Source organism: Hordeum vulgare, chromosome 7H (genome assembly GCF_904849725.1).
Source record: "Hordeum vulgare subsp. vulgare chromosome 7H, MorexV3_pseudomolecules_assembly, whole genome shotgun sequence".
In the NCBI taxonomy this organism is placed as follows: Eukaryota; Viridiplantae; Streptophyta; class Magnoliopsida; order Poales; family Poaceae; genus Hordeum; species Hordeum vulgare.
In genome coordinates, this window is record NC_058524.1 from 611,589,606 (window position 1) to 611,714,250 (window position 124,645).

The window sequence follows — 124,645 nt, forward strand, 5'->3', positions numbered from 1 at the left end:
CCATTGCACCATCCTCAAAAGAGCTACAGATCAAAAGATAGAAGCATGACAAGACATCAACAAAATATAACAGATTCCAGACTTAGAAATATTTCAGCATCTTTAAAACAGCACTATTTCTAACAACTTGAGAGAAAGCAAAACACACCTAAACATGCATTTCTATTGCAACTAAAAATACCAGGGGCTAGACTAACATCCAAGAACAACTTTCTAGTTGACAACTCCGTCAAACGACGCACGGAATAAATCCTACGAAATAAACAAAAGGGCATCACGGCAAAATATCGCGTGAACTAACTTGCTCAAAAGCTAAAACTAATTGCACAGAAAAATCCCATAGATTTTTCTACCCCGGAAACATATAAAATATGTGGGGTTGCACAACAATATAATGCCACACGAAAATGCGAGAAAATAACCTATACACGGAAAAAATAAACTACCGGCAAACCCTACAGGCAAAAATACCAATGACCGCTCTAAAATACATGGCAAATGGGTCCCTAGAGCATGAACATTTTATCTAAGGCATTCGAGCAACCCGGTCTTGCGCGAAAAATAAATACGGGTCGAAACCTATTAGGACAGCACACATATCTAGGCAAACAGTGGGTCAAACCATCTCAAACATTTATGCAAGTTGCAAAAACGGATACTATGCAAAAAAACTACAAGAAAAACATATGTAATACGTTCCGATCCGACTTACGGATATTAAACTACGGGCGTAGCAATATACGACTATAATCTGAAAATACTATATCGCCAGATAATCACAAAATGCCTCTCGGGCCGAATCTGATGCTAAACGGGCCTAACAGGGTGAGCGCGGCATAGCAAAAGGCGCACAGGGGCGCTGGATAGAAGGGCTCACCTGCGTGGCCTCTTGGGCCGGCTGGAGGCTGCAGCAGACTGGGCCTCGGGCGCTGGATGCAATGGCCTGCGCGAAGAGGGAGTTGGGCCGAGGCGGGGGGAGGCCACTGCCCAGTTGGGCCGGCTCGGCCAGGCCTGGAGGGAGGTGCAGGCCCACGCGAGGCGAGGCCCAGGCGCAGGGTTCCTCGTCCCCTCGTCCTCCCGACCTGGGACTGCTGGCGGCGGCACAGCAGGCGAGGCATCGACGGGGGGGTCGAACATCGGCGAGGGGCGGCGGGATCCGGCCGGGAACGGGCAGCTCCGGCCTGCCCGCACCGGATCCAGGCGACGGCGAGGCGAAACGGGCGCGGGGCGGCGCACGGCTGTTGGCCGATGGCGGGGATGACGCCGACAGCTGGTGGCGCATGGCGGCGCGGAGGCCGAAGGGCAAGGCGGCGGGGGAGGCGGCCAGCGGGGCGCGGGCGGCGGATCTCGGCGACGGGAGCAGGGGGCTCGGGGCAGAACGTGGGCGGCGACGTGATCCGGGCCCAGATGGGCTCGGTGGGCCCAGATGGGCTCGGTGGGCCCGAAACGGGTCTTGCGGGCCGGCGGCGGCTGCGGGAGAGAGAGGGTGCGGGAGGAGAGCTAGGGTTAGGGGTAGGTGGCACGGAAAACAAGGAGGGATTAGAGGGAGGCTGTCCGAAATGCATGGGGGGGTATTTATAGACAAATGGGGGGCTAGGTTACCCGGAATCGCGTTCCGGATCCAACCGCGCAGTCGGAATCGGATAATACTGAACGCGGGAATGGGTATGAGGCTGTGTAGAGGGGAAATCAGGAGACGAGAGGAAGAACGGGCGGCGCGGCAACGAGTTTTAAAACACCGACAGACGTCTGACGGTAGACCGAATACGGTGCCGCTACGGTCGACCGTTCGGGTACCAGACGGACCCCGATCACGACGAAATTCGACAGGCGGTCTGGCTATAACTAATCACGACCGCGTGCCAAGTTTCACCTCGATGAGAGAAAGTTTTACGCACACTTTTAAAACAGGGTTTGACGATGCCGCGGGCGCATGCGAGTGCGGTCAGACTCAGAACGACCAACAACGATAACCGGCAACTAACAACGGATGCAACTTTTGAAAACTGACGGCAACGAAGATGCCGATGCAATGCAGATGATGCGATGATGATGCGACAAAAGAATATAGACACACGACGAAAACGGAAAGAAAAGGGGAATCTTCTAGAACGTCGGCATCGGGCTGTTACACCAGTGAAACCCAAGTCTGCTAGGTCACACTCTGCAAGGCACTCACAAAACGCTTCCATCTGCGAGAACGGTCTCGGATTACCACCTAGTTGATCATTCAGGAATAGCGCTTCATTGAAGTGCCCCACACAAATCCAGGGAAGATTATCTTGTGCCCGCAGATACCGAATCGCATCCCACGACTTCTTCCTTAGCTCCGTGTTAGGTTCGCTATCCTCTTTACCCGGGGTATGCGGAGACCTTGCGTGGAAAAATGATGATTATTACAGTATTTTACCTAGCGGCAGCCAACACACTAAACTAATCGAATCGGTCGGGTGCTAGTCCAAAATTGGGCCGGCCGGCCAGCACCTAGCGTCGCCCTAAGATATTTGTCTAGTGTTTTTTATAAGACAGTCTCGAAAAGCATTTGGTTGCATATTAGTACTCCCTCCGTCCCAAAATAACTGTCTCAACTTTGTATAAACTTTAGTACAAATTTGTATTAAGCTTAAGACACTTATTTTGAGACGGAGGGAGTACTATTTTGGCTGGGCTGTGCTGTCATGGCCGCGGAGATTGCTTACGACTTCGGGTGAGTATATGACCCAAAAATCAAAATTGTTTCTTTTGAGTCACGAATAGCTTGATTGTCGAGCACCTTTTTATTTTAGACGATCTTAATTACACTTTAAAAAGCAAACATGTTTTCAGGTTCAGTCAGGAATTACAAACACAAATCTCAACCTAGAATTATTCGAAAAGCGTTCAAGCACATCACTGAAAAATTACAAATATTTCAAACATCATGTACGCAATTTACCATTCGACGTTGCACACACCGCCCCTTCCGGTTGACGGCACCGGAATCTTGCATCAGGCCGCAGCTCGATACTGATGTTCAGATAGGCTTTCCAGGTGCTTATCCACGATGTCCAAGCCACACATTTCCTTCACATGTGTCATTGGCGCAGGGACGTCGAGCTGGAACGTGAGCTCTGAGCTTCCAAACTCCTTCCTCGCTGCCCGGATGGCTTCTCTCACCGCACAATGGACGGATGCTGCGAGAACCACGGCAGGTTCCCCAGAGGCTGGCAGAGGCAGACTAGTTAAACCACTTTTAACAAATGATAATTTCCAGCTTGAAAAATAAAATAGATTGTATCCATATTTCTCTAGGGAATCACACTCGTACCTTTCGACGAAAGCACGCGATTCTTATGGTACCCAGTGTTGAGCACCTCAGCATTGAATTTCTTTGGGATGGTGTCGACACTCGGGATCTTGTAGACCCATGTGCTGTCGCTCACGACCAGTCCATCAGCATTTGTTTCATGTTCTTCATTTATGAAGAAACCAATTCCTTGTATGAAGGAGCCTTCAATCTGTAAGATGGATGGTAGAGACCAGGTATGAATATATGATGCCATCATGTACTACACTGTAGAAGAACTTTGATCAGGGCCGTAATGGAATGTACTCGCTCTATTTCGAAGTAAGGCATTATAAAATAATATCCATGTTCACTACACAATGATAAAAGTGTGTAACATAGTGGAAAATATCACAGACCTGGCCCAAGTCCACTGCAGGGTTCAAACTCTTCCCACAGTCATAAACAAGATCACTTCGCAGTAAAGTAATTGCTCCTGTAAGAAGATCAATCTCTACCTGCATTTTAGGTACAAGTGTACATGGAGTAAGGGGAAAGTGTCACAATATCATCCATATATAGAAATTCCAGTCATATTTGAACTACGCTCGTACGATTGACATTTAGCAGAATATTTTTGCACCTCACCTCACTTATACCGGCTCCATAGTTCAGATAGGTACTGGATTCTTGGCCAGGTACCCAGTATGCACTTGAGGACAAATTTACATTATCCTTATATGCCTATTTGGTAACAATAAATCATAAAAAAAAGAGGGTTAGCACATGCAAAGATGCCAATTTCCAACGATAAATATTTTATTCTGTGTAGCATCAAGAAAAACCCGAGGGAATAAATTATCACTTTTGCTTCGGTACAACCCCTCCCCCACAAAACGTATAAAGGAGAATGTATACCCACCTCGTATTGTACACTATAGGCCGCCCATACGTATATCCACCTCATATAGTATACGTATGACGGCCTATAGGGTATAATACGAGGTGGGTATACATTCTCCTTTATACGTTTTGTGGGGGAGGAGGGTTGTACCAAAGCACACCTCATAAATTATTTTACCTGAGAAATCAAAGAGTCCCATGAAACACCACCACCGGATTGCTGTTTGAGCTTCTCCATGACTGGCTTTAATCTGTCAACCAGCATGTTGCAGGCCTCAAGGGTTGCTGCACAGCTAGATTCAGACGAAGTGCTGCCGGCGGTGAGCCCACCTTGGATCAAGTTCAGCGTATCAGCCTGAAGAACACACACTCTATCAAGAAGACATTCACATCCATCAGGCCACAACTGTCCCAAAGCGAAAGCTGTCATTTGTTGTACTTTGGTCCACAGCCCTTGTCCAATCTCAATGCCTCCAACCTCAACCACAATGGAACCATCGTTGAGCACGGAAACTCTTCCAGGAGCTGCCCGTGGTGCCACCTTGAAGACGAGGGGCATGCAAGAGATACCCCGCTTCTGCCACTTATTGCAGCTGTTGAACTGCCTGATGAATTCGGCTCGATGCAGGTAGCTCGATGTCGTGAGCAACCTATCGAAGATAGAAGGCAATGTGTACGTAGAAGCTTCGCCTGTGCTTTCTGGATAAAACAGTACAAGACTGTCATAGGTGTGGAAATTCTTCTGCCTGACACTATTAGCATCGAGTGACAGCACCGAAGCGACATGCTCGATGATAGCTTCAGCGATAAAAGATCCCTGCGCGTCTCCAGGGGCACGCATTACTGACTTGGATGTGTTGTTTGTTTTACAGAGTTTGATGTCGAAAGAGAGAGCACCCCAGTTGTATTTCTTCAGACCTGAAATGAAGGTGCCTGGAATTATGGGGCTAGCATCTGGAGAAATTCCAGCGTTGATTAGTATGTCCAGGTGCAAGGCTGTGATTCTCCCATCAGATTTGAAACCAACAGAGTATAATGCTTTTATGGGGTGCCGACCCCCAATCATGATCATGTCAGTACTGCGGTTGAGGTACATCCGCACGGGACGACGTAACTTGAATGCACAGAGTGCAGCTGCCGTTGCTACCTACAAAAACATAAAATGTTGGATCACTGAGTACAACAGCTGAAATGGTCACTGTCTTTTGCTTTCTTGGAAGTTGAATGAATGGTAAAAGGACCAAACTTATGTTAAAAGATATCACTAGAACCCTAGTCCATCGTAAAAAAGGGATCCTAATTGTAAAAATATATTAGCGATTTTGATATTGCGTCGTGAACTCGCCTAATGTGAAACCTGTGTTATACACTCAGGTTCATTGAAGGTATATACTAGAAGTAAATAAAATGTAATTATTCATATAAAGATACTTGTTAGATTCTTGCAGTTGTGCCGCATGGGCTATGAATTTGTTTTGCCGTTTTGTTGGACTGCTGTTTAAACTTGTTAGGTTCATACTTACATTGCATGATCTGAATGCCTTCCCACCAAAGCCTCCTCCAACCCTTCTTGTAATGACACGCACGCTGCTGAACGGAATGCCGAGGCACTTGGCTATTGAACTCTGTGCAACCTCAGGGTATTGTGATGAAATGTAGACGACCATCGTGTTATCTTCATCTGGAATTGCTAGAGTCGTTTGTGTTTCCATGTAGAAGTAGTATTGAGAGGCAAGTTTCACCTGTGATCATTGAAGGTACGCATATAACTTTGACAAATTGCATCACAACAATATGATTCATGCAGTTACTATGTTAGTGTGCAAATTAAATGGTAACTATAAAAAAAGATTCAAGAATCAGATTAACTACAAACACCATACCAGACCTCAAGTTAATTAAATGGAAGTGACTGTAAACAGTGGCGTAGCTAGGGGGTGGACAGGGTGGTCCATGGACCACCCTGAAATTCCATCATAGCCAATATATAGGGTAAAAAAGATATATATTTTTTTACAATGCATGAAATTACATGAAATTTTTATTATTGGACCACCCTGGTTCACCAAGCTAGCTACGCCACTTGGCTGAAATTATGACACAAAATTATGTAATAAAAAGTCGCGTCCACTAGGATAGTATCATCAATTTTGGCTGGCCTAAATACGATTGTGTTTGCTCAAATTTGATGATATCTTGTTGTATCAATATAACATAGTAATGCCTAATGCGTATGGTTGAGTTGAAAATAGATATTATATATATAAAAAACAAGAAATTTGTATTGTTAAGTATAAAAGGTTCCATTAAATTTTGAGTAATGCATGTCAAGTGTAAAAAAATCCATTAATTTTTGAGTAATGCAAGTGAGATGTTAGAATGGAAAAGGTCTCAGAGTATTTTGAATTAACATACTTCTGTTGAGAGGACCTTGTGATCAGCTTCTGCCATGCCCTTGCAAAAATCACCAACTTGTTTTGGATACATCTCAGGAGGAACTTCAAAGTAGCTGTTGTTTTGTACTGCTTGTTCTACAGTTAAGATTGGTGGCTTCAAATCTTTTGTGTCATATTCAACAACAACCTGTTTTCCTGCCAAGTTGGCGTATCTCTGAGTTTCTGCAATCTGAAATAAAGTCCACGTTTTAGTGACATCAGTACTGAAGAAATACAGAATATATATTTTTATTCTTAGAGCAAAAGGTAGCTAACGCTCACTTGTAATTAGGGGAAAATTTGCAGTTAATTAACTATTTTAATTTAACAAGATCATAATGTGAGAAAATGTGACATCAATACCATATATTTTTGGCATATCCACTTGCACTGAGTTTCAATAAGCAATCTTGTTACGAAACAAAGAGAGATATAGGTGCTCCTACAACAGAAAATTTCTGTAGGTGTTTAATTAACCCAATCTAATAGAGGGTTTCTTAGGGAATTTTACAATCAATTTTTTTAGATATAAATAAATAAATAAATGAGTTTTTGAAAAAACAAAGTTTAGAACTTAAGGTTTCATTATTTGCATTTTTACATATTTGCCCCTCATTAAAATTTACTTATTCCATAACCTTCACAAACGTTTTTCTCAAAGAGGGATAATGAAGAAAAACACATTTATGAATTGCCTTTATTATACAAGAAAAAATTATTGCTGAGTGAACATTAAAATATGAAGGATAAGTACCACGACACCAAGAGCTTGTCCAGCGTACTCAGCAACTGGAGCACCAAAAAGTGGTTCATCCCCAAACATCAAGCTTGCTCCAACATTTTGCCCTCCACTTGGGATATCTTTTGCAGAAACAACGGCGAGGATCTTCTCTGATGCTAATGAAGGTTTGAACTTTATATTATTGACATATGCAAGAGGTTGTGTGCTGTAAATAAATTCTCCATAAAGGCAATTTTTTGGAGCAGGAATATCATCTACATATACCGCCTCCCCTGCAGTACAGAAAAAGATGATATCAGTCTGTAGCTAATCCTAAATGAAGGTAATTTGGAAAGGAAGAGAACTTCTAGATTCCATTAAGAGTTCTAATGGTATGAGATAACTCATACCAGAAGCTTGAAGCTCAACTGCATATTTTTTAATGGGATCACCAACTGGTTTATATTCCTCACTGGAAACTGTTTCTCGCCGTGAAGACAAAGAACTAGCAGAACCAATGCTCAGAGTTTTTCCAGGCCCTTTGATTCCTTTAGCAAATGGAGACAGGAAACTGAAGAGAAATCCAACAGCCACACTGACTCTGTATTCAGGATGTGATGTTCCTTCCATTGGTACAATTGTTTCTCTAAGTAAGCGAACTGCTTCGAGCACAACAGATGGAGTGAGCACTTTTCCGTCCAGGTGTTGTTCAACTTTTGTTGCTCTAATAGCATGTTCGGTCCCATAGGCACCAAACGCCATGTGTAGGTTACTAAGCACAAGATCACCAGATGATTCATTCAGGGAGACATGGCCCAGCATAGCAGAGTTAATATATGAAACAGCATTGCCAAGAGGGCGCGGTGCCGCTCGGTAAGTTTCGAAGATCACCTTACTTTCTTTGTGAGAATTTGAAGCCCAATAAGGAATAAATATGCTCAGGAGCAATGTACTGGGATCAAGAGGAGGCTGCTCCAGAAACTCTTCAAAACTAACCTCTAGTATTTCTGAATAAATCTGAAGACGAACAGTTGAAGAAGCACCAAGAAGTATAGTCGCAATGTCCGAGGGAAACGGGTATTTCTGTGCTAGAATTATGTTCCCGCCAATGCTTGCTGTATTACGGACAAACGGTGTGGCCACCTTGCTCATATGCTCGGCCAGTTTTCTGAAAACCACACTTCCACTTGGACATGATTTAGACCCGGCTTCTTGCTCGAGTATCTCAATGGTTTTGGAAATTGGTGTAGCTGCTCCGATGTCAATGCCACTGTCTTTCTTGCAAATAGCTGAAAGTTCAGGAATGTCACCGATGTCAATATACTTGTTATATAGATCCTGATCCTTGTATCCCTTTATACCAGAACTTGTGTTCCCGACAACCACTTTAACTGTGCAGTCACTAAAAATGCCAGAGTTCAATAAGTCATAATACTGCCCGATGCTTTTAGGATGATACCAACCCACCCCGGAGACCGTGACATCCGAAACATCAGTTAGATGACGGAGCGATGATTTTATCTCAGATTTCAGGAAGTCGGGGAAAGTGCAGACTCCACCGCCAAGAGTGTAAGCTGGCAACTTGCTAACGTCCGCGTCCTTATCACCTTTCCTCCAGAATATATTGAGGCCCAAATCCTCCAGGTCAACATCTGAAGCAAAACTTTTGCACGCATCGACAATCGGTCGGTAGCCGGTACATCTACACATGTTGCCTGAGAAAGCCCTTTCTGCTTCAGATACCGTCAACTTTGAGAACCCCTTTCGTGGTTCTGGCTTCTCGGATTTGTCAGCATTGGCAAGAGAAGTGAAAATAGACATGCACATGCCAGGGGTGCAGAAGCCACACTGAGAAGCATGGAACCCGGACATTCTTTTATGAACAGAATGGAAGCCATCTCGCCTATTTCCCAGGCCTTCGGTGGTGATGACGGAGCAGAGATTTATGTTGTAGAGCAGGGTCAGGCATGAGCTGGCGGAGAATTCGGTCACCTCATCTTTTGTTGGATCATAAGTTGCTATAAGGACCACACAAGCTCCGCATCCACCTGCAAGAGAGCACAATTATACAATTAGTCATGGCATGCTATGTCCGCCTCTTTTTCGGAAGAATGAACATAACATGCTAGTATATCCTATCTCTTATCATGGATCTGGAGGGACCGGCAGAACCGAGAGGACAAGAACTTGCATGAGAACTGAATAAGGCGCTCCCTCTCGGCGGCGCGTTCCCTCACGGCGGCGCGCTCTCTCTCGGAGGCGCTACCTCCCCGACGCGTGCTCCTTCGGGACGGGTGATAGGCATCGTCTCGGCGGCGCGCCCTTCCCGCGGCGAGCATCAGGCGCTCCCCGGCGGTGGGATGTGCGGGGTGGCGGGCGGTATGCGGTGGATCTCGTCTCCACCAGTCAGATCCGCCTCGACGAAGGAGTCCTATGGCTTCGATTGGAGGCGATGAGGATGGTTCTTCTCGATGCGTACGGGAAGACGGTGGATGCTAGATTTCTCAAGGATGGAGAGCGGATTGACATAGGTGAGATCGTTTCATTTCCATGTCACTTTGCTAGGGTTCATGATAGAATTCCGGTCACCGGAGTTGGTGGGGAGGACACTGACGGATTCATCACTCCGGTGGGCAGCGATGCGGTTGGTGGGGGAGACGACCATGGTTCTGGCCCACCGTGGCGTCCCCCTCCTCCGACAGGTGGGCCTGGGCCGGGGGGGGGGGGGGGGGGGCGGACCCGTTGCGGACGGTGTGGATGGGCGAAACGTGGACGTGGAGGGATCGAACCGCTGCGAGGACAACGTGGCTAGGGTTTCAGGATCTCCGGGTATAAAACAAGGAGCGCCCCCTCCTTTGCCCACTTCCGATCTCGAGGATAGTCTTGCGCATTTCTGGAGTGTCTCCAGCGGCGCTCGCGCTAGGGTTAGCCAGAACTTCTCCTGGTGGGAAGGGAAGATCGGGGGGGAGGGGGGGATCCCCGCTCCTATGCGCAAGTAACTGCTCCTCCTCCTCCTCCTCCTCTTGTTCATCCTCTACCCACCCAGAAACCTAAGATGAGAGGGGACGGTTTTGGTGCGGGGCGCCATGGTCGTGGTGCGGGGAGGTTCAATCGAGGAGCCGGACGGGGTTTCGACTCCAACGTGTGGAAGCGCAAATCAGAGACAGGGGCTTCTTCTTCGACTAGAGCCTCTGGATCTGATGCGTCTGGATTTGACAAGTGCGATGCTGCGGCAGGAGGAGAAAAAGAAGATCGCGGCCACCAGGAGCTGTGGAAGGAAGGGGGGGTGAAGGAAGATCTTCGCCCCATCATGATGGCAAGGCTACTGCAGACAGGCAGGCCGCCCCTCCTCACCAGGAGAAGTGGGGAGGGGGGGATCTGATGCTGGGGGAAGGAATGCCCCTGTGAGAGATCGGGATCTTCCTGCTAAGCCTGGTAACATCATCCCTTTTGCTTCTCCTTGCCAGATCTGTCATGCGATGGGACATACTACTGCTAGATGTCCTCAGGCCATATGCGATAGATGTAAGAAAAAAGGTCATTTGTCTCTGATATGTGCAGTGTTCATTCCTTGGGAATGTATGCCTGTGATGTGTGCTTTCCAAGCTAAAGGGCAAGGTTTCTTTTACATCCCTGATCTTAATGTTGAGAGACAGTCTAGGGATAGAAATCATAACATCATTGTTACTATCACTGAAGGGTCTGCACTCACAAAAGATATTGAGGCTGAGCTGAGTGTGTATGTAGGCCAGGGATGGAGATGCTCTGCTAAATTCTTTGCTCCTCGGAGATTTGTTATGAGAATGCCTAATCCTAGGGAAATAGAACGTGCATTGTTTGTAGAGCATGTGAAGCTTAAAAAATGTGGGGTTAGTGTAAAATTCTCACCTTGGTCTGATGATTTGGAATCCGAGGGGTTGCTGGAAGTGGCTTGGGTTAAGATTGGTAGGATCCCTATTAACAAAAGATGCAACAAGAATGTTGCTTATGTTGGAGGTGGATATGTCAACCCTCAATCGACCTGCGTCGGTTAGAGCTAAGATTGGCTGCAGGCATGTTGATCAAATCCCAACTTCTGCTGAAGGGGTTTTGGGGAGTCGTTTTTACAAGTTTACTTATGAGGTGCATCAAGAGGTTCTACTTTGTTTTAATAAAAAACAATCCTGTGTGCTGAGAGGGAGGGCCCTGGACGCGGCAGAGGGCTTCACATCTTTTGTTCAAACAATGCTATTATTTGCAACTGTACGCCCACTTTGTTACTTCTACGTTCTGTTTCTTTGCTCAGTGTTCCTGCATTTTATTTCGCGCAAGGTTTTCTTCCGTTTCATACCGTTATATTGTATAAATCGTGCTATGTTGCTCCTTTTCATTCATGCATCTGCTGCACTATGGCACCTCAAGCGTCAAACAAAAAAGCTACTCCCTCCGTCTCAAAATATGGTCTTAACTTTGTACTAACTTTAGTACAAAGTTACACTAAGCTTTAGACATTTATTTTGAGACGGAGGGAGTACTGCATTTGGTCTTTGATGTCAACATATGCTCCCTCCGTCCCACAAATATGTTTTTGCAAATAGCTTGCAAAAATCTCTACATTATGGGACGGAGGGTGTATTTATTTAGTTTTGAGTACCCATTTATATGTGGTATACATCATGTGCAAGCTAATCTATGCACTCCCCCTATTTCTATGTTTGCCTCTTGTGTGATTCCACCTTGCCCTCTTTCTATGCACAGGTGATATTTCCGGTAGTATGTGATTTGAACTTCATTTTGTTTACTTGAACCAAAAACATTGTACTCTACATCTTGATCTCGTGTAGTTAATTCCTCATATTTATGTGGGTTACTTTTGAACCACTAATAACTTTGATGACATATAATTTTCATGTAATGCAGTATATGGGAATGTACAAGCATATAAACTGGATATTTCCTAGAAATCTCAATATTAGATAATCACTAGCTGCAAGCGTATACACTGGATGGCTTGTCGTGGGCTAGCACTCTTGCACGGTATGCACCACCATGAAAATACTCCCAAGTCTGGTGAGTTCTCATGATGCTTTGTCATGTATTCTGGTGAGGTAATAATAAGTATGCCTTGGAGCAGCAATGATGCTTTTTTTTTACTACGGCACCTTCCTCTGTACAGAATTCTGGTCATATATGCTTGGTCAGTGGTTTGTATCTGTTACTCTTCCAATCTTCGGCAGCGGTGGAGACTTTTGGGATCAGCAGCCGTAGAAGATGCAGGGCAAAGGCTTAGAAGGGGTTTCTCGTAATTTTAGCAGATGTCAGTTGGCTCAGAATTACGAACGAGGCTTTAACGCAGCTGTACTGTCATATACAACATGTATATATATAACAGTGAATAACATTAAACACCCTAGTTTTGAAAAGCTTACATTTAATTTAGGTCTTCAATTAGAATTGGGTCATCCAATTTTGATCGGGTCAATAATTTGTCAAAGCGCTCTCGTTCAATTCTTTATACTATAGACCATACATCCTAATTTCTAAGAATCCATAATTAATTAAGATATTCAATTTAGAATTGGGTCACCTGATTTTGACTGGGTTAATAATTTCTCAAGCTCTCTCATTTGATCTTTTATAATGTATAATTCAATACATTATGCTTCCTAATTTTCAAGCTTTCTCAGTCAATTGAGGTGTTCAATTTTAGATTTGATTCACAATTTTGACTTGGTCAATGATTTTGATTGGGATTATTTTTAATTTGGTTCATAATTTTTTATTCAGTTGAGATGTTCAGTTTCGGATCTGGTTCATAATTTTTGGCCAGGTCAACGATTTCAATGAGATGACCAGTTTATAATTTGGATGATCTCTCAAATCTATTGACAACAACGAGCCTATAATTACACAAGACCCTGTGATCATCTAGCAAAAAAGAATCATAAACATGTGACACCGAAGCACCTATACAGAAATTTTGTTCCACATACATATCGGATGATTAATACATAACAAAAAATGGTACATGTAGAAAGGGTCCATCAAAATATCACATTATTGTAAAAAAGAAAACACTGTCATCACACCCACGCGCCAAATGACGTTTTTTATGAAATCCTGACACTGCAAACAACGTAGCAAAAGCACGCATAACCCTTCTAGTACAGATTATACTTGATTTTCATCTTTGAAACTAGTTCTTGTGTTTCCGCCTTTTGTTTTACGCACAGCCACGTGCCCACATGCTTGCTACCGGAATTTAATGGTTCGTCGTAAAGTGCGCCGCTCGTGATTAGAGTACAACTGTGATTGAGGCGAACTGTATATATTGTACTTGTACTAGTACGTTGAGTTAAGTAATGGAATAATCACCACACATTGTATTCCATTCCTCAAGGGGTATATATACAGTTACAGAGAGGGAGGGAATCGTGGGGGAGAGCCATAATGGACGTGAGCCGGGCATGCAGTGCAAGCGATCGTGGAGGAGAAGGACTTGGTCAGGCCATTAGCCACGCCGTGGGGATCCTGATGACGCGTTCCAACACCCCCCCACAGTCCGAACGTGAGGTTCGCGAACGTTGAGACTGGAGCGGAACTCGTCGAAGACGGATGTCAGGAGCCCTTTGGTAAAAATGTCGGCAAACTGAGAGCTCGTGGGAACGTGCTGGACACGAACTTCTCCTAGCGCCACGCGCTCACGAACAAAGTGCAAGTCGACCTCCACGTGCTTCGTCCGCTGGTGCTGCACCGGATTGCGAGACATGTATATGGCGCTGACGTTGTCGCAGTAGACGACGGTGGTGCGTGCAGGAGGCTGATGAAGCTCGCTGAGGAGTTGACGAAGCCAGGTGGACTCAACAACAACGTTGGCCACAGCATGATACTCGGCTTCGGCGCTGGAGCGAGACACCGTGTTCTACCGCTTCAAGGACCAGGTGAGCAGGTTGGGGCCAAGGAAGACGCAATGCCTGGACGTGGATTTCCTGTTGTCCGGGCAGCCCGTCCAGTCGGCATCCGAGTAGGCGATGAGCTCACAGGCGGCGGAGCGGTGGATCAGCAGGCCGAGATGGGTGGTGCCACGAAGGTAGCACATGATGCGCTTGACGAGCTGGAAATGGGCGTCGCGGGGCGCATGCATGAACAAGCAGCATTGCTGGACGGCGTTGGAGAGGCCCGGCCGTGTGAGGATGATGTACTGGAGAGCACGTGCCAGGCTGCGGTAGAGCGTCGGGTCGTGGAAGAGTGGACCGGAGTCGACGGAGAGCTTGGCGAGCGTGTCGACCGGCGTGCCGATGGGCTTGCAGTTGAGCATGCCCGCTCGATCAAGGATCTCAAGAGCGTACTGCTCCTGAGAGAGAAAGAGCCCAGCCGACGTGGTCGTGACGTTGGTGTCGAGGAAGTGGTGCAGGACGCCGAGATCCGTCATGGAGAACTCCGTGTGAAGCGACGCGATGATGCGCTGGAGAAGGTCGTCGGAGCTTGCGATGAGGATGATGTCGTCCACGTACAACAGCAGGTAGGCGAGGTGGTGTCCCCGCCGCAGGATGAACAACGAGGAGTCCGAGCGCGACGCCGTGAAGCCGAGAGCAAGCACGTAGCTGGTGAAGCGCGAGAACCAGGCTCGCGGCGCCTGCTTGAGGCCGTACAGGTAGCTGGTGAAGCGCGAGAACCAGGCTCGCGGCGCCTGCTTGAGGCCGTACAGGTAGCTGGTGAAGCGCGAGAACCAGGCTCCCAACTGACACCATGAGACAAGCAAAATAGAAAACCTATCAAGGTAAAACCTTTGCCTTGCGCATACTCCACTTGAGCTAAATCACGATGATGATCTTGGGCTCCTCAAGTTAGACCACCTTTGTTGATTGCGTAGGATTGATGAAGCATGCTAGTAAATTTATTGATTCGCTCACAAGGGGAAGCTAAAGAATATTCTCAAGTATTAGCAGCTGAGTTGTCAATTCAACCACACCTGAAAGATTTGTGTCTGCAAGCAAAGTATCAGTAGCAAGGTAGTACGATAGCAACGGTGCCAGAAAAAGCTTTGACAATCCCCGGCAACGGCGCCAGAAAAAGCCTTGTTGACGGGATGTTAGCGCCAACAAAGTCTTGCAAAAGTAACAGCGGAGTAACAAGTAACAGCAGTAGTGACAGCAGCAGCAAAGTAACAAGTAACAGCAGTAGTGACAGCAGCAGCAAAGTAACAAGTAACAGCAGTAGTGACAGCAGCAGCAAAGTGGCCCAATCCTTTTGTAGCTAGGGACAAGCTTAGACAAAGTAACGCAGCGAGAACCAGTAGTAAAAGACTCGCACACAATGGATCGGTGATGGATGAGTGTGACGGATGTGATTCATCATGTAACAGCTATAACACGGAGAGATATGTAACTAGCTCCCGTTCGTCAATCTAATATAGGCATGTATTCCGTATGTAGTCATACGTGCTTAGGGAAAAGAATTTGCACGGCATCTATTGTCCATCCCTCCCGTGGCAGCGGGGTCCTAATGGAAACTACGGGATATTAAGGTTCTCCTTTTAATAAAGAACCGGACCAACGCATTAACACGCGGTGAATAAATGAACTCCTCATACTATGGTCATCTCCGGTAGTGGTTCCGGCTATTGTCACTCCGGGGTTGCCGGGTCATAACACATAGTAGGTGACTGCAACTTGCAAGATAGGATCTAAAACACACATATATTGGCGACAACATAATAGGTTCAGATCTGAAATCATGGCACTCGGGCCCTAGTGACAAGCATTAAGCATAGCCAATTAGTAGCAACATCAATCTAGAACATAGTGGATACTAGGGATCAATCCCCGTCAAGAACTAACTCGATTACATGATAGATCTCATCCAACTCATCACCGTTCAGCAAGCCTATGATGAGATTACTCACGAACGATGAAGAGCATCATGGAATTGGCGATGGAGAAAGGTTGATGATGACGATGGCGACGATTTCCCCTCTCCGGAGCCCGAAATGGACTCCAGATCTGCCCTCCAGATGAAGAACAGGATGTGGCGGCGCCTCCGTATCGCAAAACGCGATGAAACCTTCTCTCTCATTTTTTTCCAGGCGAAACAGAAGATATAGAGCTGACATTGGGGGCGGTGGTGCCACGTGGGCCCCACAAGCCTGCATGGCGCGGCCATAGGGGGTGGCCGCGGCCTGTGGGCTTGTGGCCCATTGGCACGCCCCCTCCAGTGGATCTTTGCGCAGGTATTTTTCTTTTATTCCAGGAAAAATCTCTGTAAATTTTCAAGACGTTCCTAGAACTTTTATTTCTGCACAAAAACAACACCATGGCAATTCTGCTGAAAACAGCGCTAGTCCGGGTTAGTTCCATTCAAATCATGCAAATTAGAGTCCAAAACAAGGGCAAAAGAGTTCGTAAACGTAGATACGACGGAGACGTATCAGTTACTACTCAGGTAGAACAAGTACTTAAGGCTCAAAATGACTTGCTCAATGAGTTGAATGAAAATTCTGTTAGAGTCGTCACTAGAGGTGGTAGAATGACCCAGGAACCTTTGTATCCTAAGGGTCATCCTAAGAGAATTGAACAAGATTCTCAAGGAGTTAGCACTGATGCACCTAGTCATCCTAGGAAGAAGAAGAAAGAAGATAGGAACTTGCACGCTAGCAACCCTATTGCTGGTACACCTAAGAGTCCAAACGATGTCTGTGTTTTTGATGCTGAAACACAATCTCGTGATGAACATGAGCCTAGTGATAATATCGATAGTGATGTTCATGATGATGCTCAACCTAGCAATGATAAGGATGTGGAGATTGAACCTGTTGATCTTGATAACCCACAACCTAAGAATAAGAGATACGATAAGAACGACTTCGCTTCTAGGAAGCATGGTAAAGAAAGGGAACCATGGGTTCAGAAACCCATGCCCTTTCCTCCCAAACCATCCAAGAAAAAGGATGATGAGGATTTTGAGCGATTTTTTGAAATGATTAGACCTGTCTTTTTCCAAATGCGTTTGACAGATATGCTCAAAATGTCTCCCTATTCCAAGTACATGAAAGATATTGTGACTAATAAGAGGAGGATACCTGAGGTTGAGATTTCCACCATGCTCGCCAATTACACCTTCAAGGGTGGAACTCCTAAGAAACTAGGTGATACCGGAGTGCCCACTATACCTTGCTCCATTAAAGGAAACTACGTTAGAACTGCTTTATGCAACCTTGGAGCCGGTGTTAGTGTTATGCCTCTCTCTTTATCGTAGGCTTGAACTGGATAAGTTGACACCCACTGAAATCTCTCTGCAAATGGCTGACAAATCAACTTCTTTCCCTATCGGCATTTGTGAGGATGTGCCTGTTGTGGTTGCTAACGTTAGTATCATATTAGACTTCGTTATTCTGGATATTCCCGAGGATGATGCCATGGCGGTCATCCTTGGAAGACCCTTTTTAAACACTGCAGGGGCTGTTATTGATTGCAACAAAGGCAATGTCACTTTCCATGTCAACGGTAATGAGCATACGGTGCACTTGCCGAAGAAACAATATCGAGTACATTGCATCAATGCTATTGAAAAAACTTCATCGTTTCTTATTGGGAGCTTTGAATATCCTATACCTACTATTAAGATGAAGTATGATTTGCTTGTTGGGGATATGCACATCCCCATTGAGGTAACTTAGTGACTATTCGAAAATTCTCCGTTCCTTTTTCATGCGATTCGAAAAGGTTTGTCAAGGAGACTTGATCTACCTCATTGACGGATTTCTTTCGATGACCATGGGATGGATGAATCGAGGAGTCACAAACCTCTGTTTCAAGCTTTCACCTTCGGTTGCTTAGAAGAAAAATGATAAATTTAGCTTTAGTTTTCCCTGTTTTCTACTTTTTGCGTCCCGTAGAAAAGTGTCCCGAAAATAAAAGTTCTCCGAATGCCGTGAAAATCAAGTATGATTTTTTCTGGAATTTTTAAAAAATTCTAAGACGGAGAGCTAGCCAGGGGGATGCACAAGTGGGCCACAAGCCCTGGAGGCGCGGGCACCCCCTGGTCACGCCTACCAGGCTTGTGGGGCCCACATGTGCCCCCTCCACTTATTCTAGCTCCCATCTCTTTCTCCTACCTCGAGAAAAATTCATTCCGTAGCTCAAACCCGTGTTCCTGCTCTTCTTGCTACGATTTACGATCTCCTTGTGCAAAGCTCCATTCACCAAACTATTTTGGGGAAATTGCTCCTTGGTATGTGACTCCTCCATTGGTCCAATTAGTTTTTGCTCTAGTGCCTTATACGTCGCGTATTCTTGCCGCCTTGGTGACCCTGTTCTTGAGCTTTGCATGCTAATTTTAGCTGGTCCCAAGTAGTTTTGATGCGTGATATGACATCTAGGCACTTGTTGGAGTAGTTGCCATGAGTTTCGTTGAGCCTTGTTGACCTTTCCTTTGAGTCACTGAAAATTTCAGAAAAGGAAGATGTTCAGGAGAAACTATCATGATGGTTCCTCAAGCAAGAGGGGTCCCCGTCTCGCGATTCGGGAGCCCGATCCTTACCAATCGAGGAACACACATGTACAACCATGTGAATGACCTTCTGATGAATTCATGATTGATTCAGGTTTCAAAGACGAGTTTGATACACTTGTTCACAATGTTGGACTTGAAGAATTCATCTCCGATAAATGTGAATAGTATACTACTCTCACTGCCTCTTTTGTTCGTAGATTTAAAATTTTAGCTGGCCGTGACACATCAGTACTGTTTGATCTCTATGACAAATCGTATACCATGGATTTAGAGGATTTCAATAGAAATTGCAAGATACCTGATTGGGGTAGTCTCAATGATCCTCCTAAATCTTCGGTTAGAGATTTTTTCTCTAGTACAACTGTTGGAAAAACTAGAGATATTACGCAGACTACCATGGGGAGCATTCATTTTCCTGCCTTGCATTACTTTGCCTTCTTCATAGGTAGATGCATTAACGGCAAGATTGAGAATTGTCACCTCTGCGCACCCGACCTTAGTATTCTTAAGAGCGCAGTAACGGGTGATAGAAGTTTCAACATGGGAGCTATAATCACGAGGAGGCTAAATTATAATGCTAATGAAGGGGATTTCTTTGGTGGGATCTAGCCACTCGCATAGCAAATTTTCTTGGAGTACCCATCTGCGAAGGAGATCCCCCGCTCCATACAACTTTCCTTGATCGTGCCGCTATGACACGCTATCAGTTCCTTGAGAGGGATAATGAATCCCTCCTATACCGGTTAATATTTAACCGACAGCGTGTTTTCCATATCACCCTTCCTGCTCCTGCCTTCTTTGACTTTCAGGTAAAACAAAGATATTACATAACCAGAGGAGAGGCACAGGAGTATGAGAGGGAGGCAAAGGCTGCTCACCTCCGTGAGGCAGATATTCAGGCAGTGGCTGCCGCGTTCCCGTACAACCCCCATTATGATTTTGGATATCGCCCGGACCAGCCATGGGAGTAGACCAACTTAGGCCAAAAGCCTAAGCTTGGGGGAGTACGTGTTTCTCACCGACTTTATATTCTTGTTCACACTTTCACTTTGTTAGTCGGTGTTCACACTTTGCCACTGTATCATCCATGCTAGTTTATTTATTTTTCTCGCTTTCTTCTCGTGTGTTTATCTAGTTTGAGAAAACCCCAAAAGATTTGTCGTTCTTCTTTTGCTTGTTGGGAGCTTTCCCGTGTAAATAGTTTTCTTTTTCTTTGGGTCAAGGTAGAAGACCATGGTTACAATGTTTAGTGGCTCTCGCATGCATATCTATTTATCTGTCAAAGAGCCATATTGCTTTGTCTTCTTCTTTGTGTTTGCTTGCAGATTCCAGCTTAGTCCAATGCACGAGCACTCTTATTATTGTTCACATCATTCGGTCGTGCAAGTGGAAGGCAATAATGACGATATATGATGAAGTGACTGAGCCTGGAAAAGCTGGTATGAACTCGATCTATTTTGTTTTTGTAAATATGACTAGCTCATCATTCCTGATTCAGCTTTGTTATGAGAGAGGCATGTTTGCAATGACAACTTAGAGATCATAGTTTCTGATGCCATGCTTAATTAGCTAGGAGCTTATAATGGTTTGTCTTGGATGCCAACATGAATTTTGAGATGATTATGATGTAGTATGATAGGATGGTATCCTCCTTTGAATGATTCAAGTGGCTTGACTTGGTGCATGTTTACGCATGTAGTTGAAACAAAATCAACATAGCCTATATGATATTCATGTTCATGGTGATTTATGTCCTACTCATGCTTGCACCCAATGTTGGTTAATCTCAATGCATTTTGATGACTGTTGTCGCTCTCTAGTTGGTCGCTTCCTAGTCTTTTGCTAGCCTTCACTTGTACTAAGTGGGAATACTACTTGTGCATACACTTCCATAAATCCAAAGTTGTTCCATATATATGAGTCCACCATACCTACCTATATGCGGTATCTACCTGCCGTTCCAAGTAAATTTGCATGTGCCACTCTCTAAACCTTCAAGAAATAATCTGTTTTGCATGCCCGAACCGCTCATGTGGCGACAAGGGGCGATCAGTATCTTCCATGCTAGGCCTGTTATCCTCGATATGTGTTTATTCACTATCATTCACGAGAAAGGGGCCGGTAATGGGAATGCCCAGTTCCATGCTTAAATCGAAAAGATAATTGCAAACAAAACTCCCCCTAGATTGTTGTTGGTATGGACGGCACCCGAGTATTCGGCTAGTCGTGGAGTGTGATTGATCGGTGGTGGGCGAGTCAAAACTTTACTTTTCTGTTTGGGAACCGCCTATAGTATGTGTAGCATGAAAGATGGTGAAAACTCTTGGTCATTGCATTGACAATGAAAGCATGCCACCCAAAATTATTTATCTCTGTTTTCAAAGCATGAGCTCTCGCACCTCTGCAAATCAATGCCTCCCTCTGCGAAGGGCCTGTCTATTTATGTTTCTGTTGAGTCATCCTCCTCTTATAAAAGCACCAATTAGAGAGCACCTCTTTCATTTGTATGCTTTGCTTTTAATTGATATTGAGTATGACTGTGACTGGATCTTCTTTGCCATGAATTACAATATTCAGTCAGCCCTTGGTCTTTGAAGGTGCTCTGCATTTATGTTTTGCGGTCTGAAAAAGAGCTAGCTAGATACCATCTGTTCATATTGCTTCATGATTGTTTTGATTGAAGTGTTGACGTTTGAAACTTATTATTATTGCTCGCTAGTTGATTATGCCATTGATATGAGTTCCTCTTGAGATTAAATGTCATTGCTTATGTGGTTAGCTTATGATCTTGCTGAAAATCTGAATATGAGTTAGACATAATTGCATCAACAAGATCAAACATAGTTCGTAAAAGTTTTTCTTTTGTCTCTTTCAGTTTGTCAACTGAATTTCTTGAGGACAAGCAAGGCTTTAAGCTTGGGGGAGTTGATACGTCTCCGTCGTATCTACTTTTCCAAACTCTTTTGCTCTTGTTTTGGACTCTAATTTGCATGATTTGAATGGAACTAACCCGGACTAACGCTGTTTTCAGCAGAATTGCCATGGTGTTGTTTTTGCGCAGAAATAAAAGTTCTCGGAATGACCTGGAAATTTACGAGGATATTTTGTGGAATATAAAAAAAATACTGGCGCAAGAATCAACCAGAGGAGTGGAGCGAGGAGCCCACAAGCCCACCAGGCGTGGCCTCCCTGGCCGTGCCTAGCAGGCTTGTGGGCCCCTTGGAGCTCCACCGCCTCCAACTCCAGCTCTATTTAGTCCCTTTCGTGCGGAAAAAAATCAAGGAGAAGAGTTCATAGCGTTTTACGATACGGAGGCGCCGGCACCTCCTGTTCTTCCTCTTGAGGGCAGATCTGGAGTCCGTTCTGGGCTCCGGAGAGGGGAGATCATCGCCATCGTCATCACCAACCTTCCTTCATCATCGATTCCATGATGCTCTTCACCGTTCGTGAGTAATCTCATCGTACGCTTGCTGGACGGTGATGGGTTGGATGAGATCTATCATGTAATCGAGTTAGTTTTGATGGGGATTGATCCCTAGTATCCACTATGTTCTGAGATTGATGTTGCTACTACTTTGCCATGCTTAATGCTTGTCACTAGGGCCCGAGTGCCATGATTTCAGATCTGAACCTATTATGTTCTCGATAATATATGTGTGTTCTTGATCCTATCTTGCAAGTTGTAGTCACCTACTATGTGTTATGACCTGGCAACCCTGGAGTGACAATAGCCGGAACCACTCCCGGAGATGACCATAGTATGAGGAGTTCATGTATTCACCAAGTGCTAATGCTTTGTTCCGGTTCTCTATTAAAAGGAGAACCTTAATATCCCGTAGTTTCCATTAGGACCTCGCTGCCACGGGAGGGATGGACAATAGATGTCATGCAAGTTCTTTTCCCTAAGCACGTATGACTACATACGGAATACATGCCTACATTACATTGACGAACTGGAGCTAGTTACATATCTCTCCATGTTATAACTGTTGCATGATGAATATCATCCGGCATAATTATCCATCACCGCTCCAATGCCTACGAGTTTTTCCTACTGGTCCATGCTATGTTACTTTGCCGCTACCGCTGTTACTGCTGCTACTGTTACTTTGCCGCTACTGCTGTCACTGCTGCTACTGTTACTCTGTCGCTACTGCTGTCACTGCTGCTACTGTTACTGTTGCTACCGTTGCTATCACACTACCTTGCTACTGATACTTTGCTGCAGATACTAAGTCTTTCAGGTGTGGTTGAATTGACAACTCAACTGCTAATACTTGAGAATATTCTTTGGCTTCCCCTTGTGTCGAATCAACAAATTTGGGTTGAATACTGTACCCTCGAAAACTGTTGCGATCCCCTATACTTGTGGGTTATCAAGGACACGTTAAGCATGAGAGTTTGTAGCATAACCAACAAATATGCCCTCTTGAGCTCTAGAATCAAATTTAGCTAGACAAGCACCGTTCTTGAGAATGAAACACTTACACTCGAAAACCTTGAAGTACTTGAGGTTGGGCTTGTTTCCGGTGAGGATCTCATATGGAGTCTTGTTCAAGCCTTTGCGGATATAGAGACGATTGGATGCATGACATGCTGTGTTGATGGCTTCGGCCCAAAAGTTGTACGGAGATTTGAATTCTGCCATCATTGTTCTTGTCGCGTCCATCAACGTCTGGTTATTCCTCTCTGCCACACCATTTTGTTGAGGGGTGTATGGTGCTGAATATTTATGCTTGATCCCCTCATCACTGAGAAACTCATCCAGGGTGTAGTTCTTGAACTCGGTGCTGTTGTCACTTCTAATCATCAAAATCTTTGCTTCATGTTGACGTTGAGCTTCATTAGCAAAGTCGATGACGGTCTGTTGTGTCTCACTCTTCCTCTTGAAGAAATATACCCAAGTGTATATTGAGTAGTCATCAACAATCACCAAGCAGTACTTTCTGCCCCAAGACTATCAAAAGATGGAGGACCAAAGAGATCCATATGAAGGAGCTCCAAGGGCCTCTTAGTGTAAATGAGAGTCGTGGGACGATGAGAAGTTTCATGAATCTTCCCTTCAATACAAGCACTGCAAGCACGATCTCTCGCAAAACTCACATTTGTTAGTCCACGAACATGGTCCCCTTTGAGAAGACTTTGCAAAGATCTCATATTGACATGGGCTAGTCAGCGATGCCAAAGCCAGACCACATCAAGTTTAGCCATTAGACAAGTCGCAGTCTTAGTGGGTCGCTGTGAAAAGTTCACCACCTAGAGACCATTTTCGATATATCCAACATAGGCTACTTTAAGAGTCTTGCTCCACAAAAGGGCCACGGTATCAAGATTAAAGAATGTGGCAAAGCCCATAATTGCAAGTTGACGAACAGAAAGTAAATTGTAAGCAAGGGACTCAACAAGCATGACCTTCTCAATAGATAAATCATGAGAGATGACCACCTTACCAAATCCCATTACCTTAGACGTTGAAGCATCGAAAAATTGGACATGGGTGGGCATATATGGGGTAGGATGCACGTCCACCACCAAGTCCTTGCTTCCGGTCATATGATTTGTTGATCCACTATCGAGCAACTATGACACCCCACCGGAACCAAACTCCTGCAATAGATCAATGCTTGGTTTTAGGTACCCATTCTTGAATGGGTCCTTTGATGTTAGAAACAAGGGTCTTAGGAACCCAAATAGCCCATTCAATGGACGCATAATAATAACCAACAAATCTCGCATAGACATGCCCATCACCAGCATGGCATAAAACATAGGTTTTTTTTTATTTCTGTGCCCCTGGTTCATTAGCTCTACTCATTCATCCCCACGCTCTTAACTTTTGCTCACTTTTGTCCACTCCCTTGGCCGAAACCCTCAGAACTGGTCACAAACGATGGATGCCGTCGGGTCAGTGCTTTGACCATTAACTATGACGAGTGGGGACGCGCTGACTGTATCCCCCGTTGGACCTGATGAGTGGGGTCGCGGCGGATGGTGCGCGGTTAGCCCGTTGGGCCGTGGTTAGATTGTTGGGCCCTGCGCGCGCCATAACGACATGAGCCTGCTATGCATGCACGTAGCTAGCGTGCCTCCATCGGTCGCTGCTCGGCCCTGCGCGTGCCGTAAAGACATGAGCCTGCTATGCATGCACATAGCTAGCCTTCCTCCATGCGCTGATGCCCGCCGCCACAATGCGCTGACCTCCCCTCTTTCTGCACACGAGCCGCCATGTACGCTGACCGACCTCTTTCTGCATGCTAGCCGCCACGGACGCAGGGACGGTCGCTGCTGCTGGTTCGTCTCATGTCACACGCTTGTCTCCCCGATCCACTCGCAACTATTCAACATGGCAATTAAAGCTATGCATGCGCGACATGAACCTCCCTCCTGCATGCCTACCAGCATGCGTCGATGCGCCCCGCCATGGATGCAACCTGCCTGTGAGCCGCCACGGGATGCAACGTCTGTCGCCTCCTCGATCGATTCACAGTTCACACCGTCTCAGCCTTTGACCACCGCAACATCAATTCAACATGGCAATTAAACTCTAGGGCATACCGATCAACGTGCGCCGCCATGATACCGAAGCGGCGAAGCCTGCTGTGCATGCCATGTGATCAAGCTAGGCTGCGTGCATGCGCGCCGTCACGGACGCAGCGAGAGTCGCTGCCACTGGTTCCTCTCTTCTCGCACACGTCTCCACCTTCCAAGTGCCACAGACCAAGGCTAGGGTGCAGTGCTATGTTTAGGGTTAGGTTTTAGGTATTTTAGGGTTTAAGGCTTTGAAGCATCAACAAAAAGCATGTAATATATTTTTTGAAGCATCAGCATTTTGAAGCATCAACAAACATAGCTCAGAGAGCATAATAACGAAAGCATACAAAGCTGAAGCATCAACAAACATAGCTCAGAGAGCATAATAACGAAAGCATACAATATAGGGAAGCCTACGATATATATCCTACGTACTGCCTAGTGCACTATGCGTCTTCGTAGTCGGAGATGGCTTGATCCGCCTACGCCGGAGCCTGGTCCTCATGGGCCACCACCTGTGCCTCCTCCTATGCCGCCCGCACTGCCTGCATCTTTTGCCGACGAAGACGTCGGGCCTGCGCAGCTGCTTCCGAGCGGATGGAGTTGAGGATCACCACTTGGTCGGGCCATAGATAGTAGACCAACGGTGCCTCCACTTCCGGCTCCTGCGGCGACGCCTCCACGTCCGGCTCCTACGACGGCGCCTCCTCCTCCGGCTCCCAGAAATCCTCTAGAGGTAGCCCCGCTTGCCTCCGGATTTGGGCCCGCCGAAGAAGGTAGAGACGTTCTTCGATCGTGTAGTACTGGCGGCGTGGTGGCATGGTTGATGGGCTGGGAGAGGGGAGTGCTCGGGTCCCGACGGGAAAACGGACCACGCGAAGAGCTACGGCTAGGGGAGGGGAGTGTCCGTCCGGCTTAAATAGCCATTGTAACCTAAACCCTAAACCGCCCCATTTTCACACCAACCGCGGCATCAGGAGTGTACACGCGTGGGAAACTGTGGTTGGTTTGATGAGTGGACTGTGATCGGGGTCAAATGTGAAAGAGCCAGCACATTCACACACGATGAAAAAAAATGATGCGAAAAAATGATGCAAAAAAAGACGCAAAAAACAATGCAAAAAACGACGTAAAAAACGATGCAAAGAAAAGGATGCGAAAAAACGATGCAAAAAAAGATGCGGAGGCAGTGGTGGGCGAGCAGCCGAGCACAACCAACGGGGTCGCCTCTCGCGGATCGCCCCACGATCCAACGATGCGGAGCCGCCCTTGTGATCCAACGGCCCGGAGCCTGCACGCAGCCTGCCCACCGAATTCCTTCTAGAAGACCACATCTGAGGGCTGTTGCTTGGCGCCAGGGTGTGATCGGACGGCTGACGTTGGGAGCTAGGGTTAGGCGAAACGCCGCGGGGTTTAGAGGGGTTTTGAGGTGGTCAACGGGGTTATGAAAGCTTTGACTGAGCATAACTAATTAAAAAAATTCGAAAAATATGAAACATTCGCCGTTCGTTGCTTTATAAGACACACTAACGAGGAAAATATTAAACTTGGTCTATGGTCATTTTCATGAAAAAACCCTAGCTGGCACGATCGAGGTCAAATGAACACCATTAATTTAAAAAAAATCAAAAAAATATGAAACCTGCACACAATGTTGTCTTATGTGACATGTTACCAACCAAAAGCATAAACTTGGTCTATGGTCATTTTCATGAGAAAACCTATGCTATCACCTCAAGATTTCATAGAGTTCAAGGAGATGAGGTAGGGTTACCTTTTGTTTTTGAAAAATTTAACAAAATCAAAAAAATCACCAAAGCTTTATTTCCAAGTGAATAAGAAGGATCTGAACTTAGTTTTACATTATCATATTTTAAACGTGTTTTTAATAGTTTTTATATTAAAGCAAATTTTTCAAAAGAAAATGTAAAAATATGAATATTAATTCAAAAAATATTGAGACTTTGAATCTACACTATATAGATTGAATAGGTGTTAATAAAAAATATTTGGCTCATTTAGAGTAGGTCCAGAAAAACTTGATTACAAATGGGGCTGTTTACCCTAGCGTGGGAGCTCATTTGGAGCACATTTCTCAAATTGAAATTTCTTTGACGCCCTCTAAATCACCTCAAATTTTGCACGCATGATCTCCTATACAAACATACACAATTACCCTAGATAGTTTGCCAAGGTTTTTTTTGCAGCATGTCTAATCAGTGAAGCAACACTGAAACAACATGTGTGATCATTGCAACACCTAAACTCATAGCTCACAACATCTAAACAGAAGTAACCATACACCACAAGCAAATTTAAGGACACAACATCTATGGTCATTTTCATGAGAAAACCTTCACACATATGAGCTATCACCTACAAGATTTCATAGAGTTCAAGGAGATGAGGTAGGGTTACCTTCTGTTTTTGAAAAAAATATTTTAAAAAAAAAAATCACCAAAGCTTTATTTCAAAGTGAATAAGAAGGATCTGAACTTAGTTTTACATTTTCATATTTTAAACGTGTTTTAATAGTTTTTATATTAAAGCATATTTTTCAAAAGGAAATGTAAAAATATGAAGATTAATTCAAAAAATATCTAAACAGAAGTAGCCATACACCACATGCAAATTTAAGGACACACAAATATAGATAGCATAATACATGGATTCCCATAATACATTGGGTACCCTAATATATTAATACCATAGATTGAGTTCATCACATCATAAACAACCACATTCAGTTTACCAAAAGTAACCCAAAAGACAAAGATAAAAGATGTTGCCACATTCAGTTCGTGACATCATCACATCACACCGGAGTCAGTGCCTTCGGGAGGGCAGCATGCTGCCCCCTGATCATGTAGTCCTCCCCGCGAATCGCTACATCCTCTGCATGAGACACAAGCTGATCGAAGCAGCCATCCTTTGGCTTTGGCTTGGTGGTGCAGTAGGGGCAGCGCCACTTCTTGATCGTGCGGTTGAAGAAGGAAGCAACTCCCTTGGCCTTGATCTTCTCCACCTCCTTCGCTTTGAAGGACTTGAAGTTGCCCTTGTATACATCTTCTCCAGAATCATACTGCACACATGAATGAATTGCATTAATACATTATAGATCCATATACACCATATCGAAGGAACTAAATGAACAATCTAAATTTCAAGTAGGCTTACCTCATATTCTTCGTCGTCACTATACTCTGGATCGTACGGGTCGAACCGAGTAAAGGCCAGCTTCCTCTTTTCCCCCCATCCATCATCCTTCTGAATATACATTTACATCCATCACTAGTAAATATTCAAAATTTAGAGATGCACACATGACACATTGATCATAGGGCTAATATACTAGGGTTATTTGTATTTTCCATTGTCATGCACACACATTGAACAACAGAGCTAATATAACTACATATTGTGGACAAATTTATATACTAATGAGTCAAATAACTTCTTAATCAATGTATTCCATTTGGGCATATGACATTCAAAACCCCAATATGCGTAGCATTCAAAAAAAATCTAATAGGGACCCAATCTAATAAGTATACATGTGTGTAGCATTAAAAAACCCAATTTGTGTAGCATTAAAAACAAATCTAATAAGCATACATATGTGTAGCATTGAAGCACATAGATCCCTATCTCTCATACAGATCTATCTAGCATTTCTGCAACAAAAAGACCCCCATCCCCCCATATAGAAAACCCCAGCCCATCCATCAAACCAACTATTCTAACCATTTGTACTACCATATGAATCACAATCTAACCAATGCAACTAACTCTACAAGCTAATATCCTAAATATTGCAACTAACAAGCAAGTGCAAATACCTCATGCTCCTTGACAGGTTGCGCATCACGGGTATCGGGATGGACTGCGCCGCTCGACGTCGTCACCTTCTCCTCCGGCAGCACTGAGGCGGAGACCGCCACCTCCTTCTCCACATTCGCAGCGGTTGCGAGGTTCCCCGCACCGTCATGGACGCCACCAACATCCTTCACTTCATCCGCGGCCACCGCACCCTGCAACTCCATTACATCTCCGGCCCCTGCGCCGGCGTCGCCATGAGCTTCCGCCATCGGATAGATGGAGGCGATGAAGGTGAGGAAGAGGATGCGGTGGGAGACAGCGAGACGACAGTGGAGGAGAGCGAGATGATGTCGGTTGGGGAGAGGAAGACGATGCAGCAGGGAGGGGATTTGGGGGAAATGGTAGGGGCGATGCGCTGGGAGGTGGTTCCCCCTCTTTATATGATGGGACGTTTCGGGCATGTCCCATCGACTGCCCCCATCGACATGTGCTACCCCACGACCGCGGTCAGTTGCATGCGCCCTACGTGGCCCCACTCGTCAGAGTTAACGGTCAAAGCACTAATCCGACGACAACGTCCATTGTAACCTGTTCTGAGGGTTTCGAGCAAGGGAGTGGGGAAAGTGAGAAAAAGTTAAGAGCGTGGGGATGAATGAGTTAGAACTAACGAATGAGGGGCACATAAATAAAAATCCCTAAAACATAAGAAGGATTAAATTTGTCGGTTGTGTTGGTAGGGATGGTTTTGCCCATCTTGGCATTACTATCCCCTACCTTGTTCTTGTTCTCCTTCTGAGTCGCCTCGCCCTCTTTGACAAAGATGTCTTTGAGAGTAATCAATCGCTTGTTCCTGTTCTTCCTTTTTCTTTTTGACTTGGATGTAAATCCAAGTCCCTCCTTTCCTACAACTTCCTTTTGATTACTCAAAAGGTCGTTTAGGTTCTTCTCTCCTTGGATGCATGACACAAGGCCCTTCTCAAGTTGATCCTTCAACTTAGCATTTTCCTTCACAAGATGTACATGCTCTGGGTTAGTTGCACAAGCATTATCAATTAAAACAAAAGGAGGACAGGTAGAGATCTCCTTGGTAAGATTTGCTTGGAGTTGATCATGAGACTCCTTCAGGGATAAATGTGCACCTTTCGAGACCTTGTGGGCCTTGTCAAGTGTATCAAAATCTCCCTTGAGTCTTTCATGGCCAACCCCAAGTGGAACCTTTTCAGACTTAAGCACACGGGTAAGTACAATTGCGTGATCTAGATCTTTTTGTAATTTAGCACAATCATCGTTGTGTGACTCCTCAAGAGCCAAACGAAGACTGTGCTCTTCTTCTAGAGCAATAGATAATTCAACAATCTCATCGACATAGTCACGACTATGTCCTTGCATCTCGGAGATAGTCTCCTCATGAGACTCATTGAGGTCATTAGCCTCACCCGGTTGTTCCAAAAGAGCAAAAAAATGCTTCTTGGATTCTCCTTTAATTTACACAGAAATTTTTCAAAATCATGCTTGATACGTCTCCATCGTATCTATAATTTTTGATTGTTTCATGCCAATATTCTACAACTTTCATATACTTTTGGCAACTTTTTATACTATTTTTGGGACTAACATATTGATCCAGTGCCTAGTGCCAGTTCCTGTTAGTTGCATGTTTTTTTTGTTTCGCAGATTATCCATACCAAGCGAAGTCCAAACGCAATAAAAAACCTACGGGGAGTTTTTTTGGGAATATTTATGATTTTTGGGAAAAATAATCTACGCGAAACGATGCCCGAGGAGGTCACAAGCCGAGGAGGCGCGACCCCCCTAGGCCGCGGCTGGCAGGATTGTGACCAATCCCTAAGGCGGTTGGGGCCCTTCTTTCGCCGCCAGAAAGATAATATCCGGAAGAAAATCGTGTTAAAATTTCAGGACAATCGGAGTTACAGATCTCCGGGAATTTAAGAAACGGTGAAAGGCAAAATCTGGGAGCGTAGAAATAGAAGGACACAGAGAGAGAGATCCAATCTCGGAGGGGCTCTCGCCCCTCCGCCGCCATGGAGACCATGGACCAGAGGGGAAACCCTTCTCCCATCTAGGGAGGAGGTCAAGGAAGAAGAAGAAGAAGGGGGCTCTCTCCCCCTCTCTCCCGACGGTGCCGGAACGCCGCCCGGGACATCATCGTGTGACGACGATCTACACCAACACCTTTGTCATCTTCACCAACACCTCCATCACCTTCCCCCATCTATATTCAGCGGTCCACTCTCCCGCAAGCCGCTGTACCCTCTACTTGAACATGGTGCTTTATGCTTCATATTGTTATCCAATGATGTGTTGCCATCCTATGATGTCTGAGTAGATTTACGTTGTCCTATCGGTGATTGATGAATTGCTATGAGTGGTTTAATTTGCTTGTGGTTATGTTGCTGTCCTTTGGTGCCCATCATATGAGCGCGTGCGTGGATCACACCATAGGGTTAGTAGTATGTTGATAGGACTATGTATTGGAGGGCAAGGGTGACAGAAGCTTCAGCCTAGCATAGAAATTGATGCATATGGGATTGAAGGGGGACCAATATATCTTATTGCTATGGTTGGGTTTTACCTTAATGAACGTTAGTAGTTGCTGATGCTTGCTAATAGTTACAATCATAAGTGCATTGAATTCCAAGTAAGGGATGACATGCTAGCAGCGGCCTCTCCCACATAAAACTTGCTATCGGTCTAGTAACGTAGTCAATTGCTTAGGGACAATTCCGCAACTCCTACCACCACTTTTCCACACTCGTTAAACTAACGTAATTGTTGCTTTATCTAACCAGCCCCTAGTTTTTATTCGCATGTTGTTTCTTTTCTTGCAAACCTATCCTATCACTCCTACAAATTACTTCTACTTTCATACTTGTTCTAGGTAAAGCGAACGTAAAGTGTGCGTAGAGTTGTATTGGTGGTCGATAGAACTTGAGGGAATATTTGTCCTACCTTTAGCTCCTTGTTGGGTTTGACACTCTTACTTATCGAGAAAGGCTAGAATTGATCCCCTATACTTGTGGGTTATCAATGCTCATTAAGTTCCACAACATCACTATCATCAACACAGTTTAAGAATGAAGGAGCAGTAGTGATGGTGGTCTTAATGTTGGGTGTTACCTGATCGATACCTTTGGCCATAAGGCACTTGGCGATGCTGTTGTCATTGGGGGCGCCAAAGAGAGACACCTTGGGATAGGAGGTGGCAATGGCTACAGTGGCCGTTGTCACTGTATCATCATTGTCATCATCGAAGGTGTACTCTTCAAGTGCCACCGTACCCTTTGGATGGGGTTTCTAACAAAGTTGTTCTTGTTTGGGAAAGACCTCGCTTTGTCTTTGCGAATGAGCTTGCCACCGTTGTCTTCCCTCTTCTCATAAGGACAATCTTCCATGAAGTGACTCACATTGCCGCAGTTATAGCATGTCCTCACATGCTGCTTGGTCTTGGACACACTCGAGTTTCTCTTGTTGCCCCAGAATTGCCTTGACGCAAGAGCCATGTGCTCGTGATAAGCATACTTAGTGTCTTCAGGGCAGCCATCCTCTTCCTCTTCCTCTTCTTCATTAGAAACAACCTTGGCTTTTAAGGCAAGGTTGGGTGAAGCTGTCTTTGACCGAACGCGAGCAAGAGCATTATCAGCAGTCTTGTTCATGATACTCATTGCAATGAATTCATCCAACACTTCATCGGAGGACAAGGAGTGAAAATATGGCCGTTGACGAATGACAGATGACATGGCATTGTTGAATGGCATGATGACCTTGAGAAACTTGCGCTTGATCCATGTGTCATCCACATCCTTGCTCCCGTGATCCCGGAGAGCAACAACAAGAGCATTCACCCTTCGATAGAGATCTCGAGGGTCCTCATCTTACTTCATCACAAACTCATCGGCCTCATCAAGAACCACTTCATAGTTTGATCGTTGAATGCTTGAGCTTCCCTTGTACAACACCATGATGTGCTCCCAACAGTCCTTGGCACGAGTGAAAGGACGCAAGTGAGGAAGATCTTGACTAGGCACCGCGGACTGAAGAATGAACAATGCGGAATGATTATATTGATTGTCCGCTTCTTCTCTTGGCGTGAGGTTTCTTGGGTCATGCGGGTAGAAGCCTTGCTCAATGATTCTCCATAAATTTGTTGAGCTGTGATTCAAATGAGACTTAATGCAAAACACCCAGTTAGCAAACTCCCCCTTAACAAGCTTAGGAGCAGGACCAAGATTATTAATATGCGATGTAGGAACAGGTCCTCCATAGACCGGGGAGGTGGAACCGAGGCAAAGGTTCCTATCCCATTCTTGTTGAGAGGTTCCTTGGTGGAATTGGCCTTCGATTTCGTGTTGGTAGGTTTAACCACCAACGCCGGTTCGGGAGAATTTTTCAACCCCTCAAGCAACTCTTTAAACATGGACTTAACTTCGTTCATCAAGGACGACCTGAGGGAGGCCATAGCCTCATTCAAGTCGTCCCTTGTGACCGAATTCAAGGCCACGGCCTCAGGTGGTCCACTGACTCCCTCTTCATCGTCAACCATACTCTTCGGGTGGTGAAACCCTTAATAAAGAGACGTGGCTCTGATACCAATTGAAAGGATCGATATGGTTGACTAGAGGGGGGGGTGAATTGGCAACTACCAGTTTTTAGCTCTTCTTAACAAGTTAGAGAAAGAAACACAAAGGTTCTCTAAATTAACTACTAGGTGAGCAACCTATATGATGCTAACTGGCATGACAACTAGTGCAAGCAAGAAATACACAACAACAATAATATACACAAAGTAAAGGTAAGAGATAACCGCAAGTGGAACCGATGAAGACGAGGACGTGTTACCGAAGTTCCTTCCCTTTGACAGGAAGTACGTCTCCGTTGGAGCGGTGCAGAGGCACAATGGTCCCCAATAAGCCACTAGGGCCACCGTATTCTCCTCACGCCCTCACACAATGCAAGGTCCCGTGATTCCACTATTGGTCCCCTTGAAGTCGGCAACCGGACCTTTACAAACAAGGTTGGGGCTATCTCCACACAATGCTCGGAGGCTCCCAACAAGACCAAAGAGCTTCACCACAATGGATATGGCTCCGAGGTGAACTCAACCGTCTAGGGTGCTCAAACACCCAAGAGTAACAAGATCCGCAAGGGATTAGTGGGGGGAATCAAATATCTCTTGGTGGAAGTGTAGATCTTGGCCTTCTCAACCAATCCCTAGGAAATCAACAAGTTTGATTGGGTAGGGAGAGAGATCGGGCACAAATGAACTTAGGAGCAACAATGGAGTCTTGGAAGGTCAAAGGTAGGGTTATTGGAGTGGAAGAACCCTTTATATAGTGAGGGAACATATCCAACCGTTACCCGCACTTACAGCACCCGTAGCGCGGTACTACCGCTGCCCCTAGCGGTACTACCACTCGGTAGGGAGCGCTACTACCGCTAGCCCCAGCGGTACTACCGCTAGGCCTAGAGCCGTACTACCGCTTGGTAGGCACATAGCCACGGTAGTAAAAATACTACTACTGGGCCTACCACCGCTGGAAAAGCATTCGCAAAAAGTCCGATGAAGTACAACCGCTCAAAGAGAGGTACTACCGTCCCGAAGCGGTACTACCACCCATCCGGAGTGGTACTACTGTTCAGTGAGCGGTACTACCGCTGTACCTTTTTGCAGAGACATGGAGAGAACATGCGGGAGCTCCATTGGTGCAAGGAAAATGTGGTGGACAGAAAAAGTGTGTGTGTGTTGATTCCACCCAAATCTTTCCGACGCGGGCCCCCTCTTAATAGTACGGCTTTCCTACAACTCAAAACCACCAAAGAGAACCGTAGAATCCACCGTGCTTCAAAAACACCGAGGGGCGACGAATCGTCTTGTGCCTTGCCATGTATTATCTGAAATGCTCAATGCACGCAATTAGTCCAGAGAGGTACTGTCACCGATCATCAAAATCACTTAGGACGAAATATGCCCTAACAGCTCAAGTGGACTTTGTGCAAGGTATAGGTTTGCCCTTGATAGGTTTTCTATTTTACCGGTCTCATGGTGGTAGTTGGGAGACCGGGTTACAAGTTCGATTGCCGTTCTATCAGGGGGGGGGGATCTCAAGTGAGTAGCTTGATCACATCGTTCGTTGACAGCTCAAACGATTTGCACACTTGCCTCATCTTTCTTGGTTCTTGTTTGGTGTTTCTTTTTGTGAGTTTTAGAGCTTATGGTCATCTTCATCACAAGCTTGAGTTCATAAAAAACGGAGTTCATATGTATCTTCTATGATATTTTTGATGTTGGGGTTTGTGCCTATGATTCTCTCACAGAGGTTTCACTCCTCTATATCATAGCCATGCCCCCGCCTCTTCTTAATATAACCATTAGATGTTTGGATAGTATTTGTCGTCATCTATCCAACAAACTTGAGTTTGCTCAATTCGGAGTTCATTTGCAGAAGTTATGGCAGTTCTGGTGTTCCTACATTAATCCATTTCCCGTGCTTTGGTCGTGCAGGTCCCAAGCGGTAGTACCACTCTGGGCTAGCGGTAGTATCGCTGCCTCTGTCGTGTTGACTTTTCGTGTCATACTGCACGGTAGTGGGGACGGTAGTGCCGCGTGGTAGTACCGCGTGCCACTACCGCGCAACTACCGCCTAACCTTCTGGACCCGGAACTCTCTCAGCGGATATAGGGGCAGCAGTAGGGCGAGGCACTATCGCTTATAAGCGGTAGTACCGCTCTTGCGGGCAGTAGTGCCATTTAAATGGTACCACCTGTGTCCCTGTCTCCATCTTGCGTCCATGGGCCTTGTACTGCAATCCCAGTGGTAGTACCGCTCAGGTGATCATAGTACCGCTTCGGCGACACTACCGACTCTTGACCTTGTTATTAGGGATTGCAATAGAAAACAAAAAATTTCGATACTGCGAGCACTTCCAGAATCACTATAGAGATACATACAAGGTTTTGATCTGATCATTACCGACTCGTAGCGCATAAGAAGTAGAGTCGATGAGGATCAGTGGTGCAGATCCCCGCCGCTAGGATTTACAACCTCCCAACCGCGAGGATGAATTCCCTTGTCGGACAGCCCCTTCGGGAGGCGGTCGGATAGTTCCTCGGACGATGTCACGGGCAGCCCTTCGGGAGGAACCTCGAACAACCCCTCGGGAAAAAGATCAAACCTACGACCTCTCTAAGGTGTTGCACACATACGGTGTCAGCTATCCGGCACGACTTCGCCGTCCAGAACTAGTTCCTGCCGGATCATAGACAGCCTTTCGGCTCTACGAAAACTATTTCACGCGAAGGGAGAGAGAATGCGAGATCATGCATGGCATTTGTATGTGAGAAATAGATTGAGTATGGAAATCCCCTCTCCACCTCTATTTATAGGAAAAATCAAGGGGTAGGGTGGCACTTGAAATACCCAAAAAACCCATGAAAGGTGTCCTTCACTAGGGCATAAAGGAAGGCACGTGGGGCAAGTGAGGCTCCATGATGGAGCCCCACCTTGGCCGTCCACCCCCTCCTAGGGCTCCTCAAAAGGTGCCCTTATCCTTCCATGTCATCCCCTTAAGATATTTTGTGGAAAGTCAACAAAGGTGGCTATCCAAAAAGTAACCATAAATGCATTTTCACTATTCATGAAAACATTTTTCCATGACCGTTAAATCCGAAAATATTTTTAGAATAATTCCAGTATGCACTAAAACAATTTTGGACGCGTTCCGAAACATTTTAGAGCAATAACCAAAGCGGTTCCCGCAGTCTTGAACATTTCCGGTTTTTTTCTCTCCGAAAAATCCTAGAAGTTCCTAGAACAATTCTGGTACCATCCAATAATTTTCAAGCGTGTGCCGAAACCTATTTGACTAACTCGTATACTCCCAAACAACTATTTAGTTTTACCAAAACTCTTCCGATGTTCTTTCTCCGGAACTCTTCCTTTTTTCCGAAACTTTTCCGATGAATTTCTCTCAGACTCCGTGTCTAGTATTCAACAGATAGATGAACCTTAATCGTGTGACCCTATAGGTTCGGTGAAATACCTACATGAGCGGAACACTTTCCGATCAATTATCAACATCGGAGCCGTGGACACCCATATTGACCCCTATACCCACACAAATAAATATTCGAGCTAACCTGTAGTTTGCCGTGTGCTATTCCTAATGCTTCACGATATGATACAAACACCTGAGGTGAGACCGGCATCCCGACCCATGGATCAACTACTTGTCCACTATGCAAGTTACCTCGTTACCGGTTTTGTCCTCTTTTCTTGTTTCCATGTTTCGGCATCCATGTGATCAAATCACAATGTGTTTGGCAAGATGATGATGGATACGGTAAAGCAGAGAGGGCCCAAAGAATATCTTTCCAACTTCGTAGGAGAAAATCCCAATCTTGAGCTATTAAGTTACTTGTCATACGTTTTCATGAACCCGCAAGCAGCCGTAATAGCCACCCTGTTACAGATGACGTTTAACAAGACCCAAAGTTCACGGAGCAAGTACGAAGGAACTCGATACTCTCATGGTCTAAGGAATTATGCAAACGTTAACTTCTTTGTGTTATATACCATTTACTTGCGACGAATGTATCTCATAGCATAACATGAATGCGGGCCGATTCAATACAAACGTTCTTCTAACATTTTGCCCTCAAAATTGCCGGCATAGTCATGCACACGACCAGGAAAAGAGGATCATCATGCAATACTTGAGCTAGTCTTAGAGGCATAACTAGGAACACAATTCACCGTTAATTATACCACACGTACACATGAGTTTTCCTCTGTGCCTCATGGCTATTGTAGACACGGAAATCATTGCAATTATAGCATGGAACATAAACATTCATTACAAACTTAGAGATACAAAATAACTATTATTATGGCCTCTAGGGCATATCTCCTACAGACTCCCACTTGCACCAGAGTCAACAATCTAGTTACATGGCTTCCCTAACACCAATGGCTATCCGGTGTTGCTTATGCTTTGTTCGTGGTAGAGTCTTTGTCATCGGGTCTGACACGTTCAGATCCGTGTGAACTTTGTGTACTTTCACTATACCCGCTTCGACATGATGTCAAATGAGTTTATATTTGCGTTCAATATGTCTTGTCTTATGGTGCGAAGATGGCTCCCTAGCCTAAGCCACATCGCCACTATTATCACAATAGATTTCCATTGGGTTCAGCGCACTTGGAACCACACCAAGGTCTTCAAGAAACTACTTGATCGAGACCGCCTCCTTGGAGACTTCTGAAGCTGCAACATATTCCGCCTCCGTCGTAGAATCTGCCACAGTCTTTTGTTTGGAACTTTTCCAATCAACTGCACCACCGCTCAATATAAAAACATAGCCTGATTGAGATTTGATGTTATCTAGGTGAGTGATGATGATGATGATGATTGTTAGATGATGATGATTTTGTTAGATGATGATGATTGTTAGATGATGATTTTTAGATATGATGATGATTTTGTTAGATGATGATGATGATGATTTTTAGATTCATTATTTATGTTAACAACAAGAACTATTTGAGTGAAGCACATAGTACGTATGGCTTAAACTACTACATGGTTAACACACATAATTAACTAGTATACACCATATAAGAAGAAATGTAGTATATTTTAATGTTGTGAATTTTAAATGTGTTTCATTTCAAGTGTAGTTCATATTTAAATGTATTTCAGTGTAGTGTATCACAATTTGAGCATGCAAAATGTAGTTTATTAAAGTTTATTTTAATGTAATGTATTTCAATGTAGTTGACTTCATCACATTCAATCCATAAACACAAGAAATGTGTGACGACGATAGGATCCCTGAGTGTGATTACTGTAGCGATGATCGGGGTTTGTGCGACACGCGGCCTCACGTGCGAGACGACAGGTTCTTCACCATCAAGCTTGAAGAGACCTTCGATGTTTGTACGGTACGCAACGATGACAAGTGTTTTTTCTTAATTAAGTATGACTTCTGTTTCTTTGCTTCGACGTGTAATTTCTGTTTTATACAATTTGACTAGTTCCACCCATGCCATGCAAGAAGGATGTGTTGGAGAGGCTCGGTTTCGAAGACCACAAGAGTATGAAGACGAGGAGAGCTAACCTGAGGACTAGACATGGTCACACATTTTTGGTCAAAGTAATGAATGCAGTTAATAACACAGAATGAGGGTGCTCAAATTGGGAAGTTGTTTGCAAGACGTATGGATTTCAGGAGGATATGGAAATAACCTTCGATCTTCGTCGTGAAGATCATATTGAAGGTAACATCGACATTTGGGTGGATGTCGATATTCTTCCTGTTTTACCTCCATGTGAGTTTGTCAACCATACTTGTCAAGTAATTTGCATTCTTCTACATTTAAAAATAGTTGGTGTTCATCCATACTAAATTTGTTAATTTATAATTTATAGTTTATTTAGTTTCTTTGAGTGAACTACAGAATTTAATTGACACGACACACTACACTTATGGATCGCATCTAACTTGGGGGGAAAAGCATGTTCTTATCCACTTTGTCCTTGGTGTCCTGGTTGGTAGGGACAACTTTTCGTATAATTTGGGGACTGGCCCAAATTATACATTTTACATGCCACTAGTGCATAGATTGAGGGTCGGATGACATTACCCGAAATATCTTGATAAGAGTTGCTAATTAATTACATTAGTATTGCGTAAATGGTGTTGATTACATTGCTAACTAGGCTATCATTATGTTCTTCAACAGAAACTGTCAAATGATGTTGTGCCTCTGTTGATGCATGACAATGGTCATATGACAAATTAAATACCACTGTGGGCTCAGTTCGATTCTCCATACTCGACTGAGCGCAAATCAAAAGGACGGCTCCAAACTGAAGCATGGAGACAAATAAAGAAGGATCGCAAGCCACAAGTTGGAGACCGTTGGATCTCTCTGCTTCATCACGGAGACATAGGTGTTACTGGTTTACGACATTTTACCTAGGATAGAGGACTAGGTCCTATGAGAGAGAAGTTTTTCTAGTTTATATTAACTTGGCATGATCGATTAGGATGATTATAATTATGATGTTTTTCTGTTTTATGAGATTTTAACTTGATATGATTAAGATGCTGATGAGTTGTTATATGAGTAAGATGATGATGAGTTATATGACATAATATTTTGTTAAAAGTGGATGAATGCAAATGATCGATATATGAAACCCCTAAACCCCTACTTTAAAAAAACAGCGTTTGGCAGCTCCTGACATGTGGCTGCCGGGACTAAAGGTCCCCGCCCCCCGGCGCGTGTTGCCAGCCACGTGGAAGGGTATTAGTCCCAGGTCGTGACCAACCGAGACTAAAGGGAGGGGGCCTTTAGTCCCAAGTTATTAGTCCCGCTTGGAGAATCGGGACTAAAGGCCCTTACCAACCGGGACTAATGTCTTGTTTTTTTACTAGTGAGAGGATCATGCAATAGTAATCTATACCTAATAATAAAGCGGCTATTGCTTCCGTCGGAAAACCCACCGCGATATTTTTATAAAAAAAGCGTGTGTAATTTTTGTTATTCAACCCGCGCTTCATCATTTATCTGCAACGCAAAAGGACAAAATGATTCGCTGCAAAAATTATACCGTATGCATCGCCTCCTCCCATCGACCCTGGGCCACCCTGGGCTGTGCCCAGGCCGCCGCGGCCGACCTCAACCTCCACCGCCGCCGATCTCAACCCACCCGCCTCCGCGGCCGTACCTCTCCCCGCTCACTGCCCCCGTTGAGGCGCTCGAGCGCATCGCGTCGAGCCTGGTCCACCCTGGCCTGTGCCCAGGCCGCTGCCACACCACTCGCCACCGCGGCCGACCTCAACCACCACTGCTGTCGATCTCAACCCACCCGCCTCCACGGCCGTACCTCTGCCCGCTTGCTGCCCCCGTTTCGGCGCTCGAGCACAGCTTCTGGATCAAATCAACGCGACAGCTACAGTGACTGGGGATGATGCGTCTGCTCGATGCAGAACGGCGGCGGCGCGCGGATAAGGCGCGGCGGAGCAAAGTACTTGCAGGTGGAGGCGGCCCTCCATGGCTCACACGGGGAACTCCGAGGTTATGGCACGACAAGGCGTCTCCTTATGGCCAGATAGATGCGCCTAACCCTTGCTCCCCTCATCGTATCCCCTCCTCCGGCAGGAACTCATCATTTGGTGAGATCCCCTCCCCATGCCTCCAACCGTGTGCCAAGCACCGGCAAGAAATTTTATTTTGTGGGGATTCGTTTGCTGATGAATGAATGTATTGAATGTAAGATTGCATTGTTGTAGAGACAGAGAATGGAACACCACCTTCAGTTTGTCATGTGATCCCACATTCTCTACCCATGAATGAAATAAGATAACAGTCCATTGATCAATTCACGTAGCCTCTTTGTTTTGCTTTGCTTGTTCCGCTCAATTTCTCATCATGGTGGAATTAACAATGGACGGGTTGATTTCTCAACAAAATAGGACAGGACTGACTACATTAGTTAGTTAGCTTATTATTTTAATAAATCAAAATGATTATAAAAAGATTAAAAGCGTGTGGTATTTTTTTTTCTCTCGTTGCAATGCACGGGCCCTTTTGCTAGTTATCATCAGATACGTATCATTTCACTAGCTAGCTTTGCAGGGCTCTCTAATACCACTTTAACTATCATATGCTTAGACTCGGCGTGGGAGAGACATCCGTTGCGTGACTATAGGCCAACTTATATTCACACAACGACTACCTTGCCTAGGCCCGGTCTTAGGGATTAACAAACAGAAATTTGTTGCCGACAATGACGACGAGAGGTCTTATGAACCTGTATGGCGATGTGACAAATGGGGTTGCCGAAGGGCTGTGATGGCGACGATGTTAAAAGCCGGAGACACATGCCCAGCCGCACAACAGTTTTTTAGGGGAACTTCGGTGTTTTATTCAACCATAACCAGAAATCTTGTCTGAAATTACAGAAAGTAAAAAGTCCTGAATGTGTATTTTGTTTTCTTAGATGCCCTTATGAAACAGGACCATCGACCGAGAAAAACCAAGAAGACAAATGATTCATAAGGGCATCGCTGCTATGAACGTCGTCTAATCAGTTAGTGTAACCATCGACCGAGAGCTGAGACTGGTGTTGAATTTTGATATGTGATGACATCTCCAGGGATGATGATACCTTTTTGTGTTTGATCTTTTCTTTACATACTACAACCACTGTAGCACTGAGCACCTTTTCAAGATTCTTGAGGATAGTTCTGTTTCTTGCCTTGCCTATTTGATCTGTATTTTTATCAGGATGAATTACTGGAGGTAATATGCCTTGGTGGTGTATGTGTATGTGTATCTTTATGTCCATGCTATGTTCGACTTAATGTTTTTATTAAATTTCATGGTTTGTATTCTGTTACTATCCCCTCCATTCCATATTGCGAGTCTTCGATTTCCGGCATTGCCATCATATTTCACATGAAATTCTAAATCAGCACCATCATTTGACCAATGTGTTTGTTTATCTTTTGTTAACCCGACCTCAACCGCCACCGCTGCCGATCTCAACCCACCCGCCTCCGCGGCCGTACCTCTCCCCGCTCACTGCCCCCGTTGAAGCGCTCGAGCGCATCGCGTCGACCCTGGTCCACCCTGGCCTGTGCCCAGGCCACTGCCACACCACTCGCCGCCGCGGCCGACCTCAACCACCACTACTGTCGATCTCAACCCACCCGCCTCCGCGGCCGTACCTCTCCCCGCTCACTGCCCCCGTTGAGGCGCTCGAGCGCATCGCGTCAACCCTGGTCCACCCTGGCCTGTGCCCAGGCCGCTGCCACACCACTCGCCGCCGCGGTCGACCTCAACCACCACTGCTGTCGATCTCAACCCACCCACCTCCGCGGACTTACCTCTGCCCGCTTGCTGCCCCCGTTTCGGCGCTCGAGCACAGCTTCTGGATCAAATCAACGCGACAGCTACAGTGACTGGGGATGATGCATCTGCTCGATGCAGAACGGCGGCGGCGCGGCGGAGCAAAGTACTTGCAGGTGGAGGCGGCCCTCCATGGCTCACACGTGGAACTCCGAGGTTATGGCACGGCAAGGCGTCTCCTTATGGCCAGATGAATGCGCCTAACCCTTGCTCCCCTCATCGTATCCCCTCCTCCGGCAGGAACTCATCATTTGGTGAGATCCCCTCCCCATGCCTCCAACCGTGTGCCAAGCACCGGCAAGAAATTTTATTTTGTGGGGATTTATTTGCTGATGAATGAATGTATTGAATGTAAGATTGCATTGTTGTAGAGACAGAGAATGGAACACCACCTTCAGTTTGTCATGTGATCCCACATTCTCTACCCATGAGTGAAATAAGATAACAGTCCATTGATCAATTCACGTAGCCTCTTTGTTTTGCTTTGCTTGTTCCGCTCAATTTCTCATCATGGTGGAATTAACAATGGACGGGTTGATTTCTCAACAAAATAGGACAGGACTGACTACATTAGTTAGTTAGCTTATTATTTTAATAAATCAAAATGATTATAAAAAGATTAAAAGCGTGTGGTATTTTTTTTCTCCCGTTGCAACACACGGGCCCTTTTGCTAGTTATCATCATATACGTATCAATTCACTAGCTAGCTTTGCAGGGCTCTCTAATACCACTTTAACTATCATATGCTTAGACTCGGCGTGGGAGAGACACCCGTTGCGTGACTATAGGCCAACTTATATTCACACAACGACTACCTTGCCTAGGCCCGGTCTTAGGGATTAACAAACAGAAATTTGTTGCCGATAATGACGACGAGAGGTCTTATGAACCTGTATGGCGATGTGACAAATGGGGTTGCCGAAGGGCTGTAATGGCGACGATGTTAAAAGCCGGAGACACATGCCCAGCCGCACAACAGTTTTTTTTAGGGTAACTACGGCGTTTTATTCAACCATAACTAGAAATCTTGTCCGAAATTACAGAAAGTAAAAAGTCATGAATGTGTATTTTGTTTTCTTAGATGCCCTTATGAAACAGGACCATCGACCGAGAAAAACCAAGAAGACAAATGATTCATAAGGGCATCGCTGCTATGAACGTCATCTAATTAGTTAGTGTAACCATCGACCGAGAGCTGAGACTGGTGTTGAATTTTGATATGCGATGACATCTCCAGGGATGATGATACCTTTTTGTGTTTGATCTATTCTTTACATACTACAACCACTGTAGCACTGAGCACCTTTTCAAGATTCTTGAGGATAGTTTTGTTTCTTGCCTTGCCTATTTGATCTGTATTTTTATCAGGATGAATTACTGGAGGTAATATGCCTTGGTGATGTATGTGTATGTGTATCTTTATGTCCATGCTATGTTAGACTTAATGTTTTTATTAAATTTCATGGTTTGTATTCTGTTACTATCCCCTCCATTCCATATTGCGAGTCTTCGATTTCCGGCATGCCATCATATTTCACATGAAATTCTAAATCAGCACCATCATTTGACCAATGTGTTTGTATATCTTTTGTTAACCCGACCTCAACCGCCACCGCTGCCGATCTCAACCCACCCGCCTCCGCGGCGGTACCTCTCCCAGCTCACTGCCCCCGTTGAGGCGCTCGAGCGCATCGCGTCGACCCTGGTCCACCCTGGCCTATGCCCAGGCCGCTGCCACACCACTCGCCGCCGCGGCCGACCTCAACCACAACTGCTGTCGATCTCAACCCACCCGCCTCCGCGGCCGTACCTCTCCCCGCTCACTGCCCCCGTCGAGGCGCTCGAGCGCATCGCGTCGACCCTGGTCCACCCTGGCCTGTGCCTAGGCCGCTGCCACACCACTCGCCGCCGCGGCCGACCTCAACCACCACTACTGTCGATCTCAACCCACCCGCCTCCGCGGCCGTACCTCTGCCCGCTTGCTGCCCCCGTTTCGGCGCTCGAGCACAGCTTCTGGATCAAATCAACGCGACAGCTACAGTGACTGGGGATGATGCGTCTGCTCGATGCAAAACGGCGGCGGTGCGCGGATAAGGCGCAGCGGAGCAAAGTACTTGCAGGTGGAGGCGGCCCTCCATGGCTCACACGGGGAACTCCGAGGTTATGGCACGGCAAGGCGTCTCCTTATGGCCAGATGAATGCGCCTAACCCTTGCTCCCCTCATCGTATCCCCTCCTCCGGCAGGAACTCATCATTTGGTGAGATCCCCTCCCCATGCCTCCAACCGTGTGCCAAGCACCGGCAAGAAATTTTATTTTGTGGGGATTTGTTTGCTGATGAATGAATGTATTGAATGTAAGATTGCATTGTTGTAGAGACAGAGAATGGAACACCACCTTCAGTTTGTCATGTGATCCCACATTCTCTACCCATGAGTGAAATAAGATAACAGTCCATTGATCAATTCACGTAGCCTCTTTGTTTTGCTTTGCTTGTTCCGCTCAATTTCTCATCATGGTGGAATTAACAATGGACGGGTTGATTTCTCAACAAAATAGGACAGGACTGACTACATTAGTTAGTTAGCTTATTATTTTAATAAATCAAAATTATTATAAAAAGATTAAAAGCGTGTGGTATTTTTTTCTCCCGTTGCAACGCACGGGCCCTTTTGCTAGTTATCATCATATACGTATCAATTCACTAGCTAGCTTTGCAGGGCTCTCTAGTACCACTTTAACTATCATATGCTTAGACTCGGCGTGGGAGAGACATCCGTTGCGTGACTATAGGCCAACTTATATTCACACAACGACTACCTTGCCTAGGCCCGGTCTTAGGGATTAACAAACAGAAATTTGTTGCCGACAATGACGACGAGAGGTCTTATGAACCTGTATGGCGATGTGACAAATGGGGTTGCCGAAGGGCTGTGATGGCGACGATGTTAAAAGCCGGAGACACATGCCCAGCCGCACAACAGTTTTTTTTAGGGGAACTTCGGCGTTTTATTCAGCCATAACTAGGAATCTCGTCCGAAATTACAGAAAGTAAAAAGTCCGGTGGGGAGTCTACCCACCTTTCATCACGTTGCTCGCCTACCCCTACTTTAGCTACCTTATGCGCAACCAAATTTCCAGATTGTCCAATATCCAAGTGACTTTGAACTCCAAGAACAAAGAAACCATAGTCTTGATTTCCTGTACCCAAGGCCCAATGGCAGACAGGTTCATTGCTGGATTGTTAATCTTTGCCACTAGTGTCTTGCAATCCAGTTCCAGATGCACTCGCTGGATATTCATATCAAGCGCCATCTGAATTGCTTTCCTACATGCCAGCGTCTCTACCGCCTCAGGGTCAACAATGCCAGGGAAGAAACTGCTAGCTCCAGCCACAAAGGCTGCCTGATGGTCCTGTAAGACAGTACACCCTCCGCCATTTGTTCCTGCCATGGAGACCGCGCCGTCAGAGTTGATCTTCACCCATCCAACTTCAGGGGTCTCCCATTTATGGATAGGTTGTGGCTCCGACCGTGGCGCCCTGGCCTCATTCGCCATCTTCCACTCCGCAAGATGGATCCTCAGCTGTGCTATAATTTCATGTGGCTGCTGTAATTTCCTCCCCTCGCGCGTATTGTTTCTTGCTAACCACAACCCATAGACCGCCTGGATCATGAGTTCTTTCTCCTCCTCTGCAGCATCAGCAAACCAGTTAAGCAGCCAGGATGATAGTGCCCTCTGGGATGCCAACCCAATCGGCGGCGTACTCAGCGAGACTCCCAGTTCTTCTCCCACCAGCTGCCAAAACCGAACCGAGTGGTGACAGGCCCAAAAACGATGGAGTGTTGTTTCTTCTCTACCACAGGCAACACAGAAAACTCCATCCTTTATACCCCGCCTGTGGAGTTCTGAGCTGACGACTAATCGATTCCGAATCAACCACCACATATGAATTTTGGACTTCCCCGGTACGTCGGTCGCCCATAGCGCCGTATATCCCTTTTGATTCGCCACCGAGCTAGAGCCCCCAGGCTGTCTTGATTTGGTAGTGTTCATGGACATACGCAGATGATAAGCTGACTTAATTGTGAAGATGCCATCCTTTGTACAGTTCCACGCTATTTGATCTTCCCTGTTAGGTCCGCCTATAGCGATCTTCTGGATGTCTGCGACATCCGACGGTGTGAACATGGTCGCCAACGTGGTGTCGTTCCAATCACTCCCCGCCTCATTCAGCAGATCGGCCACTCGCGTGATCCCATGCACATAGAGCTGCCCCAGAGGGTAGGGGCTTCCACAACGAGGAATCCAGGGGTCATGGTGGATCTTAATGTTCGAACCGTTGCCAACTCTCCAGATTATGCCTTCCCTGAGTAAATCACGCCCATGCAAGATGCTTCTAAACGTATACGAACCATCAGATGGGCAGGTGGCCGCCAAGAGCGAGCAAGCCTTGAAATATCTCGCTTTAAGGACTCTAGCACACAAAGAGGATGGAACCTGAAGGAGCTGCCACGCCTGCTTAGCCAGCAGAGCTTGGTTGAACGCCTCTGGGTCCCTAAAACCCATGCCACCACATCGCTTGCTATTGCACATCTTCTGCCACGCGATCCAATGCACCTTCCTTTCTCCATTCATTGCCCCCACCAAAATTTAGATGAAATAGAAGTAAGATTCCGGCACATTTTTTTGGACAGTTGAAAGCAACTCAGGGAATAGGTTGGCGTCGCCTGCAGGACCGATTTGATGAGAACTTCTCTTGCTGCTTTGGACAATCCTTGCCCCTTCCAACCACTCACTTTGCCTTTGGAGCATTCCGTTACATTCCGAAAAGATCCATCCTTGGATCTACCAACCAGTGTTGGTAGCCCTAAATATTTCTCACTAAGAGCTTCAGATTGGATGCCAATGACCCTTTTCACATGCTCCTTCATCCCATTTCTGCTGCCCTTCCCGAAAAAGATTGATGATTTCTGCAAGTTTACTTTCTGGCCCGAGGCCTTCTCATAGGTTGTAAGAATCTGTTTAAGAGTTTCCATATTTCCTCTAGTCCCCTCGAGAAAGACAATGCTATCATCTACAAAAAGAAGGTGAGTGATATGGGGGCCAGTGCTCCCAAACTTCACACCAGAGATACGTTTCTCCATTTGAGCTTTCTTCAACATAGCAGAGAATCCCTCCACACAGAATAGAAAGAGGTACGGTGATAGTGGGTCTCCCTGTCGTAGCCCTCGTGAAGGTAAAAAACTTCTCGATAAACCTCCATTAAGCTTGACCGAGAATCTCGTTGAAGTAACACACCGCATGATCATAGCTATCCAGTGGGGAGCAAACCCATACTTTGCCATCATTTGTTCCAGAAAAATCCACTCCACCCTATCATAGGCCTTCATAATATCCAACTTCACCACACAAAGATTCTTCTTCCTACGTTTCCTGGTATGGATGGCGTGGCCACATTCATAAGCAAGCAACACATTGTCTGTAATGAGTGTACCCGGGACAAAGGCGCTGTGTTCCTCCGAAATGAGGGAGTTTGGAATGCCCTTTAATCTGTTAGCCAAGACCTTGTTGCAAATCTTATACAAAACGTTGCATAAACTGATAGGTCTAAACTGCGAAAGTAACTCCAGTGAGTTAACTTTCTGAATCATCACAATGGTGGTAGACTTAAAACTCTCCGGGGCCGGAGAACCTCCGAGAAACTCTCTCACAGCCCTGCATACGTCCGATTTAATCAGCGACCAGTGTCGTTGATAGAAAAGGGTCGGTAGCCCATCAGGTCCAGGAGCTTTAGTTGGCCCCATCTGAAAGAGAGCCGCCTCTATTTCCTCATCAGATATAGGAGCGGTTAATGCGGTGTTCATCTCGTGAGTCACTGTCGTAGGTATATTGTCTAGCACCGCTTGCCCCTCCGTAGAACCTTCAGACATGAACAACTTCTCATAAAAGGAGGCTGCCAGTTCTCGCATATCCTCATCCACCGAGCATTTGGTCCCATCCTCTCTCCTCAGAGCCCGGATGGTGTTCTTTATTTTGCGGTGAGAAGCTCGGTTCTGGAAATATTTGGTGTTTTGATCACCAGCCCGCAACCATTCTACCCTAGATCTTTGCTTGTACATCACCTCCTCACGATCATAAATCTGTTTGAGCTGTTCTTCCAAAGTCCGGACCTCCAGTGAGGAACCAGTGTCGTTTGCCCTAATACGTGCATCACCCAATTGGTCTTTAAGTTTGGCTATCTGTTTGCGGATGGATCCGAAAACCTGTCTAGCCCACCTTTGCATGCTGCCTGAAACCTTTTTGAGCCTATTATGAACAGCTTCCAAGCCAAGATCACCCGTGTGAGCTTCCTCCCATGCTGCTTGAACCATCCCATCATACTGTTCATGTTTTGTCCATGCTTCCTCATACTGAAACGGCCTTGGTCCCTTGCTCTGGGCTGCTGTCGGAGCCTCAAGAACATGTACTACAATAGCCTGGTGGTCCGATTCTTCAGTCACGAGATGCTCGACAAACATCTCAGGAAAAAGATCAAGGAAGTTCCCTGTGCACGTAGCTCTGTCAACACGAACTTGTATATTTTCTTCCCCTTCTCGCCTATTATTCCATGTATATGGGTACCCAGTTGTCACGCCCAAGATGCAACCCTATCCTCAATTTGGCACGAAGGCCTCGTCAGGGATAGAAGCGCATCTCGTCGTGTCGCAAGAATGGATATCGTTACAAGTACATGTACTGAAAAGAAGAGGTATATAACAGAGCTGGCTTACACTCGCCACAAGCTACATCAGAGTCACATCAGTACATTACATATTCATCATGAGTAAGAGCAGGGTCCGACTACGGACGAAAGCAAACGACAAAAGAAGAACGACGTCCATCCTTGCTATCCGAGGCTGCCCGCCTGGAACCCATCCTAGATCGATGAAGAAGGAGAAGAAGAAGCAACTCCAAATGAACAATCAACGCGCTCGCGTCAAGTAACCTTTACCTGTACCTGCAACTGGTGTTGTTGTAATCTGTGAGCCACAGGGGACTCAGCAATCTCATTTCCAAAGGTATCAAGACTAGCAAAGCTTAATGGGTGAGGCATGGTTAAGTGCTGGGGTTGCAGCAGCGGCTAAGCATATATTTGGTGGCTAAACTTACGTGTACCAGAAATAAGAGGGGGAAGATCTACGCATAGCGGACGTGAACTACTGATGATCAAATGAATGATCCTGAACACCTACCTACGTCAGACATAACCCCACCGTGTCCTCGATCGGAGAAGAAACTCATGAAAGAGACAGTCACGGTTACGCACACAGTTGGCATGTTTTAATTAAGTTAACTTCAAGTTATCTAGAACCAGTGTTAAACAAAGTTTCCACGTTGCCACATAACCGCGGGCACGGCTTTCCGAAAAGATTTAACCCTGTAGGGGTGCTCCAACTAGTCCATCACAAATTACCACAAGCCGCATAGAAATCCTCCATCACGAAGCTCGCGATCTCGTCGGATTCCCTAGTGGAAAACCTCAACTCTGAGATTACCCAAAGCATCACCGGAATCCCGATGCACAAGATATCTCGTCAAAGGTAAAACTAATCCAGCAAGGCCACCCGGTGTGTCAACGAACCTGATAGGAGCCGCGTATCTCGTTCTCAGGACACACCGTCTATGCAAAGTGGACGGGAACCAAACCTCGAGTTGCCCCGTGGTGGCACCGCCGACTGCTAGGTGGGTGGACCAACACTCATGAGGAGCACTGGCCCGGGGGTTGATTAAATATCCTCGGGTTAATTACTCCCTATGCAGTTCATTAGTTATTAGGCAAATGTAGTACCAAAGTTGGGCCTTGCCAGACCAGCTTTAATCTAAAACGAATTATCAAGGGGGTCCCCATAACAACCCCGATCGTGTTAGGAGCGCTCATTTATGGAACATAACACCGGTAGCCGAAAACTAAGGGGGCAAAGGTGGAACAAAACACCGGGCTAGAAAAGGCCGAGCCTTCCACCTTTTACCAAGTATATAGGTGCATTAAATTAAATAGCATTAAATATGGTGATATATCAAGGAACCCATGTTATCACATGGAAGCAACTGCACCTGCAACTAGCAACGCTAACAACAGGGTTAAGCAAGCAGTAACATAGCCAAACATTGGTTTGCTAGGTCGAACAGGTTGAGGGTAATCATGGCATTGTTGAGAGGCTGATATGGAAACATGTGGTAGGCAACGAGACATAATCGATAGAAGCGATAAACTAGCATGGCAATGATAGTAATGGTATCTGAGGAAATGGTCATCTTGCCTGAGATCTCGCTTGGAAGAAGAATGACTCCGTGAAGCAGACGAACCGACGTAGTCGAACGGGTCCTCACATCCGACACGCTTGCGGAACTCTATCGAGACGGGGAAAACCAGAACAAGCATCAACACGCGATATTCACCACACGATGCACAACACATATGATGCATGGATAGGCTGAATGCAAACAAGTCACGGCAAGACAATTCACGACAAACAAACACTAGACATTAAATGAAGTTTAATATGCAACGAGTTGCATATTGACGAAACTCCACGTTTATTATTCAGTTCTATCCCGATTAGATAGTCGGCAATATTAAATGTGATTAAATATGGCAAGAGGTGAAGCGTAATTAAACTACTTATCTAGGCATTTTAAATGAGGTCGGAAATGACATATAGCACCTCCGAGACGACCTCACATGTTAATTTATAATTCTGTCCAGATCTGAACTAACACATTTAATTGGTTGTTAAACAACAAAACAAATAGGTTCACGTGATTCTACGCGTCATTTCAAGCAACTACACATAAAGAACATCTCCAACGGAGCTACGGTTCAAAAGATACAAGCACCGCAAGATATGATGGCATGAATGCAATATGTGTGCAACGACGATCACGAGCACTTCAAAACATACAACCAGCAAGAGAAAATGAAACTACACGAGATTCTAAGCAAGTTTCATGTAGGACACGATCAAATCGGAGCTACGGTTCAACAACTACGAGCAAAACGAGAAATCTCTATAATCTGCCAAAATCAGCCACATAGCATTAACTACGCCCCACAACTACGGGCTACACAACTCCGATAAACTCAAGCAAGGCATGACACGAAAGAGGTCAAGAAGCACTACTACAAACAACTAACAACAACTACCATGACATCATGGATCACTAGGGAAAGAAGACACAAGATGGCATCTCACACACTATTTCGGACTTAGTGAAAATTACACCTCATGAAAGTGCAGTTTTCGATCTGAAGCCATATTAACAGCAGCAAAACCTTAAGCTACAGGTCTCCAAAAGACATGAAAATTCACAGCATGCTAGAGAAACACAAGGGCTACAACTAACTCCATTGCACCATCCTCAAAAGAGCTACAGATCAAAAGATAGAAGCATGACAAGACATCAACAAAATATAACAGATTCCAGACTTAGAAATATTTCAGCATCTTTAAAACAGCACTATTTCTAACAACTTGAGAGAAAGCAAAACACACCTAAACATGCATTTCTATTGCAACTAAAAATACCAGGGGCTAGACTAACATCCAAGAACAACTTTCTAGTTGACAACTCCGTCAAACGACGCACGGAATAAATCCTACGAAATAAACAAAAGGGCATCACGGCAAAATATCGCGTGAACTAACTTGCTCAAAAGCTAAAACTAATTGCACAGAAAAATCCCATAGATTTTTCTACCCCGGAAACATATAAAATATGTGGGGTTGCACAACAATATAATGCCACACGAAAATGCGAGAAAATAACCTATACACGGAAAAAATAAACTACCGGCAAACCCTACAGGCAAAAATACCAATGACCGCTCTAAAATACATGGCAAATGGGTCCCTAGAGCATGAACATTTTATCTAAGGCATTCGAGCAACCCGGTCTTGCGCGAAAAATAAATACGGGTCGAAACCTATTAGGACAGCACACATATCTAGGCAAACAGTGGGTCAAACCATCTCAAACATTTATGCAAGTTGCAAAAACGGATACTATGCAAAAAAACTACAAGAAAAACATATGTAATACGTTCCGATCCGACTTACGGATATTAAACTACGGGCGTAGCAATATACGACTATAATCTGAAAATACTATATCGCCAGATAATCACAAAATGCCTCTCGGGCCGAATCTGATGCTAAACGGGCCTAACAGGGTGAGCGCGGCATAGCAAAAGGCGCACAGGGGCGCTGGATAGAAGGGCTCACCTGCGTGGCCTCTTGGGCCGGCTGGAGGCTGCAGCAGACTGGGCCTCGGGCGCTGGATGCAATGGCCTGCGCGAAGAGGGAGTTGGGCCGAGGCGGGGGGAGGCCACTGCCCAGCTGGGCCGGCTCGGCCAGGCCTGGAGGGAGGTGCAGGCCCACGCGAGGCGAGGCCCAGGCGCAGGGTTCCTCGTCCCCTCGTCCTCCCGACCTGGGACTGCTGGCGGCGGCACAGCAGGCGAGGCATCGACGGGGGGGTCGAACATCGGCGAGGGGCGGCGGGATCCGGCCGGGAACGGGCAGCTCCGGCCTGCCCGCACCGGATCCAGGCGACGGCGAGGCGAAACGGGCGCGGGGCGGCGCACGGCTGTTGGCCGATGGCGGGGATGACGCCGACAGCTGGTGGCGCATGGCGGCGCGGAGGCCGAAGGGCAAGGCGGCGGGGGAGGCGGCCAGCGGGGCGCGGGCGGCGGATCTCGGCGACGGGAGCAGGGGGCTCGGGGCAGAACGTGGGCGGCGACGTGATCCGGGCCCAGATGGGCTCGGTGGGCCCAGATGGGCTCGGTGGGCCCGAAACGGGTCTTGCGGGCCGGCGGCGGCTGCGGGAGAGAGAGGGTGCGGGAGGAGAGCTAGGGTTAGGGGTAGGTGGCACGGAAAACAAGGAGGGATTAGAGGGAGGCTGTCCGAAATGCATGGGGGGGTATTTATAGACAAATGGGGGGCTAGGTTACCCGGAATCGCGTTCCGGATCCAACCGCGCAGTCGGAATCGGATAATACTGAACGCGGGAATGGGTATGAGGCTGTGTAGAGGGGAAATCAGGAGACGAGAGGAAGAACGGGCGGCGCGGCAACGAGTTTTAAAACACCGACAGACGTCTGACGGTAGACCGAATACGGTGCCGCTACGGTCGACCGTTCGGGTACCAGACGGACCCCGATCACGACGAAATTCGACAGGCGGTCTGGCTATAACTAATCACGACCGCGTGCCAAGTTTCACCTCGATGAGAGAAAGTTTTACGCACACTTTTAAAACAGGGTTTGACGATGCCGCGGGCGCATGCGAGTGCGGTCAGACTCAGAACGACCAACAACGATAACCGGCAACTAACAACGGATGCAACTTTTGAAAACTGACGGCAACGAAGATGCCGATGCAATGCAGATGATGCGATGATGATGCGACAAAAGAATATAGACACACGACGAAAACGGAAAGAAAAGGGGAATCTTCTAGAACGTCGGCATCGGGCTGTTACACCAGTGAAACCCAAGTCTGCTAGGTCACACTCTGCAAGGCACTCACAAAACGCTTCCATCTGCGAGAACGGTCTCGGATTACCACCTAGTTGATCATTCAGGAATAGCGCTTCATTGAAGTGCCCCACACAAATCCAGGGAAGATTATCTTGTGCCCGCAGATACCGAATCGCATCCCACGACTTCTTCCTTAGCTCCGTGTTAGGTTCGCTATCCTCTTTACCCGGGGTATGCGGAGACCTTGCGTGGGAAAATGATGATTATTACAGTATTTTACCTAGCGGCAGCCAACACACTAAACTAATCGAATCGGTCGGGTGCTAGTCCAAAATTGGGCCGGCCGGCCAGCACCTAGCGTCGCCCTAAGATATTTGTCTAGTGTTTTTTATAAGACAGTCTCGAAAAGCATTTGGTTGCATATTAGTACTCCCTCCGTCCCAAAATAACTGTCTCAACTTTGTATAAACTTTAGTACAAATTTGTATTAAGCTTAAGACACTTATTTTGAGACGGAGGGAGTACTATTTTGGCTGGGCTGTGCTGTCATGGCCGCGGAGATTGCTTACGACTTCGGGTGAGTATATGACCCAAAAATCAAAATTGTTTCTTTTGAGTCACGAATAGCTTGATTGTCGAGCACCTTTTTATTTTAGACGATCTTAATTACACTTTAAAAAGCAAACATGTTTTCAGGTTCAGTCAGGAATTACAAACACAAATCTCAACCCAGAATTATTCGAAAAGCGTTCAAGCACATCACTGAAAAATTACAAATATTTCAAACATCATGTACGCAATTTACCATTCGACGTTGCACACACCGCCCCTTCCGGTTGACGGCACCGGAATCTTGCATCAGGCCGCAGCTCGATACTGATGTTCAGATAGGCTTTCCAGGTGCTTATCCACGATGTCCAAGCCACACATTTCCTTCACATGTGTCATTGGCGCAGGGACGTCGAGCTGGAACGTGAGCTCTGAGCTTCCAAACTCCTTCCTCGCTGCCCGGATGGCTTCTCTCACCGCACAATGGACGGATGCTGCGAGAACCACGGCAGGTTCCCCAGAGGCTGGCAGAGGCAGACTAGTTAAACCACTTTTAACAAATGATAATTTCCAGCTTGAAAAATAAAATAGATTGTATCCATATTTCTCTAGGGAATCACACTCGTACCTTTCGACGAAAGCACGCGATTCTTATGGTACCCAGTGTTGAGCACCTCAGCATTGAATTTCTTTGGGATGGTGTCGACACTCGGGATCTTGTAGACCCATGTGCTGTCGCTCACGACCAGTCCATCAGCATTTGTTTCATGTTCTTCATTTATGAAGAAACCAATTCCTTGTATGAAGGAGCCTTCAATCTGTAAGATGGATGGTAGAGACCAGGTATGAATATATGATGCCATCATGTACTACACTGTAGAAGAACTTTGATCAGGGCCGTAATGGAATGTACTCGCTCTATTTCGAAGTAAGGCATTATAAAATAATATCCATGTTCACTACACAATGATAAAAGTGTGTAACATAGTGGAAAATATCACAGACCTGGCCCAAGTCCACTGCAGGGTTCAAACTCTTCCCACAGTCATAAACAAGATCACTTCGCAGTAAAGTAATTGCTCCTGTAAGAAGATCAATCTCTACCTGCATTTTAGGTACAAGTGTACATGGAGTAAGGGGAAAGTGTCACAATATCATCCATATATAGAAATTCCAGTCATATTTGAACTACGCTCGTACGATTGACATTTAGCAGAATATTTTTGCACCTCACCTCACTTATACCGGCTCCATAGTTCAGATAGGTACTGGATTCTTGGCCAGGTACCCAGTATGCACTTGAGGACAAATTTACATTATCCTTATATGCCTATTTGGTAACAATAAATCATAAAAAAAAGAGGGTTAGCACATGCAAAGATGCCAATTTCCAACGATAAATATTTTATTCTGTGTAGCATCAAGAAAAACCCGAGGGAATAAATTATCACTTTTGCTTCGGTACAACCCCTCCCCCACAAAACGTATAAAGGAGAATGTATACCCACCTCGTATTGTACACTATAGGCCGCCCATACGTATATCCACCTCATATAGTATACGTATGACGGCCTATAGGGTATAATACGAGGTGGGTATACATTCTCCTTTATACGTTTTGTGGGGGAGGAGGGTTGTACCAAAGCACACCTCATAAATTATTTTACCTGAGAAATCAAAGAGTCCCATGAAACACCACCACCGGATTGCTGTTTGAGCTTCTCCATGACTGGCTTTAATCTGTCAACCAGCATGTTGCAGGCCTCAAGGGTTGCTGCACAGCTAGATTCAGACGAAGTGCTGCCGGCGGTGAGCCCACCTTGGATCAAGTTCAGCGTATCAGCCTGAAGAACACACACTCTATCAAGAAGACATTCACATCCATCAGGCCACAACTGTCCCAAAGCGAAAGCTGTCATTTGTTGTACTTTGGTCCACAGCCCTTGTCCAATCTCAATGCCTCCAACCTCAACCACAATGGAACCATCGTTGAGCACGGAAACTCTTCCAGGAGCTGCCCGTGGTGCCACCTTGAAGACGAGGGGCATGCAAGAGATACCCCGCTTCTGCCACTTATTGCAGCTGTTGAACTGCCTGATGAATTCGGCTCGATGCAGGTAGCTCGATGTCGTGAGCAACCTATCGAAGATAGAAGGCAATGTGTACGTAGAAGCTTCGCCTGTGCTTTCTGGATAAAACAGTACAAGACTGTCATAGGTGTGGAAATTCTTCTGCCTGACACTATTAGCATCGAGTGACAGCACCGAAGCGACATGCTCGATGATAGCTTCAGCGATAAAAGATCCCTGCGCGTCTCCAGGGGCACGCATTACTGACTTGGATGTGTTGTTTGTTTTACAGAGTTTGATGTCGAAAGAGAGAGCACCCCAGTTGTATTTCTTCAGACCTGAAATGAAGGTGCCTGGAATTATGGGGCTAGCATCTGGAGAAATTCCAGCGTTGATTAGTATGTCCAGGTGCAAGGCTGTGATTCTCCCATCAGATTTGAAACCAACAGAGTATAATGCTTTTATGGGGTGCCGACCCCCAATCATGATCATGTCAGTACTGCGGTTGAGGTACATCCGCACGGGACGACGTAACTTGAATGCACAGAGTGCAGCTGCCGTTGCTACCTACAAAAACATAAAATGTTGGATCACTGAGTACAACAGCTGAAATGGTCACTGTCTTTTGCTTTCTTGGAAGTTGAATGAATGGTAAAAGGACCAAACTTATGTTAAAAGATATCACTAGAACCCTAGTCCATCGTAAAAAAGGGATCCTAATTGTAAAAATATATTAGCGATTTTGATATTGCGTCGTGAACTCGCCTAATGTGAAACCTGTGTTATACACTCAGGTTCATTGAAGGTATATACTAGAAGTAAATAAAATGTAATTATTCATATAAAGATACTTGTTAGATTCTTGCAGTTGTGCCGCATGGGCTATGAATTTGTTTTGCCGTTTTGTTGGACTGCTGTTTAAACTTGTTAGGTTCATACTTACATTGCATGATCTGAATGCCTTCCCACCAAAGCCTCCTCCAACCCTTCTTGTAATGACACGCACGCTGCTGAACGGAATGCCGAGGCACTTGGCTATTGAACTCTGTGCAACCTCAGGGTATTGTGATGAAATGTAGACGACCATCGTGTTATCTTCATCTGGAATTGCTAGAGTCGTTTGTGTTTCCATGTAGAAGTAGTATTGAGAGGCAAGTTTCACCTGTGATCATTGAAGGTACGCATATAACTTTGACAAATTGCATCACAACAATATGATTCATGCAGTTACTATGTTAGTGTGCAAATTAAATGGTAACTATAAAAAAAGATTCAAGAATCAGATTAACTACAAACACCATACCAGACCTCAAGTTAATTAAATGGAAGTGACTGTAAACAGTGGCGTAGCTAGGGGGTGGACAGGGTGGTCCATGGACCACCCTGAAATTCCATCATAGCCAATATATAGGGTAAAAAAGATATATATTTTTTTACAATGCATGAAATTACATGAAATTTTTATTATTGGACCACCCTGGTTCACCAAGCTAGCTACGCCACTTGGCTGAAATTATGACACAAAATTATGTAATAAAAAGTCGCGTCCACTAGGATAGTATCATCAATTTTGGCTGGCCTAAATACGATTGTGTTTGCTCAAATTTGATGATATCTTGTTGTATCAATATAACATAGTAATGCCTAATGCGTATGGTTGAGTTGAAAATAGATATTATATATATAAAAAACAAGAAATTTGTATTGTTAAGTATAAAAGGTTCCATTAAATTTTGAGTAATGCATGTCAAGTGTAAAAAAATCCATTAATTTTTGAGTAATGCAAGTGAGATGTTAGAATGGAAAAGGTCTCAGAGTATTTTGAATTAACATACTTCTGTTGAGAGGACCTTGTGATCAGCTTCTGCCATGCCCTTGCAAAAATCACCAACTTGTTTTGGATACATCTCAGGAGGAACTTCAAAGTAGCTGTTGTTTTGTACTGCTTGTTCTACAGTTAAGATTGGTGGCTTCAAATCTTTTGTGTCATATTCAACAACAACCTGTTTTCCTGCCAAGTTGGCGTATCTCTGAGTTTCTGCAATCTGAAATAAAGTCCACGTTTTAGTGACATCAGTACTGAAGAAATACAGAATATATATTTTTATTCTTAGAGCAAAAGGTAGCTAACGCTCACTTGTAATTAGGGGAAAATTTGCAGTTAATTAACTATTTTAATTTAACAAGATCATAATGTGAGAAAATGTGACATCAATACCATATATTTTTGGCATATCCACTTGCACTGAGTTTCAATAAGCAATCTTGTTACGAAACAAAGAGAGATATAGGTGCTCCTACAACAGAAAATTTCTGTAGGTGTTTAATTAACCCAATCTAATAGAGGGTTTCTTAGGGAATTTTACAATCAATTTTTTTAGATATAAATAAATAAATAAATGAGTTTTTGAAAAAACAAAGTTTAGAACTTAAGGTTTCATTATTTGCATTTTTACATATTTGCCCCTCATTAAAATTTACTTATTCCATAACCTTCACAAACGTTTTTCTCAAAGAGGGATAATGAAGAAAAACACATTTATGAATTGCCTTTATTATACAAGAAAAAATTATTGCTGAGTGAACATTAAAATATGAAGGATAAGTACCACGACACCAAGAGCTTGTCCAGCGTACTCAGCAACTGGAGCACCAAAAAGTGGTTCATCCCCAAACATCAAGCTTGCTCCAACATTTTGCCCTCCACTTGGGATATCTTTTGCAGAAACAACGGCGAGGATCTTCTCTGATGCTAATGAAGGTTTGAACTTTATATTATTGACATATGCAAGAGGTTGTGTGCTGTAAATAAATTCTCCATAAAGGCAATTTTTTGGAGCAGGAATATCATCTACATATACCGCCTCCCCTGCAGTACAGAAAAAGATGATATCAGTCTGTAGCTAATCCTAAATGAAGGTAATTTGGAAAGGAAGAGAACTTCTAGATTCCATTAAGAGTTCTAATGGTATGAGATAACTCATACCAGAAGCTTGAAGCTCAACTGCATATTTTTTAATGGGATCACCAACTGGTTTATATTCCTCACTGGAAACTGTTTCTCGCCGTGAAGACAAAGAACTAGCAGAACCAATGCTCAGAGTTTTTCCAGGCCCTTTGATTCCTTTAGCAAATGGAGACAGGAAACTGAAGAGAAATCCAACAGCCACACTGACTCTGTATTCAGGATGTGATGTTCCTTCCATTGGTACAATTGTTTCTCTAAGTAAGCGAACTGCTTCGAGCACAACAGATGGAGTGAGCACTTTTCCGTCCAGGTGTTGTTCAACTTTTGTTGCTCTAATAGCATGTTCGGTCCCATAGGCACCAAACGCCATGTGTAGGTTACTAAGCACAAGATCACCAGATGATTCATTCAGGGAGACATGGCCCAGCATAGCAGAGTTAATATATGAAACAGCATTGCCAAGAGGGCGCGGTGCCGCTCGGTAAGTTTCGAAGATCACCTTACTTTCTTTGTGAGAATTTGAAGCCCAATAAGGAATAAATATGCTCAGGAGCAATGTACTGGGATCAAGAGGAGGCTGCTCCAGAAACTCTTCAAAACTAACCTCTAGTATTTCTGAATAAATCTGAAGACGAACAGTTGAAGAAGCACCAAGAAGTATAGTCGCAATGTCCGAGGGAAACGGGTATTTCTGTGCTAGAATTATGTTCCCGCCAATGCTTGCTGTATTACGGACAAACGGTGTGGCCACCTTGCTCATATGCTCGGCCAGTTTTCTGAAAACCACACTTCCACTTGGACATGATTTAGACCCGGCTTCTTGCTCGAGTATCTCAATGGTTTTGGAAATTGGTGTAGCTGCTCCGATGTCAATGCCACTGTCTTTCTTGCAAATAGCTGAAAGTTCAGGAATGTCACCGATGTCAATATACTTGTTATATAGATCCTGATCCTTGTATCCCTTTATACCAGAACTTGTGTTCCCGACAACCACTTTAACTGTGCAGTCACTAAAAATGCCAGAGTTCAATAAGTCATAATACTGCCCGATGCTTTTAGGATGATACCAACCCACCCCGGAGACCGTGACATCCGAAACATCAGTTAGATGACGGAGCGATGATTTTATCTCAGATTTCACGAAGTCGGGGAAAGTGCAGACTCCACCGCCAAGAGTGTAAGCTGGCAACTTGCTAACGTCCGCGTCCTTATCACCTTTCCTCCAGAATATATTGAGGCCCAAATCCTCCAGGTCAACATCTGAAGCAAAACTTTTGCACGCATCGACAATCGGTCGGTAGCCGGTACATCTACACATGTTGCCTGAGAAAGCCCTTTCTGCTTCAGATACCGTCAACTTTGAGAACCCCTTTCGTGGTTCTGGCTTCTCGGATTTGTCAGCATTGGCAAGAGAAGTGAAAATAGACATGCACATGCCAGGGGTGCAGAAGCCACACTGAGAAGCATGGAACCCGGACATTCTTTTATGAACAGAATGGAAGCCATCTCGCCTATTTCCCAGGCCTTCGGTGGTGATGACGGAGCAGAGATTTATGTTGTAGAGCAGGGTCAGGCATGAGCTGGCGGAGAATTCGGTCACCTCATCTTTTGTTGGATCATAAGTTGCTATAAGGACCACACAAGCTCCGCATCCACCTGCAAGAGAGCACAATTATACAATTAGTCATGGCATGCTATGTCCGCCTCTTTTTCGGAAGAATGAACATAACATGCTAGTATATCCTATCTCTTATCATGGATCTGGAGGGACCGGCAGAACCGAGAGGACAAGAACTTGCATGAGAACTGAATAAGGCGCTCCCTCTCGGCGGCGCGTTCCCTCACGGCGGCGCGCTCTCTCTCGGAGGCGCTACCTCCCCGACGCGTGCTCCTTCGGGACGGGTGATAGGCATCGTCTCGGCGGCGCGCCCTTCCCGCGGCGAGCATCAGGCGCTCCCCGGCGGTGGGATGTGCGGGGTGGCGGGCGGTATGCGGTGGATCTCGTCTCCACCAGTCAGATCCGCCTCGACGAAGGAGTCCTATGGCTTCGATTGGAGGCGATGAGGATGGTTCTTCTCGATGCGTACGGGAAGACGGTGGATGCTAGATTTCTCAAGGATGGAGAGCGGATTGACATAGGTGAGATCGTTTCATTTCCATGTCACTTTGCTAGGGTTCATGATAGAATTCCGGTCACCGGAGTTGGTGGGGAGGACACTGACGGATTCATCACTCCGGTGGGCAGCGATGCGGTTGGTGGGGGAGACGACCATGGTTCTGGCCCACCGTGGCGTCCCCCTCCTCCGACAGGTGGGCCTGGGCCGGGGGGGGGGGGGGGGGCGGACCCGTTGCGGACGGTGTGGATGGGCGAAACGTGGACGTGGAGGGATCGAACCGCTGCGAGGACAACGTGGCTAGGGTTTCAGGATCTCCGGGTATAAAACAAGGAGCGCCCCCTCCTTTGCCCACTTCCGATCTCGAGGATAGTCTTGCGCATTTCTGGAGTGTCTCCAGCGGCGCTCGCGCTAGGGTTAGCCAGAACTTCTCCTGGTGGGAAGGGAAGATCGGGGGGGAGGGGGGGATCCCCGCTCCTATGCGCAAGTAACTGCTCCTCCTCCTCCTCCTCCTCTTGTTCATCCTCTACCCACCCAGAAACCTAAGATGAGAGGGGACGGTTTTGGTGCGGGGCGCCATGGTCGTGGTGCGGGGAGGTTCAATCGAGGAGCCGGACGGGGTTTCGACTCCAACGTGTGGAAGCGCAAATCAGAGACAGGGGCTTCTTCTTCGACTAGAGCCTCTGGATCTGATGCGTCTGGATTTGACAAGTGCGATGCTGCGGCAGGAGGAGAAAAAGAAGATCGCGGCCACCAGGAGCTGTGGAAGGAAGGGGGGGTGAAGGAAGATCTTCGCCCCATCATGATGGCAAGGCTACTGCAGACAGGCAGGCCGCCCCTCCTCACCAGGAGAAGTGGGGAGGGGGGGATCTGATGCTGGGGGAAGGAATGCCCCTGTGAGAGATCGGGATCTTCCTGCTAAGCCTGGTAACATCATCCCTTTTGCTTCTCCTTGCCAGATCTGTCATGCGATGGGACATACTACTGCTAGATGTCCTCAGGCCATATGCGATAGATGTAAGAAAAAAGGTCATTTGTCTCTGATATGTGCAGTGTTCATTCCTTGGGAATGTATGCCTGTGATGTGTGCTTTCCAAGCTAAAGGGCAAGGTTTCTTTTACATCCCTGATCTTAATGTTGAGAGACAGTCTAGGGATAGAAATCATAACATCATTGTTACTATCACTGAAGGGTCTGCACTCACAAAAGATATTGAGGCTGAGCTGAGTGTGTATGTAGGCCAGGGATGGAGATGCTCTGCTAAATTCTTTGCTCCTCGGAGATTTGTTATGAGAATGCCTAATCCTAGGGAAATAGAACGTGCATTGTTTGTAGAGCATGTGAAGCTTAAAAAATGTGGGGTTAGTGTAAAATTCTCACCTTGGTCTGATGATTTGGAATCCGAGGGGTTGCTGGAAGTGGCTTGGGTTAAGATTGGTAGGATCCCTATTAACAAAAGATGCAACAAGAATGTTGCTTATGTTGGAGGTGGATATGTCAACCCTCAATCGACCTGCGTCGGTTAGAGCTAAGATTGGCTGCAGGCATGTTGATCAAATCCCAACTTCTGCTGAAGGGGTTTTGGGGAGTCGTTTTTACAAGTTTACTTATGAGGTGGAAGAGGTGTTGGTTAAGAACACTATCACGGAGGAAACCACGGTGCCTGTTGCACGCGATGATGCCTCTAAACAGAACCTGACACCTAAGCGTAAACGTGAACATCATGATAATGAGAAAGATGATAGTTATTCTGAATCCTCGGGGGCTAACAGATTTGGCTAGTCATATAGGGGGGTAAAAACTGTCGTTTGCCCTCTCCGGAGAAGGAAGTGTCAGGATCTGAGGAGAGCGAGGAAGATAATGAGCTGCTAATTGAGTCAATGCAGTTGGATCATGAGGAGTACTTAAATGACTCATCTAAGTGGATTGTGCCTGTTCCACTGGATAGAGGGAACAATACCCCGGAGACACATAATGATCTGAAGGATGTCCAGGTGACTTTTAGTTCTGTTGTCCAAAAATCCCTCTCATATGCACATGTTGTAACTAATAATTGGCAGGTGTCGGAGCTGGAAGGGGAGGCTGATCCTCACATGAAAATCTCATGTGATTATGTGGTACTATGGCCTGAAACTGATCACAATGTGGATGTGATTCCTACTCCTCCCATTGCTTCTGAAGCTGCCACCAGGTTCAGTAAGAGAAATACATGTGGGATGCAGGAGAAGGTGGAGGAGAGAGCCAGGAGGTTGGCTAGTAAGAGAGATCTGGAAGGTAATCCTCAGCTTCGCAATAACTCTTTTAGTGTCCTTTCTGATGCTGAGTTGATTAGTAGAGCTAGCAATATGGGGGTGATTATTCCTGATGGTAGCTTTGCTTGTATTGATGTGCTTAGAGAGCTGGAGCAGGTTAGAGAAGAGCTTGACCTTAAGAAGAAAACGAGTCATGAAAAACAGGAACATGACATGTTTATCACCAATGGCTTGGGACATAGTACCCCTGTTAGCTTAGAATGGCTGGACCAAGATGAAACAATATTTGAAAATGAATCTATTACTAAGTCTAAAAGGAAAAATAATAGAAAACCTATTGTGAAGATTTCTAGACCTGTGACTAGAAGTCGGAAAAAGAAAGAAGAAAATGAGGGAGGGAAATGTAACTCTACCATGTCCCCTGGTGGAGTTACTCGGGCAAAATTCCATAAGCGTTCCAAATGAGAGGTCTCATTTGGAACTGTCGGGGGGTAGGCAAGAAAGGAATGGCCACCTGCCTCACTAACCTCATTCGTGATCATTCCCTGGATTTCTTGGGTCTTCAAGGGACCATGAAAAAAGATTTTTCCCCTAAATGCCTTAGGAGGCTGGACCCCTTTGGCCTGTTTAACTGGGAGTGGATTCCATCCAGAGGTAAATATGGAGGGGTTTTGTATGGAGTTAGGCATGACGCTCTGGACATTATATCCTGCACCAAAGGCAAGTATATATTGCAAATGGTACTGGATGATAAGAGAAAAAATATAGTATGGGGTTTGTTGGTGGTATATGGGTTTGCTCATGAGGAATCCAAAGAAGAATTTTTGGTGGAGCTGGCATCTATGTGCAGTAATATGAAAATACCGTACATAGTGGGAGGTGATTTTAATATTTTGAGACACTCCGGGGAGAAAAATAAGAGCTTCTCTATCCGCAAATCCACGGATCTTTTCAATTCAGTTATTAATACTTTGGCATTGAGAGATCCACATTAGTGGGGGTAAGTATACCTGGACCAATAATCAACACTACAAGAAAAACGCTCAATTATGACCCCAAAAAATGACGGTGGTTTAATTGATCATTGATCCATGACCAAAATTCCAAAATTAGTCATGGCAAGTCTAAGAGGGTCCAAAGCCCATAACGTTATGACCTTTTGCATCCATTAGGTCATGATTCTATTGCACAAAATGGTCAATAAGGTGTGTACAATTATTTATGATCATATTTCAATGATATCATGACCAAATATAAGATCATAAACATATGCGTGAAGGTGACTCGACGACACCTCATCATTTTTGCCTATGTGTCATGTATAGAGAGCAAAAATTTGTTTTATACGTATATGGATAAAGTAAATGAGATGTCGGCCCAGCCAGAATATCATGAAATGTGTCATGTATAGAGAGCAAAAATCACCAGTATTCAATTTTTGTGAAAGAGAGATGCAAAACAGAAATTAGTAAAGACAACAGAAAATAAATTAAAAAGAAAAAAAACAAAAGGCTCGGCCCAGCCGGCCAGCCCAACTGGCCCCAACCGACCCACCCCACTCCCCTTAACCCCCACTACCCGAAACCCTAACACACCGACACCCCCACTCTCCCCACATCGCCTCCCCTATCCCCCTCACCTCTCGATCCCATCTGGATTGGGGAGGGGCTCGACCACGCCGATGTCGTCGCCTCGCGCCACCACCGCCGGCCTCCACGTCGCCCCTCACCGCCGGCCTCCACGTCGCCCCTCACAGCCGACTCCCCTACTCCACCTTCGGCCGGACTCCCTCGCCTGAATGCGTTGACCCCCCCCCCAAGCCTCTGCTACCACTACGACCGGTGGTGAGCACCACCCGGAAGTTCTCCTTTCCTCCCTTTTCTCACCCAGCTCCGGTCCGTCCCGCTACCGCAACCCGTCGTGGCCTCGTCGCCCCTCGCCACTCGTTGTGCCACTCGCCGTCGCCCGTGGCCGCGACCGCACCCGCTCCGGCTCCCGCTTGCCACTCTCCCTCGCGCACGATGTCCCTCCTCGCTGGTGCTGTTGCGGCCTCGCAGGCCCGTGCGCTCGCAGCTCCCTCCGTGCTCGCCGCCTGACCCGCGCGCGCCCCCTGCCCCGCCCGCATCGTTGTGGCGACCGCGGCCCTGTGTGCCCCCTGCCGACGCCCTGGCCACCACTGCCTGGCCATTGTTGCCTTGGGTGCTCGATCCCCCCACTAACACGATCTGGTTAGTGGGGATTGATCACATGTGTTTAGTTTATTTCCTTCTTATAATTCTATGTGCAATATAGCGAGTCATAATTGACCTTATTTCTTATAGTGCAAGCTCATCCTACTTTAGAAAAACTTGATCGTATTCTGATGTCTGAAACATGGGAAGACTTATTTCCTCTTGTTTCGGTCAGGAAATTGGTTAGGGAGATTGCTGATCACAGTCCTCTGTTGCTTAGTTCGGGGGAGGAAGGGAGGGATGCGCCTAAACCTCGTGAATTTTGGTTTGATCTATCTTGGATCAAAGATGATAAGTTCATCCCCGCTGTTAGCAGAATCTGGTCCAGGCCTGTGCGATCTGTTGATCCCATAGATATCCTGAACATTAAGTTGAAAAGTATTAAAATCTACTTTAAGGGTTGGGGCTCGGATAAGTTCGATCGTGATAAGAATAGAAAAGAAGAGCTTAGGAACGAACTAGCTCATCTGGAAGAATTGGAGGAAGAGGGTCCGTTGTCGCCTGAATTATATAATAAGAAAGTTGACGTCGACTTCGAGGTTCATGAGTTGTTGGTTAATGAAGAAATTTACTGGCTGCAGCAATCTCATGAGAGATGGTTGTTGAAGGGAGACATGAATACGAGTTACTATCATAAGATAGCTAACGGTTGTAAACGGAAAAACACGATTTACTCGCTTAAGATGGGGGGAGAAGTGATTGAAGGAAATGAAAATCTTATTGCTCACGCCACTGAGTTCTACAAGGAACTATTTGGTCCTGGTCAGGGCAATATTTTTCATTTGGATCCCGAGACATGGTCGTAGGAGGAGAAGCTGAGTGAAGCTGATAACGATACCCTATGTCGAGATTTTACAGAGGCTGAAGTTAAAGATGCTTTATTTGATATGGCAGCAAATAGAGCTCCTGGTCCAGATAATATACCTGCTGAATTCTACCAGGTTTGTTGGGATATTGTCAAGAATGACATTATGTCACTGTTTCATCACTTTCATAGGGGAGCGCTTGATGTTAAGCGTCTTAACTATGGAGTGATTACCTTGCTGCCTAAGGTCTCGGGAGCTGATAGAATCCAACAATTTAGGCCCATCTGTTTGCTAAGATGTCCCTATAAGCTGATCACGAAGGTGCTGGATAGACGTGCAGCTTGTGTAGCTGATGCTTTGTTTAGTTCCACACATAATGCTTTTATAAAAGGGAGATACATTATGGATGGGATTTTGGCTTTGCATGAGATTCTTAACTATACTCATGTGAGTAAAAAGGTTGGCATTGTACTGAAGCTTGACTTTGAGAAAGCTTATGACAAAGTTAACTGGGACTTCCTTTTGGAATGTCATAGCATGAGAGGCTTTAGTGAAACTTGGTGTGGTTGGATTAAAAAAATCTTATATGATGGTACTCTCAGCATTAAGCTTAACAATTGCGTGGGGCCTTATTTCCAGAGCGCAAAAGGGGTGCGGCAAGGTGACCCGCATTCCTCGTTTCTTTTTAATCTTGCTGCGGAATGCCTTGTGAAGATGGTTAACAATGCTCAGCGTAACAAGCTTATTGTTGGTCTTGCGGCAGATCTTATTCCTGATGGTATTGTTGTGCTGCAATACGCTGATGATACAATTATTTGCATTGAGCATGATGTAGAAAAAGCAGTCAACCTAAAGTTGTTGCTCTACATTTTTGAAAATGATGCCTGGCCTTAAGGTCAATTATCATAAAAGTGAGATTTTCACTGTTGGAGGGGATGAGAATGTGATTAAAACCTATGCTGATCTGTTTAATTGTGATATTGGTAAGTTCCCTATCAAATACCTTGGGGTGCGTGTTAGTTATATTCCTTTGAAGAATTCTGATTGGGAATTTATTGTGGAAAAATATATGAAGTGGTTTGAGGCCTGGATTGGCAATGCTGCTTCCATGGGTGGTAGACTGACTCTCCTGGATTCTGTTATCACCCAGATCTCCATTTATCACATGTCTATGTGGCTTATGAATAAAACATTCATAGAAAAGCTGGATAAACACAGACGTAGGTTTTTCTGGCAAGCCAACAATAATAAGAGGAGATACCATATGGTTAAGTGGGGTAGGGTGTGTAGATCCAAGCAGAAAGGGGGGCTGGGGGTTAAAGACCTCCCACTAGTAGAAAAAGGGCCTTTGGTCTGGACCCTTTAGTCCCGGCCACGTCGTCCCAAATCGCACGAGGCTTTGGTCCCGACCCGTAAGGAGCCTTTAGTCCCGGTTTGTGTCTCGAACCGGGACTAAAGGGTTTGAAGGATTTAGTCCCGGTTCATGTCTTGGACCTTTAGTATCGGTTCTTGTATCGAACCGGGACTAAAGGGTTTGGAGGATTTAGTCCCGGTTGGTGTCTTGAACCGGGACTAAAGGGTAGACCTTTAGTCCCGGTTCGTGACACGAACCGGGACTAAAGGTGTTCAGATTTTTTTCTGTTTTTAAATTCTTGTTTGTAGTTTCTGTTTTAAATTGCTTATATCTTTTAGGATATTTGATGTTTTTGATTGATTCTTTTTGCATTAGATTCAAAATTTTGTCTAGTTTCTGTTTGTGCCATTAGTTTTCAAATTTGAATGGTTTAAATTTGAATTTGTTTAAATTTGCTTCAAACCCAGTTTTTGAATAACTTGAGTTTAAAAATAGTTTTTAATTTAATTCTTTTTGCTCCCACTCATGTGTTAGATTGTTGTCACAGTAAGATTTATTTGGTTATTTTTAGAATAATTTAAATTAGGATTTTAATTAAAGAAATATTGTTTTGCTTATATAGTTGTTTTAGTCATTTAATTGTTGTTTTTTATTATTTTTAGTTAGTTCTTTCTGTAGATTTTAACATGTTTTAGGATGGTGCATATTTAATGCACAAAAAATCTACAGTTCAATTAATTTTGAAAAACTGCCTTTGTAGCAGATGGGTTTTCGTCTGAAACCTTGATACTTTGAGTTTTGTAGAAAATAAACAAAAATGATAAAATCTTCAAAAAATAAACAAAAATGGTAAAATCTTCAAAAGATAAAATCCTTTGAGATGTTGTTAGGTTTTAGTGTCTAGTCGGTATAGAAATTTTGAGATATGAATTTTGACCTTTTTGCAACAAAAGGAAAAAAATAAATGGCCATAACTTTTGCATACGACGTCCAAAAAAATTAATATATCAAAAAAAAACTAGAAAAAATTGGTACTCGATTTCACCCGGGCTTAACCGGTGAAGTTTTCTCACATGCTCAAAATTCCAAATGGAAAAAAATTATTTCAAAAAGAAGTTTTTCAAAAAAAAAATTTATTTAAAAATATTAGGTTGTTTTCATTGAAATTCACTATTATTGCTACTTATTAAGTTTATTTTAATAATTGTTTGTAATTCAAAAAATTAAATCATGTGACATGACATCAAGAATCAAGTTGTTTAGGATTGATAGCTTACTATTGTCAGGAAAACAACAAGTGCACACTTGGCAACTAGGGGCGATAGAACCAGAAAGTTAAGCGTGCTCGGGCTGAAGTAGTGAAAGGATGGATGATCGGCCGGGAAGTTAGACGATTTGAAATGAGTGATCCACGCTAGAGCAGTGAGGATGGGTGATTAGAGATTAAATTGTCAAATAATTCAAAGATTAGAAAATTGGAATAAAACATAAAAAATATTCAAAAATAAAATTTGAAAAAAAATAAAAAAAAATCTATCTTTTCGGGTCAAACAAACAAAAAAACAGACGGATCCTTTAGTCCCGGTTCGTAAGTAGAACCGGGACTAAAGGTACTCCCTCCGAGGCGGCCACGTGAAGCACCTTTGGTCCCGGCTTGGAACAGGGCCGGGACTAAAGGTTAGGCCTTTAGTCCCGCCCCTTTAGTCCAACCGGAACTAAAGGGGCGGGACTAAAGGCCCTGTCCTCACTAGTGTCCGCAAACAAAATATTAGCTTGATGGTGAAGTGGTAGTGGAAATTGGAGACAAAGAAGGGTGTCTGGCAAGATATTATCAAAGCTAGATATCTCAGAAATAAAACTGTGACAACTGTTAAGCCCAGATTCTCTGATTCACCCTGTTGGAAATCTATTCTTAAGGTCAAAGAATTTTAATTAGCAGGGAGGAAAGTTAATATTGAATCTGGGGATATTGCCAGGATTTGGCATGATTCAGGTTATGCCAGGTTGATGATCACTCCTTTTTTAGGAGAAGATTAAACCCTGAACTTAAAGATCAGTGGAGGGAGATGCATAGGACTATCTCTGGTATGGTGCTGACCACGGACAGTGACAAAATTACCTGGGGTATGACTGGGAATGGGAAGTTTAGTACTAAGTCCATGTATAGGTGGCTAGAGAAACCACTACATGGGTGTCATTATAGATGGATTTGGAAGGCAAAAATGCCTTTGAAAATTAAGATTTTTATGTGGGAGATGTCTCAAGATGCGGTGTTGACTAGAGATGTGATGAAAAGGAAAAATTGGCCTGGGAATCCTTGCTGTTCTTTTTGTCGTCAAAAGGAAACTTCGCAACACCTTTTCTTTACATGTCCTGTTGTTAGGATCGTGTGGAGGTTGATTGGGGTCACCTTGGGGACTGACAGTTGTCCTAATTCCTACTGGCAATATTATTCTTGGTGTAATGCTTTTTTACCTGCTGGTGGAAAATATTATACGGTGGGGCTTGCAGCTGTGTGCTGGGCTCTTTGGTTGGCCAGGAACAGGGCTACTTTTGAAAATAAATTGATCAAAACTCCCTTTGAGATTATTTTTTCAGTGTGTTAGTTCCTTCTATATTGGGCAGGATGCAGCAGGAGGACGATGCAGGAGAGCTACGTTCTGGTGCGGAGTTGGTGAGGACCAATACCATGCAGTTGATGAAGCTCTGCGAGACAGCGAGGCAGGGGATCGCAGGAGGATGAACACGTTGTCCCTTTGACGATCTGTGGGGGATATCCTGCTAGTTGTTAGCTCTTATATTTGGTCAAGTTCTATGCGTGCGGTTTTGCTGTATCAGAGTCTACTTTTCCCTGCTCTGCTTTGATTAGTGGCTTTCAGGTTATGCCAGTCGGTTCGATGGCGAGCGGCTGTTCCATAGATTAAAGCTGGTAGTCTGCGAGAGCATGTTGACGTACCCAGTACTTTTTCCTGTTTTTCTGTTGGCAAAACTTTGTGGTACTGCTGTATTTTCGTTCGAAGTAATGGAAAGGGGTGTTATGCTCGGTTCAAAAAAAATGAGAACTGAATAAATATAACTAAATTTACTGCTGTTTCTGTATCTATATTTATCTCAATTTGGTCGAATTCTTAGTTGAAAATCTGAACAAATATAACCGAATTGACTGCTGTTTATGTATTTCTTAGCCTCAATTTGGTCGAGTTCTTAGTTGAAAATCTGACGCATCCCCGAGAAGGAGGTGTCGATGGTACTAGCTAGAAAAATGTCCTGAAAACATTCTGAATCTGTTTGCACTGGATGCCGTGAAATTTCCTGTTGCTTTTATGCAGCTTGGTTCAATTTCTAAGAGCTGTCAAAAGATTCTGAGCTGTTTTCCAAAATTCGTAGAAACAAGTTTGGAGTTTGGTAGTTCTGCTGAAATATGGTTCAAATTCATCAAATGGCTTTGACGCACTGTGATATGTTTGCGTGCAATAATGAAAATAGAGAGTAGGTCCAAGAAAAAAAAACACTAGAAACATGCCGCTCTCTCTTTCCTCTGCCGTCCAAAGGACGCAATCGGACGAAGCCTGGTCGGGGTCGGGTCCGTCTCCCCTTTTCTTGGCGGGTGGTCGCGCGGGGTGCACCGGTTGGCGAAGGCGCGGTGTTGCGCGTGGGGCGTGGCGGTGCATGGCTGCGGTGTTGGCGTAGACATGACTCACATGAGACGTCCGTGCAGTCGTGGGACTTATGTGCTCGGGACGATGTTTGTTAGAGCATGGTTAATAGTAAAACCAGGGACCGGTTATAAGCCATTGTCATGTTATCTATAATCTATTTTATAGTTAACATGTATAATAGTTAATTAAAAAAATCTTTTTTTTAATATATGGTCAACATTTCATTCTCACAAATTGCTTAGGAGCATGTGTTGTAGCTGACTCTTAACTAAGAACCCGCTTACCTTCTCTATCATCTTCTTTTTCGTCTAACTAAGCACGAGTATACTAGTTTATTTCTTATAACCAGCTGATTCAGCTCTATTGTACTTGCTCTGATCGGATCTAGCAATGCACGACTTTGGGCTTCCTGACGAGGGGTGGCGGCGTGCACGGACAAGGTGTGACGGTCGACGGCGTACAATGGCGACATATGGGGTTTCGACGGCTAGTGAGGCCAGATCTATCTCGAGGGCTGGCAACTTTGTCGAATCCAGATCTATCACGTGTAAGCTTGATGCTTCGGCAAGCTGGGTACGGGTGACAAATAGTCGACCCGCGACGTGTTGTTGTTTGGCCCAATGCCCCCCGCCCCCGACCGAGTTGGGGGCTAGATCCAGCTAGGACTTGACCCGTGCGGGTTCCTTGCCATGAGGAATGACTACTGTGTTGGCCGGTCCTAGCCGTTGTTGTGCCGTGACATAGTCGTGTCATGGTATATGTGCTCCGATGGCTTGGTGCCCTAGGGAAGATGTTCCATCACTCTAGGAAGTAGGAGTGTTGACCGGGGATGGTGAGATTGCGTGGATGACTCTATGGCGGGCAGCGTTGTACGGTGACGATGTCTTCTCTTGGTAATATGGGCATCTAGGGAAGGGATGGAGAGTGAAACCCGATGTCTGTGCAATCATGGGACTTGTGCAATCATGGGACTTGATGTGCTTGGGACAATGTTCGTTGATCGGATCTAGCAATGCGTCGGCTCTAGGATTCCTGGCGTGGTAGGGTGGGGGCATGCTTGAACAAGGTGTGACGGTCAACGACATGCAATAGTGACATATGAGGTTTTGACGGTTGATGGGTCCGGATCTATCTCAAGGGCCGACCACTTTGCCGAATCCAGATCTATCACGTGGAAGCTTGCTGTTTTCGGTGGCCTGGGGTGGGTGAAGGACAGTCGACCAAAAAACCTATATGAGACATTCTGCGTCAGGTTGTCGACCTTTCGCATATGAGGCTCGTGAGCGAGCATTGAGCTGGCCCGGCCCGGTTCATGCATTCGTCCTTTCCGGTTTCGGGAGAGGAGGTTGACGCTGGTCTTTTCCGGTTTCTGGTTCTTTTTTCTTTTGTTATTCTTTTTTCTATTGCTTTCTTTTTTCTTTTTCTGTTCCTTCTGTTTCCTTTTTCCATTTTCTATTTTATATAAATTAAAAAACTCAGCATTTCAGAATTTTATTTCTTTTTCGATCCTGTTTTATTTTATTATTTCTGTTTTCAAGTTGAATTATTATTAAAAAAAATTGGAAAATTTCAACTTTTGTTGAGATCTTCAAAAAATGTTCATCTTTTTAAAATCTGTTCGCCAATTAGAATAAATTTCTACAAAAAATTATTTATTTATTTGTATTTTCATATTCTTTTTTCTATCATTTCCCCTTTTTCTTTTTTTCTATTTCGTTTTTTCTTTTCTTTTGTTTCATTTCAAATTTTCGAGGTTCATAAAAAGTTCATATTTGCAAAAAATGTTCTAGTTTTCAAAAAGTGTTCGCAAATTCTAAAATATGTCCATGATTTCACTTTTATTTGGGGGTGTTTCCAAAAATTGTTCACGTTTCTAAAATTTTGTTAATGGTTATTTTTTCATAAGTTTAAAAGTGTTTGCGTTTTTTAGATTTTGTACATATTTTAGTAAAAAGTTCCTATTTTGCATAAATTTGAAAAAGTTTATGATTTCAAATATTTGTTTGCTTCTTACGAACTTTCATTGCCGACGCTAAAAAGGCGCCCCGGGGACCTGTTTGGGGGTGGGGGGTGGGGGGGAGTGGAGATGCTCCAAGTCCAACCGAACGCCTAGTGCTCTTGGTGGTAATTTGACTGTAATTTTGATCAGTCTGAATGAATATCTCAAATCAAAGGAAACGAACATCCAATGGTCGAGAGCTCTCAACATCTTTCTGAGATAAACCTTTAAAGGGTGTGTCATGCAAATATATAATTGAGCCGCGTTCACGCAGTCTGAAATCCCAAAACAATCACCACCGACATATATGTGGCGCCAGAACATAGCACGCACGATAGAGTCAGTTAGGAAGTCCTTCCCAACGATCTCCTCTTCCCGCACGCCCTCGTCTAGACGCTAGCCCCTTTCGCTATTCTACATGATATATCTTTTGTTAACATAAAAAAATTGTAGATGCTTACATACATGTGCATACATTCATATCTATAAACACATGCATGCCCATTATATTCTCGTGAGCACCTTCTAGATAGTGAGCGGGTACAACATCTTCAGGCTGATAAAGTTATTACAGATACCTCCTAGTCGACGAAAATGTATCTTCTCACTAAACGAACATCATCGCAACTCTGAAATAGATTCAAGAAGATGCATGCACCAGTGTCAAGTTTAAGATGTAAATCGTGATAGGTTGGTTTCACCGCAAGGAACCTAACTATCTGAGCTACGGTCAGCTTACCCCGTAGGACATATCGGCTAAGAAAGGGGCGTGCTATCCTCCCAACTATGGATCAACCACTCAATAACTAGTAGTACGATCCCAGAGTCAAGGACGATGACGGCGAACGATGAAAGACAGTGGGTAAAGCAAAGTATGATGCAGACCAGGCGGTAAAAACGTAAACTGGTTGAAATGTGTGGCGTGCAAAACGGAAACTCCAAGGAAGATCACCTGTCACTGCAAGTACGATCAGAACTGATCGGTCCATCTGCTTAGCTACCAGTGACTAGCTTTTCGCCACCCCGCATGCCTGTGTCACATCTGCTAGCTCAGGTGCCAGGGCCGTCCGTGCTCATGCCGTTTGGCCTCTCCAGGGTTTTTTTTTTTTTTTTTTGCACTGGCAAGAGGTGTGCCGGCCGAAATTTTGAGCTAAGGGTTTGTTTATTCTCAACCAGTCTCCTATGTCATGTCTTTTTTTTCTTCTGATTGGTGCACGGCGCATGTTTACCCGTGGTCCCGTCGCATGCACATGAGAGAAAAAGAAAGGAGAGAGGAGAGAGAAATTCAATAGCTTCATAATCAGTCATGCAAAAGAGTACCGCCAGCGTTCCAAGGCACATTGGGTTCGACCTGGGTCAGCCGACACTATTTTTGGTCTAATCCGACGAAAAACGAGATCCTGAAGACGCGACTGGATTATTTTTTTAGTGCCGGCGATAAAAAAGGGTTTGGAGAGGCCTGAGGACGCGACTGAGATACTCTTAAATTGCATCTAATCAGTTGGTCCATCCTTGTCGATTGCCGACATGTACGCAAGTATGCCAAGTCTGCATTCTGTATTTATATTCCACATGTATAGCTAGATTAACCACGTAGAGAAATCAGGAATACGAAATACAAATTGTGATCTGCTAGGTATTTCCGCTGACCCTTTACTTATCCGACCGAGCCCACCACATAGTCAGAAGGATGATTCCGAACTAGATCGGAGCTCTGATGATATGATCGTAAATCGTAGAATCTTTATACTATTAGAATCGTACAAACATACTCGCTCCGTTTCAAATTACAAGAAGGATGTATCTACGGCACATCTAGATGTGACATAGTTATTGTACATCTAAATGACTAAATCAAGCATAGAAAAAAAGAAAAGCAAATACCCACACGAATCTTCATATAATATTAATGATATAGGACTTACATGTGCAATACTTATCTCACATCTAGATGTGTTTAGCAAAACCGTTACAGGAATCATGGATTAGGCGTGTATCATTTTTCTTTCGGGAAAATTAGCCAGTATCTTCAATGTGCATGTTTTTGATAAGTGTACGATTTTGCGGACCACATGATAACACATAGTCTTGTTTGGATCCATGGGTTAGAGTTAGAATTGGTTAGATTGGACCTAACTAGTCCAAACCATCCAAACAGGAGGGTTAGAGTTGGTTAGATGCTTATTTGGGTTAGAGTTAGGTGGGGCCCAGAAAAAGTTCATTTTTTCTCTACCTCCACCACACAAAATCCTGGATAAAGGAGCCAAATGATTGAAAAAGTGCATTTATTGACAATCTAACCCTTTCATCCAAAAACCTCTTTGGTTAGAGTTAGTTCAGGGTTAGTCTAGAGTTAGAATCTAACTCTAACCTCTAAGGCTGGTTGTAATGGGTAGTATCATGTGCTAGTATCATGCATATGATACTATGATACCACATCTGTAATGCATACTCCCTCCGTCCGGTAATAAGTGTACTTTTTCCTTTTCTGTCAGTCAAACTAGTTAAACTTTGATTAACTTCATTGAAAAAAGTGCTAGCATGTATGACATCAAATTAGTATCAATAGATCTGCCTTTACATGAAGTTTCCAAATATATCATTTTCATGCCATATACTCCCTCCGTCCGGAAATACTTGTCCTAGAAATGAATATAATGGATGTATCTATAACTAAAATAAGTCTAGATACATTCATCTCTAGGACAAGTATTTCCGGACGGAGGGAGTATGTTGTTACTATTTTCTATAAAATTGATTAAAATTTACAAAGTTTGACTAAGTATAAATCTATATGTACACTTATTTGTGGACGGAGGGAATATTATCATATGTTAGTATCATAGGGTAGTTTATTTATTGTCATGCAAGACACATAGTAACGCATCATTTAATATGATACAGTATCAGACTATGATACTCAACTCTCTTTCTTCATTTAATTCTATGTCACCTCATCAAAATTACCTAGTTGGCATGCATGATACTACTACCTCCGGCACAATTTATAAGGCACGCACGTGTATCTAGGTCGCCAATTTGACTTATATAAAATATATTGTTTAATATAAAAATTATATCATTAAAAAATAAAAAACATCTAAAAAATTTAATGATATATTTTTTGTAATATATAATTATCATTAATTTGATCAAGTTGACGACCTAGATACACGTGCCGGACTTATAAATTGAAATGGAGGAAGTACCTATGATACTCCCATTACGGACAGCCTAACCGAGTTAGAGTATCCAAAGTCCAAACAGGATACTAGAATGAATACCCAGAAAACAAACGATAAATGATAATTTCCTTGTACTGGGATACACTTAAAATATATTCTGGGTATGTGAGTGTACTGGGATACACTCCCATACCCAGAATGAATGATACTAGATCGGCATAATGATCTCAGGGTCAGACTACCGGTCTTCAACAGACGCAAAAACATTAATTTCCTTGTACTGGGAGTTGTCAAGGACAGCGATTGTCCCTAGCCGGATCATCAAAATTAATGATGTACGCCCGCACCACAACGTATGCATGTCGACGCAAAATCACAAAAGGCAACCGTACCGTACGCACGATCGAGAGCACCCGACTCAAGAGACGCTGCCCTCAAGAAAAGAAGCAAAGAATCTGCGTCACCCTTCTCGGAGTGCAGTTGGCGGAGTCTGTCACAGTAGGTTCCTAGAGCTTGCTGGCTAGCAAGGCTAAGAGGGAGAATCGTGGATCAAGAGCGAGCGAGCCGGCGTACGTACGTACCTTCGCCGCAGCCGAGCTTGGTGCCGGTGAAGGGCGTCCGGGTCCGGATGAACTCGAGCAGCGTGGTCCCGGGGTGGACGTCGGCGCCGGCCACCTCGTACCGCCGCCCGTTCAGCGCGAACACCACCCTCTCCAGCCTCATCGATCGATCTCCCTGATCGCTCGCCGGTCGCGCGCCAGTCGTCACCGATCAGTGGGCTGCGTGCGGTGGGCGAGCTGCTACTCCGCTTCTGCTTGCTAGAAATGGTTGATGTGTGTGTATGAGCCGGCTGGCGAGCTAGGACGGCGTGCACGGCGAGCTGCTACGTGGGAGTTGAATGGACCGACGGCAGCTGCGTGCGTGATCTTTGAATGCTATCTAGCTGGTGGATGGCTATATATTTACTTGCGGGAGAGGATCAAAGCCGACCGGGACAGCACGCTACGCAAAGGCGAAGCAATGCTGTCCAGTACTCCACCAGGGTCCACACACGAAAAGGTCCATCCTTTTCTCTCTTGCGTTCGTATTTCATGTGAGAATACAAGGCGAATTAAAGAGATATATATGATCCTAACTCCCGTCTCAATCGAACGTGCAGCTAGCTGGCGGCTCACACGGCAAACCCAAAACATCTCCGACCTCCTATTTGTTAGGTTTAGGCATACACGGTTGTGCGTGTACGCACGGAGAGAGGGGGAGAACACGACTTGGGGTGTCCCCTCTTATGAGGCTAATCATTTGATTGAGAGGGCCCAAGGCATCTTATAAGTTGGTGTTGCTCTTAGGCTGGGACTGGTTGTCCCATGTTGGTCAAAAATGCCGCTGATTGTTTGGTACTCGGTGGATCTATTACACGGACCCCGATCGTTGTGGCCGCGTCGGCCGAGGAGCATCGGAGTGCCGATTGATATACTAAGCCCGGTTGAGGCCGGAGACGAATCGACGATAGTGTGTGGTGATGCATGGATGGACGTCGATGAGATGATCGGTGTGGCCGTGCCGGCGAGGAGCGCCCTAGTGCTGATCCAGTACCTGCAACTGGCTGAAAGCAATTATCAGTTGTGGGTGACAAATATGAAGATCATCCTCAAGCCAATGGACGTGTGGTCCGCAATCACCGGAGAAGACGTCGATGAGCCATGGCTGCTATCTCCGTGTCGGTTCCCGACGACATGATGATGTCGATGAAGGAGTACAACTCGAAGAAGGAGGTTTGTGAGGAGTGCGGACGTTTGGAGGCCGAGCTACATGACTCCCGTTATCTGCTCCAGTCATTGTTACATTGGGATTTGTGCACCCTGCATTTTGCAGTACTTTACGCTGGTTGTCTGAAGGAAATACAGCGGTGCCATGAGTTAATGTGCTTGCTTTGTACATGGACGCTCGTTCTCTCTGATGTTTGCACGAACAAGTGGGCGAGCTGTGCTAATGGCTGCGGTGCGTCAGAGCAGGTGCTTGGGTTAAATGCTAAGTGTGACAGGAAATAAATGGTTTGTCAAAGTGAGACAACGCATGCAGATGCCAGACACTTTATGATCCCCTAAGACGGCTAGTATTATGCTACCGGCCACGTAATATTTTTTTGGAAAATTATTAGAAAATAGACACTGTTAATTTTATGAAAATCTAAGAATAGAAAATTAAATCAAGTACAGAAAATTCTAAAAAAAGCATGGTAATTTAAAGATATGAAAAGGTTGTGACACTTGACTGAGTTATTATTTTCTTAAATTTTGAAGTATGATTGCATACATATGATGTACTGACATGCTATAGATAGGAAGAAGGAAATGGCAGCGGGTTTGAAAATGTACCGCATACTTGATATGATGTACTGTCATGGTACAATGAGGAAATGGATTAAATCCCCTAATTATTGGATGCTCGGAGGGGGGAAATGGGCAATGGATTTGCAATGTATTCTAGCACAACAAGGTGTCAATGTCGAGAAAACTGAAATAAGTCAAATAATATGATAATTATTTATGCACGATAAGTTGGCCGGAGAAAATTTTGGTTGGCGTGTTGCCGAGGTCAAATAATTTTTTGTGTATGCTAGTACCACATTTGCATCACCGTTATGGCATTATGCATTGAAAGCCGCACGCATTGGTATTTAGAATACCCAATTAGATGGTGCCACTATTTTAATATGGTTATCGTGATATTAAGCGGGTGTTTTGCTTCTATGCAATTTAAATATAATTGAGAAAAAAAATCAAAATATGATATGTAGGTGGTTTGAGATTTGTTCTTTCTATTCTTGCATCTATCAAGTGTTGGAACTAAAGCCGGCGGGAGGGTGGGGGTGTTGGTGATAAGGAGGGAAAGGATGCTCTACGCATGAAACATGACATGGTAGTAGCACATGGAAGCGATAATTTTGGCTCAATGGCGAATGTGCCCCGGGTTTGACGGAGTATCATTGGTTAACAATGTTGAATGCATGTATATAGGATCTTTTAAAACTTTATCACAAATCAAAGCCATAATTCCTTTGTAGAAAAGAGGTTGCCAAGAAGGTATTAAGATCAAAACACACATATGTTTGCTAACTAATGTGTTTTTGAGAATGACCTTTTCGGAAAAATGAATCGTGTGCTGAATATAGAACATTTCTAATACCATCGACATAAAATTTTATTAGTATGACGTGCATTTGATTCATGTGATTTTCTGAATGTTTGTTTTTGACAAATGGTGAGCGACTCTTACACGATCGTTATACAAGCAAACATCACCATAAGGGTATCTTATCCATTAAGTAAAATGGGAAAAATTCAGCATGCGTAAACAATGGGGAGATGTTCAAGTTCGCACAGACAAAAAATAACTCAAAAATTATGGAGGCATAATAGTGGCGTGGAGCTGTTACACGTGTTATGTACCTACTGGGCCGGTTTTAGTGTCGCGTGAGTAGGTGGGCTGGTGGGTGATTAATAATGTTTCGATGGGCCCACGTGAACCTGTATATAGCTTCCCATTTTATTTATTTATTTTATAATTTGATTTTGAGGTTCCCTCAAAACAAAACAAAACTTTGACGGTGAGCAACTTTTCTATGTCGCTAAGCTATGTGTGCAACGGGTCTGCATGGATGGTCTGGAGGAAGTCAAATTAGGGTAAGCTGATTTCCACCTGATCTTTCACTTCAGGCATATTTTTGTGCTAGAGCTAGGGGAAGTTGTGTCTGGTGGAGATATCGCTGTTGTAGAAACGGTCGTTGTTTCAATCCTTGAGGCTCGCCTGGACCGCGAAAATATCATTTCTTCAGAACCCACAACTGGCGTCTGGCGTCATGGGTGAAGAGCACTCACGCGAGTGGCATCACCTTGAAGGTGCTGCGCTACATGGAGACGAGATTGGCTCATACAACGATGCTAGTGAGGCTGTTGTTGATTCAAACGATATGCCTCCTAAGGGTATGAGCGATGCAACCGTGAGAAATGATGGAGATGCAGAAGGCATGTTCGTATCCAACTCAAAAGGTTCCTGCTGGACTAGAAGGTAATCACGTTGATAAGTTCTCTTAGTAATGTATTTTTCTGGCTCGTAGATAATAGCTTGTTTTGGAAACATTTAGCCATCCATCCAAAATGGTGGGAGTACTTGGATGAGGATTGAATATCTATTATTTTTTAGAGTGTGCAACCAGAAAATGCTCTACTCTCTGACAAAACTTACTAAATGCGTGTGCAACATGTTGATGAACTTAGTCAAATCACTGTGCCTACTACGCTATGAACATGTCTGACCGTTTGATGGCGACTCGTGCGAGCTACACTGTACAGAGCCCTCTACATGAGCTGTCACTGTTGATTTAATAGCAATACGGTAGATTGGAAAATGCTTGTCGCTTAAATACATCATATACATGCATGCGTGGCGTTGATCAATAAAATGAGCTACGGCACAGATACCGGCCACCAGGTAGCTCGGCCACCAAACGGCATTTCCGGTTTGTGAGGCCATTCATACCTGGATTTTTAGTTAAAAGTGAAAGGGAAGTTAGAAAACTATCACAATATCATCTAGTAACTATTGAGCTATGCTAGTGTGATTGACATCAAGCATAATATTTTTGTAACTCACTTTTAATTATACCAGCTCCATAGTTCAGATAGGTGCTGGATTCTTGGCCAGGTACCCAGTATGCACTTGAGGACAAATTAACATTATCCGTAATGGCCTATGTGGGAAAGTGTTAGAACGTATAAAGATAAAAAATTCCATGCACCAATATTTTACTCTTATGTAGCACATAAATCCAGAGGGGAAAAAAATAACCTGAGCAATTAAAGCATCCCATGAAACATCACCACCGGATTGCTGCTTGAGCTTCTTCATGTCTGCCTTTAATCTGTCAACCAACATGTTGCAGGCCTCAAGGGTTGCTGCACAGCTAGATTCAAACGAAGTGCTGCCAGCAGTGAGTCCACCTTGGATCAAGTTCAGCGTGTCAGCCTGAAAAAGACGCACTATATCAAGAAGGCATTCACATCCATCAGGCCATAACTGTCCCAACGCGAAAACCGTCATCTGCTGTACTTTGGTCCACAGTCCCTGCCCAACCTCAACACCTCCAACTTCAACCACAATGGAACCATCGTTGAGCACAGAAACTCTTCCAGGAGCTGGTCTTGGTGCCACCTTGAAGATGAGGGGCGCACAAGAGATACCCCTCTTCCGCCAAGAGGCTAAAACAAAATAGCACGCAACAAATTTAAATAACCAAACTAACCAAACTGCTCATTACTGGGCACCACAAGAAACAAGGAGCAGAGCACATATTGCCAAACATCATAAGTCCAATCCTCATCATCGTAACAAGTTACATCAGCTTCACAAATGCTGCAAAAGTCTTAAACAAGTTCTAGTGTTACAAAAGTTCAGTCTCAGAAATAGTGGAAAAACGAGTTGCTGGACTCACACAAGTTACCCAAGTTCAGCCTCACAAAAGTAGGCTGCTCTGAACTGACAAACACTGCAAAGCAACAAAGTTGGTGCCCTAGTCAGATGAACAAGCTTTTCCACGATGCCGGAATTTCATACATATTGCCAGCCTAGAGAAGCTTAGTAACAACTTGCAGAGCTCTTCGCCCTTGCTTTCAGTGATCGAGTCATGGAAATTTACTGTCATTCCCTCTAGCATCGTTGTCCAGTTGCATAACCTTTTAACAAGAGCGAGTTCATGTTCAGTTCCTCTCAGGCCAACGATTGCTACTTCTTTGAGGCAAGGTAGCACGAGTTCCTCGGTTTCCCATTTTGATGGCTCGGCACAAATGCAACCTGATTGGCACGGAGAGTGTGCCTGCAACAAAAGAGATATATCAATTAGAAGAGAAATCTGAACCTAAGAAATAAGTAGACTTCATGGGTACTATTAAATATGTCTACAACAAAATTTACCAAAGAATAAAACATACAGTATAAATTAATTTGGAGCCAGCATATTCCAGAGAGTATAATTGTTCTATGTATATAGGAAATCGTCCATCCAACTTTATTGTAAGTCTTACACAAATTTTCATGTATTGTGCTATCCTCGACCCATGCACTACAGAATATTTATATATTTTATGAATAAGGTCAAATAAATGAGGGTTTCTTTTCCTTCTTTGCTAGAAAGATGACCCCATCAGTTTATTTTGGCATTTCCAACAGGCTGGTCATGTTTTGAAGTAAAACCTATTACAAGGCCACAAACCCAAGTACTCCATCCGTTTCTAAATATAAAGTATATCTAGAGATTTCAATATAGACTACATACGGATGTATGTAGACGTATTTTACAGCGTAAATTCATTCAGTTTGATCCGTATGTAGTCTATATATATATTCAAAAGGAGGAAGATCCCCGGCCTCTGCATCTAAGCGATGCATGCATCCATTTTATTAATAATACACAAAAGACTTGACAAAGTAATACAGCAGTAAGGCTGAAGCCATCGCCTAGAGAACATTTGTCGCCACTCCTATCCAGTTGATGAAAGGATGCTAATAGGCTGGGCCTAATACCAAGCAGAGCTTGCAGCCAAACCTAACATCTAAGACCTGGGGCCCCAACCAAGCCACCTATCGGGGGGCACCAACCGATCCAGCACACACTCAAGAGGCCGCCGCCGCCACCGCCAGCTGCGACCAAAATTCATCTTCAGAGTTGTACTGATGCATTTACCTTGCCTAGTCTAACTACCTTCGACGCCACCACGATGCCAGACAGCGTCACCCTCCTGCGTGAGTCCATCATCGCACATCAGACGCCTAATCTCGAGGGCGCCATGCCATCAAGATCCATCGCCATCAAAGTGTATGATGAAGCACCGCTCCACCAAAGATGTCATCCACTAGTCCCTCGAGCCCGTGTACACCTCCAAGAATGACACCCCCCAAGGGGGGAAACGACGCAAGTGCGCCGCCGTCTTCCGATCTATCGATCTAGGGTTTCCCTCGGAAGTAGCAGATAGTAGTCTAAAACTTCTCCGCGGTGATGCCTTCAAGAAGTGAACGACACCGTAGAGAGCCGTCATCGCGGACCTTGGCATCTAGCCAAGAGCAAGTTTTCACCCATATCTGTTCGAAGAACTCCATCCAACTTCTTGTGCACGAATCACCGCCTTCTCTGCGGTAGACTAGACCAACAGGATCCATCCGCCGCAGCCTCACCGGCCGCGGCACCACCACGGTGCCAAAGCAGCCAGCTTTGCCAGGCCCACCACGCCAGCTTGCCGCCGCATACCAGACCTGTCGGCCCGCCAAAGCCCATCTAGGACCGACGAGATCCGAGATTCCGACAGCCGCCATTGTGGCGTCCCCACCGCGGGAAGGCCGCGCCGCCGTCGCCATGCCCGCCATCGGGATCCCACAGCACCGCGCCCCCGGGTCACCAAAGTCTATATCGCCGCCGCCATGGGAGGACGCCACCCCGCCGCCGCCGTCACACCCCACAGCCCAGGCTTCGCCGACATGAACTCGAGCGCCGGCAGGAGGGAGAGATTAGGGCGAGGTGCCGAGGGCCGGCGGTGTGTTTTTCCCCGTGCCGCCTAGGGTTGGTGACGCGGGGGCACTGGATTCGAATGCTTGGTTAAACAAATGCATGTCATGGCATGTAGCCTATATTAGAATCTTTAAAAAGGCTTATATTTAGGAATGAAGGGAGTAGCATATTACATCGGCATGCTTGATAAGCTACACATCCGTATCTTACCCTTACCAACAAGAGTAAGGTAACTCGCTGCTAAGCCATGGGCACCATATATGAACTAAGAATAGTGTTACCTCCAGTCCGCTTTGCCGGTCAAGAAGTCGAAGCTCAAACCGTCTTATACCACTAGACATCCTGAGAACATGGAATGAGCTGGCTCCAAAGGAGTGTCCACATGCCATTACAATCAATGTTAAGCTGGTAATGCGAGGAAACTTTATCATATCTTCAATCAAGAATCGGTCGTCACGTTCGATCTGCAGGTTGGGAGGAAAGCCATACAATTGCATAAGGACATACACACATCCGACTTAAATTTTTTTCACAAAGCCACGAATGCACAGTACACAGGTCCACCTTTTTAGCACCGTACCATTGTGAATTTCAATTTAGCATGGTTTCAAATCAAAAGTACTCCAAACTCCAAAGGACATGTCCTGAACTTTAAGTACAAGCTATCTTTTTTATAACCTCTATCTATCTACTGACTTGCAACAATGGCATAATAACTAACATAAGATAAGAATGAACTCACCGACAGCCGTGGATAGAGAAGGCTGAGATAAAGGCTGCTGATGTGGTCAAAATGCTGCAGAAGCGTCAAGCAATGGCGATTTTTGGTGGAAAATAATGCATCCCGTCCATATACAAAAAGAGGATTGGTGGTGAGCTGTTGGAGATGTGGCATATTATCATCAAGCAGGACGGAGCTAGGATCATAAAAACACCTCCAATTAAGTGAGACCAGCTGAGGGGCTGAGATGTTGGCAACGGGTTGGCCTTGAATATCTGAGAAGCAGTCGCATACTAGTAGCGTTTGTAGAAGGAGCGCGACAACATTGAGCTGCTGCAAGCCAGGCAGATTCCTCAGGTCCAATTGTATGAGTGACTCCGAGTGGATTGTGAGATTATCCAGACCTCTCACCCAGCGAAGGGAAAGGCGCTGCAAAGACGGACTACGTCGTGAAGAGACGACGTCACTGAGGCTACAGCCACCGTGCAACCAGATGTCAACCAGCTCCAGGTGTGCGAGCCCGGTAAATACGCCGGAAGGCGGCAGGGTGAGGACAGTAAGTCCTAGGTCGAGTATGATCTCGGTTGCGTTGTGAAAGCAAGGCAGCTTCAAGCGAGAGCCGTCCATGTTCAGCCAGTTCTTGAGATGTAGGACGCCGGACAGGCGGCCAGCCGCGATGGGGAGCCACGCCGTGGCGGATTCGGGGGCGGGCCCACCCATGATGGCGTCGACGAAGAGGTGGCGGAGGGCCGGCGCATCGTGGGCGGCGAGGGCGGAGCGTATGCCGTCGGGGTCAGTGCCGGCGGGGAAGATGAGCTCCGGGAGGAGAGCCCAGACGCGGCGCCGGCGGCGTGCGAGGACGCTGGTTCGAGCTACGATGCGGCTGTCCCAGAGCTTGACGAGTATGTGGATGAGGAGGTCGACAGACAGTGCGCTGAGCCGGTCCTTCCTGCCTCCAGTGGCGGCGTCGGAGGGCATGGTCGCAGCTGAGGGCGGGGGAGTCGATTTGGGTGTCAGGGCATCTACAATTTTGTTATCTTAGAAGTGATACATAGGATAAATGATGATGTGGAGGAAAGATAACTAAAAGAAAAAAGCCTTGCGTGGACGTGGAGTATCTGCTTCCGAGCTCATTTGAGCTCGGGTGAACAGTAAAATCGGAAAAAATTAAAAAAATTCAGAAATTTTTTTGAACATTTTCAGAGCATCCATTTTGTTTATTTTGCCACGCCTTGTAAAAATGTTAGTTCATGCCAAATTTTTGCATGCACTTAGAACTTTTATCAAAGTTGGTCTCAAAAAAATTTCAAAATTGTTTGAACATTTTTAGATTTTTTTTCGATTTTACTGTTCACCCGAGCTCAAATGAGCTCGGGAGCAGAAATGCACTTTCGGCCTTGCCTTCTCTTATTTAAGAGAAGACAAGAGATGATCTTTTAGCACAATATGTCTCACCATGTTTTTATGAATAACTAATTATAGAAGATAAGGCTAAGAGATGATCTATTATAAATTCTTTTTTTGTCATTTTTAAAGTACATGCAAGATTTAAGATAAGACTATCTTATTAACCATTTACGTGCCTCTAGGGTTTAATTTCTCATGATTTGGGAGTGTGGTTTTGTTGAACCTCCGTTGAGTGGCTGCCCAAACGGCCCGGCATGGGGCACGACCTATTCATGGCCTATTGGGCTGTTTATATTAATAGCTCATAACTCAGGGGTCATGACATGCTGGGATGCACAGACAACGATTATTTCGAAGAAATGTATATGCCGGCAGTGTGATCAAATAAAAATCAATGGACGATGATCAGTATAATAGTTTACGGAAGTACAAATAATCTCAAACATAAGAAGAGTCACATCGAGATTTTGAGATCACCGAACGACATTATTGCCGCCGAAGTGCCGTTGTCATCACTCTTCTACTAGAGCTGACTTGACCTTGTCGATGACAATCGAAAAGTCTCCGTGCATGTGTCTCCAAGGACATTCAAAAACCCTTACTGAACAAACCTATAATAAAGGACACATACACAACAAAGCAGCAGAGCTCTCTTCCCTCTCGCCACCATCATAGCAGCCCACATAGGCGGCGACACATGTCGCCCTCTCTTCTCCTCTCTCTAGATGGGGGTGCTAACGATAATGTTAGAAAACGCGTTGTCTCCATGTTTTGCTTCTTGTTTCTTCATCTGGGTAGAGATTTGTTTCTGTATAGAATCATGATAGTCTATTACCTCTAAGCACATGAGAGTGAGGTGGTGTGAGAGTGGTACACCTTGAGTTGGGTTATGGTGCACCTTAGCTAACTGATGTGCCAAGCAGAACCAACCAAACTTGGCAGGTGGGCAGGCGCATGGAGGTAATTACTGCAAAGGAAATCCCGTCGACATAGCATAATATATGTTCTCTTACTGGCTAGATTCGTCTGCTTCCTTTAGGAAGGGCGGCCATCTTATCTTCACCACCACGTTTGAAGATGTTGTTGCATTTGGAAAAATATGATGGCCCCAACATGCTAAAAATACTACATTCACGCGCTAAAATTATATTTTTGTGTGTCCATTGGAGGTGCTCTTAGGCTTAATTTGACACTCCAACGTGTGCTTGGGACGCTGGCAGAGATATACATGGACGAGCTCCGAGACGTCCCGCGTGAAAAAAAAAGAGGATCATTATAAAGTAACTGTAAGTTAACTGATTCCGCCCTGCACGTCGCACGACACGTCCGCATGCATGCATCGTCTGTCTCATGACGTGGAAGGAGATCGGATCGGGCGAAACCCTCCCTTGCATGAGAAATTTACTTACCTGCATGTGAAAACTGTTGTTGGTGTCGATCGGTGATAGAGGGTTGTGAGAGGACGTCAGGGAATGGGAGGAGACCACACCGGACCCATACGGCCATACATGGAGACGGAAGATGGGTTTTTTTTTTTTTTGGTTATCTCCTTTTAAAATGAATGGAGAGAGCGGACGAGAGGAAGGCACGTATGACGGTGGAATAGCAGATGGATAATGTTTGTTTTACATCGGGAGTCAAGGAATGAACTCAGGATCGTATCTCTTTCCGCGTTGCGTCTTCAGGAACTGGAAGGATCGCTATATATCTTATCCACGCACACATGCAACATACTTCTAGAAATGTGGGGACGTTTCCGTGTCCCTATAAGGCACTGTTTGGTTTCAAATAAGTCACCAACTTATAAGTTGAAAAGTGCAAAAAGTGACTTACTTTGTCAAACAGACCTAACTTATAAGTCATAAGTTGCTCCACCGTAACTTAAAACTTATAAGTCACCCGCTTTTGCATGAAAAAGTGACTTATAAGTCAGATGACAATCAAATAGACGTGATTTATAAGTCACTCGTTGACTTATTAAAACTAAACAGGGCCTAAATAAACAGCGTGGCTTGGGTAGCTCGACGTGGACGTCCGTGCACCTACCGGATCGGGATCGCTGCCCCCGTCGGTGACCACGCGCGCGGACCACGCGGATGGAGACGTGCAGTTAGCGCTCGCCGTCACGCAAGGCAAATGGGCAACCAACATTTCAACGCCCACGCTGTAGTACCACCGCCACGCTCCCCGGTACACACATCGCCGTACGTCCGACTCTTTCCGTTCACAAATATAGAATATTCTAACACTTTCTACAGAATACCCTTTCTTTCTTTAGTAAAGGAAGGTTGTACACGTCATGTCAGCATACATGCACATAGTCATAGCCCACGGCCCTCTCGATCCTGAGCTGCTAAAGGAGCCAAAGATGGGCCTGGATCGTGTAGTGGTGGTGGCGTGGGGCATGGCTGACGGGTTCGGACGACGGCGGCGGAAGGAAGGAGATGGATGTGCTAGGGAAGGGGGGACTCTGGCCGGTTTAAATAGTCGGCCATGGTCTCGGATGGGAGCCAGAGTGGCGCCACGCGGTGTTTATACTGTAGCGACGGTCGAGGCGTGCGTCGGACCTTCGAATTTTCAGACGAGTTCACATGAGCCCGTTGTCAGGCTGACGTGGCGGGCGTGCCCGGGAGCGTCCGGGCTCTTTCATATCCGTCCCATATTTGGGCTGGATATAAAGGGTGTCGATCATTCCAGACGTTTGAGGCATTTTAAAGGGTCCGGTTAGGTTAATTTTTTATGACCGATCAGTGATAGACACTCTTCCTTTTAATTTTCTGTTATATCATCATGTTTGGCAAGATATCCAGTCAGCCTTATGTTCTACTATATGTATGTATTTACAACTATGTAATAATCAAATATATTTTATTATACCTATTCCTGTTTTTATTTATTTATTATAAAAAAATAGTGCAACCAGTCCACGCATGAATGTGCAGTGTATCGTCTACGTGTCATTGACAGAGGAAGAGACGGCGGGATGGAAGCTTGGATCATATCTCTTTCGCCTCAATTTATCACACGAACATGATGCCAACAGAATATATTGGTGTGACTTTCTCGCGTCTAGACGGCACAGCTTCAGCGGTGCAAGTATATCGCACTGCATGTGCACGTGCGTGCACGTCCGCGGACCTACCAGATCTCGCCGCCCATATCCGTCTCCGTCGAGTGACGCTGGCGCGATCTCCTCCCCCGCGCGCCGAGTCGCCGGAGCAGCTAAGCACTCGGCGTCACGCAAGTAAGTACTGTCTGTACTAAATAGGCAGCACAGCAGAGGCCGACCAGCACTCATATATCCAACTCCCTCCCTATAGCTTAATTAGCTGCCAGCAGCAGCAGCAGCAGCAGCAGCAGCTCGCCCACCACGTTCCCCCGTCACTCACATCGCAGCGCCAGCCAGCCATATATAGACATCGATCCACCATTTCTGGCTATAGCTCGCCCACCGCGCGCACCGAGACGTCGACCGGCGGAGCGGTGGCGATGGGGTCGGCGAGGGTGGAGAAGGTGGTGTTCGCGCTCAACGGGCGGCGGTACGAGGTGGCCGGCGCCGACGTGCACCCCGGCACCACCCTGCTCGAGTTCATCCGCACCCGGACGCCCTTCACCGGCACCAAGCTCGGCTGCGGCGAAGGTGCGTATGGTTATACACTTATACTACTAGTAGTAGGCAATCGCATGCAGGTGCTTGACGTAGGGCAACATCGCTTCACTGTAGTACGCTACGTACTGCCGATCATGAGCACACAATGATCAGAGCTTCCACTTGAGCTCAAACGCTTTGTCGTGCATGCTTCCGATGATGTAGTAACTAAACTTCTCCCCGATTTCACCCTACGGCGGCGAAAAGCTGCCAAACTCAAAGAACACGCCAGATTTTTCTTTCCTCGCGTCTGCGCGACCTTTGAAACGAAATTCAGGTGGGGGCTCATCTTCCCTCGGTGAAAAGTTTCAAAAAAAGGAAAGCGCTTACACGCTAGAATTATGCCTTGTGTGACTTCGACATGCGTCGCGGTCCAAGTGCACATCATCATTTTCATGATCCGAAGACGTATATCTATTCAGTATTTGTTATGTTTAATACGGGCACGATCACCGTCGTCCTGACCTCCCACTAGAAGGAAATTGGTGTTTATAGTCTGTTGGAGACCTGCCGATGGTCTCAGATCAAGATCATTATGTCGGTGACTAGGACTTCATGCCTGTTTCAAGATGATTAATTGTACATCATAATTTAGTTTGTACCCTTTGAAATGTGTTGGGCTCGTGATCCCATCTTTAATTTGTTGGGAGTACTGATCTAACATCCCATCCAGATCCGACGTACGCAAATGGTTGATTGAGCTAACATGTATTGCCTCTGTACTATGATATTTATTGTTAAAAGAAACTAGTCTACTTCTTCCCAACAACAAATATTCAGGAGTAACCCAAACTTTCTTACATCTAATGATCAACACTCATCAATGATCAAACGTTCTATTATTGTGCAGACATTAATGTCATGTCCTCGATCAGGTCCACAGATCACACACTAAGCTAATATCACATACATATTCATATGCTATTATTTTGATGTGACATACATATTCAAATAGGTAATAGCTAATTAGCGAATCTTAACATAGTTTAGATAATTATTAGTTATTGATGGCTACTACTCCCTTCATTTAAAAATAAGTGTCGTAAATTTATATAATTTTATACTAAAACTAGTATAAAGTTAAGAAAGTTATTTTGAAATACAGAAAATACTATACTAGCCTAAGCGGCGATGTTATTTTGAACCTCGTAACCCGTGCCATAGTCCCCCACCTCCTCTATATATAGCACTGCGCGACAGGGGCCCACCAGCCTTACTTAGGCTGGACGCCCCCGACCAGGGCGTGAGTCAAGGTCCAATGGGCCGTTGGGCCCATTGCGGAAGAGATCAATCTAACATTCTCCCCCTTGATCTCATCATATACTTTTAACTTTACTCGTTTCATAACAGATCAATACATAGGGCATGTTTCATCGTCACAGCTCAATTGCCGATGGAATCAGACAATCACAATGTACCTCTCTATTTTGAGACACATACTTTAACCTTGGGCCCTTTATTGTCCGGAAATATTAGACTATACCATAAAACCCATGTCGACTGTGTGTTCTCCGAACACACTGGGCGATAAGCCTTTGATAAGCAGATCTGCAAACACTTGTTTGTTGCTTCTATGCTTCAAGCATTTTTTCCATAATTCCGGACTTTCTCCTTCACAACACGTAACTCTTTGTCGGTGTGTTTGGCATCAACACTTGACTCGTTGTGACATGAGCGAAAGAACTTAAAATGGTAATCGTCGTTGTCATCCATTATCCACTCCGGGTACATGTAGCCTTAACCATGTTGCCTGTCCCTCAGCCTCATATCAAGCTATAACATATCATTGCATCACATTGATGACAATCGTTCTACTCATTTGGAGATTTTCCACACAAAACTCCGAGTATGAAAGTTAGCGACAATTGTGAATTTCGCTATACATTTCACAAGTCCTGCCTTTGTACTCACAATCTTTTGAGAGCACTTATTTCTTTTAGCATGAGGCCGATATCTTTGACTCCATTTCATTGATTTATCCATGGACTGGACATTGCCAAAACAACCCGGATATATACGTGAACTGTGTCAGGGTAACACCTTGAGCTTCCAACAACTGAAGCATATGGTACCATATTGGTTTACAATCTTTTCTTATTAACTTTTGAAACGCCATAGTTTCCAATTCCATTACCCTTGACTATAAGAACAGGCGTAGGTTTTCTCGTATGCATACTTTAGAAATCTTTCTTAGCATTTTCATGCGACATTCCTAATACCCCCTTTTATTCTTTTGAACTCTGAGGACAAGAACTTCTTCTCTCCTCCTACACTAGAATTTACATCACCACTAGCAAGTAGGACGTCATCCACATGCCCAGGAATTGGGAAACGAATTTCCCATTCTATAACTTTGCATGAATGCAATTATCCTCTCATTTTCTTTGCACAAAATCTTCCGGTTTAAGTCATGTTTTACACCTTTACATATTTCCTTTGGAGTCACATTTGCCTTGTAGACCCTTCATAAAGTCTATGTTAGTGAAATTCAAATGATGGAATTTCACTAACATAGACTTTATAGTAGTCATAAGTATCTGCTTTTCACATTCCTAGAGACCATCAAAATCTCAGGTACTGGCACTTCTTTCATATGGGGTTGTCGTTGCTCTGTCATTGCCAAGAGGTAAATTAATTCTATAGTCACCCATTTCCAAAGGGCAATAGGTTTTACAGGGACATGTATCATAAGATCCCTTGTAGAGCTAACAACAGGTGTTGTATAGGTCATAGAACATGCTCCCCCAGATTACTCCATCTTCATTGAAGAAATGGCGTATCTTTAAACATTCTTCTTTATGGCACTTTAAGCACCACTATTATATTCCTTAGTCTGCTTTCGAAACTATAAAAAATCCGAAAATACAATTGTTTCTTTTCTTTAGGGGTATCATAATGACGGTATTCAGATGACTGTCGTACTCCCCTTGACAATCACATTCTTCATTAATGGATCACTTTAGATGCATAATGTGCATCACATCATCTAAAGTACAGAGGAGTTATGAAATACACTACAATGTATTTCATGTCTCTTTCTCCCCCTCGAAATGTGGCAAGAACTTTTCTGTCACAATTTCGAAACCCATTCATAGCTCTTGTGAAATGAGGAAACTTCGATTATCTAGCTCATTCATCTTATCACTTCATGTAAAATGAAGTAATAAGTTAACTAGTATGGGAGTACTTTTTCCTCATTTCATTTCAGAAACTCAACAGAGTTCTTTATCATTGTCTCTTTTGCAAGTCACACTTGCATATCATTCTTGTCTTTAGGTTCGTTTGTTACTTTTATCCTTTCTTGATTTAGTGATTGCATAATGACCGTTACACATAAGGTGTACGGTCGATACTAGGAAAGCTTAATAACTACTCCATACTTTTCTCCCATAGTGGGACACATTAACCGCACATGAGTCATCATAACTTTCTCCTGTCATACAGGATAAGGCCTTTGCCAAAATTTCTTCCGCCATACACGGATTGTTGACATAATATAATGTCAACTTTACCCGGTTACGCAGGCATTCTTCCCAGACTTTTCCCGTCATGCGGGTAATTCCCTTTAAGGGACATAAATGCCATAATTGGCTCTTTTGACTGCATCAAATTCAGAAATAAATCTGAATTATCTTTGACACACATGTTTGATCCGACGTTGGTCAAATTCAACATGCATGTTGCTTGTTTCATTTCAATCATATTGACTAAAAAAGGAGACTTCATCATAGAGAGTACATGAAAGACATTCGTCAACCAAGACTCTCAATGATCTATCTCTTTTCTTTTCTTGAAATAATATCCAAGAGTTCTTTTCTTGTGAATCCATTCTTTAGAGAGAATTTATTCCATCAGGTTATGACCTTTCTTTTCCATATTTCGGGTCACTAGTACCCAAAACATTCGCTTTCATGAGTGAAAGCTTGAATAACTTTTAGTCTGAGCAAACTTAGCCAATAAACAACGGTAATGAGCATAAAAATAACCCTACGTTGGTGTGATTAAAATCATGCACATTAAACCTTTTTAAACTTTCTGAAATATTCTAAATCACCGTGGTGGCAGAATTAGAATAAAACATCATTCTTCTGCATTAATTCCATATCACCGTTGGGCAGAAATGGAAATAATGCATATAACTCATGAACAATGTGATGATAGTATTCTTATTGAACAACTTTGCTAAGAAATAATCATCATCATTAACCATATTGCAGCAGAAATAGAAATATGCATTTCTCTATCCGTGCTCCGAAAAATTGATCACTTTGATACAAAATTTATCAGAGATTTAAGCTTTAAACATAAGATGACTCATACAATTATAGTATTGTTATCATCAACGTTGGTCAGAAAATAACAATACCATATTTAACTTTAAAACAAACATCATACTATTGTCATAGCGGAAACTTTTTTAATCTTATTTCACCCACAAGGGAAAAACTTTGCTAATAACAGTTCTTCCAATTAAATTTTCCCGTTCGTTCCAATTTAATTGGAGGACTAAACCTTTTTTACTTTGCAACGGAAAAACATGAATATAAAAATTCATGCACCTTTACAGAAAAAAAATCTGTTAAAAATAAAAATTCATGAACTTTAATTTCCTTTTATAAAATCGATGAACTTTTCTCTTTCTGAAAATCTTTCTTTTATTTTCAGAACCTTTTATTTTTCTTTATAGAAAAATCATGTTGCTATTACCGAAAAATATTCTGTCATAATTAAAAATTCATGAACTTTATAATCCCTTTTATGAAATTCATGAACTTTTCTTTTTCTGAAAATCTTTCTTTTATTTTCAGAACCTTTTATTTTTCTTTTCAGGAAAAATAACATTACTTTTCTGTCTCTTTTTACAGAAACTTTCAACTTTTTATTTTCTATTTTCTAAACAATATTTTCGTTGGAAAATATTACATAGAAAACAGAAAAGATCAAACTTCCTTCTCTTTTAAAGTAAAAGGTAAAAGGAGGGATGTGGCCGCTCTGGGCCGATAGCCTCCCTGGCCCACTTTGGTTTGCGAACCTCTGTGCCTCGGCCCGGCCAAGCCTCGGCCTGCCAGCCTCTCTACCTCGGCCCAACCAAGCCTCGACCTGCCAGCCTCTCTGCCTCGGCCCGACCAAGCCTCGGCCTGCCAGCCTCTCTGCCTCAGCCCGACCAAACCTCGGCCTGCCAGCCTCTCTGCCTCGGCCCGAGTGGCCTCGGGAGGCTAGGGTTTCGCCCTGGACCGTCGGATCTAATCCGACGGTCGGGCGCGACTTTCTCCTGCAACAAGAACCGGTCACAACCACATCGAGCTGAAACCCTAATTCATTTCCTCCTGGCGCCGTTGCCTCTTTTCCTCCTGTCTCTCGCTCGCAGTAGCGGCTCTCTCGCAGCGACGGCTACCCAGCCCCGCCGGAGAGCTGCCAGGTTGGTCGCCTGCATCGGCCACGAGGACAGCAACGCACCTCGTGCTCGCCCCTCTTGCCGTGGCTGCCTTTAGCGTTGCGGGCTTGAGCTGGCCGCCGGCAACGGCGACCATGGGTCCCGCGCCGCGCGCGCCATGCCGCTCTTTCCTCTCCCCGGAGCCATGGCCTTGCCTCTTTCTCGCGCACTCTTGCGCAGGCGGCAGCAGTTGCAGCCATCGTCCGGCTGCCGGCAACGGCGACCAAGGTCGCCCGTGCTGCGCGCGCTGCCTTCTCCTTTCTCTCCCCCGGAGCCGCGGCCTTCCCCTCGCCGGCCGCGCACACGCCTTGTGGTGGGTGCGCCGCCGTCGAGCGGTCGGCTAAGGCTCCTCTTCTATTTTCTTTTTCTCCAACTCCATTCTCATAGAGAAAAAGAGAGAGACATGGTATGCACAACGGCACCAACATCACACCATTTTGCGCCATTGCCTCCCCTTCGCCGGTGGCGCGTTTCCCTTGGCGGAAGCGTGCCGCCGTCGAACGACGTGGCCGCGGTGCAGGTACTTTGCCCCGGGAGGGGTGGTTTTTCTTTGCTTGTCTTTCCCCGCTTTTTTTTGTTTGCTTTTTCGGATTCAATCCGACCTTTTCTTTGCCCCTGAAGGGGTAGATTCTTTGCCTCGATAAGGGGTGGCGTTCTTCTTCCGAACGGCTCGGCTTGCCGATGCCCGTCCGGATCGAGAGGAACGACGCGGCCTTGCGGCGGCGCAGCTTTTCCCAGTGAGGGACCTTTTCTTTCTACCCTGTTCTAGGATTCCAGGGGAGGGGAAACTTCTCTTGTTGTTGTTTCATCCGAAAACACATCTAATGCCAACCTTGCTCTGATACCATTGATAGATCCCGTCGATCGTCAAGGCTAGATGTGTTCGGTGATAGTAGTGGATTAATACCTTGTATAGTGCTGAGCTCCCTCCAGAGACTGTCGTGACGTAGTGGCGACGGTGGGGAAGCAAAGAGATAGTTGCGGTAGCGGCGGTGATGGACTTTCCATCGCTTTAGTGCTACCCTCTGGATCGGGTTAGGGTTAGGAGTGGGGAACCAGTGGCGGCGGCGAACCTCGTAACCCGTACCATGGTCCCCACCTCCTCTATATATAGCACTGCGCGACAGGGGCCCACCAACCTTACTTGGGATGGACGCCCCCGATCAGGGCGTGAGTCAAGGTCCAATAGGCCGTTGAGCCCATTGGGAAGAGATCAATCTAACACTATGTACTAGTACACTCAAATAGTACAACTTTGGTGTAGCTAAGAGCATGGTTAATAGTATAGCCAACTGCTGGCTATAAACAGTCTTATAGCCCATCTTATTGCTAGTTTGTACAATAGTTAGCTATAAAAGATTACTACTTTTATTATATATGACCCACCTTTCATTCTCACAAAGCACCTAGGAGCACGTGCTAGAGTTGACTCTTCACTAAGAGCCCTCTTCCCTTCTCTCTCATCCAACTCAGCAAAAAAATAATATTTTAATCCTTACAGCCTGCTGACTGTACCTTATTATACTTGCTCTAAGGGCATCTCCGACTACGCAAATCCACAAACGTACGCATCTGCTCAGACTACGCGATTCAGACTTGTTTTGTCATCTAACACAGGCTTGGATTCATTTATAAACTCGTCGGAATGTCTTATTTTCAACAACCGAAAACAAATTAGGGGGCTTTGCAGGGTCTGGACCACTACCACACACATGTCCAACAACCCTGGCCCGCCCAAACACCCTATCCCTCGCCCCACCCCTCCCCGCTAGAGCGTCAGCGTCGCATTCATGCCGATCAAAAACGAACGCGACCACACACTGTGTTAGCACTGTAGCAGTGTGTCGGTCGAGAGCATTGTCTTTGTTGAGCACATCTTATCTCCGCATTGAAATGACATACATCTGCCCCCTACCTCCATTAACATAACACGTGTGCCGAGAAATCTACTCTCACACACACATGTATGTTCATGTGTCAGTCGGCATTAAACACCTATCCGATTGGCGTCTCACATCCGTTGTTTAAACGTGGCCAGGACGTCGGGCAAGAATCACACCACACCTTCGCTCTTGATCTCCACCTTGCACCACACCCGTCATGGTGCTCCAAAACCCTACATGACGACCTCTCCAACGAGCAAAAGAAGGAACTCTCCGGCATTGCAGCCGACTGGGTGGCCCGACAAGCCAGACGGATATAGGTTGGCTTACCAGCAAGCACTCGGGGCCTGCACCACCACCATCATCGGGCCGTCACCCGTCCAGGCTAGCTTACCAGCAAGCACTCGGAGCCTGCACCACCACCATCGTCGGGTCGTCCTCGCCTATCCAGGCTGGCTTGCCAGCAAGCACTTGGAGCTCGCGACCACCATCGTCGGTCTGTCACTCGTCCAGTCCGGCTTACCAAATCCTAACATCTATAGCCGGATACCCCAGCCTAGCCACACACCGGCACTGGGTCTCATACCGGTCCGGCGCACTCTCAGAGGCTGTCGCCACCATCTTTCATCGGTCCATCTCGAGAGCGAGAACAAATTTTTGTTCGTTTTGTTGAGGTCCGACTTGAAATGTATGCTGTTATAGTTGGATTGACGGCTCTCGCATCAGTGTCTGCGGACTGAGCATCGTGTCCACGAAAGATGCGGTGTTCGGTTGTCAACGATTGAAGATACTCCAATCGTGAATATAAGTAACGACATATATAAATGAGACCTGGCCCAGATCCGCGGCTCGCACCGCCCTCTGTCGTGCCCAGAACTCACGTTCGTCGAGGACATCTTGCGGGAAGCGCTGGCCGCACCTCCATGCCCTGCTCGTCTGTCTCGTCGATGAGGAGGTGGCGCTCCCGCCTCGTCTCGATGTGACGGTCCTCCGCAGTGATTACCCTCGAGGGGAGACGCGTGGGCCTGCGCCTCCTAGCGCGTCCGGACGAACGAAAAGTTCGTCTGCGAACGCGGCCTGGAGAGACGCTTGCCACCGTGTCGTACGCGCGGGGCCCGCCTCGGCGGTGTCAAAAGTGCCGAGCCCAAGGCGAATGTCCCCAGAACGTATCTCCGCATAGAAAACGCCGGAGGCACGGGCGCAAACATCGCGAAAGCTGGAGCTGCTCCGGGGGCGCGGAAGGGAAATGCATGGGTGAGAGAAAAGGACGTCGACGACAAGAAAGAAGGATGCAAGAGGCGGCGATGACGCAGCAGAGGTGATAAACAAGAAGATAAGGGGTGGCGGTTTGCAATCGTCCACGCGTGATTTATAAAGACCGCGCTGTACACCGCGCGAAAACTACCGGGCGTGTTGCAGCTTTTTAGTGCGTGCCATTTTATTCAGTGCACGTTTTTTCCAAAGTGCGTGTGGAAAGCACGTTTTCTCCCTTTTGGAGGTGCAGTTTTGCTTTGGGTTCCCCAAATCCGGTGGCATCTCCGTCGAGCCACCGTGTCGCTCCTTTCCGTTTCCCATCCCGTCCCCTCTCCACTCACCCTCCCATTTCTCTACCCCCGCCTCCCCCTCTGACCCAAGCCATGGCCGGAGGCGATCCAGAGGGCGAAGCGAGGGGATGCGGCCTCACATGCGGCTGGCGTACCACATGTCCTGCGCGACAAGGGCGGTGAGGGGTCTCCACACCTCTGATTTCTGGAGTATTTCGCATCAATAGGTTTCACTTCTGAAATTGATCGGTTTCTAAGCCGATGTACTACTAAACTGAACACCCCTGCCAAGCTCATGTACTAACAGTGTGTTTTACTCCTATGCAAATATTTTTAATAATATGGCAGTATAAGGTTCATACTACCCGTGGTTTGCGCATCGGCATTCATCGTGTATAAATTTGCATCCACATGATTCACTGCTGCCATTGTTTTTGTTTCCCTGGGAGTTCAGATTCTGGAATAAGAGAATCCAAACCTAATTGGGACAAATATAAGTAGCAGCAAATCTGGTTATGTTTGTTCAGTTTTCAAATAAGGCATGGTTCTTCCAGATCAATGTTATGTTTATTTTGTCCCGAGAAGAGGCGGATATAGCATCCCTTGAATAACTGTATCATTCTTCTCTATTTCAGGTGGATGTGGAGCTTGCGTGGTCCTCATAGCAACTTACAATCCAAAAAAAGATGAAGTGACTGAATTGTCTGCAAGTTCATGCCTGACGCTGCTCTACAACATAAATCTCTGCTCAGTCATCACCACCGAAGGCCTGGGAAATACCAAAGATGGTTTCCATTCTATCCAGAAGAGGATGTCTGGGTTCCATGCTTCCCAGTGTGGTTTCTGCACTCCTGGCATGTGCATGTCTATTTTCACCTCTCTTGCTAATGCCGACAAATCCAACAAGCCTGAACCACAAAAAGGGTTCTCAAAGTTGACGGTGTCCGAGGCAGAAAGGGCGTTCTCAGGCAACATGTGTAGATGTACCGGGTACAGGCCAATTGTCGACGCCTGCAAAAGTTTTGCTTCAGATGTTGACCTGGAGGATTTGGGCCTCAATGTATTCTGGAAGAAAGGCGATAACCACGCCGATGTTAGCAAGTTGCCAGCTTATACTCTTGGCGGTGGAGTCTGCACTTTTCCAGACTTCCTAAAGTCCGAGATAAAATCTTCGCTTCATCATGTAAATGATGATTCGGATGTTACGGTCTCCAGGGAGGGTTGGTATCATCCTAAAAGCATCAAGCAATATTATGATTTGCTGAACTCTGGCCTGTTTAGTGAATGCACAGTTAAAGTGGTTGTCGCAAACACAAGTTCTGGTGTAAAGGGATACAAGGATCAGGATCTATATAACAAGTATATTGACATCGGTGAGATTCCAGAGCTTTCAGCTATTTGGAAGAAAGACAGTGGCATTGAAATTGGAGCAGCTACACCAATTTCTAAGACCATCGAGATACTTGAGCAAGAAGCCGGGTCTAAATCATGTCCAAATGGAAGTTTGGTTTTCAGAAAACTCGCTGAGCACATGAGCAAGGTGGCCACACCGTTTGTCCGTAACACAGCAAGCATTGGCGGGAACATAATTCTTGCACAGAAATACCCTTTTCCCTCGGACATCGCGACCATACTTCTTGGTGCTGCTTCAACTGTGCGTCTTCAGGTTTATTCAGAAACACTAGAGGTTACTTTGGAAGAGTTTCTGGAGCAGCCTCCTATTGATCCTAGTACATTGCTGCTGAGCATATTTATTCCACATTGGGTTTCAGATTCTCAGAAAGAAAGTAAGGTGATATTTGAAACTTACAGAGCAGCGCCACGCCCTCTTGGCAATGCGGTTTCATATATTAACTCTGCTATGCTGGGCCATGTCTCCCTGAATGAATCATGTGGTAATCTTGTGCTTAGTAACCTACACATGGCCTTTGGTGCCTATGGTACAAAACATGTTATCAGAGCAACAAAAGTTGAACAACACCTGGACGGAAAAGTGCTCACTCCATCTGTTGTGCTCGAAGCAGTTCGCTTACTTAGAGAAATAATTGTACCAATGGAAGGAACATCACATCCTGAATACAGAGTCAGTGTGGCTGTTGGATTTCTCTTCAGTTTCCTGTCTCCATTTGCTAAAGGAATCAAAGGGCCTGGAAAAACTCTGAGCATTGGTTCTGCTAGTTCTTCAGATATAGATGACCCATGTAACCTTCCATTGTCTTCACGCCGAGAAACAATTTCCAGCGATGATCATAAACCAGTTGGCGAGCCGATTAAAAAGTATGCAGTTGAGCTTCAAGCTTCTGGTATGTGTTCAATAAGCTTACATCAAAGTTATTAATGGGATCTAGAAGTTCTCTTCCTCTCCTAATTATCCTTCCTTTATGATTACGTTTAGGCTTATAGAATTTCTTTTCTGTATTGCAGGGGAGGCAGTATATGTAGATGATATTCCTGCTCCAAAAAATTGCCTGTATGGGGAGTTTATTTACAGCACACAGCCTCTTGCATATGTCAAGAATATCAAATTCAAGCCTTCTTTAGCATCAGAGAAGGTCCTCACGGTTGTTTCTGCAAAGGATATTCCAAGTGGAGGGCAAAATATCGGATCAAGCTTCATGTTTGGGGACGAACCACTTTTTGGCTCTCCTGTAGCTGAGTATGCTGGGCAAGCCCTTGGTGTCGTGGTACTTATCTTTTCATATTTTTAATGGTTACTTAACAATATTTTTTTGTATAATAAATTCAATTTATAAATTGGATTTTCTTCATTATTTCTCTATGTAAAATAAATTTGTGAATGTTAAGGAAGAAGTAATTTTTAATTAAGAGGGGCAAATCTGTACAAATTAAAATAATAAACCCTAATATGACACAGTTGTTCATCCAAAAGACATATCTATATATGTATTTTCAAATTTTCATTTGTAAAATACCCTAACAAAATCCATATAAGATTGGGTTAGTTAAATGCCTACTGCACTTGTACCTCCATTTCTTTCATAACAAAATTGCTTATTAAAAGTCAATGCAAGTAGATATGCAAAAAAAATACACTGTTGATGTCACATTTTATCATAATATGATCGTATTTACTTTAAACACCGAGAGTTTTTTTTTTATATTATAGTAATTAATAATTAGTGCAAAATTTCCCCTGGTTAGAAGTAAGCATCAGCTACCTTTTTTCCCTGGTCACAAACTTATTACATGAATTATTATTATGAATTTTTCAATACCGATGTCATTAAAATGTGTACTTTACCCCAGATTGCAGAGACTCAGAGATATGCCAACTTGGCAGGCAAACAGGTCGTTGTTGAATATGACACAAAAGATTTGAAGCCACCAATCTTAACTGTAGAACAGGCAGTACAGAACAATAGCTATTTCGAAGTTCCTCCTGGGAGGTATCCAAAACAAGTTGGTGATTTTTCGAAGGCCATGGCAGAAGCTGATCACAAGATCCTCTCAACAGAAGTATGTTGATTCTACACACTTCCAGACCTTTTCATAGTGACATCTCACCTGCATTGCTCAAAAGTGAATGGAAGTTTTTATACTTAACAACGCAAAGTTTAAAATTGATTTTTGTTGGTCTCTGTTTTCAACACATTAATAGGTATGACTTCGATGATCGCAGGTGAAACTTGCCTCTCAGTACTATTTCTACATGGAAACACAAACAGCATTGGCAATTCCAGATGAAGATAACACTATTGTGGTCTACAGTTCATCACAATACCCTGAGCTTGCGCAGAGTGTCATAGCGAGGTGCCTCGGCATTCCATTCAGCAATGTGCGTGTCATTACAAGAAGAGTTGGAGGAGGTTTTGGTGGGAAGGCATTCAGATCACACACTGTAAGCAAGATCAAACAATTTTGAACAGCAGTCCCACAAGTGGCAACAAGTTGAAAGCCTGTGTGTTACTCTCTCCTTACCATAATAATTGTAGTTGGGGAGAACTAGTTTAGTTCAGTTCTCCCCAACTATAATTATTATGGTACAGAGGGAGTACAACTGAAAGAATCTAATAGCAGTACTTTTAAGCTTCATTTATGAATATTGCATTTTATGAATAATTGCTACATTTTATGGTAGATTAGAGTTCTAGTGATACCTTCTAACATAAGTTTGCCCATTTAAGCTTCATTTTACCATTCATTCAGCTTCCAAGAAAGCGGAAACATTGACCATTTCAGCCATTGCTACTCAGTGATCCAACAATATATGCTTTTGCAGGTAGCAACGGCAGCTGCGCTTTGTGCCTTCAAGTTACGTCGTCCAGTGCGGATGTATCTCAACCGCAGTACTGACATGATCATGATCGGGGGTCGGCACCCCATAAAAGCATATTACAGTGTTGGTTTCAAGTCCGATGGGAGAATCACAGCCTTGCACCTGGACATTCTGATCAACGCTGGGATTTCTCCAGATGCGAGCCCCCTAATGCCAGATACTATGATGTCTGGCCTGAAGAAATACAACTGGGGCGCTCTCTCGTTCGACATCAAGGTCTGTAAGACAAACAACACATCCAAGTCAGTAATGCGGGCTCCTGGAGATACACAAGGCTCTTTTATTGCTGAGGCCATCATCGAGCACGTCGCTTCAGTGCTATCGCTTGATGCTAATAATGTCAGGCAGAAGAATTTCCACACATATGACAGTCTTGTGCTGTTCTATCCAGAAAGCGCAGGTGAAGCATCGACGTACACATTGCATTCTATTTTCAACAGATTACTCAGGACGTCAAGCTACCTGCATCGATCTGAATCCATCAAGCATTTTAACAACTGCAACAAGTGGCGGAAGAGGGGTATCTCTTGTGCGCCCCTCATCTTCAAGGTGGCACCAAGGCCAGCTCCTGGAAGAGTTTCTGTGCTCAACGATGGTTCCATTGTGGTTGAAGTTGGAGGTGTTGAGGTTGGGCAGGGACTGTGGACCAAAGTACAGCAGATGACGGTTTTCGCGTTGGGACAGTTATGGCCTGATGGATGTGAATGCCTTCTTGATAGAGTGCGTCTTCTTCAGGCTGACACGCTGAACTTGATCCAAGGTGGACTCACTGCTGGCAGTACTTCGTCTGAATCTAGCTGTGCAGCAACTCTTGAGGCTTGCAACATGCTGGTTGACAGATTAAAGCCAGTCATGAAGAAGCTCAAGCAGCAATCCGGTGGTGATGTTTCATGGGATGCTTTAATTGCTCAGGTTATTTTTTTATTTCGCTCTGGATTTTTGTGCTACATAAGAGTAAAATATTTGTGCGTGGAATTTTTTATCTTTACACGTTCTAACACTTTCCCACATAGGCCATTAAGGATAATGTTAATTTGTCCTCAAGTGCATACTGGGTACCTGGCCAAGAATCCAGCACCTATCTGAACTATGGAGCTGGTATAAGTGAGGTACAAAAATATTATGCTTAATGGCATTCGCACTAGCATAGCTCAATAGTTACTGGATGATATTGTGATAGTTTTCTGACTTCCGTTTCACTTTTTACTAAAAATTCAGGTAGAGATTGATGTCCTTACAGGAGCTATTACTTTACTACGGAGCGACCTTGTGTATGACTGTGGAAAGAGTTTGAACCCTGCAGTGGACTTGGGCCAGGTTAGAGATATTTTCCACTGCATTATGCTCTTCTTTTATCATTTTGTGGTGAACACGGATATTATCTGATAACGCCTTACATCGAAACAGAGCGAGTACATTACATTGATCAGCCCTGATCAGAGTTTTTCTTCATTATAGTACAATGATGGCATCATACATTCATGTCTGATCTCTACCATCTACCTTACAGATTGAAGGCTCCTTTATACAAGGAATTGGTTTCTTCATAAATGAAGAACACGAAACAAATGCCGATGGACTGGTTGTGAGTGACAGCACATGGGTCTACAAGATCCCAAGCGTGGACACCATCCCGAAGCAGTTCAATGCTGAGGTGCTCAACACGGGGTACCATAAGAACCGTGTTCTTTCGTCAAAAGGTATGTAGTAGGATTGTGCTTTTCCTGAAGCAACATGAATATAGTTTTACTTTTTTTCTTTGCCAGCTGAAAATTATCATTAGTTAGAGTGATTAAGCCGCTCTGCCTCTGCCAGCCTCTGGGGAACCTGCCGTGGTTCTCGCAGCATCGGTCCATTGCGCGGTGAGAGAAGCCATCCGAGCGGCGAGGAAGGAGTTTGGAAGCTCGGAGCCCACGTTCCAGCTCGACGTCCCTGCGCCGATGACCCATGTGAAGGAAATGTGTGGTTTGGAGGTCGTGGAGAAGTACTTGGAAGGCCTATCTGCGCATCGGTCTCGATCTGCGGCGTGATACAAGAATATGTGCTATTGTCAACCGGAAGGAGTGGTGTGGTTTGTCCGTGTTGTGTGTGACGTTGAGCGGTAAATTGCGGAGTACATGTTGTTCTAAATGTTTGTAACTTTGAGTGACGTGCTTGCACACTTTTGTACGTAATAATTATGGGTTGAGGTTTGCGTTGATGGTTCCTGACTGAACCTGAACGCAGGCTTGCATTTAGAATGCACGTTTGTAAATGGTTGTCCACGTTTTCTATTTGCGGTGTCGATGGTGCATGGGGGTCATAGTATTGTTCATGGGCCGCATTTGGAACTAGGAGTACTGCATATAGTTGGGCCGAGCCTGTGTGTCTTGGTTAGAAAAGAACGGACTGAGCAACCCATACACATGGAGGAAGATCTCAAAAAAAAGAAAAAATGCACATGGAGGATCGACGGTGGCCGTTGGATCCTCCCTCACGCGCGCTTTGCACCGAACACGTGGCACGGTACTACTACGTCCCAGAACACTCGAGAAAACCCTCGCCGCCGCACTCTATCACGGGCTCACTCATCATTAGTTTAAGTGTGAGGCCGCCGCGGCGGAGACCGTCCGCTCCGCCCGCCGTGGCCGATGACCGCACCACCAGAGACCGCGGCCACTCGGAAAAAACCCGGCGGCGATGAGGAGGCCCGGCCCTTGGCGCACACCTGTTCTCCCGAGCGGCGGCAGCGTCGGATCCCTCCGCCTCGCGGGGCCAGCCCTCCCGTCCGCGCCGCGCCGCGACGCCGGCTTGGAGGCCCGTGCTCGTGCTCCGGCAGCCGCCGCGGCTTCGCCGGCGTCGGATGCGGTCGCGGGGGGTCTGGGGACCGCGTGGCAGGGGGACCGCCTCGCATCCGGTCGTGGGTTCCGGCGACGCCAAGCGGTAGATCTGAGCCGCCGTCTCCACTTCGTCTCCTCTGTGTTTCGATCTGGTACCTCCACCCCTCACCACCTCTCTCCCTCTCGCCCGCTCGCATTGCGAGCGTGTGTGTATAAGCGCAGCGCTCGGTTTGGTCGGTCGCTGGTTCCAGATCTCACCTCTGCGGGGGCCGCCTGCTCCGACCAGATGGTCCGTTGGGTGCTGGGAAACTTTAGGCTGTAGGGACGGACCCAGCGATGCGAGGAACCGAGCGGTGGCACTGTCAGAATCTTTGAAAGTATTCCCGTGACCAGGTGGTGATCGACGGGTATTTTGGTTTTGTACGCCGGGATCACCACCGTCACCATGTCAGTGGCGGAGCTTTACCAACAAATGTTGGAAGGTAGGTCGCTGGTTCCCAATCCCACCTCCACGGGGGCCGCCTCCTCCGACCAGTTGGTCCGTTGGGCGCTGGGAATCCAGAGGGGGTAGGGACGGACCCAGCGATTTGAGGAATCGAGCAGTGACATTGTCAGAATCTTTGCAAATACTGTCAGAATCTTTGCAAATACTCTCTGGGTATTGGTATATCCAATACATACTACATATGGAGCGAAATGAGTGAATCTACATTCTAAAATGGGTCTATATACATCCGTATGTAGTCCGTATTGAAATCTCTAAAAGGACTTATATTTAGAAACGAAGGGAGTAACAATATTGGAACCTCGTCATCATCATCATCATCTCCGTTGCTGTCACAATAACCTTGGTACTCTTTGGTTCACAGGATTCTAGAAAAGAATGGCAGGAATATGTAATAGTCCTAAAGAATTCCTTTGAATCAAAGAGGCCCCCAACTTGCTGGTGGTGGTGGTGCTGGTAGTGCAAGCTACTGCAAAGTTCATACGAACTTCCTTTGGATCAAGGAGGTCCTATGGCTGTCGCACCTTTTGTTTGTGAATGGTGCATGGCTTTATGATTAACAAGTTTGTGGTTGCTGAGCTGTCCCGTGCTGAATGACTTCCCATTTTGGCGAGTCCGCTAGAGTTGCTCTAAGCTGGTGCGGGGCTATGATGATTGATTATGGATGATATAAGCACGCTCTCTGAGCAATCGAGGCCCTTGTGGGTGTGAAGTTGGATCCCCCCTTGTTTCTTTGAGCCGTTTTGATCATGTGCTTATTTTAGTGGCTCTGTCCTTGGATGGTCATTTCTGATGAATGATAACCAGGGCAGTTTCACCATTGCAAGAACAATGTGCAAGGTGTGACAAGAATGGTCTAGCGCTGAGCCCCAAGGTTCCGTCAGCAGATGTCCGCGGGCATGTCGACAGCCGGCCGGGCCTAGTCCATTCTTGCTAGGGCGATGATGATTGACCATGGCTGAAATAGTGTGCCTTTGAGCAATCGAGGCACCTGTGGGTATCAAGTTGGATTCTCCCTCTTGTCTCTAGAATCCATTTTGATCCTGTGATACTGATGGCTCTGTCCTTGGACGGTCATTCTTCTTGAGTGATAACCAGGGCAGCTCCACAGTATAAACTGGTTGATCTGGTGATAGCAGATGATGTGGGTAGGTTGTATGATCGAGCAAAGGCGAATCTGAGCCCACTATGCAATATAAGCTCCAGTGTTTACATCTGTCTTGTATAAAGATTTCTTCTCTTATACCTTTACTATTGCATAAGTTTTGCTTGATCTTTTTTGGTCACTGTTGCTCCTTAATTCAATCTGTTATAAGAGTAAGTTGCACTTTGTTATATTAGGAAGACTTGCTCCCAGCAAATTATCGGTTGAATGGCTTGTTTTAATTAGTTGTCATACTACCACTTCTATTTTTCCGCAAGTTACCAGTTGCAGCTATTTGTTCTTACATGCTACAAATAATAATGCAGCTGTATCTTTTTTGGAGAGAATGCTGGACTGTTCATGTAAATAGTGACTGAGGCAGCATGTCACATGTTACTGTCTGTATCCATAAGCAATTTTTTAACTGCTGTGATTAAGTTGCTGGGTTAATCTGAGCCTTTGAGCGGCCATTTTGTTTTGTTTCTTTAGTCTGTTCTGAAGCTTTCCCATTCTGTCTGCCGCCACTACATTTTCTGGATGTAGGTGAACTTCGGAGGATCTGTGTTTTATTAGTGTCTTAACTTGTTTCCTTGCTAAGTAAGCCTTTGGGGATATTCTATTCTGTTGCTGCCTTCTTTGTACATATAGTTTTGCATCGCACTGTCTTGCACTCTTCTTTGCAAGCTTATAACAGTGACAACATTTGTCCATTTAGATATAGCAACATGTGTTCTGCACCTGACACGTGCTCTTCACTTGATATGTGGAGAAGGCATGCTGTCTCAAAAATAAGTGGAGAAGGCACACATGGTACCGCGTCCCAAACCGCTCGATTAAGTGGAGAAGGCACACATGGTACCGCGTTCCAAACCGCTCGACAAAACCCTTGCCGCCGCACTCTCTCATGGGCTCACTCATCATTAGTTTAAGTGTGAGGCCGTCGCGTGCGTCGGCGGCGGAGGACGTCCGCCCCGCCCGCCGTGGTCGATGACCGCACCACCAGAGACCGCGGCCACTCGGAAAAAAGGGCGGCGACGAGGAGGCCCGGCCCTTGGCGCACACCCATTCTCTCGATCGGCGTCAGCATCGGATCCCTCCGCCTCGCGGGGCCAGCGCTCCCGTCTGCTCCCCGCCACCGGCTTGGAGGCCCGTGCTCGGGTAGCCGTCGCTGTGGCGGGGCCTCTGGGGATTGCGTGGCGGGGGTCCGTCGCGGCTTCCGTCCCCGTGGGTTCCGGCGATGCCAAGCCGTTGATCTGAGCCGCCGTCTCCAATTCGTTTCCTCCATGTTTCAATCTGGTATCTCCACCCCTCACCACCTCTTTCCCTCTCCCCTGCACGGTGTGCGCGCGCGCGTGTGTATAAGTGCAGCGCTCGGTTTGGTCGGTCGCTGGTTCCAGATCTCACCTCTGCAGGGCCGCCTCCTCCGACCAGTTGGTCCGTTGGGTGCTGGGAAACTTTAGGGGGTATGGACAGACCCAGCGATGCGAGGAACCGAGCGGTGGCACTGTCAGAATCTTTGCAAATACTCCTGTGACCACGTGGTGATCGACGGATGTTCTGATTGTGGAATTTTGGTTTTGTACTCCAGGGATCACCACCGTCAGCGGCGGAGCTTTACCTGGAAGCTCGTCAGCATCATCATCTCCATCATTGGCCGTGTTTGGATACTCTAACTTACCTAGAGGTTGGAGTTAGTTTCTAGCTACTCTAGCCAAAGAGGTGTTTGGATGACAGAGTTAGATTCACAATAAATACATTTGATGGGAAGAGAAAAGTGATTTTTCAGTGGGCCCCACGAGAACCCATGGATCCAAACAGGGCTATCATCATGGTACAGACGGAGGGTTTGGTAGCTCGCTGGTTCCAGATCCCACCTCCATGGGGCCGCCTCCTCCGACCAGTTGGTCCGCTGGGCGCTGGGAACCCTTAGGGCGTAGGGAAGGACCTCTCTGGATATTGGTATATCCAATACATACTACATACGGAGCGAAATGAGTGAATCTACATTCTAAAATGCGTCCATATACATCTGTATGTAGTCCGTATCAAAATCTCTAAAAGGACTTATATTTAGAAACGAAGGGAGTAACAATATCGGAACCTCGTCACAATTATCATCATCATCATCTCCGTTGCTGTCACAATAACCTTGGTCCTCTTTGGTTCACAGGATTCTAGAAAAGAAAGGCAGGAATATGTGATAGTCCTAAAGAATTCCTTTGAATCAAAGAAGCACCCAACTTGCTGCTGCTGCTGCTGGTGGTGCAAGCTACTGCAAAGGGAGGTGCTTGTGTGTTTTCCAGGTGGTGTGAGTCTTGGCATTTTGGTGAAGCTGTGCAAGGGTTTGGTCGGTCGCTGGTTCCATATCCCACCTCTATGGGGGCCGCCTCCTCTGACCAGTTGGTCTGTTGGGTGCTGGGAAATCTTAGGGCGCAGGGACGGACCCAGCGACAGCATTGCCACAACCTTTGCAAGTACTTTGGCGACCACCACTGTCAGTGGCGGAGCTTTACCAATAAATATTGGAACCTTGTCAGCATCATCTTGGTCGCTGTCTCAATCACCTTGGTACTCTTTGGTTCACAGGATTCTAGAAATGTGAGAATATGAAAGTCATAGGAGTATGTGATAGAATCCTGCAAATTCCTTTGAATCAAAGAGGCCTCAAACTTGCTGCTGGTGGTGGTGCTAATGCAACCTCCTCTCTCTCTACTGCAAAGTTCCTATGATCTTCCTTGGATCAAAGAGGCCCTAAGCTGTCACACTTCTTGTTTGTGAATGGTGCATGGCTTTATGATTAACCTCAGTTTCTGGTTGCTGAACTGTGCCGTGCTGAATGGACTTTCCATTTTGGCAATTCTGCTAGAGTTGCTCTTAGCTGGCGTGGGGCTATGATGATTGATTATGGCTGATCTAAGCATGCTCTCGAGCAATCGAGGCATTTGTGGGTATTAAGTTGGATCCCCCCTTGTTTCTTTGAGCCATTTTGATCATGCGCTTATTTTAGTGGCTCTGTCCTTGGATGGTCATCTCTGATGAGTGATAACCAGGACAATCTCACCATTGTAAGAACAGATTGATATGGTGATAGAGACATGAAGGGTCATATGATCGAGCAAAGGCGAATCTGAGCCCATTCAAATGCAGTTCTGGTCTCAAGCACAATGTGCTATGTTGTTGCAGTCCAGTTTTTGTATTAGTGCCTCTTTGGCTTGCAGGGTTTTAACAACAACAACAACAACAACAACAATAGCAGCAACAACAACAGCAACAAAGCCTTTAGTCCCAAAGAAGGTGGGGTAGGCTAGAGGTGAAATACGTAAGATCTAGCGACCAACTCATGGTTCTGGCACATGGATAGCAAGCTTCCACTCACCACTGTCCATGGCTAGTTCTTTGGTGATACTCCAATCCTTCAGATATCTCTTTACGGACTCCTCCCATGTCAAGTTTGGTGTACCCATTGAAGGAAAAAATGCAGGATTGCATTGTTGGGGCATCTCCAACACTTGACCCTGAAATTTCCATCCACAAATGTCTGCGGACACATCCGTGGACAGTCGACCGGGTCGAGGCCATTCTTGCTAGGGTGATGATGATTGAGTGCGGGTGAAATAAGTATGCCTTTGAGCAATCGAGGCACCTGTGGGTATCAAGTTGGATCCTCCCTCTTATCTTTAGGATCCTTTTTGATCTGTGATGCTGATAGTTCTGTCCTTGGACGCTCAATTCTTGTTGAGTGAGAACCAGGGCAGCTCCACAGTATAAATGGTTGAACTGGTGATAGATGATGGGGGTAGGTTATATGATGGAGCAAAGGCGAATCTGAGCCCACTATGAAGTAAGCCCTAAACCCTTTCTTTTGTATTTAAAGGTGTTGCTTATTTATGCTCCAGTGTTTTGTTCACTGTTGCTCCTTAATTTTGTCTGGTTATTATTAAGAGTAAGTTGCACTTAGTTATATTAGGAAGACTTGCTCCCAGCAAATTATCGGTTGAATGGATTGTTTTAATTAGTTATTCCCTCTGTTCATTAATATAAGACATTTTGATGGTTTAATTTGAACTGCCAAAACGTCTTATATTAATGAACGGAGGTAGTATCATACTATTACTTCTGTTTTTCCGCAAGTTACCAGTTGCAACTATTTGTTCTTACCTGCTACAAATAATAATGCTACCGGATCTTATTTGTGCAAGTTTTTTTTTGGAGAAAATGGTGGACTGTTCATGTAAAGAGTGACCGAGGTAGCATGTCACATGTTATTGTCTGTATCCATAAGCAATTTTTTGGCTGCTGTGATTAAGTTGCTGGGTTAATCTGAGCCATTAGCGGACATTCCCTTACGTTTTCTTTAGTTTGTTCAGAAGCTTTCCCCAATTCTGTCTGTCACCACTGCAGTTTTTGGTTCAGGCACCAGACTAAATTTAGGTGAACTTCAAAGGGTGTGTGATTTGTTAGCTTCTTAACTTATTTCCTTGTTAAGTAAGCCTTTGGGTTATTCTGCTTTGTTGCTGCCTTCTTTGTACATACAGTTTTGGTCTTTTGCATCGCTTTGTCTTGCACTCTTCCTGGCAAGCTTATAACAGTGATGGCCTTTGTCCATTTAGACATATCAACTATTTGAATTATCAAAATTCGCTACATTTGGTTACCACCAGATGTTTGTCTGTTGACAAAACATGGTCCAGGAAGGCATTTTGTCTGCTCATGTTTTTTTGAAATGGAATTCTGATTCGGGGCAACGATGATTGACTATTGCTGATATAAATAAGCATGCTCTCGAGCAATCGAGTGAGCTGTGAGTATGAAGTTGGATCCGCTCTCGTCTCTTGGAGCCGTTTCAACCATGACAAGAATTATGGAACGGAGGGAGTATATATTTGTTGTGGCTCTATCCTTGGAAGGTCATTTTGATGAGTGATAACCAGGGCAGCTCCACAGTATAAACGGGTTGATCTGGTGTAAGAGATGGCGGGGGTAGGTTATATGATCGAGCAAAGGCGAATCTGAGCCCCCTCAAATGCATCTCTAGTGCTCCATCAGCATAATGTGCTACATTGTTTCTCTTTTTTCATCTGTATTTGAAGGTGTCGCTTATTTATGCTCCTGTTTTTATAGCTGTCCTGTCTATATTTCTTCCCTCTTACCTTTATTGCGTAAGATGTTCTTGCTCTTTTTTGTTGCGTTCTTGCATCTATCACTATAGTACATCAAGTATCAGCCAAAAAAAAGGGCTATGATAAAAGGTTGCGTGCTTGGCCAGTAATTTTAATATGCGAGGCCTCCATTGGCTATGTATACTATAATGTTCTCTTGCCATGTATGTGTTGAGTGTTGGTTAACAAAACGGAAATGTTAAGTGAAATTCTTCTATATCAAACGAATTCTTTATACAGAATTTTATAGTTCTATTGGATTGCCAATAATAGTTTGTATACTGGTCTACCATTGTGTCTCTCCATGAATGCGGTACTGCTGAGCAAGCCTGAGAAGCCTTTGTAATAGTTTGTATATTTGAGCAGTTTTTTCCTTTCAACTGCTGCGATAATGCGTGCAATTTCATCTTGATTCTAAAGTACATCTTTCCTTTCTACTTGAAGTTAGATGAAGGTCAGTAGGCATCAGGAGGATTGCATAGCCCAATATCCTCCCTTGTTACATAATTTTGCAAGCTATTGGTGACCTCAAATTATTACGGGTTTTGTATGCCAAACAACGCTATCTGTTTAATGCAAAATATATTGTTTGTATTGCCATTCCTCAAGATTTCTGGTTCCTCCTAATTTTGAGGCACTATTTGGTTTTGCTTGACATTCATTTTGATGGTTAAAATGCAGGCAGTGGTTCTTTATTGTTTGGTCATTTTATTTCTCTTATCTTAGTTGTACTTGTTCTTTATTGTTTGGGATTTTGTAGCTTTCAGGAGATAGCCTCTTCTTGGTTACTTCTTCAGTCTTGTAATCCATGATCATTTTGCTGCTCTCTGTCGATAGCATATTCTTGGTTGGTTCACCATCCTTTAGATGATTTTGCATGTAGGCATGTAGGCATTACTATTGATGATGTTCCACAAGATTCTGGATCCTCCTGACTTCGAAGGATGTTTGTTTTGTTAGCTTCTTAACTTCGGGGTAATTCTGTGTTGTTGCTGCCTTCTATTTACATATAGTTTTGCATCACTTTGCTTTGCACTCTTCCTGGCAAGCTTATAACAGACCTTTGTCCATTAGACATAAATTTGCTACCATTTGGTCACCGCCAGAAGTTTGTCTGTTGACAAAACATGGTCCAGGAAGGCATTTAGTCTGCTATGTTTTTTTGAGATAGAATACTGCTTCGGGGCAACGATGATTGACCATTGCTGATATAAGCATGCTCTTGAGCAATTGAGTAAGCTCTGGGTATTATAAGCTGGACCCTCCCTCATCTCTTTGAGCCGTTTCAACCACGACAAGAATTGTGGAACGGAGGGAGTACTAAGAGCAACTCTAGTAGATTTGCTATATTTTTGGTGGCTCTGTCCTTGGAAGGTCATTTTGATGAGTGATAACCAGGGCAGCTCCGCAGTATAATCGGATTGATCTGGCGATAAGAGATGATGGGGGTAGGTTATATGATCGAGCAAAGGCGAATCTGAGCCCCCTGACACCTTCAGTGTAATGTGCTACGATTCTCTATTTTCTCAACATTTGATTTGAAGGTGTTGCTTATATATGCTGATGTGTTTATAGCTGTCATGTGTATGTATTTCTTCCCTTGTACCTTTATTGCGTAAGTTGTTCTTGCCCTTTTTTTTGTTCTTGCATCTGTCTGCACTAAAGTATCAGCCAAGAAAAATTTGTACTTTGATGCAACATATTCAGTGGGTTTTGTTCCCACTATGCAACTTAAACGGATTGTCGTGGCCCCCAGCACACTATACTTTGTGGTTGCACACATGCATAGCAAAATACTCCAAATCTGTTGTGGTCTAATGATGCTCTATCATGTATTTTAAGAAGCATGCCTTAGAGCAAGCTTCTGTATCACCGCCCTTCTCCACAGAAGCATGTTCAAGTTATAAGTCAGTGTTGGTGGTGCTGTAATCCGTATGGTCAATCGGATAATCAGTGCATCATGCTCGTCATATACTTTTTGGATGCAACCAAGAGTGCATGTTCATACTAAATGCTGTGAATAAAAGGTTGTGTTCCTGGTCAGTAATTTTGATATGTGAGCCCTCGTTTGGTTATGTATAATATGTTGGTCTCACCATGTATGTGTAATGAAATGATAATGTTCAGTGAAAACTTTTCAATATCAAACAAATTCATTGTACAGAGTTTTTAGTTCTATTGAATTTCCCATGAGAGTTTGTATACCGGTCTACAGTTGCGTCTCTTCATGAATGCTGCCCTGCTGAGCAAGGCTGAGAAGCCCTTGTACCAATAGTGTGTATTTGAGCTGTTTATTTCTTTCAACTGCGATGATGTGTGCATGTAGTACATCTTTCGTTTCTACTTGAAGGCATTTCGAGGATTGCATAGCCAAATATCCCCCCTTGTCACATAATTTTGCAAGCTATTGGTGACCACGTACTGTTACGGGTTCTGTATGCCAAACAATGCTATTTCACAAGATTTTTTGTTCCTCCTAATTTTGAGGCACTATTTGATCTTGCTTGTCAGTAATTTTGTTGCTTTTACATTTCAACTAAAATGCAGGCACAGGGCATGTTGTTGGGTAATTTGATCTTTTTCCCTCTCCTACGTCTACTTGTTCTTTATTTGTTTCTGATCATTTTGCTGCTCTCAAGAGATGCCTACCATATTCTTGCTTGGTTCATCAGTGATTTCATCCCTTTGGTGCCAACCAAATTTCATGCTGATTTTATTGGCTCTAGCTGTGATCTTGTAGTTATTGCTGCCTGTGGAACATGTTTTAGCGTCTCCTCAGTTAGGTTCTAGAGTGGTTGCACTCTGTTATACGTACTATGGTAGACTTGCCGGCTTGTTTTTAAATGGTCGTCATACTAGCATTGTTTGCTCCCAGCAAGTTACCAGCTGCAGCATTTTGTTCTTACATGTGATAGGGAACGATGCTAGCATTTTGTTCTTACCAGCTGCAGCATTTTGTTCTTACATACGACAAAGAATGATGCTACCGGATTTTCATTTTGAGAGTGCTGAATTATTGATGTGAAGTATGACCGAGGTAGTATGTTCCATGTTGTTGTCTGTAACCAAAAACAATTTTTTGACTGCTGTGACTGATTGAGTTGCTGGGTTTAGCTGAGCCACTGAGGTGATTCTTGGAGATGCTCTACTCCTTCACTTGATGGACCCAAGATATCGTTGCCGTAAGAGTGTCTTTCTTGAAGTCTCGTTGTACTGGTGCCTTGAGTGCCACAGGTTTCTCGCACACCGTGCCTTCTTAAATCCCACACTACCTTGGCAATGACGCTGGCGAGATTGCCTTCTTAAATCCCACGCCATGCTGGCGAGTTGCAGGGAGTGACGGGAAGATATGGCAGCCCCCCCCTCCTCGCCGCCATCCCGGTGCTGCTGTTGCTCCTCGTGGTGTGCCTTCTTAAATCCCACACTACTTTGGCAGTGACGCCGGCGAGCTGCAGGGAGTGACGGGAAGAGATGGCGGCCTCCCCCCTCCTCGCCGCCATCCTGGCGCTGCTGTTGCTCCTCGTGGCATTCTTGCCCGCACCGGCAGCAGAAGTGAGCCCCTCCAAGCATTAAATCGAATACAACTTCTACGAAGCAGCAATGTGGTTGGATGGTTAGAAGAATAGTGATATCCTCATCTCGTCAGGGCTCAAGTCCTAAATTTAATCAAGTCCTAAATTTAACATTGATGCTTGCATTATTTTTAAATTTATCTCAGACTTTCAACGATATTTGCTTAGTCATCACTGCCCTTTGTTTAGTGCAGGACCGTGTCAGTTCATCTGTATGTGTAAGGGTTGAGTCTTGTAGGTAACATAGTATGGCATGCGGTCGACTGGTGGCCCGTATCTTCATCCTTGGCATGCTTCTCCTAGGTTAATATATACTACATCCGTTCCTAAATGAAGTATAAGACCTTTTAGAGATTTTTACTATGAACTACATACATTTATTTTAAGATGTAGGTTCACTCATTTTACTTTGTATCTAATCTATAATAAAATCTCTAAAAGGTCTTATATTTAAAAACTGAGGGAGTAGAAGCATAGAAGTTGTCACTCGAGTGAGTCACTTTGCTCCACAATCCTTTTGCTCTGTGGTACACACCGTGCGTGCCACAGCTGCAGCCCAGCATCGCTGTTCGTCGCTTGGTGCTGCTGTTGGTGCTGCTGCTGCTGCTGCACGTCAACCGGGATTGGATGGCTCGTGCCACTGGCGCCACTACGATTGTGGCTGTTCCTTGTCTCTGCGTATGCAGGTGTCCATGTGCATGTACCTCACCGGGCTCCTACTATTTTCTGTACCTTGCAATGTTGAAAGTGGACCAATTTAAGACCTCCTTGGTTCAAAGGTTTGTTTTCGTAAGGTTTTTGAAGGATTAGGACTTCCACAGTGTGATCGATGCCCTATCAATTAAAACACAAGTGCTGCTATGCGAACGACACTGTCCGGCTGATTTTCTGATGATGCTATGGATTCAACCATGCATGAATAGGAGCAAGTGTCGCACAACCATTGGATCAAGCATCGTCTGAAAATTGACCGGTGAGTAGCTCCATCAAAATATAGCAGGCTGGGCAGCGATGCCCTGAGAAATTTGTTTGACATTGGTATCACCATGTGTGTTCACTACAGGCTAGAAAAAGCGGGACCCAGAAGCAAATAGAAAAATCCGTCCGAGCCATCAACTCATTGCTTTATGTGAGTTTCTCCGGTATGGCTCGCTTCTTTCAATGAGCCAGGTAGCTAATTGCTTGCTGCTCCGTGCATTTGGCATCGAAGCAACTACTTGTTCCGGTTCCTGATATTTTTGCGACATTGGCTAGGTAAACAGGTAGTGCATGTCATCGATGCAAATGAAGGAAAAGTGAATTTGGCACCGGTTTGAGCATATATAGTGGAGGGTCTTACAATACTTAGGATTTTTTTAGTTCTACCTTGGTTGCTTGATTCAATATTGAATCCTATATTTTTTTCTCAGAAATTATTTGTGGTATATTCCATAGAAAATCTAGTGTCCGCTCACATAAATATTCCTTCAAATCTGATATTGATCTGTGTCGCTTCTACGGATGGTGACATAAATATGGTTAAAATGTTTTGTTAATGTGCATTATGATTCTAGTCAAGTCGTGAATCATAGTTCAACAATGTATGTTCTTTTCTATGGAAAACAGTATATATATGACTGCCTTTCTAAAAGAAGCTTTTGTCATTTCTGTGGTTCTATGTCAAGTGTTAGAATCATTGAGACCGGCGGTGGGCCTGCTCCATGATTTTGATCCTTTGACAGGCCGAATGATAGCCGCATCAGCAGTGCAGATTCCCACCACTGTGCGGAAAATGTACATCTTTCTTCTTTCTGTCTTAACGTAGGAGCAGACTCATTGCTCCTCCGTGTAGTCTGGTCAGTGCCGGTATGCTCGTTCGTTGGGGGACACGATGAGGTGCGAGTAGATTTTGCATGGGGGTGATGGGGATATGCTATGCAACTGTCCAACTTGTATCTTGGGATGAAACGATCGGATGGATTCATGAGAGTGAGGGGAGACAAGTCGGAAAAAAGGTGAAAGAGAATTATGAAAGCACATCATATCTCATGACTGCTCCTTGTGTGTTGATACTGTCGTAGACCATGGGTAGAGAAAATATGTGATGGACTATTAATATTATGGAAGCTCAGTCACCGCTTAATGTTCTAACCATAATATAATTTGGAATGCCAAGATAGGCTTATGTTTGTTTTACAAAATAAACATTTGTATGTACTCATGGACAAATATTTATTTGGTGAGAGGCGATGATTTCGTTGAATCGGGCTACATGTGCTGGTTTTGGTATTCTTCAAGTTCCGAGACTATGATCTTCGGTAGGCGTTATTTGTGTGCACCCAATAATAACAAGCACAAATAAGAACATATACAGATATGATGCAATTGTCTCCTTAAAAATATCCATGGGACTACCTTTGGATGCGGTAGATCTGGAGGAGGAGAAACACGAGGAAATGGAGTAGTAGTAGGAGGAGGACGATGACGTGGGGGCCGCTGGGGCCGTAGAGCAGCAACCGATCCTTGATTGCCTTTGGTCGAAATCGGCGACGGAGGCCAAGCGGCGTCGTCTGCGGGAAGCGGAGGTGGGGCCGTAGAGCAGCAACCGATCCTTGATTGCCTTTGGTCGAAATCGGCGACGGAGGCCAAGCGGCGTCGTCTGCGGGAAGCGGAGGTGGAGCACGCCACTGACGCTAACGAGATGCCCGTGGCTATAGATGAGGAGGCGGAGGAGTCAGAGCCCTCCTACGCGTCCAACTATCTTGCGCCCGACACGGACATCATGGACTTCTCTCGGGAAGAAACTTAGACTAGCATAGTGTACGTATCACATAGATAAATTTTTTTACATGGGTTGTATGGATTTAGTGGATGAAATATGACGTATTCAGATGCATAACACCAAATGTAAGGTTTGACCAGTCAGTGTCCATGGATGCGTCCGAACGTGTCCGTAGACATTTAAGGAGCCGAATTTATAAGTCCGGATGCAGATGCTCTTACTGTGGTGGTTGTGTGTTTTACATTATACCCCGTGCATCGAAAAAATGACAAACACAAATAGGAATAAAAACAAAGATGATACAAATATCTCCTTAGAGATGTGATGCTGCGGGTTCACACGCCTAGATCATGTTTACTTGAACGTGATGGTATTCCTACCACCATGCATGACGTGCGGTGTGATGGGCGACTCTGGTGGTATAACGATTGGACAAGGCTAAAACAGGGCAAGGAACCCATCACCCCGCGCAGTGCCCTTGTGCTCCGGGAAGTTCTCCTCTCGGGCGGGCTACCCAGACACTGATCGAGAGAACACGAGACTCAACAGGGACAGGCACTTTCTTGTACCCTTGAGCTGCTTTGCTCTTGTCATGGCACCGTTTCCTTGGTTTTACGCCAAAGACTTGCGCCGGGGAGGACGGCGCCGTGTCGTCTCTCGTGTGCACGTACGCGTTGCGGACGATGCGACGGCGACGCGGCTGGCCAGTTCAACAGCGTCTAGCGCCATCTTGTGTGGCCGGCGAGAGAATGCCGGCACTGCTTTGTGGAACGGAAATTTGGAATGGCGCTCGAGTCATTCTCTTGTACCAAGTCATCTTTTTAGAATTTTTTTGATCTATTCATAATCAATCATGACGATACAAAGAACACAACATGTAACAAAATTACAACCATGTTTATCGACCACACGGTGATGATTATAAGTACGAAAGCGAGCCGAAACCACATCACTGTCACCGCCCGTTCCTTATCCGAATTGGACAAATCTTGTTGTAGTCGACAATCAAAAAGTTATCGTGTTAAGGCCCCAAAGAACCAGCGCAATAGAGCAGCAATCATCGCCGATGAATATCATCATGGATAAAAAAAATCAAACCTATAACCACATGAACGAAAAACAAATGAAACCTAAATCCAAATAAATTCATCGAAGACCATCACCAACCGATTCCTATGAAATCCGACAGGGACACGTCTCCACACGTCCTCCAATAATGCAAGATGCACCATCAAAATGGGAAAAGACACTATTCCTATTGAAAAGCACCATCATCTTCACAGCGTCAACCAAAACATTGAACTTAATAAAAACGAGATCGGAGTCCTTCCCATTGGCGGAGGGCTGAAGATTCTCCACAACTCCATGGCCCAAAGAACATCGAAGAGAAGGTGAACAAATGACAACTCCGACGTGAGAAGAAAAAAGACGTTTTCTTAAGTAGAGCAAAAGGAGCCACGTATAATGACACGATAGAAAACTTCATTTTTTTTACGTGAACTTCCTACTTTTCTTGTTACCAAGTCATTTGTTGTGGAACCAAAATGTTCACGGTAGTTAGAAGAAACTGCCGTCGCATTTGGCGCGTCACACTACTAGTGTCACATTTGGCACGTCGCACAATCATTTGTGTCTTAAACCCGTCTCAAATGCTCGGAGAAACGGTAGTTACTAAGCGTTCAAACAAAAAAACCGACCTAATCTGGCCTCAAACCAGTCATAAACGTCTATGACTGACGCCCCTCAAATTCAGTCTAGACGGAAATGCGTGGCGTGGACGCGACCAGGCGCATGGATCCAGCCCACGCTAGCCCACCTCGATCCCACATATATTTGTCCTCATTCGCTTCCGGGACCAAACCATAGACACTCCACTTCGCTCATGTTCGCTCAAGCTCACTTCCGACAAACTCCAGTCTTCTATGGCATGTCGGGCAACGAATTTGAGTCCTTTGTCAGTTGATCTATGAAGTGGGACCTCATCCTAATCAGGCCCGAGGTAAAGGTGACAGTCCACACTACGCTCCGTCGTACCTGTAAGGAGAATGCCCTGCAACGGTTAGACTCGATTCGCCGGGAACCCATCGCCTCCGCCCAAATGGCGCTCGGCGCGCGGTGCGTCATCGCTGCCAGGCCGGAGGCGGTGTGCTCCTTCTAGCGTCTGAACACCGTGGCTAACACACAATCCTTTCGTTGCCACATCGTCATTGCCTGGCGAGAGGCGGTGCGCTCCGTCTAGCGTTTGAATACCAGGGCGAACACGCAAACCCTTCATTCCCACCCTAACGACGAGGCCACCTAGGACCGTAATAATGCCATGGTGGACGCGCAACCCCTTCATTCCCACGCCAACGGTGAGGCCACCCGTCACCGTTTGAGCGTCATGACGGACGCGCAACCCCTTCATTCCCACGCCAACGACGAGGCCATACATGACATGTCCACTGAGGGTATGACACGACGTGGGCGCAGGAAGCCGCGACAGCCTCGCGGCCTACGGCGGTGAGGCGAAGTCGCATTCTCCAAGTCCTCAACGAATGGCCTGCAAATCCGGGAGACACAATCACGTTATGGTGGACATGTCGGCCTTCCCCGAACACGATGCGTCGTCGACCTCGCATCCACCTACACCGTGAAGGCTCCGAAATCCGACGAGGAAAAATAATGTATGGGAGACGATGACGCCTCGCGTCTCGTGAGCCGGTGTGTATTCCATGTCCTACTCTACATTGCCAGGGATGGTACACTTTTTATAAGACTATTGGACTTTTTTGAAATCGTGAACCTTTTTTTAAATACGTGGATTTTTCTTTTTGAAAATCTGGTTCACGAGGTTGTTTTTTTTGTTTGCTATTTCCTACTAATATGACCATCGGTGTTTATATTAAAATAATTCGACCTTTAGAAAAATCACCTCTGAATGGATCGGACTACTTCACTGGTGACCACCTCTGAAGCTTCCTTGACTTGAGCTGGAGCCTCGATCTTTGCTGGCAATGGAACCGCCCGGTGCTGCATCCTTACCTTTTGACAATGGTTTTTTTTGGCGTCTGGGGTTGCAAATGCTTCTGAGTGTGACTGGAGGAGCCATACTATGGCAAGAAAGGAAAAGGAAAAGGAAAGAGGAGTGAAAAGAACAAAAAAGGTATGCACTGAAAACAACAAAGGTGTAGTCCTGGTGGTTACTTCTGATGGTGGATTACTTGAGTTTCTCTGGTTCGAAACTTCGTGCCACCGTGTGTGTGGTTTTACTTTTTAATTAAGGAAAAGATTACATCCCACTGATTGATCCGGTTGATCCATCCGTCGTCCGCTCGTCCGTCATTTTTCAAAACTGGCTCGTTGTTTCAAAAACTGGAGCGTTGTTTCAGAAACGGGGGCTGAAGCTGAAGCACTTCAGGTTCCTCGTCGTGGCTCCTCTGCTACCGGGGACGAGCCTACCGGAGTCCGGCGAACCTTCGCCGCCGTCGGTCCTCGCCAGCTCGCCGGATCCCCACCTCGCCGACGAGATCCAGCTCCTCGTCGGATCCCCACCTCGCACGGCGAACGAGGAGGTGTGCGGCGCGGACGCCGGCGAGCTCCCGCCGTCGAGGAGCTTCTCTGCCTCCCTGGAGATGCGTCCCTGATCGCGCGCCCGACTCTCCGTTGAGCATGGATCCCGGCTGCAACGTGACTTTCGTTGCAAAAATTCCTGAAACTCGACCGTTGTTGCAAAAAATTCTTCCGTAAAAATACTTATGTTACAGAAAGACGAAGATTTTTTTTTCTGCAACAAGCAAATTGTTTCTAAAACTCGACCATTGTTTCAGAAATTAACGGATCCAAAGTTTATTTCTTGCAACAAAACGAAAGTTTCCGCAACTTGAGCGTCGTTTCAGGAAATAACTACTGACCATGCGGCGGGGATGCGGGGTGTTAGATCGGCATCCGACGGCTAGCTAGGTGACGGATAATTTAAAAAAATCATCCGACGGACCCGTAGTGTTCCCCTTTTAATTAGGGAAACGTTACCTTCCAGCCGGCTGATCCTGCTCTCGCGTCCACCGCCTCCTTTGTTTGCCACGTGGCCGGGCGGACGAGCCGTGACCGTTTTTCTGAAACAATTCCATTGTTTCAGGACGTTGTTCCTGCAGCTTGCGTGGCGACGACGACTTTCATCGGAGCAAGCCAAGAGCTCGCCGGCCGCCTCCTCTCAAGTCCGGCAAGCAACGGGACCACACCGCCTCCCGTGGTCGGGGAGCTTCCCTGCTCGTTCCTGCAGCATCCGGAGGCCAGCCCGCGTGCCGACTCTCCGTTGAGCATGGATCCCGGCTGGGTAGTGCTTCTGCAACGTGACTTTCGTCGCAAAAATTCCTGAAACTTGACCGTTGTTGCAAAAAATTCTTTCG

At 45.3% G+C, this 124,645-nt stretch overlaps 3 protein-coding genes and 2 long non-coding RNA genes across 7 annotated transcripts; 3 read left to right on the plus strand and 2 right to left on the minus strand.

Annotated features, from left to right (window-relative positions):
* Window positions 1-2,754: 2,754 nt before the first annotated feature.
* On the minus strand, window positions 2,755-9,989 carry LOC123409504 (putative aldehyde oxidase-like protein). Its single transcript, XM_045102383.1, has 10 exons — window positions 9,914-9,989; window positions 7,735-9,372; window positions 7,358-7,617; window positions 6,584-6,793; window positions 5,692-5,910; window positions 4,347-5,315; window positions 3,914-4,009; window positions 3,685-3,783; window positions 3,308-3,497; window positions 2,755-3,203 (listed from the first exon to the last, which is right to left on the minus strand). The coding sequence occupies exons 1-10, from the start codon at window positions 9,987-9,989 to the stop codon at window positions 2,989-2,991; spliced, it is 3,972 nt and encodes a 1,323-aa protein (XP_044958318.1). The 3' UTR covers window positions 2,755-2,988.
* A 1,465-nt stretch (window positions 9,990-11,454) lies between these two features.
* Window positions 11,455-12,726, plus strand: LOC123411949. Its single transcript, XR_006613367.1, has 2 exons — window positions 11,455-12,373; window positions 12,480-12,726. It is a non-coding gene; the product is annotated as an uncharacterized LOC123411949 (long non-coding RNA).
* A 42,516-nt stretch (window positions 12,727-55,242) lies between these two features.
* Window positions 55,243-78,741, minus strand: LOC123412504 (putative aldehyde oxidase-like protein). Its single transcript, XM_045105457.1, has 10 exons — window positions 78,386-78,741; window positions 60,223-61,860; window positions 59,846-60,105; window positions 59,072-59,281; window positions 58,180-58,398; window positions 56,835-57,803; window positions 56,402-56,497; window positions 56,173-56,271; window positions 55,796-55,985; window positions 55,243-55,691 (listed from the first exon to the last, which is right to left on the minus strand). The coding sequence occupies exons 1-10, from the start codon at window positions 78,525-78,527 to the stop codon at window positions 55,477-55,479; spliced, it is 4,038 nt and encodes a 1,345-aa protein (XP_044961392.1). The 5' UTR covers window positions 78,528-78,741; the 3' UTR covers window positions 55,243-55,476.
* A 12,081-nt stretch (window positions 78,742-90,822) lies between these two features.
* LOC123407812 (putative aldehyde oxidase-like protein) lies at window positions 90,823-108,808 on the plus strand. Its single transcript, XM_045101039.1, has 10 exons — window positions 90,823-91,130; window positions 100,636-102,303; window positions 102,425-102,684; window positions 103,268-103,477; window positions 103,641-103,859; window positions 104,241-105,209; window positions 105,311-105,406; window positions 105,516-105,614; window positions 105,808-105,997; window positions 106,113-108,808. The coding sequence occupies exons 1-10, from the start codon at window positions 90,980-90,982 to the stop codon at window positions 106,325-106,327; spliced, it is 4,077 nt and encodes a 1,358-aa protein (XP_044956974.1). The 5' UTR covers window positions 90,823-90,979; the 3' UTR covers window positions 106,328-108,808.
* Window positions 108,809-112,618: 3,810 nt separating this feature from the next.
* Window positions 112,619-119,126, plus strand: LOC123407814. 3 transcript variants are annotated; one of them, XR_006612671.1, is made up of 3 exons: window positions 112,631-118,469; window positions 118,560-118,666; window positions 118,751-119,126. It is a non-coding gene; the product is annotated as an uncharacterized LOC123407814 (long non-coding RNA). The 3 variants fall into 3 exon arrangements; XR_006612672.1 differs by having other exon boundaries at window positions 118,560-118,638; XR_006612670.1 differs by having other exon boundaries at window positions 112,619-118,469; window positions 118,560-119,126.
* The last annotated feature ends 5,519 nt before the right edge of the window (window positions 119,127-124,645 follow it).

Excerpts from the sequence above, each read along its gene's own strand:
- LOC123409504 (XM_045102383.1), bottom strand. The coding sequence starts at position 9,989 with ATGGTCGTCTCCCCCACCAACCGCATCGCTGCCCACCGGAGTGATGAA. Across the intron at positions 7,618-7,734 it reads AGTTGAGCTTCAAGCTTCTG|GGGAGGCGGTATATGTAGAT; the intron begins GTATGAGTTATC and ends TCTGTACTGCAG. Across the intron at positions 6,794-7,357 it reads GACAAGCTCTTGGTGTCGTG|ATTGCAGAAACTCAGAGATA; the intron begins GTACTTATCCTT and ends ACTTTATTTCAG.
- LOC123412504 (XM_045105457.1), bottom strand. The coding sequence starts at position 78,527 with ATGAGGCTGGAGAGGGTGGTGTTCGCGCTGAACGGGCGGCGGTACGAG. Across the intron at positions 60,106-60,222 it reads AGTTGAGCTTCAAGCTTCTG|GGGAGGCGGTATATGTAGAT; the intron begins GTATGAGTTATC and ends TCTGTACTGCAG. Across the intron at positions 56,272-56,401 it reads ATGGAGCCGGTATAAGTGAG|GTAGAGATTGATCTTCTTAC; the intron begins GTGAGGTGCAAA and ends CCTAAAATGCAG.
- LOC123407812 (XM_045101039.1), top strand. The coding sequence starts at position 90,980 with ATGGGGTCGGCGAGGGTGGAGAAGGTGGTGTTCGCGCTCAACGGGCGG. Across the intron at positions 91,131-100,635 it reads CAAGCTCGGCTGCGGCGAAG|GTGGATGTGGAGCTTGCGTG; the intron begins GTGCGTATGGTT and ends TCTCTATTTCAG. Across the intron at positions 103,860-104,240 it reads AGGCATTCAGATCACACACT|GTAGCAACGGCAGCTGCGCT; the intron begins GTAAGCAAGATC and ends ATGCTTTTGCAG.